This window comes from Ostrea edulis, chromosome 1 (assembly GCF_947568905.1).
Source record: "Ostrea edulis chromosome 1, xbOstEdul1.1, whole genome shotgun sequence".
Lineage (NCBI taxonomy): Eukaryota > Metazoa > Mollusca > Bivalvia > Ostreida > Ostreidae > Ostrea > Ostrea edulis.
The window spans coordinates 73,590,473-73,708,162 of record NC_079164.1 but is presented as its reverse complement, the minus strand read 5'-3'; the positions used below and the strand labels follow the sequence as shown (position 1 = coordinate 73,708,162).

At 35.6% G+C, this 117,690-nt stretch overlaps 5 protein-coding genes and 1 long non-coding RNA gene across 8 annotated transcripts in view; 4 read left to right on the top strand and 2 right to left on the bottom strand.

Annotated features, from left to right (window-relative positions):
- LOC125682301 (AFG3-like protein 2) overlaps positions 1-15,609 on the top strand; it is a 26,678-nt gene extending 11,069 nt beyond the window's left edge. For both annotated transcript variants that reach the window (XM_056159978.1, XM_048922782.2), the window contains exons 5-19: positions 467-541; positions 805-914; positions 2,289-2,349; positions 3,085-3,203; positions 3,857-4,097; positions 6,790-6,943; positions 7,199-7,328; positions 7,668-7,765; positions 7,892-8,002; positions 8,647-8,762; positions 10,559-10,639; positions 10,890-11,009; positions 11,371-11,565; positions 13,996-14,110; positions 15,317-15,609. In XM_056159978.1, coding sequence (XP_056015953.1) covers positions 467-541; positions 805-914; positions 2,289-2,349; positions 3,085-3,203; positions 3,857-4,097; positions 6,790-6,943; positions 7,199-7,328; positions 7,668-7,765; positions 7,892-8,002; positions 8,647-8,762; positions 10,559-10,639; positions 10,890-11,009; positions 11,371-11,565; positions 13,996-14,110; positions 15,317-15,420 — 1,830 coding nt within the window. In that variant the 3' untranslated portion in view covers positions 15,421-15,609. The remainder of the gene's footprint in view (positions 1-466; positions 542-804; positions 915-2,288; positions 2,350-3,084; positions 3,204-3,856; positions 4,098-6,789; positions 6,944-7,198; positions 7,329-7,667; positions 7,766-7,891; positions 8,003-8,646; positions 8,763-10,558; positions 10,640-10,889; positions 11,010-11,370; positions 11,566-13,995; positions 14,111-15,316) is intronic.
- Positions 15,610-30,666: 15,057 nt separating this feature from the next.
- LOC125682345 (proteasome assembly chaperone 2-like) lies at positions 30,667-39,428 on the bottom strand. Its single transcript, XM_048922852.2, has 7 exons — positions 39,261-39,428; positions 38,239-38,410; positions 35,574-35,632; positions 34,579-34,697; positions 33,133-33,312; positions 31,495-31,615; positions 30,667-31,086 (listed from the first exon to the last, which is right to left on the bottom strand). Exons 1-7 carry the CDS (start codon positions 39,324-39,326, stop codon positions 30,973-30,975), a joined length of 831 nt encoding a protein of 276 aa, XP_048778809.2. The 5' UTR covers positions 39,327-39,428; the 3' UTR covers positions 30,667-30,972.
- A 727-nt stretch (positions 39,429-40,155) lies between these two features.
- On the bottom strand, positions 40,156-74,862 carry LOC125675203 (importin-4-like). 2 transcript variants are annotated; one of them, XM_056159944.1, is made up of 28 exons: positions 74,741-74,862; positions 68,583-68,669; positions 68,193-68,278; positions 68,032-68,073; positions 67,118-67,250; positions 65,663-65,799; positions 65,279-65,321; positions 64,264-64,329; positions 63,766-63,867; positions 63,504-63,587; positions 62,047-62,184; positions 55,328-55,381; positions 55,108-55,217; positions 52,740-52,848; positions 52,447-52,585; positions 51,919-52,032; positions 49,619-49,753; positions 49,176-49,299; positions 48,945-49,056; positions 48,727-48,842; positions 48,540-48,617; positions 46,839-47,196; positions 45,227-45,394; positions 44,747-44,955; positions 44,333-44,465; positions 43,621-43,725; positions 42,477-42,546; positions 40,156-42,269 (listed from the first exon to the last, which is right to left on the bottom strand). In XM_056159944.1, exons 1-28 carry the CDS (start codon positions 74,804-74,806, stop codon positions 42,127-42,129), a joined length of 3,261 nt encoding a protein of 1,086 aa, XP_056015919.1. In that variant the 5' UTR covers positions 74,807-74,862; the 3' UTR covers positions 40,156-42,126. The 2 variants fall into 2 exon arrangements, with proteins under 2 accessions (XP_056015919.1, XP_056015924.1); XM_056159949.1 differs by lacking the exons at positions 67,118-67,250; positions 68,032-68,073; positions 68,193-68,278; positions 68,583-68,669; positions 74,741-74,862 and adding an exon at positions 66,759-66,769.
- LOC130053205 (uncharacterized) lies at positions 71,561-72,096 on the top strand. The gene is made up of 2 exons (XR_008801721.1): positions 71,561-71,660; positions 71,868-72,096. It is a non-coding gene; the product is annotated as an uncharacterized LOC130053205 (long non-coding RNA).
- A 9-nt stretch (positions 74,863-74,871) lies between the features above and the next one.
- Positions 74,872-87,298, top strand: LOC125682332 (gamma-soluble NSF attachment protein-like). The gene is made up of 10 exons (XM_056159959.1): positions 74,872-75,030; positions 78,064-78,131; positions 78,566-78,650; positions 78,892-78,909; positions 79,092-79,232; positions 79,602-79,668; positions 80,906-80,976; positions 81,571-81,729; positions 82,256-82,382; positions 86,346-87,298. The coding sequence occupies exons 1-10, from the start codon at positions 74,963-74,965 to the stop codon at positions 86,487-86,489; spliced, it is 948 nt and encodes a 315-aa protein (XP_056015934.1). The 5' UTR covers positions 74,872-74,962; the 3' UTR covers positions 86,490-87,298.
- Positions 87,299-108,134: 20,836 nt separating this feature from the next.
- Positions 108,135-110,771, top strand: LOC125682321 (neuronal acetylcholine receptor subunit alpha-2-like). Its single transcript, XM_048922816.2, has one exon. It carries the CDS (start codon positions 109,321-109,323, stop codon positions 110,497-110,499), a length of 1,179 nt encoding a protein of 392 aa, XP_048778773.2. The 5' UTR covers positions 108,135-109,320; the 3' UTR covers positions 110,500-110,771.
- The last annotated feature ends 6,919 nt before the right edge of the window (positions 110,772-117,690 follow it).

The window sequence follows — 117,690 nt, the reverse complement described above, 5'->3', positions numbered from 1 at the left end:
TAATCGAATTGTGACCTAAGAATCGAAAATCGAACCGAACCGTGAGGTACCTGAATCGTTTCAGCCCTACACTTTACACCAGCATACTTCAAGAAGTGCATTAGCGCTTTATGAAAAGTATGCCAGCGTGAAGTGTTGCTGTTCAAAAATGATATTTATTTCCATATCTGCAATTTTAGATTCCTTTATTTCTGTCGGAATACTCCCAGCCATTAAAATAATCATACTGTATTTATCAAGATTCATATGCACCTTGTTCATTTCAATTGGTAAAGATATCCAAGATAAAAACATTGGAAATGTAAATCGCATTAGCAGTGAGGAGTTGGTTATGTACATGTTACCACATATCCATTGCAGTGTATGATTTTATAAGATTTTAAGGAATCGGAACAACTATGGTGATAATAGAGAAACATGTACATTGTGCTGGTGGTGAGAATAACATTTTTTCTGCTTGTTTTAGGTGGAGGCCGTGATGATCAGCACAGAGAGTAAGACTGTCTATGTTCAGCTGAAACCACAGTTTCGTGGATTAGTGGTCAGTGATGCTTGTACTTATGATCAGAAAAATACCTATTCTCACATGAATTGATATTAGCAATAAAGCATTGATGATAGATTCATTCAAAATTCCTTTTACTGGCTAATTTTATTATTTTTAAACTTCAAAAATACATGTGACAGTGTGAATTTTAAATCAAATTTCAATTATTTTAAAACCATGTTCATATAAGACTGTTGTTTCTTGTAATCAGCCATGAAATCGTTGATATGTTGTTTTTTTTCAAACATTTTGAACAGAAATCTCCTTATTTTCAAATTGGAAGTATTTCCAAGTTTGAGGACAACCTACAGGAGGTTCTGGATGACATGGGGGCACCTGACACTGTGGAAATTAAATATCAACAGCCGTTAGTATAGAATTATACAATATAATAATACTCTTTAATAGTAAATTGGAACCCAAGCAATACAATTGCCTGTGCTTTGTACGTGCTTTCACTTTGTGATACAGACAAATACAAAGTGGACTAAATACATGTATGTAACCTTGGCATACATATACAAATTGAAAAAAATGGAGAAAATTCAGGTTAAATTCTATTTTTGTATGTTTGTACTATTGAGCATTTGATGTCTTGGTCACCAGATTAACAAAGAGATATGAACAAATTCAATTGATTGATTGAATATTGTTTAACGTCCCTTTCGAGAATATTTCAAATTCAGTTGAAAAAGAGTTAAATGTTTGCTACCCAAAGACACAGGCATTGGCATGGATGAAGTTTTAAGAAAGTAATCATTACCTTAAACTGAAGTGGGCACAAAACAAGAATGATGAGAGAAATATATAAAATTCTAGGAAGTTTTAAGGAATGTGAGGAAACCTCGTTCTGGACATCTAACTCTAATAGACTTAAGACGTTTGCAGTTATTTGTTAACAAAAAGGTTACAAGTTCACACAAATTATTCTTAGATATACATGTACATGTGTAGATGAAGGCAGTGTTTAGTTACACTGATGTAAGCCTCAGTTACATCCATTGGTGATCAGTTGTAGTGTAGTGGTTTACATACTCGCTGTGGAACTGGGATACCCAGGTTTGATTCTTGGTGCCGCCCCAAACTTTAAGATGTTTAACATATGCCGTTAATGTTCTTTCACAAAGTTTCTATAGCAGAGGTGGCCTAAAAGTTAGAACGTTCGCCACGCATGTGGAAGGCTGGGGTTCGAATCCCGGCCGTGACAGACCTAAGTCATTAAAACAGGTAGTGACAGTTCCATCGCCAAACGCTCGGCATCAGGTGTGAATGTCACAGTTCCTCAGAGATGACCTTACAAACGGATGTCACAGTAGGTGTGGCACGTTAAAGAACCCTCACTGCTCAATGGCCGTAAGCACCGAGTAAAGGTCTAAATTTGAAGCCCTTCACCGGTCTTGGTGATGTCTCCATATGAGTGAAAAATTCTCGAGAGGGATGTTAAACCAGATACAATCAATGGTATTAGAAGTGAGAGGCGCATGTCTTTTGGGTATGACCTAAAAATCAGAGGTCCCTTGTCATGGTCAGCAATGGTACGATAAAAAACTTTCATGGTATGGCTGTTAGCACCATGTACATGTAGAGATAAAAATTTGTGTCACTTTACTTAAAATTGGTAACATCTATACATTAGTGAAAAATTCTCGAATGGGACATAAAACAATACATAAACCTACATTATTTTAAGTGTAACTGATTTGGAGACCTGCATGTGACAGTGTCATTTCTCTATTTTCAGAAATCGCTTTGGTTTTTCTATTGGGTCTGTATTGATGCTGCTTCTAATGTTATCTATGTTGGTAAGTAAACGTCTGTAGTCATATAAAATGATTTGTATTCTATGTGTCATTTGCTAACTAACCAAGAGTTAAGGAGGAATAACACTCCAGAGAAAGTGGAGGATATGTACAATATTTCAAAGTTGTAAATTTTCAAATTGACCTTTTTTTTTGTTGAAAAATACAGTTTTAGAAGATGGTGATCTGGAGGTGGGGGGGGGGGTGGGATTACAACCCTTGCTATACTCGGAACTCGCAATCTACAGAGCTGTAGTAGACAGGCTAACCCACTGAGCTACCCAGCTAGGCAAATAAATTTAAAAAGAATGCAGAAATATTACTGATATTTCAATTTTCATTCATGTTTCAAAAGGAAGTCGGCCATTATAACGATGTGTTATTCCTCCTTAATTGAAATGTGTGTCTTGAGTCAAAATATCTTTAGATACAGGACCTATGAATTCAGACTATGTGAGTGAATAGAATTATGATAATGAATTAAAACAATTAGTTGCAGGTTTTGAAATATAAATTGTGTAATAAAATTGTCAAGTCATTAAAAGTTTATGATTAAATATAAGTAAAGTATATGTTCCCAGGATTTGATTTTTGTATATTTTTGTGTTGATTTGGATTAGCCTATGAGTGGATTATCTTTCCCACAAGACCTCAGGCATGGTAAAACTAGGCTACATCGACACCATGTTGTGACTGTTATCTTCTTGGAATATTGACATTTTATGTATTATTTGGTAGCGATCATTTGCACGAGGACAAGTTCGAAAGGGTCCTGGAGGAGGAGGGTTGGGAGATCTGTTTGGAATGAGCAAATATCAGGTCAAAAAGGTCACCAAAGACACAGGGGTTAAATTTAGGTAAGTACCTGTATGTTTTGAAGATTTATACAGTGTATGTTTGGATCATTTTGACCAGTCATGGTTTCAAAATAAATTGTATTTACCACAGCAACCAGAACAAGAATAGATATACATGTGTAGTGCTCATGTGGTCCATGGAGAGTGTGCCTCCAGCAAGTGTTATATTATTGAAATGTGACTCTACACACGTGAACAATGACACATTGGACAAAGATATCTGTATCTGTCCACCATGCTCTGCAGCTGTTACAAAAATTGTAGTTTCATGATGAATATTGCCTCTATATTGCAAGCTGTGGGTATTGTGAAGAATATTGCCTCTATATTGCAAGCTGTGGGTATTGTGAAGAATATTGCCTCTATATTGCAAGCTGTGGGTATTGTGAAGAATATTGCCTCTATATTGCAAGCTGTGGGCATTGTTCCCACTCTATTCCCCATCCTTTTGATTGTGTCGAAAAAATGTAGATATTTTGATTTGTAATGTTGGTAATGATTGTGGAAATACATTTAGTATGGCTACAAAACATTACCTTAGATACTTTTACCTCGGAAAACAATCTCTTTCTTAATAAAGTCTTAAGTCATTGATATTATTAGATTCAGATAGACAACTTGCCAAGTGAAATTCATAACTATTTCATTTCCAGAGATGTAGCAGGTTGCGAAGAAGCTAAAATTGAAATAATGGAATTTGTCAACTTCCTGAAAAATCCACAAAGGTACAAAGATTTAGGAGCCAAAATCCCAAAAGGGGCATTACTAACTGGGCCCCCTGGAACAGGAAAAACTCTTCTTGCCAAGGCGACAGCTGGGGAAGCCAATGTCCCCTTCCTCAGTGCTTCAGGATCTGAATTCTTAGAGATGTTTGTGGGAGTTGGTCCTAAAAGGGTAAATTAATATATATACAAAATAGTACTTCTACATTTGATTTTTAAATAATCTCCATGCTTTATAAAAGTTCTACCCCAAGTAGTATGATCATGGACATGTCAGATACCTAGTATATTTCAAAGTACATGTAGGTGGTATCTGCTGTGTACACAGAATTCCTGAAATGCTCTGGTCCACCGGGCATACCCAGTAGATTTTGACCAAGTCCAGTTAAAACCTCGGTTCTATTTGTCAAAATGATTAGGTTTTCTTTATACCATTGTAGAAAAGTTGGTATGAAAATGTTATTAAGAAAATCTATCCAAATAATTTCTGTGTAACTCCATTACAAAAATGAATGATTACAAGGGAAAGAATTCAAGAATACCTAAGTTCAACGAAAGGCCCAAGAACAAATAGCCCCACTAGCTATGAAGTTTGAATGGGTGTAAAATGATTCCTGCTTTTTAGCTCACCTGAGTTGAAAGCTTTTCTGATCGCCTGTTGTCTGCTGTCTCTCTGTAAACGTTTTACATTTTCAACTTCTTCTCCAGAACCACTGGGCCAATTATAACCAAACTTGGCCAAAAGTAACTTTGGGTGAAGGGCTTTCAAGTTTGTTCTAATGAAGGGCCATGCCCCCTTCAAAGGGGAGATAATCACAAAAATGCAAAATTAGGATGGGGTCATTTAAAAATCTTCTAAAGAACCACTGGGCTCTGCAGAAGAGCTGATATTTACATGAAAGCTTCATGACATAGTGCAGATTCAAGTTTGTTAAAATTATGTCCCCTGGGGGTAGAATGGGGCCACAATAGGGGGTCAAAGTTGTAGGGAAAATCTTCATCTCAAAAACTACTGGGCCAGGAAAGCAGAAATTTACATAAAAGTTTCCTGATACAGTACAGATTCAAGTTTGTTAAACTCATGGCCCCCAGGGGTAAGTTGAGGCAACAATAGGGGATCAAAACTTTACATACAAATATATAGGGAAAATAATTCAATATCTTCTCAAGAACCACTGAGCCAGAAGAGCTGAGATTAGCATGAAAGCTTCCTGATATAGTGCAGATTCAAGTTTGTTATCCCCTCGCGCAACTAGTTGCGGAGGGGATATAGCATCGCTACTGTGCGTGTGTCCGTGTGTTTGTGTGTGTGTGTCCATTACAGCTTGTGGGCAAGATTTAAAGAGAACCTTTGCTCTAACAATTCTCATCCTTCGCATACATATGTGGCATTGTAAAAAGACGAACCTTATTCATTTTCAAGTTAATCGGTGAAATATTTCTTAAAATATCGCGTCTTTACTACCTAAAAACCGTGAAATTTTATGTTAGAGTTGACAATACTCACTTCCGGTTAATTCAAACTGGTACCCTGTCAAGTTGCACCAATTAACAGGGAACCAGTTTAAAGAAAACGAGACAGCTTACGTCTGCTGCAGGTAAGTTTGTATTTGTGCATTGTCATATTAGGCCTAGTGCACATTGGCGTGCACAAAGACAGTCTGTAGGAATTAAAAGCGCCATCTCTGACACTGAGTAATTAAAATAATTTGATGAACGTCTTGGTTTCATTACCAGATTACCCCACGTGTTTACAATACAGAATTAATTCAGATTACCACACGTGTCTGTTTACAGAATTGATTATGAATTAATTCTTGAGGTGTACGTAATTTTTGAAAGCTATAAAGATATTTCACAAGCTTCGTCGACCTGTCAACACCGGTATATTGTCTTTTTACATAACGAAAAAATATTGCTTCCGTGGGAATTTTCTTAGTTCATGCATTCTGCATACAACAACTGTGAGGTATATTCAGGTAAGTAAATTACTGAAATTTAGTGCATACGTGATGTGTTTCTGCTAGGAATAAGGGAAACTGCCCTACCACGTATGTATATGCCCCCCCTCCCCCCCAAGATAATATGCACCTCGATAGGTTTATTAAAAATGCCATATTAATTATCCCACCCCACCACCTAATGATGCTAGAGGTATCTGAATTTTAATCAATAATAAATAGCAATATATATTTAACAAAAACCTATATATGAATATATAGAATGGGAAGAATAAGGGAAACTGCACAACCACAATAGGGGATCAAAGTTTTACATAACTAATAAATAGAAAAAAATATTTAAAATTTTTCTCCTTTAAAAGAACCATTGAGCCAAAGCAGTTTACATTTGCACAAAAGCTTCCTGACCTAGTGCAAATTCAAGTTTGTAAAAATCATGGTCCCCAGGGGCAAGATGGGGCCAAAGTAGGGGATCAAAAGCTTACATACAAATATATAGGAAAAATCATTAAAAATCTTCTGAAAAATCACTGGGCCAGAAAAGTTTATGTTTACATGAAAGCTTCCTGACAAAGTGCAGATTCAACTTTGTAAAAATCATGGTCCCCGGGAGTAGGTTGAGGCCACAATAGGGATCAAAGTGTTACATGTGAATATATAGGAAAAATCTTTAGATTTGAGCCAAGTGACTCAGGTGAGCGATGTGGCCCATGGGCCTCTTGTTATTTTATGATACTCATGCTGAAGTTGATGTATGAAATTCTTTTGTTAAGATGCTGCTTGTCTCAGTGTATGGAGCATTGTGAATAAGAATGAAAAAGGAGGGGGTGGTGTATGTAATGTTGTATGACACTTCAATTTTAAGAGTTTCAATCATCACATACTGTGCTATATCATTTGTAGATACGGGAGATGTTTACCCAAGCCAGATCAAATGCCCCCTGTATATTATTTATTGATGAAATTGATGCCGTCGGAAGAAAAAGGTCAGGGAGGTCATTTGGTGGTCACAATGAGCAAGAGAACACTTTGAATCAACTTCTAGTCGAGATGGATGGTAATGAGATGCAACCTGTATATTTTTTTTTATTGTTTTAATAACAACTTCTAGTTGAGATGCAACCGGTACAGTTTATTGTGTGTTTTAATTACTAATCACAGCCTAACATATGCAGCATGTCAAAAGCCATTGCTCTGTCAGGACTAGTAATTTTTTAAAGGTACAAAAGTCACTGATTCTATCTGTAACTGGTTACTTGTAAAAATTCACTCAATGGGTTCATTACCAGTGACAATTTGTTTTTCTTTTTAGGTTTCAATACCCAGGAAGGGGTGGTCATTCTAGCAGCTACGAACAGAATGGATGTTTTAGACCAAGCTCTGTTACGACCAGGTCGATTCGACCGTCAGATCTATGTTCCAACCCCAGACATCAAAGGAAGGTGAGCACAAGTCATTATATAGACACTGTATGTAGGAAAAAACAGCTAAAGACCGGTTTACACCTTTGAGACAATCTGATTTCTGAAGATCATTTGAAGTTACTTTATGAACAAATTGCAGAATGACTATAAAGTTTTTATTAGTTTATTTTGATGCATTAGTGATGTACAATATTTGTATACAGGAAAAAAGACTAGATTTGAGTCTAATTGTACTGGTACATGTATGTATTAAGTCTTCTCTGATGAGTCAATATTCTTGTACGAAGAAGTGCTGTTAACAACATGTACATAATGATTGGTTCTTGCAAAGACTTATAATGCAATTGTACTTTTCAGAGCCTCAATATTTAAGGTTCACTTAGAAAGGATAAAAACAGAGATGGATAAGCAATCTTTAGCCAAGAAAATGGCTTCCATGACATCTGGTTTTTCAGGTAGGTGTTATGTTAATGAGCTAATGTTGAATTAATCATATTAAGAGGTGATTGTGTGATGATTGTAAGTTAGTGTTTCTCTGTGTTCGTTATGTTGTATGGTTACACATTTCCTTTGTTCTACAGGAGCTGATATTGCCAACATATGTAATGAAGCAGCATTGATTGCCGCTAGAGAAAGTGCTGCATCAGTCGCAATGAAACATTTTGATTCAGCCATTGATAGAGTAATTGCAGGTAAAAAACAAGAAATGGTTTCAAAAAGTTTAAAATTGAGAACTTTGTATATGCTATACATTTCGGTTTTTTATTTTCCAGTAAAATATCCATTGTACATGTATTTATGGTCATGTGTAAATTGACTTATCTTGAACGTTGATACAGATGGTATAAATTGACTTTTATTATTGCCAACAAATTGCTTGGGGGATATAGTAGCTGCAGTAATATAGCCCTCTCTGAAAAAAAAAGACCTACATGATTACAACTAGGGATATAGAAACACTGCTGTGAACGTTTGTTACTTACAATGTGTACGGCAAAATCATAGGATTGGGTAGGGTGTCATCAAACATGTCATACTTATTCCCCACGGTGAGTTGACAAACCTTGCATGGGGAGTTGATGAACCCTACTGATTTTCAAGGTCATGGAAGGTCACAACACTAAAAAGAATTCATTGATGTCTTTGTGGACAGGATTCAGACAAAAATGTAGAATTTGGGGGTCATTAACACTGCATATTGGTTTGGAATTTTGTTGTATTTCTGAATTTGTATTAGGATTCATAGGGAATGATATTTGCTATTCCACAGGAATCTGTGTTTCTTCTCAATAACTGTAGTACATATTTGATTTTATTGTATTGAATTGTTTAAAAGGTTTGGAAAAGAAAACAAAGATCTTTTTGCCGCATGAAAAGAAAAAGATTGCCTTTCATGAAGCAGGGCACGCAGTAGCAGGGTGGTTTTTGGAAAACTGTGATCCACTGCTAAAGGTAATTATTGTTCCTTCTTTCCTACTGTAGAGGAGTACTGACCATAAGGAATATGTAGAGGAGTACTGACCATAAGGAATATGTAGAGGAGTACTGACCATAAGGAATGTGTAGGATATTGTACTGATACAGTACCCAGAATAATACATGGCACAATAGACACACACAATACAATAGGATACACACAGTACAATAGGATACACACACAATACAATAGGATATACACACAATACAATAGGATACACACACAATACAATAGGACACACACAATACAATAGGATACACACAGTACAGTACAATTGGATACACACAATACTTATAGGTTATAGACTTTGTATGGGAAAATATGATGACCGAGTTTTTTGGCGCGTAGACGGACCGAGCTTGCGATTTAGAAAGTAACAATAATCTTATTTTTAACAATAACTTTATCGTTTTAACTGAGTAAAAGATGAAAAACACGAAAAATTTGAAAATTAACGGCATAGAAATTTTATTGTGACGTAATGTTTGCGGGCCGGAATGTTTCCGGGCATATATCATGTGATATATGCCCGCAAACTTTTGAAGAAAAAAGAAGAGATGAAATTGAAAGTATATAATAAAATAGGATATACAATACGATACACACACAATACAATAGGATACACACAATACTATAGGAGATGCACACAATACAATAGGATACACAATACAATAGGATACACACACAATACATTAGGACACACAATACAATAAGATACACACACAATACAATAGGATACACACACAATACAATAGGATACACACACAATACAATAGGATACACACAATACAAAAGGATACACACACAATACAATAGGATACACACACACAATACAATAGGACACACACAATACAATAGGATACACACACAACACAATAGGATGCACACACAACACAATAGGATATACACACAATACAATAGAATACACACAATACAATAGGATACACACATTACATATACACATAATACAATAGGATACACACACAATACAATAGGATACACACACAAAACAATAGGATACACAATACAATATGACACACACAATACAATAGGATACACACACAACACAATAGGATACACACACAATATAATAGGATACACACAATACAATAGAATACACAGAATACACAATACTATAGGATACACACACAACACAATAGGATATACACACAATACAATAGGATATACACACAATATAATAGGATACACACAATACAATAGAATACACACAATACAATAGGATACACACATAATACACAATACAGTAGGATACACACACAATACAATAGGATACACACACAATACAATAGGACGCACACAATACAATAGGACACACACACAATACAATAGGATACACACACAATACAATAGGATACACAATACAATATGACACACACAATACAATACGATACACACACAATACAATAGGATACACACACACAATACAATAGGATACACACACAATACTATATGATACACGCACAATACAATAGGATACACACACACACACACAATATGCTTTGCCCCTGTCAGTCAACTCTGGACATAGGAATATTCTGTCCACTCTGTATCTTGAGAATCCGTCACTTGACAGACATCAAACTTGGTATGCTGGTACCTCCTAAGGAGTAGATGTCCCCTATTGGTTTTGAGGTCAATGGTCAATCCACTCTGTCTGCTCAAGATCTTGTTTGTTTTCGTCACAACTATCAATTAAATGATGCATGTGTATAACCTTTTTCAATTCACAGACATTACTTGTTATTTGTAGGTTTCTATAATTCCCAGAGGCAGAGCCTTAGGATATGCCATGTACGTCCCTGTTGAGAGACAGCTATACACTCAGCAGCAGGTAGGTGGGCCTGTGGGCATGGAATGGTAGAAATACCAGTAATTTGTTTAATTCATTGTTTGTAAAAAGTACACATAAAGGCAATCAGTATCTAGCATTTGTTCTCGGAATACAAAGCAAGTAATGATGTCATATACAAAAAGTAAAGATTGATCAGCGTTCAGCAGTTCAGAAAGTACTATAATTTTCATTTTACAAAAGGTAGACATGAATCGTGATCTTTCATACGGGCGGGTCCCTTTTATTTCAGTTGCAAGATCAGATGTGCCTAGCACTAGGTGGTAGAGAATCGGAGAAATTGTTCTTTGGAGAATGTACCTCAGGAGCCATGGATGACCTTCAGAAAGTGACATCAATGGCGTATTCACAGGTAAAACAAACTTAAATTTTGTACATTCCTAGTACTGTACATGTATTTATGTATATTGATCCATTTTCTGTAGGCAACTTAAACACTTTATTCAGTCTGTACATGTAATTAGTTGAAATGTCATCACCTTTTCAATATATACTTTACTCAACCAGTCAAAGAGTTTTGAATCTGTGAAAAGGTTATATTAATCTTATCTGTATCTTGTTACATTTGCTCACCAGGTATGCCTATAGTGTACATTTCCTTCACTTATATTTACATGTGTAACATTACAAGTGATAATATTGTTCAATGTATGTACCAGTACATGTGTATGAAATGACTCGCGGACATTGCAACATATCGTACATGTATGTAGGTGGCTACGTATGGAATGAATGAAAGAGTGGGTCAGGTGTCCTATTATGACCCATCGAAAGGGGACCAGGGATTTACTAAGCCCTACAGTGAGGAAACAGCCAGGATGATTGACGAGGAAGTGAGGACCATGGTGAACAGCTGCTCACAGAGAACGTTCGAACTTCTAAAAGAAAAGAAAGCGGATGTAGAAAAGGTAAGTGTTCATTTAGTCAATTATTAGTAATGCTGCATTTTCGTATACTGTGCCATAATAGTAGTTGGGATTTTGACAAATACCAGGTACTGCATGGCCTAACTACTATTTTTGCATTGTATTCAAAGAATTAACATTATTATAGTTATACCCCCCGCAACAAGTTGTACCCCGTGGGGTATACTGGAATCGGGTTGTCCGTCTGTCCGTCCGTCTGTAGACGCAATGGTTGCCGGGCTCTAAAGCATTATCCTTTCCACCTACTGTCACCATATCATATATATGGACTACCCATGGGATGAAGATGTTCCCTATCAATTTTGGGGTCCAAAGGTGAAGCGCACTGGACATCGAAGTAGCAATATGGTTTCCGGGCTCTAAAGCGTTATCCTTTCCACCTACAGTCACCATATCATACATATGGACTACCCATGGGATGAAGATGTTCCCTATCAATTTTGGGGTCAAAAGGTCAAAGGTCAAGCGCACTGGACATCGAAGTAGCAATATGGTTTCCGGGCTCTAAAGCGTTATCCTTTCCACCTACAGTCACCATATCATACATATGGACTACCCATGGGATGAAGATGTTCCCTATCCATTTTGGGGTCAAAAGGTCAAAGGTCACGCGCACTGGACATCAAAGTAGCAATATGGTTCGGTTTGTCATGCCATTTGTTTTTTACACTCAGAAAAGAGGTAGTTTATACCTATTACCAACACCCTTTGGGAGATTGGGGTAAGCGGGGGGTATTCTTAGAGAGCATTGCTCACAGTACCTCTTGTTTTTATATCGGAATGTCCATATTTTTATCAAAATAGATCAATAGAGCAAAGGGCAATCACTCCGAATGCACTTCCAATGTTGAGTGGTGCGGATATTTCAGATGCAGTATTGATTGGTTGTTTGTTATTCAGTTGGAGGATAATCAATTAAACGTGGATGAAAACTCATCATTTTAGTGTTAATCAAAAATCTGGATGCTCACCTTTGCTACTCTGGGTTCCAATTCGCTACCCTCACCTTCTTGTGACAATGAGAGAAGAGGTTTGGAGCCATGATGGAGGAAGATGTATGTTTTAAGAGGACTTCATTGGATCCCCCAGTCAGATATCTTTCTCATTGGATCCCCCAGTCAGATATCTTTTTCATTGGATCCCTCTGTCAGATATCTTTCTCATTAGATCCCCCAGTCTGATATCTTTCTCATTGGATCCCCCAGTCAGAAATCTTTCTCATTGGATCCCTCTGTCAGATATCTTTTATTGGATCCCTCTGTCAGAAATCTTTCTCATTGGATCCCTCTGTCAAATATCTTTCTCATTGGATCCCCCAATCTGATATCTGTCTCATTGGATCCCCCAGTCTGATATCTTTCTCATTGGATCCCCCAGTCTGATATCTTTCTCATTGGATTCCCCAGTCTGATATCTTTCTCATTGGATCCCCCAGTCTGATATCTTTCTCATTGGATCCCTCTGTCAGATATTTTCACTTATATGGAGGATGTTTAGATATGGAGATGGACAATGTAAATACACTACCCACCATAAATAAGTATATGTATAAGCTTTTTACAGATTTTAGAATGAAATATATTCAATATAATGAAAAACAACTGAATTCACTGTGTATAACTTTCAATTTATCTCAGTATTAAAATAATCATTTTTAAAAGGGTACTATAATTTCAATATATGTGAAACAATAATGGACATTCAATATTTTTGGCTTAGTCTGTTAAATTGTGATATTGTTAATTGATTTAATTAAGGTGAAAAATCAAAAGGTCTTATAAAATTACACATTAAATACACAATATGTATTAGTAATTAGTTTGAAATGGTTTCAAGATAGAAGTTTGCATATCTCTTTTTAGGAAATTTAAAGATTCAGAAAATGAAGTATTTTGATATAAAATAGGGATATAAAAAGTTAAAAGTCTAATGGTATCTAATTATATGTAAGAGTTATGTATTTTGCATAGAAAAATCCGTATCTTTGATGTAACCCATATTTTGTATGCGCAAGTAACTTATTTTGGTAAGTGTATACTTATTTATGGTGGGCAGTGTATCATTAATTTTGATAATTAGAAACCTTCATTGCAGTACTTTGTAGTTAAAAATTATTGTTATGAGATTAATCACTGCTATCTTCACTTCTCATGACCTTAACTGAATTTTGAATTTGTCAAGTACATGTGTTTTACCTTTGAAACTTTCTTCTTATTTGTCATATTATCAATTAAATTGATAAACAATAATGTCATATTATCAATTAAATTGATAAACTACAATGTCATATTATCAATTAAATTAATAAACTAAAAATATTTCTAGCATATACTGGTAGATGAAGTGCAGACACATTAATTAAAGCTAGTCTAGTTGAACATTAAGTAACAAGGAATGTTCTTCATTGATTAGGTAGCTAACAGACTCTTAGAAAGAGAGAAATTGGAAAAAGCAGATTTGGATGAACTTTTAGGAAAAAGACCATTTGCAGAGAAGACTACTTATGAAGAATTTGTAGAGGGGACAGGTAGGCAATTGTTGATGGTTTTAGATCTTTTTTATGTGTAAGATTTTTAAGCAGCTTGATGTACTCTATATGCAAGCAATATAATTAGTTGTTATGTAAGTGAAGTATATGTTTCAGGATATTTTTGCCATTGACTCGCATGCAAGTCGGATAACATTTTCTCTTGAATTTACTGTGACGTTCAGACCACAAGATTAATCTTGTAAATCTTGCAAGATTAATCACTTTGCTTTTCTTTTTCTTCTATTCATGTATTTTTTTAATTTATTTACATTTTTGTAAGAGTCTTTCACATCTGCTTCAGATTTAAATATTTTATTGAACATACATTCAGATGTTAATGGCAAACCAACAAATCATCTTTATGATAAACAGGGTGACTTCAGGTCCCTGTAATTATGTAGCAATATTACTCCATTATCACCTGCATATGGTGTAAGTCTATCAACTGATTTGATATGAAAGAGCATGTTTTGCTCAAGTTTTTAAGTGGAGGCAGAGTACTGAAAATTAAGTCGATGTTACATGGGTCTAAAGTCAGCATTTTGCAAATTCTATTGTTGTTATAACAATCTAATTTACAAATACAACCTGTCATTGGGTCGAATGTTGTCCAACATGTTTTATACCCATTGTTAGGCCATTCTTTACATACTAATTTTGACATAAACACCAATTAGTGTTTCATATGACACATTACTCCATTTATCTGATCAAGATATAGGGGTTCATGATGGGTGTGGCTGCTCAACAGAGGATGCTTACTCCTCCTAAGCACCTGATCCCACCCCTAGTATATCCAAGAGTCAGTGTTTGCCCAACTTTAAAATTTGTATTCTTTTTATCATTTTAAGAAATATGAGATTGATTCACTGTTCTTTTAATATTTTCCTCTTTTTTTCATAGCAATACATAGTCAAAATGTGCATGGTATGTAATGCCTAGCACTATCAAACCTGGTCTGCTGATGGATCTAGACTATGCAAACATAGATATGCATCATATACTTGTACATGTATACTGTACTTTCAGATGGGCACATTATGTGCCTTAATGTTGCACTTTATTTATAACATTGCAAGAATCCATTTGATAAGTATAGATACTCACTTGTCAGATGGATTTTGAGCCTACATACAGTATATGTATGTATTTTGATTTATAGACATTTAACTACAAACGTGTTTTGATGTGTTCTCATGACAGGGTCTATGGAGGAGGATACGACTTTACCAGAGGGCCTGAAAGACTGGAACAAAACGGAGGAGGAGAGACAGAAAGGGAAACCAGAAGCAGGAGCAACGGCCTGAACTACTGTTTCAGAACTAGAAGCTGGAGCAACGGCCTGAACTACTGTTTCAGACTGAGGATTTTTGGGGAGACTTTTACTGAATTCACAAAGATCATAGATTTTTTTTAAAAGGAGTCATGTTTGTGTTAATGAACTATAATGTTAAAATTTGCTAAACATTGTGTTTAATAAATGATGATATATTGTTTTATTTTGTTGATTCATTGTCCTACTGCCAAGCCATAATATGTATGCAGCTTCAGTCCCAGACTGGTGTACTGCAGGGTGGGAAAATAACCTCGAATCGAAGTAGTAATTCAATACTTTATTATGGTTATGGCTTCACAAGAGGTAAAAGATTGAAATTAAATATAAAACACAAATAAATTCCTACACAAAAAATTCCTGATTTAGAAAAGCACTTATTACTCATAAATTTGATAATTTCACCTATCTGACTTTGGCAACAACATGATGTAACAAATCTAAACAGTATAAAAGATTCCTAGGTAAATTTAACAATGAATATCTGCTATATTTTCGAAGTAAACAATCGTTTAACACCTAACCCGAATTTTCTCACCTATGTTTTAAGAATTATCGAACATGTGCTTTGTATTACTAAATTATACAAAAACATATATAAATGCATTTAGATCGGTGTTCGAATGAAAACTTACATCGGTGTGGCACCTCAAAGGATTGAAAAAGAAAAAAATTTCAGTAAACGTAGCAGCCCCGCTGCATTGACGAAGTCCTGGACATAAAGTGCTAATCCCGTATGGACGTAATTGAGTTTTTTTGGATAACGGGGCAGCACACTCCCCGCCTGACTTGTTAAGTCACTTTCTCATTTGTTGGTTTGTAAAGGAGCACCATCTCTGAAACTGGTCGAAGATACTCTATGGGACGTCCACGCCAGATGAGCCTCACTTTTACCTTCCATACTTTTCCATCCTCGTTTGAAATAGCCTCCTCTACTACCCCAGTTGGCCAATCGCATTTCCTCAGATCCTTTTCTCATAACTTCCTATAGGTGACACACTGGTGTAATACAGAGGATACCAATCCTTTGGCTCCAATGATCCAGAATCCTGCTGCTCGCAATGCTCCTGCTGTAATGTGACGCCCTTGATGGACTCTATCATGATAATGTCTAGTAAGCCAAATTGCAACATGTGACCTCTTTGGTACAATGACTGGATTTCTCGTGTTTCTACTGAGGTTTGCTCTTTTAAGTCTTCCTCCTACTCTTAATATTCCTTCCTCATCAAGATAAGGATGAAGGGGAGATAATGAATTGTCATTGGCTACTGCTTTACCACTGGTCAAGTTTTTGATTTCTTTCCCAAAATAAGCTCCCTGAACTTTCTTCAGAATCATCTTGGCACGTGATTGACCAGGAAACCGCTTTCCACAAATTTGTACACAAAAGGTTGAAACTCAACATGGCGATCCTGACTCCGCAGGTGTGGAATCTACAGTGGTAGAACATGTAGTGAGTTTCTCCCCGCCATGCTCCTTGTATGGGTTGTTAGTTTTGGAATCATTCGGATGCAGCGCTGAACAATGTCCTGTACTACCACACAGATGACACTTCAAACTCGCTTTACAGTCTCTAGCCATGTGTTTTAAATTGCAGTAGCGAAAACAGATTCCTTCGTCCTTCAATATTTTCTTGCGGTCTGCTACTTTCTTGGATCTAAATACACGGCAGTCCTTCAATGAATGAGGTATCTGACTGTTTGAATGAATCACGCACATCTGTGAAATATCCTTATTACGTTTTGTCACAAATTCAGTCTTGTTTGTCCGCACTGACTCTCGGTCTTTGGCACTGCTGCCACTTAACGGAGCGGTTGTGGATTGTTTACTTTTTGGTTTAAATTGTCCCTCATATTGGAATCCTGGGTCATTGCGTACACGACTCAGATCTTGTAGAACTGCACTAAGAAAGGGAAAGGTGGGTACGAGACATCTTGTTTCTTCTTGTAACTAGAAGCTTGAGTTATCCATTTTTCCTGCAAGTTATAGGGCAGTTTGTTAATAAATGGCAGAATGCCTGATGAAGAGTCTAAATAAGAAAGCAGGGTTGCATATTTGGGATTTTCTTTGGCTGCCTCAATCTCTGCTAAAATATCTGCTAGTTCATATAACTGCTTGTTGTCCTTTGGGTTAAACGTGGAAAGTGGTCAAGTTTGGCCTTAAGCGCTGATTCTACAAGCTCTGGTGACCCATAGCGTACATCTAGTCGCTCCCAGATCCGCTTTAAGCCTCTCTGTGGGTATGCAGCATTTGTAGAACGAATGCTTGACGCAAACTTCCTAGACTCCGGTCCAAGGTACTTTAACAATAGGTCGATTTCCTCAAAGGGCGCAACTCCTAATTCTCGAGTAATACTTAGAAAACTTGCTTTTCAAGTTGGAAAGACTTCAGGTCGATATTTGAATTTGTAAAATCTGGACAACAAAAGGTCTTTCTTCAACAAGAACTTGGTAAGATCTCCAACAACACTGTCATTACGAGTATGGGCTGTTTCAAAGGGAGCCGCATTAGGATTCAGAGAACTATTTTGTATATTTAGATCAAAATGTCTTGTAGGGTATTCAGTCTCTGAATTTTCACGCACTTCAGCATTCACCACAATATTCTCAGGTCAGCTTTCGTAAAGATACTTTGTTGTAAGTTGTCTTCTATCAACAGGTGCTCCCAGCAGTGACGGTTCCGGGGAAACATGCCTGCTATGCATTCCAGTATTTTCAAGCTCTTTGACCTCGGCCTCGGCAACTGCGAACTTGCGTTCCTGTTCCAGTAATAGAAATTCAGCATCCAACTCCTCCATTTGTCGAGCCTGTTCTGCTTCATATCTGGTCTCTCTTTCTTCTAACGATGCATGCCTTTTCCTTGCGTAATTTCTCCTCCCTGGCTTCATAAAAAAGTCTTGCACGATGGGCCTCGACCTCCATCCGCTTTTTGGCTAGGATACTGCCTATTTCAGAAGTCTCTGATACCTCGGATCTGGTGCAAATACTGAGAGATCCTCTCTGCGATAGTCAATCAGTAGCTTCAATTCTTGCCTCCGTGATCTTTCTGCGCAACTCCTTCATAATGTTTTGACATTTTGCGTGTAAAATTTCTTGAATTCCTAACTCTGACAGACTCTCTGTAGTGTTTGTTCTACTTAAAAATCCTAAAAATTTCTCAGATTCCTATCTATGTTTCACTTATAAAGCTTGTAATTGTTTAAGTTTCTCAAAGCTTTAAAATCAGATTGAGACCTGTAGTCATTCACTTTCACTGTTATATCTTCAACATCAAACCAAATACATGTACTATTAAATTTTAGAAGATGTTTCTGAACAGTGTCATCATAAAGGGCTTGAACTTTTTCGGTTTTTCTTTTTAATCTACTTTTACGTTCAAGGTCTTCGGTCAGACAAGTATTACTATGCAGCACAAAACCTCATACAAATCAAATTCTCGCGGCAAATAAACTTTTTTTGCAAATGGCTGTCAGTATATCAATATACGTCACGTGATACAATACCAAACTGCTTTGGTTATATGGTTATAGCCACAATTTTGTAATTATGGTAACGTAAGTATTGGTAACGTATGTAAGATAACAGCAATTTTTCACTGAACGTTTGAAAATAACTACTCTCTACCGTTATATTTCATTTTTATAGTAATTCAATATACAGCAGGAATCTAATATTGGCTCAACATATATTGTTAGCAGCTATTCACTTATTAAAATATATAGGTAACGTTAGTATCGAAGGAAATCAAACTATCCAATTCTGTGATTTGTTCATATGATAACTATAGAATCACTCATAATTTAAAATAGGTGTATAGTTATTATTTGAGTACGATTATAATGGATGGATTTTGAACTTTATTACACTTAAAAAGTCCATTTGTTAGCAGCATTGTGGCAAGTTTTAACAAGTGATAACGTATGTATTTAAACATTGGCGACAAACCTATTCACTGGAGTTGCACGTTATGGATGATGCAGTTTCATTTAAAAAGAACGTTTTGCTAAAGATGCAATGGCATATTTTTAATTTAATATGGTATATATAACCGGAAATGGAATTATTAGGTAAAACTTTAGGTCTAACTTCGGTTATATCGACTTGGCGACAGTAACATAAGTATCGATTCAGAAGGTTTACAGAGACATTATTTCAAAACTTCGTAGACCATGATGATTTTTATACATGTACATTTGGGCTAGACATGTAACCTTCCATAAAACGTATTCAGTTAGTTCATATTTGTTTCCATTCATAGCTGATCGACCGGTAACATCAATTGACTCCCTTTAGTGAGAAAGGGTGTGTAACAACTTAATTATTTCGTTATAACGGGTTAGTATCTCGTTATAACGAGTTAGTGTCTCGTTATAACGAGTTAATTATCTCGTTATAACGAGTTAGTATCTCGTTATAACGAGATAATTATGTATCTCGTTATAACGCGATAATTATTTCGTTATAACGAGTTAGTACCTATGAAAATGTTATGGGCCTGTTCTTTCCAAAATTTAATTATAACGATTATGAATTAACAAAATCCGCAAAATTGAATACATGTATATCATTTTATGATAACTACATGTATTATATAACAATTTTTTTCGTCGTGAAGATGACAAGGAAATGTTTATTTCTAGTTGCAAACAAATGAATAGGTGACGATATATTTTCTTCTATTCAACAAAAATACTTATTTTCCATTGTCATGAATAAATTTAGATTTTATTGTTTTAATATACCACAATGGTTTGACAACATGTTCGAGCTAACTCGATATTTGAGCAACAAATCCGCCAGCCTGGATGTAGATTATTTTATTGAGAATATAGATACATGTATACGGTATTCATACTACTAATGCAAACACGTAGAACTAGAGAGCCTCTCCCTTTTTAGGTCAGCTGAGCTGAAAGCTCAAGTGAGTTTTTCTGATCACTTTTTGTCCGGCGTCCGTCTCTCCCTCTGTCTGTCAGTAAACTTTTTTACATTTTCAACTTCCTCTCCAGAACTGCTAGGCCAATTTCAACCAAACATGGTACAAAGCATCCTTGGGTAAAGAGATATCAAGTTTGTTCTGATGAAGGGACAGGCCCCGTAAGGGGAGTAATCACGATAATAAAAATTGAATGAATCAAAAAATCTCCCAAGAACCAGTTGGCCTGAAACTTTAAATCTAAATGTAAGCTTTCTGACATAGTGCAGATTCACGTTTGCTAAATTTATGGCCCCCAGAAGTAAGGTGGGGGTCACAATAGGGAATCAAAGTTTTACATGCGAATATATAGGGATAATCTTTTAAAATATTCTTTTCAAGAACCACTGCGTCAGAAAAGTTGAAACTTGAAAGTTCCCTGATATAGAGTAGATTCTAATTTGTTCAAATCATGCTCCCCGGGGTTAGGATGGGGCCACAATAAGGGATCAAAGTTTACATTTAGATGTATAGGGAAAATTTTGAATAATCTTCTCAAGAACCACTGGGTCAAAAAAGTGGTAATTTACATGGAAGCTTCCTTACATAGAACATATTCCAGATTGTTCAAACCATGGTCCCCGGGGTTTAGGATGGGGGTCATAATAGGGGGATCAAAGTTTTGTATGCTGGTATATTTAGGAAAAATCATTACAACTCTCTTGAACTAGATGTATTTAAACTAGGTCTTTTATATTTTGTATATACATTCTTTATAGAAAGACCTTTCATGTGATTCCATGGTGTGTGATCTTATGACATTGACCTGGAAGTCTGACTTACTTTTAATAAAATTCTGACCTACACAATATGTCCTGAACTATTCAAGATTGATCTTTCATATCTTATATACACATTTCTTATGGCAAGACCTTTAATTTCATTTCATGTCCTTTGATCTTGTGACATTGAACTCTTAGTTTGACCTACCTCTTAGAAAACATATTCTATTAAGTAAATCCGGAACTATTTAGGTAGGGCTTTCATATTTTGTGTATATATTCTTTGGCAAGACCTTGTGACACAGTGGTGTTTGATCTTTTGACCTATGTTTGAAAAAAACTAAAATATCCCCTAAACTATTTAAGATAGGGTTTTCATATTTTGTATGTATACCTTGTTATACTTTGTTGTTTGACCTAATGACCTTAAAAACGGCAGGGCTAAGATGGCTTCTAGGTGAGCGATGTGGCCCATTGGCCTCGTGTTTGACAACGTACATTTCCCGTTAATTTTTACATTCAAAAACTATCTTTACAATTCAAAGTAAAATATATTGGGTTATATTCCCCCTCTTTTCAAAGTAGTATCGACTGTTAAGGATGTAAGCTTGAACAAGTAAAGGTTGCGTGCGTTGACAGTCGCAACCCGCGGTAAGCCCATGTCTTGATCAGGCAATCGTAGTAACCCGTAGTCAAAAGTAGTATATATTGGCATGCACTGTAACTCGTCAGACAGCATTTTACTCTATGAATTGAACCCGTGTAGAGGAGGACGAACACTGGCTACCACCCCCCTCCCCCGACCCTTTACGATTGTAAAGTTTAAATCGAACGATTTACTTTGTGTGTGCGCCCCCCCCCCCCCCCCCTTTCCAGAATTTTGAAGGTTGGGTTTATTTAAAGCTGTATGACCCGATGTTCATGTATTTTTTTGTACATAATTGCTTTAAAGCAGATTAATTACTTTATAAAGTTATTAACTTTCCCTTAATTACATGCTTGAAAACATCTGCATGTAAAAGATAACAGCGAGAATATTATTTAGAAAGTAAATATGTGTGGTACATATATAAACCATCCCATAATAGACGTCTATGAATAGACCCACGCGCGTCAGGGGAATCCCAACATGATGTATTAACTCATATGCAACTGTCTAGTTTTAAGGCTGAAAGAGCGTAAAACAACGAATTAATGAGGTATTTGATATTTTTATTTCTATTAAACTTGTGACACGGTAGTTGTAACAAAATACACAGCTTTACACAGATAAGACCACCGATGATCTGAGAGTTTGAACTGGTCACGTGACTGTCACTTGAACTGGCAGTCTGACGCGGTTATTTGTAAACATCGATTTAAAATCAAATAATTTGGGTTAAAACAGGTGAAATAATGTATGATATGTCATACAGCCTCATAACTACATACGTGCGATGATTTAATAGCGTTTTTACGAGATGGAAAATAATATTGTCATTCGGACCATACAGCTTTAAAAAATTTATGGATTTTTATATAATTTTTTTTTTTTTTTTTTTGCTTGTAAAGAATTATAGACAATTGTGAAGTCAACTTCTCATAACACTGTCCTCTCCATTTCTTTGAAAAACAGGGTTACAAGCGCCTGTAATGCCAATCCACCAATAAAGCATACAATCACCATTGTGTACACACAGGTCACGTGCTACCCACATTAGAATAGTGTTAGCTTGATGACGCGACCTCTAATTATAGAATGAACAATCACTGAAAAATATCATTCAATGTACTTCATTTCTTTTATATAATAAATGTAAACACAGGCTGACCAAGCTAACAGCAGCTTTATCACGAAAAAATATTCAAATATTACCGGTAAGATATATAAACTTACAAACATCTGCAAATTTGATATACTTTGATGATTTAATTTATAAGATATGCATTTTTACAAACACATACGAAGTTGACGTGGTTTTTCTTTTATCTTGGAAAATTCTAGATTAAGAAAACATTTTGTTTATTTGTTTAAGCACATGGAAATGTATCAATGCTACTACTTAAATTGTTTTCAAACTAATCTTAGATTTCGGGAATAAGAGAAGGTCTTCCGTTTCCATAAGATATATCATTTTAACGATTTAGCTATCTCGTTATAACGAGATAGCTAATTCATTATAACGAGATAATCAATTCATTGTAACAAGTTAATTATCTCGTTATAACGAGATGATTAAATCGTTATAATGAGATACTAACTCGTTATAACAAGATAATTAAGTTGTTATAACGAGATACTAACTCATTATAACGAGATAATTAAGTCGTTATAACGATATACTAACTCGTTATAACGAGATACTAACTAGTGAAAACGAGATATTAACTCGTTATAACGAGATATTTAAGTCGTTATAATGAGATAACTAACTTGTTATAACGAGATACTAACTCATTATAACAACAAAATTAACTCGTTATAAGGAGATAATTAACTCGTTATAACGAGATATGAACTCATTATAACGAGATAACCAGTTAGATTTTTTTTTCACTTTTCAAAAATGAGCCTATCCGGCTTTGAGCTTTCGTAGTTAACTAAGGGTGAGATCAAAAGATCGATGTTGGATAAATTTCTAAATTCAAATAGTTAGGGGGAGGAGGGGGTTAAAACTCGTAAGTTTCTGTCATTCGACATCGATTACACTTTAGTGGTAAAAGACAACTGATTGTTAAAACCCACATAATAGTACATTTTAATGAACATTTAAGTTTTATTGTACACTTTCATTTGATTTACTTGTTAATCAATTAGTTTCAACATACATGTACATCATATTTAGTTTTGTGTTGGGGGGGGGGGGGGGGGTGTCTTGATGAGAACTATGTGAATTCAGTTTTGTCAGACATTGAACATTTGATCTCGCTGCTAAGATAATTTGTCAGATTAATTAAGCAAAAAGATCAATAGATATTCTACTTGGAGAAAACATTTATTTTCAACACATGGCGATTGGATGCTTTGATGTCTTTTACTGTCATATATATCCACATTTTCGCAACAAATTAGGAAGTAACCATTGCTGGATGCTGTTAATTGAATTAAAATATAGAGTTGCGTTGCAGTTTGAATCTCATTAATCTGAAAATATATTCCGCTACATTTAACTCGGGGCTATACGTAGGCAAAAAGACCAATTCCACACCTTGGGCTTCACACATCACTCTCAATATTCGCTCGCCGAGTCTGTGGTGGTGAAATCCACAATTGTCCATAATAATGCAATGTCCTCTAGCAAATACTAAATTCCCAAAATCATCGCTCTCCTGCAACGCATTATTAAAGAAATTCAACATTTCATTAGCATTAGACAGGCCTTCTATAATGTCATAATCAATGCCGAAATAACCACAGCAAAGGTTGATTGTTAATGTTGCGTTACCGGCGTACCTTTGAACCGCTATCCCTGGTTCACCCCTTACTGCATGTCCATAATAACAGATACCCGCTGTACGAACAACAATCGCTTCGTCAAAAAAAGGCCTAAATTGTAATAAAGTAGCAAAGAAGTTTTGAACACTTCGTTCGTGTTCACTCCGGCGAAATTGCTTCTCTCGGATTTTTTTGTAGTTTCTTGAAAGTAATACCCAAAAAATTCCTCGCAGCTCTACAAATTAAAGACACCGATGGCACATTGTCAGGGGTACAAATATTTCTTTTTAATAAATTTTGTCTGATTTCTCTATAATATACACTTGGCTTCTTTTCAATTTCATACTCGATAAACAGAAGTACATCCGGTGTGAGCTTCGTTGGCGACATGGTCTTCCTTTCTTTCGGTGCAACAGTTCCATTTACAGTAAACTGATTGACAATTTTATGACAAGTGGCCTTTGCGACGCATAATTTCTTACTGATTTTACCGTAAGAAAAACCTTCGGCGTGTAATTTTAAAATCAACGTCCTTGTTTCAGTTGGTATTGCTTTTCCCTTTTCATAGAGTCTTCCTTGTTGATTTTCTTCCATCGTGCTTAACGAGTACCTGCCCAACTATAATTATTTTTCAATATTGGTCCAATCGCAGTGATTGTTCTTTCCTTGATGCGTCATCATTGACAGATTTGTTTTGAAATCAACTAACCGGGACTGCGAACGAACTTGACAAGCTGAGTCGTTCACACTTACTGTAAATTCACAGTGCAAATCTTAAAAATATTTCCATTCCCGTGACACTGTCTTTGTTGTCGGATTATCACAATACAACTCAAGATAAGTCGGACCAAAACAAAGTCGGACTATAACAATGTCGGACTCAAGAGCGTAGCGTAACGCCCTCTGGTGAAAGATTGCATACAAAGTCGAACTACCGATAAATATACGCATCACGATCCCGATTATTACTATTTCGTTCGGAGATGTGACATATTACATTAGTAATTAATTTTACGTATGATTGATATAGTTATTCGAATTCATGATCTTTGATTTTCTTGCCCCCCCCCCCCGGTTGTTTTCTTTTGGGAGGGGGGTATGCCTTTTTAAACCTCTCTTTTCAATTCATCAATTGATTTTATATTTTGTTTCTTTGTCTACTGGCCAATTATTGATTCAAATCAATTAAATAATTGCTGGCCTTTCCAAAAAAAAACAAAAAAAAAAAACAACCACTTCCAGTGTTGATTTAAAACAACAGCAACAATCATCAAAGAACTCATCTTTACAGATGTAATCAAATATCATTTTTATGTAAATCTAAATACCACTGAATGATTTATTTAGATGGAATTCACGGTTCAGTTGACTAAAAAAATACGTGATACATTAAAAATAAGATAAAGGCATAATCTTGGAAAATTAAATGTAATGCGCTGGTACTTTATGTAAATATGGGGTCCGTGGAGTTACCGGAAACACCAAAAGGGTACTGAAAACACCATTATATTATAAAAAAAAACACCTCTAGGATGATAGTTGAACTTGGTCAGTTTTGAGGAAATATTGCATTGAGAGTACATGATTTGTCTTTTATTTTTCCTTCTACAGTTTTCAAGTGAGGACCTTTTTATTTTACAGAATATTTGTATGGGTATGCAAGATTTGCATGTGGCAAGGATTTTGATTTTATTCAATTTTAAAGAAAATTACAGGTTGTTGAACTACGTGTAATAATCCTTTTTTTTTTTTTTTAGAAAACATTCTTATGCAAAGAATATAGTGTCACAGCCTGATGATGGTTGATACTACCTGAATCAAAGTTCTACAAATATGGCTTAAGAAAAACATCATATGTAAGCATTTCGGGCGTATTATGTACTGTTGTCCCATTTATACGATACTGACAGTAAACAAGAGGCCCTTGAGCCATATCACTCACTTGAGTCACCTTGGCCCAGCTGTTGTTAAAGAATTTTTGTTTTTGCTCTCTTTATTACTATGAAAATATTTAACCCAAAAGGTCATGACATAACTGAACAACAAGGGAATGCCTCCATTCCAAATGACTAGCATGATCTTGCTTTCTGGAGAGGTCAAAGATCATAGTATGAAATGAACGGTCTTGCCTTATAAGAAGTGTATAGTATATACAGTACATTACAAAATATGAAAGTTCTGCCTTCAATAGTTCAGGATATATTGAATAGGTTACGTTTTAAAGGTAGGTCAAGATCAGTTAAAACTGGTGCCATGAAAAAAGGTATTGTTACAACCTATGGAAAAAAAGTTACAGTAGATGCACAAATGACACATGCGAGCCTTGTCCTTCAAAGTTCAGAGGAAGGTTAAAGTTTTGAAGAGACAGTACAAAAACATGTCCCACCTCTTGACTTAAATCATGAGGGCTTTATTAAAAAAAACACCTTGGAGTCACACAACTTGAAAACATTTGCATTTTGATGATTCAGTGTGACCCTCCTCTTGAAAAGAATTTGTTTTTTAAAAACAATTTCATGTGAATTCCCATGTAAAACTTTGATCTATTGTGGCACCTCCTTTTAAACTAAATAGCTTAACATTTGGATTAATAATGAGATGACTTTTAATTCCATTCAAGCATAAATTCTGTGTTAGCTTTTTCATATATTATGAAATAAATCTGTTAATTCCTCTTACTATTGGTCGTAAACTTCACCCTAGTTAACACTGGTTTTGTTTCAATCTTTCTTTCCTGCTGTATCTCTTCAGTTTCAACACTAATCCGCAGGATATCGGTAAATGTACGAACTTTCACATAGATTCATCCCAAATGAGGCAAAACTTTTTTCTTCACCGGACTCGTTCGCTTTAAAATTTGATGTGATACATAAATGTATATTGTACCAGGTGTAGAACTAAATTCAAATTCAGTTATCTTAAACATATGTAGTTCGATTAAAAGCATGTTCGATTTAAAAAGGCTATGTTTGGGGAAAATTATTCAAAAAATTATTTCATCTTTTATAATGTTGTTTTCGGGGGGGGGGGGGGGTGTACTTTTTATTCATTGGATGGGCTAATAAAATCTTTTCTTACGATACCAGCCAGAATAAAGTAATAGAAATTGAAAGGGGTTCAATTATAATTCAAGTCTTTTTCACTATGTTACCTTATTTATTTTTTCTTCGTTTGTGAAACAACATACTGTCAAAATCTAGGGGGGGAGGGGGGGATGACAAAGCCGGGAAAAAAGATGGTGCCAACAGGCACTTGCTTGATATTTTTATTAAAACTTAGTATGCAAATTATTAAGCAAGCGCCTGTTGGTACATTCATCCACAAAATACACCATGTAAAAATACATAATAATGCATTAGTATGGGGTATCAATATGAAATGGTGGATTCTGAGGATGACTTCCTGTTTCTCTGTAATTTCTGCATCCCTTGTTCATAATAAGCCTTTTGATTTTGCAAAATGTTGACCTCCTCATAACATTATTGCATAATATATTTTCCGTTTTCCGTTCCGCGTTTTAGCAACACCCCAGCCATCATGGTAAGATTTGCTTTGGCGGGCTTCCGTTTTATGGAGAATGACTTAAGTATTCAAACTAATAAAAATATTGGAAAGAGATATTTCTTTCTCTTTGAGAGATATCTCTTTTTCAACGATTAAAGAGATAACTCTTATACTTTGAAAGATATCTCTCTAGGAATTCTTAGATATCTCTTTAGGAATTCTTAGATATCTCTTTAAGTGAAGGAGATATCTCTCAAAGTAAGAGATATCTCTCAGAGTAAAAGAGATATCTCATAAAATGAAAGAGATATCTCTTTAAGTGTAAGAGATATCTCTTTAAGTGTAAGAGATATCTCTAAAAGTAAAAGATATCTCTCTAAGTGAAAGAGATATCTCTAAGTGAAAGAGATATCTCTTATTTAGAGAGATATCTCTCATTTTAAAGATATATCTCTCATTTTAAAGATATATCTCTTTAAAATAAGAGATATCTCTTTAATTTAAAGAGATATCTTATTTTTTCGAATAAATAGTAAAAGGGCTTGCCATACGGGAAGCTTTCGGGTAAATTTCAACTTTTTCTGGCCCAGTGGTTCTTTCAAAAATTATCAAATGAACCCACCCTATTTTGTTTTTACTTGATTATCTCCCCTTTGGAGTGAACAAGGCCCTTCATTTGAACAAACATTGATTCCTTTACCCCAAAGATAATTTGTGCCACATTTGATGAAAATTGGCACTCTGATTCTTAAAGGAAAATATTTAAAAGTTCACCATTTTAAAAAACTTCTCAAGCATGGCTTTGGCAAATTTGGTTGAAGTTAGCCTTGTGGTTCTGGGTGATGGACGGATGCCAGACGAAGCTCGAGATTTCAGCTCGGGTGAGCTAACAAAGGCAATATAGAGATGCAAAATCCTGTGAATGGGTCACTATGATATACTAAGGGGGTCACTGTTGCTAAATATAGAATAAACTGAAATTATTTGATGAGGCTACTCCTACAATTTTTAATGGAAATTTCAAACCATGATTTCATTGGTTACAAAAGCTTAGTGGTTAGAGTGCTTCCTTTTAAAGAAGGTTGCAATTCTTGATGCCGACATTGGTAGTGACCAAAGGTACCGTACTTGTTTCTGTAAATAAGTTGAGATGTCTGCATACTAATAATTAAATACAGATGCCATAACTTGTTTACAGAAACAAGTGCCTGTGGAGTGACTCGCGATCCTTTGCCAGGCACTCGGCATTGGAAGTGAATGTCGTGCATGGGTCCTTCAGATATGACTGTAGCATTGAGACAGGTTCGATCGTCGTTGGCAAGATAACTCAAGTGTGGTAGAACACCTGACTGGAATTCAAGGGGCCTGGGTTCGAATCCCAGTCTGATCTATAGCAATTTCTCCCTTACAGTTACATTTGGTGTTGTTGACCGCCCCTGAACTAGCAGGTGAAAGTCCTGCAAGGGGTAAAAGAATCTGAGTTGTGTGTCTTTGAGGGCAAAGACAATATATGGAAGAACTTTGAAGGATTGTAGCATCAACCGGGTTCAATCACCGGTAGTCAGATAGCTCAGTGTGGTAGAGCACCTGACTGGAGATTCAGGGGGCCCGGGTTCAAATCCCAGTCTGGTCCATTGCATTATCTCCCTTTTGGTTACATGACCTTAGAAAACAAAAGGTCCTAAGCCTTGCATAGGTCAAAATTTGTGAGCTTCACCTATAGCAGATGTGTCAAATGGGACATTAAACAGTTGGGCATAAAATTTCAAAAACCTTAATCTTGTGGAAATATCGACAGTGGGAATTCATTTCGCACCATTGGGTCATGTAACAATTTTGAGCCTCAGATTTCAGCAATAGGACGATGGGATACAACAGTCATCTGAACCAACTGTACAAGTCTTAATCTACACGGTATGTGGATTACAGTCTGATATGACATACTGTAGCCTTGTTCTTGAGAAAATATTTTAGAGATATTTCCCTATACATGAGCCGTTCCCAGCAAAAAAAGGTCCTTAAGTATTTTAGTGCTAAAGTGTGAACTATCCCTTAAAATATTAGAGCAATATTGATTGTCATTAAAATATCAGTCACTCAAAGATGACAACCAACTCCAGATTGGTAACCGTGACCTTTTTCTCTACAAATATGATGTCATGTTTTTTTCATTATGACGTTTTTTGAAAAACATTGTTGGATAAGATAAGGGTCATTTTTGCTAGAACAGCTCATATATTTCTCTATGTATATCTGAACTTCCCTATGCTGACACTGGAGGTCCTCTGTCCAAGGATGTTTTGTGCCAAGTTTGATTGAAATTGGTTCTTGTGAAGATAAAATTGTGAAAAGCCAGACAAAGGAACTGAGACGAAATTTTATCTGCAAAGTTCACTTGGCCAAAAACATAACAGTTATCGTCATTGGTTGTGATATTGTTGTACTTGAAAGGATTCATTAGATTTTTGTCCTTGTGTCCTGCTAACATTAAAACAATTAAAGGTTGTTCCATAACTACAGAAATGTGTTAAACATCAAAGTACTTCAAAATTTAGAGCAGGAGATACATGTATATCCCAATCCTTGTGGAATAAAAACACAAGAATAATAATTTACATTTTTTTTTTAAAATCGCATGAACAAGAAAATTGACACGCTTCCATATTGGTGAGGGAGATTGTGAAATGTACAGCATAGCAAACGTAACAAGGGAGATGTTCATGAGGGTTCAACAACTATAGTCTACCATCATTCAAATTCTGTCACATTGCTTGCTTTAACATTCATGTTTGAAGTATGTTTAATCACTGACCAAGATGAGCACAGGATGGATATTTGTGGTGAATGTATAGGGCATGAAATTGTCTTTAAATAACAGGGGAAAAACATTTGTACACATCTGTCCAGAGATTCAGTGAAAAAGAGTTTGATCCACAGCAGTCCCAAACAAAAGTCTCCATGACGATGGAATTTTCCATGTGGTGGCAGGCTTTATAATGGTCTTTCCATCTAAATCATATTTGGCCTACAAGTAAGAAAGTTACCCTGGTTTACATTGTACAAAGTTTGTTTTCATTTACTGAGGCAGTAACATCAAAATATGAAATTTCCAATATTTCAGTCTACTTGATCTGATTTTTGATTAATGCAATTCAAGAGAGACTGGCATTTTGTTTTATACTTGAGCTACACATTATCCAAGATGGTTCCTTTCTGACAAATATACACATGAGAATTAAAGTCTTTTGGTGGTTTGATATATGACTTGCTGACAATTACATACTGTGTATACATGTAGTTTAGTTTAAACAATATTTATTCGTAAATAATTCGATAATGTTTACAAACAATGTCTTATACATGAAATAGATTGAGAAACAAGTCAAAAGGCTTATATCAATCTCGCTCTAAATATGTGTATAGTTTACAGTACCTTGAAATCAATCAGATCAAGCCACAAGTTCAAATTGTAGGCCAGTTTTACAGCATCCTGTGCATTGTCACCTTCAGCACAAAATACAAGAAGAATGATGGTAGGTATGTCTTCATTTAAACTGCAATAATACAACAACTTGATTGTGACATTAAGTACATTAATGCTAGCACTATATGTTGCGATTGCAATTTAATACAGTTGACAGTCAATGAGAGTTTTTTTTAGATGCACTAGAATTGCAGTAATTCAAAGTCTTTTTGAAAGTTATTTCCTCCTTATTGCTGAAATTTAAAAATTCGAAATTCCTCCAGTAGATTCAATACATAAATAAACGACAAAAACAGAATTACCAACACTGTTGAGCTTGATAGTTTATCAAGAGCATAACCACTGAATTTTTAAAAAAGTCAACAGGAACGAAAAAGTTCATCACCCACATGCATGTCATTGAACCCAAAGTTCATCACCCACATGCATGTCATTGAACCCAAAGTTCATCATCCACATGTATGATACTGAACCTGAAGTTCATCACCCACATGTATGTCACTGAACCCAAAGTTCATCACCCACATGTATGTCACTGAACCCAAAATTCATCACCCACATGCATGTCATTGAACCCAAAGTTCATCATCCACATGCATGATACTGAACCCGAAGTTCATCACCCACATGTATGTCACTGAACCCAAAGTTCATCACCCACATGTATGTCACTGAACCTTTCATCACCCACATGTATGTCACTGAACCCAAAGTTCATCACCCACATGTATGACACTGAACCCAAAGTTCATCATCCACATGACACTGAACCAGAAGTTCATCATCCATATGTAAGACACTGAACCCCAATTTTTGTTGTTGTAGTGAATGTTCTGATGTGTTGATTTTCTCTAACAGCAACTACCAATTAAATTACATGTACATGTACCAACATCAGCGAGACAAGGGATGAAATTCAGCCCCACCTTGGAATTTATCAATAATGTACATGTATACACATATTAGGAGAGGGGCTATCTAGGTTCCAACTTGCACCTAATCCTTTTTTATGTTTGTCAATAAAATATGTTCATTTCAGTGGTCACTGGAACTACTGCTTCAATCTTCTTACTAATAATTTTTTACTTATTATGAACATCAATTTTAGACATACCCTGTAGGCCACACCCCCTCCCATAAAACTCTTAAGGTACTGTTATTTCTCCATGTCATTACCAAGACTTATTACATGTATTAATATGAAATGTTTTCAATACCAAAGATTTTATTTAAAATGCTACCAATAGTCAATTTTGTTCCAATGGCTTTCAATACTGTAACAAAATTTCAGTACGAAAACAGCATAACTGTCATATTTTTGTGCCTATAAGAATTTTTTGTATCAGTCAAGAGGCGGATCCAAGAGTATTTGAAAAGGGGGTTGGGTTTCTACATTAATTTTGATTTCATAGGGGGGGGGGGGGGGGGGGGGATTCCACCCTCAAAATGTGTTATTTTTTACCCTTTTTAGCAAAATTTTCTGATGAAAGGGGTGTGTTTATGTTCCACACACACCCTGGAACCCCCCTCTGGATCTGCCACGGCAGTCTGGGACTTCGATTAAAATTCACAATGATGTATACATACCATTGTTCAAACAAAGATCTGGCGATGCCCCCTCCAGGTAAGTAAACAGAGTTCTCTGTATTTCCGGACTCGGACAAAGTCGGTCTCTGTTCCAGGGTTGTCCACTGTAAAGCTTCATGTGAAAATCTCTCTTTGTGTTGGGCCTCTAAATCAGGGGTTGCAACATATCTGAATTGGGACCTGAAATTGAAGTTCAACAATTCAGGTTTTCAAAACTCTATCTAAAATTACTGCAGGTTTGTTGACACTGACGGTAGAAAGACGACTAAAATTTACTTCAGTTTTAATATTGAAACAAACTTACATTTTACTTAGCATTAATCAGTTTTAGGATATTGTTTACATTTATTAGCATCTTTCATATTTCTTTCCCATACAATCCACCTTCTTTGAAATCTAGATGAGAATTGAATTCACTCTTTAAAAAGATTAATTACACATTTGATTACTTTCAAATTTAAAGTCACCATTTGTAAATATAAAGCTATCCCTCTTAACACCAAATCACAATTTGTAAATCCCGCAGTACTGAATTGTAATACCTGTAGTGATAAATCTGAAGCAAACTAGCATGGTGCACCACCATGCCCTTTTTGGCTGGCACCATGCCCTTTTTAATTGCACCATGCCCTTTTTTCTCTATAAATTTTTAAAAAAATATTTGTTAAGGTAACTCCATACTCGCAGTTTTATCTGATTCAAGTTTAAAAAGTTTGTTTATTTCCATTCATTAGAGTTAAAACTAACAAATTATCAAATGAAATACATAGGTCATCACACTTTTTAAGATGCGAGACACGCATAAACCGAATCATATATCAGAGACAGAAAATTGCAATTTTCCTTAAACAGCGTTTTAAAATTTCATACAAACTGGTTATGACGATATAATAGCATTCATAACAATTTCATGACACTGTATCTTCACAAAAATATACAAAATGTCTGTAAAAAATAAAGCAAATCTATTGCATAATAAACTTGATAAAGAAATCAATAAAAACAGAGTTATTGCCCTTGGATTCAATATTTTAAAACGTACCATTGATTATTCATCTATAACTTAGACTTTTGAAATAGTTTATTATTAACAAGGTTTTTTACAATACCTATTGGAAAAGACTCTAACAAAATTCATGTTCCTATCATGCATAAATCTAAATAAATCATTGATTTTGCAAACTCTGATGACATCACAGGAGGGTGGAATTACTTTAATATGAAAAATTGTTCTTTATTTCACAACGTTGATTGAAAAGTTAAAAATCAAGGCACCAGGTGTTAACTTTTAAAGAGGCTAAATGATTATTCTATTACTATCATAGTATGATACAATGAAAGTGTCCTGAAATTGCCATGCCGTGACGAAAAGTGCCCTTTTGAACATATGACGTGTGCCCTCTCTAGATCCTTATAGATTAACACTATACATGTATCAAGTTTTACCCCTGTAGCTGAACATCAAGTCGCTCATGTGCATGCATACTACTAAGTATGACAACTTTCTCAAACTTGTTTTCCTTTATCCAACTTGTTAGCCAGTGTCGGAAACTAGGCATCCTTCCCTGAAATAAGAGGAATAAATAGAAGAAAAAAAACAGTAACCCTGTCAATTAAAGGAAACTTATAGTTTATTATCATAGAATTATCAATATTACACATGTACAAGAAAGAATAAGGTGCATGTATGAAGCACTTTGTCCCTGACTGTGACCAAGTTCAGCTGTGGCAAACTGACCTTAACCTCTTTAAAAGACACAATTTGACCTTAACCATTCTATGTACAAGTTATGAAATCTCTTGTTTATTTCAAAAGTTATGACCAAGGTTAAAGTTGCAGGCAGGAAAGATATTATATATCTCTGCTTTCAATTCCAATGACACCAAAAAAACCCATATACAATTAACCTACATGTAAGGAATATTTGTAGTGCACCTTCTTAAAAACAGTCATCGCCTATATAAGAGCAGAGATATATATTATATATATATATATATGTGTGTGTGTATATATTACTACCAGTAAAAGGTACTTTTCCCCTTTGGCAACAAATGGATATTTCCCCTTCCACAGATAAAAAATCCCTTTCATTTGTTGAAACTTGACAAAATTGTATGAGAATTTTCAACAAAAATCATCTTTATAAATTCTGAGTCATTTTCTATAATTGTCAGACTTATATATATAAAAGAAGATAAAATAAACAGTAAACAAAGTCGAGAGAGAGAGTGAGAGACCCCTCCCCCACTTATACAGTCTGATGTACTGAAGAAAAAAAATTGTCCAAATTTTTAATATCTATGACATATAGATACTTAAAATAATTACCAACATCAGTAATCTTATATTTATGAAAAATAAAACATTATACATAATTTGTAATTTCATCTATCAATCATAATTATGACAACATTGAGTGATATCAATAACTGTTGCTTACCTTAACAAAAGGAGCTCTCTGCTGAATGACCACCATCTGATGAAGTTTACTGTGGTAAACTATAGAAAGAAAATACATCAGTAATAAGCTTCATATCATAAGCTTTTTAAAAGTATTTGCAGAATTGACAGGTGAAATCAGGAAATGATTTTGACAGTAAGCATGTTAATAAAGGGACTAGTTCACATTTTTCGAAAGAAATATTTTCCATTTTTGATGTTAAAAATATAACTCGTTTAATGTTAACAACCAAATTTTGGACTGTCTGAATGCAAGGATAAGAGCAATATTTTAGCTTTGATTTTGTATTATGTAAACAGAGACTCAAGTCTTTTTATGTCAACAAACTAATGAAACGTTAATTTTGTAATTTAAAGCATCTTCATTTTGTACAATCACAAATTTTAACTTTTAAATGACACATTTTACCTAAAGTATACTTGAGATGTGATATGTATAATAAACTTGTATCAATATCCATTTATTTTGAAAACTCCGTAAACAATAACACACCTCAATCTTTGTTTTCAAAACAAATAATAAACTCTCTATAACAAGCTTCTGTCATGATGAATAACCTTTTAAATTTTTTTAAGTGAAACCTTCTAAACATATTAGACTGTATATTTTGATCATTTTAAGTGAAAAACAAAATGTGGGGGAAAATCGTGAATCAGTCCCTTTAAAGTCATGCTATTCTATAATACAAAAGCAAAATTTAAATGCCTGACAAAAATTTTAATTATCAAACAATCAATCAGAATATTAAATGTCTGCTCAATACTTTGAGAAACTTTTCCTGGATAGACTTAAAACTTGATACAGTGAGACCCCTGAAGGAGTAGACATTAACCCTATCAATTCTGAAGTCATAAAGTCAAAGGTTATCATGGTTATAGTGGTCCACCACTCTGAATATAAGAAATTTTTGTCTGCACAGAATCTTAAGAACTCTTTGCTTGATAGACAACTTGGTAAAATGGTCTTAAGGGGTACATTAATTTCTTACAAACCATTTGTTTGATAGAAATCAAACTTGGTACATTGATATCCCCTAAAGATTAGATCACTCGTATTGGTTTTCAAAATGTAGGTCAAAGGTTAGGGTCAAACTACTCGAGACATAAGGGAGTATTGTCTACTTATTATCATAAACATCAAACATGGTATATGTACATGTAAACAGTAAAATGTATTGATTTGAAATTATTAGGTGAAAAATTTGAGGTCAAACTTTCTACTATAGACATAAAATATTCTCTGCACATTTCAGGAACCCTTTGCTTGATAGACAACTTGGTACACTGGTACCACCCCAAGGAGTAGATTACCCCAATTAATTTTGAGGTTACAAGGCCAAACTACTCCAAACATCACAAAATATCAATATCTTTGTTTTCTGATGCCAGCAAGGCTACAGAATCAATTCTAACCTGGGTAGTCTGCTGGGCTAGTAAAGCCAAGTAAAACCACACATGTTTTCTTCTATACTGATTACGAAAAAGCTTGACGTCATCTCTTGTTAGTAGTAAATGTTTGAGAAACAGCATAAATTTATTGTAATCTTAAGAGTACTCTAAACCATGAATGGCATGATTAAGCTTGAAACAAAATGTCTTCAAAGATTTATTTCGGAAGAAAACATAAAGGGAAACCAGTGAGCACCCCCCCCCCCCCCCCAATTGATATGATTGTTTCTAACAAAAGCAAAAATTCCAACAGAGTTGGACTGATGTCTGACCTTGGCTCTCACACGATAAGGAGGTGGGGAAATTGTTGTGTATGTGGTGTGTGGACTATGCTATAAACTTGCAATCAAAAGAAATCAATTGATTCTTCATTGTAATTTGCTGCGTTTATATGTATTTGGTTTAATCGTAAGAAATTTGACAGCTCTAGGGATGCTCTCATTGACCTACATTGGTTACCTATCGATTCTAGGATATCATTTAAATTATTGACCTTCATGTATAATTGTCATGTGGGCAAAGCACCATTGTATTTAACAGAACTTTTAATGAAACAGGTACCAAAAAAAAAGCTGCACTCCGCTCAGTCTTCTGAGAGTTGCTACATTGTTCCTTTTAATAGGCATAAAACTTTCAGTGATAGAAGTTTCGGAACCATTGGTTCGAGACTTTGGATCAGTTTACCGGCTGAAATAAGACAGTCCAAATCTTTACATACTTTCAAAGCCAAATTGAAAACACATTTGTTTAGACAGTTTTAATGTACATGTTTTTAGTTTAGTATATGTAGAGTGTGTTTGCATGTATATGATGTATTGTTCATTCTTTTAAAGCTTTTAATATTATACATGTACAACACCATTGAATACTTTGTGTAAAATTAGGCATTAAATCAAATAAAAACAGTTTCATTTGGTAATGTGGTTGCTGTGTTCAAGATGTATCCTTCCTACAAGCTCTAGCTAGCGGGTTAAAACTCTAGTCATGCCAGAGGCCTTGGTTCCATCTTCCATATAAAGGTAAATACTGTGATTTATTAAAGAAGAGAGAAATTCTTTTGAAAAAATACAATGTTGATTTTTTAAACTTACCAAACATCACATAAACCTCAGCTGTTGAAAATCATAGCCCAGATCAAGCTCAATAAACTTATCAACACTATATAGAATAAGTGTATCAAATTCTGATTTAATCACCTTCACATGAAGTTACAACTTTGCAGACATCTGCTTCTGGGTGTGCAAATGGATCATTTCCAACCAGTGGCAGAATGCTGTCGTGATAGATAAAGCCACATCTCTCCAACCACATGGTGGAAATCAACAAGTCAGCTGCTAACTGTCCAACATTTCCCACTGACACAGCAGGCTACAGAGAATTAATTCTGAATCAGAACTTTAAATATCATTGTTAATATCACCATAAACACAAGCTTTTTAAAAAAATTGTTTAAAAATCATTTTCTTTTAAATAGTTGATCTATTAAATGTTGAACAGGTCCAGTCCAAAGACTATTTCTACCTACGTAGCTACGTATAGCTACCTAGGTATTTAAACCTACTCCAAGTAACTACTTTTACCTACTTTTTCCTTTACTCATGCACATTTCTTGGCGAAATGCAGGAATGGTGCAATATTTGGTGTACCAAATTTCTTGATTCACTTACATTTTTTGACAATGAATACACAAAAATACTGGACAAAAAATGATTATAATTTCTAACCTTTCAAATCTGTATCAATAACTACATCCAGTTCCATTTTCTAGGAGCTTAGGATCAAAGCTATACATGATAAGAAGCCTAGAATGACTTACAAATCTGTATTAATGTTAAAGTTTAGCTTCGTAGGTAGAAATATAATTTCGGCTTGGCTGAATATTAGGACTGATGCCTTCACCGAGCGTCAGTCCAAATATTCAGCCAAGCCGAATCTCAGCCGAAATGAGTAGAAATAGCTTTTAGACTGGACCTGTTCAAAAATAACCCATTTTATTATCTCACCATCGAAATTAGAAGATAAATATGCAAAGATTCTAAAAGTACATGCAGTAATTAAACTAAGTATATAGCAATGGTCATGGAAATCTTTTCATATTCATCCATTTTTGCTACTTTATTCCCTCACATCATCATTGAGGAAATTCGAAATTGCAAATGATTTGACCATTTTCATTGTTTCGTCAACTTTCGATTTCCACATAGAAATGATAACTCACCACAATTAAAGTATATCCTTCAAACAAAGTCGAGTTTGCATCCTTATTGTCTACCGGTATGAACATTTTATGTAGATATAATAAAGAGCTGCAATTCAACGAAAATTCAGAAATTTTGTTTACTCATGGGCGCTGCCATGTTGTTTTGCATTAGACAAGTCTTACGTAAAATCATTCGCAAAATTTATAAACGATCGAACACAGCATATTCTATATTCACGGTAAAAACTTCATTCTTTTCCGATACCTTAAAACCATTAACGTATCAATATTTGATTCCGACACTCTCGGGCTTTCTAACACATGGAAGAAACAACAACAGGGGCGGATCCAGAATTCTAAAAAGGATGGGTGGTGGCGTTTCTACCATTAATTTTAAGGGTGGGGGTGTTTCCCCTTAAAATACGTTTTTACTTTTTAAAACAAAATTATCTGATGAATGAGGAGGATCCCATCCCTCAGATAACCCCCCCCCCCCCCCCCCCCAATATAAGGGTGGGGGGTGTTTCCCCTTAAAATACGGTTTTACTTTTTTAAAACAAAATTATCTGATGAATGGGGAGGATCCCATCCCTCAGATACCCCCCCCCCCCCCCCCCATTATATTGTGTTTTTGATCTCGGAGGACTTCAATTTACAGATTGATTGAAACAAAGACAATGCAATCGTCATCCTCCGACGATAAATCAAACAATTCATTCATACAATACAGCTGCAATATTTCCCCATTCCTTTCTAGATTTATCCCTGATGAAAACCATGCCTCCCACCTTCAGAGACTACTCCTCGAGTCTAAGCATCATTATCCAAACGCCATCAATTTTAAGTTGAGTGCTCTACTCCCATTCTGACTGCAACCTCAAGTCTTATCATTTGAAATACACAAACAATTCAAACCAGCATTTCTTTTTAATGATAAAAGCAACAATGTCATAATAATCATTATAACATGGATAGTGAACTGAAATAACCTCGTATCAGGACTTCATTATCATAGTAAGACGTTTGACTCGATAACAAGACTATCTTACAGGTATTGACATACAATGAGAGGAACATTGAGAAACGGTTGATAGAACATGTAAAGTGACGACAGTTTCTACCCATTTGTGAGGATGGAAGCGTATAATGGGGACAAATATTCTGTCCTTAGTTATCTCCCTTTATAAGTGACCAACAGAATGTGGTAGACATCAGACTAGCGACGACCTGTCCCATCTGATGTTCTCTTTACAATTTCACGGAATAAACTTTATAGATGTCCCTATAAATACTAAAAATAAATACATTTTATTCCCTTTATAATACGTGTATTCTCTCCTATAAATTGTGAGAACGTCCTCACAGGTTTTGTCAGCGAGAGAGAGAGAGAGATATGAAAGAATTTTAACAGTCCAAACTTAATCTAAGCAAGACTCTTAGTACAACACATATACTGTGTACATTGAATGAACACTTTGTTAAAGTGATCTCGTTATTTTCTAATAAATTCAGGCTTCCCATCACAATCAGCAAAGAAATAGCAAGAACACTATACTAACCCCTACATATGCATTACATTCATGCAATACATATACTTACTGAGGACCTACATGTATCTGTAATTTTGAGGTTTGCAAATATTAATATTCACAACAGCTTTACATTATTTCATTAGTTCTACAACTAGGGTGTATTCCATCTCTAATCTACGTGTATTAATTCGTCATCATTTTGATATTTGCATTAAGGCAATCACTAGCTTGGGAAAAATTGGGAGAGGACCTACATATGCTATACCTGTTGCCCGATCCTATGGAGTTTCTCAATAAAAAATGTTTAAATTAAACTAGCTTGGGAAAGATATTTATTTTCTTTTTCTGATGAAAGATCACACATGGTAGAAAAGGTCTAATGACATACAGTGCATGTATGTACATCTTTAAGAATAATATATCCTCTTTTCCGTATCCATCTTATGCCAAAACATCCATACAGGGCAAGTACATCAAATGGTGAAATCATGTTGTATGACAAAGCTCTCTTTAACATTAAAACATTGGCTAAAGTCAATAATGGGGACACTGCGAAAAAACTTCATCAACAAACATCAAACAACAAAACAAAAACAACCCGTTATCGCACGAGCCCCACAGCACCCAATGCACCAACCGAAGGCCAACTTCATATTCAATACAAGACATCTGAAAAATGCCCACATCTACATCGCAGAAGTTTCTAAAAACATTTTAAAATTACTCATACAGGTGAGAGTATATTATTCTCAAACATTTGTTAGCTACTTTGTATTTCCTGTTCATATGCACGTACAATGTACAATTCACTTACAAGAAGCAACTCGGCCATTCCACTTCTCACCCCCCCCCCCCCCCCCCCTCCTCATATTTTATATTCATTTGACATACAGAAAAAAATACGAATTTGCAATCAATAATACTTCAAATTTCAAAAACTTATTCAATAATTCACAATTTGTATTAGATACAAGATAATATTATATTAAATACATTTTAACAATAATCATACCATAAATATTGCACTACATGAGTTAATATTAAATTTGTTATAATAAAGTACAGTAAATTGATAAGAATCCTGTTTCACATACATTTACATTGAATCGATACATAAATAAAATCAACACATTACACTGTTTGTTAACCTTAGACATTCACAGAAAAATTTTGGTGCAGGTGCATTTCATATCCTAATGAAGTAATTAATACTTAGAAACAAAGGGAAAGGGGACATCCACATTAAAATCTACATGTTCAATTCTATTAAAGCGCTACCTAATACAAACACCGTAAAAGAAAAAAGTTTAGTGGTCTTAATAAAGACATCTGATTAAAACGGCAGAACATGATTAGGGTGATCCATTGGTATACTCTAAACAATGCTGAATCCGTCTTGTCTGGTCCGGAGTAAAGGATCCCTGCACAGCTTGGAATTCCGCTGGAAACTTGGTATGGAGGTCCTTTACAAAATGTATCAGGAGACCTTGTGTATCTGAAAGAAATGACAAGATGTCTACAAAGTATCTGTCAACTATAAATCATCTCCTCTGGGTTATATTTAGCGCAACACCTGGAAGTCCACATACAGTAATTAATTTACTTTTTGTAGAAATGAATCATGTCACAGCCAACCAAGCACCAATCAATTTATACAGGCATATACACTGTGTTCCGAGCAGAAATTATCAAGAGTACCAACCTTGCTTTATTTGATCTGTGCCAACAACTTGTGCAACTACTGTCAACAGTTTTGGAATATGTTTCAAAAGCTGAAAGACATCACAACAAAATTCATTTAAAACATATTCAGCAATCAAACTTGCAGTACACACAGCACAAAATCATTATGCTAGTACAAAATACAGGCATTTTATCAATGATTTAAATCAGCTCCAAGGACGAAATTAGATCAATAATATATGAATCAAGTTAATTATTTTCTGTCATTAATTACTTTAATAGAACTGTATTGTCACAAATAAATAAATTACACATAAATTTGCACAAAATATTGATAGATCTTTACATACAGGTAGAGTACACCTACATCTTCAATTCCTTCATCATATCTTATCTTACGGCCGATATTAAACATTTGTAAAATTCATATCACATCTTACAGCCGATATTAAACATTTGTAAGATACGTATCTTATCTTACGGCCGATATTTAACATTTGTAAGATTCGTGTCACATCTTACAGCCGATATTAAACATTTGTAAGACACGTGTCACATCTTACGGCCGATATTAAACATCTGTAAATTTCGTATCACATCTTACAGCCGATATTTAACATTTGTAAGATACATATCACATCTTACGGCCGATATTAAACATTTGTAAGATACGTGTCACATCTTACGGCCGATATTAAACATCTGTAAATTTCGTATCACATCTTACAGCCGATATTTAACATTTGTAAGATACGTGTCACATCTTACAGCCGATATTAAACATTTGTAAGACACGTATCTTATCTTACGGCCGATATTTAACATTTGTAAGATACGTATCACATCTTACGGCCGATATTTAACATTTGTAAGATACGTATTACATCTTACGGCCGATATTTAACATTTGTAAGATACGTATCACATCTTACGGCCGATATTAAACATCTGTAAATTTCGTATCACATCTTACAGCCGATATTTAACATTTGTAAGATACGTATCTTATCTTACAGCCGATATTAAACATTTGTAAATTTCGTATCACATCTTACAGCCGATATTTAACATTTGTAAGATACGTATTACATCTTACGGCCGATATTTAACATTTGTAAGATTCGTGTCACATCTTACAGCCGATATTAAACATCTGTAGATACCTCTTGTTCCCCTCTTCCATACAGCTGACATATACATTCAAAGACAGTCTTATTTTCCTCAAAATCCTCCTTCAGCGGCAAACACTGTAGAACTGTTGGCAAAACCTGACAAAAAAGTAAGAGTGGCAACAATAAGTCAAAAAACATTCCCATCCATCAGAAATCTTATAATTGTGTGCAAGATCTCAACAAACTGACATTTACGGCAGTATGGACTTTTATTTAGCACCCTTTAAATGTGTGCAGATGATCACTTTCAACAAATCAAAAAATTCAGAGAGTAGTGACCTAGTTCTTAGGGGTTCCTGGATTGTTCTTTTCTCTCTATTTTATTTTTTTTTGGGGGGAGGGGGTGTCATTTCACTTTGGTATCAATAAAACGGAGTTGCTAGAAGGAATATATTTGTAATTTGCAAAGTTACAACGGTTCATGTTTTTGGTGACAGATTATTGTACATGCAATGTTGTGACTTGATTTAACTCCATATAATCAAAAATGGACTAAGCTTCAATTAACTGTCCCACTAAAGCCATGTGTTTAAAAATGGACAAAGCTTCAATTAACTGTCCCACTAAAGCCATGTGTTTAAAAATGGACAAAGCTTCAATTAACATAGAATAAAACCAAGCATTTGGTCACATTCTATAATCATAGGGCAAAACCCTATAAACCTTTCTTTGGATAATATCCCAATATCCTAATTTTTCATACCTGATCTAGGGGCAGGGAACTTGTACCCGTCATGATCATCCTACAGGTGGCAGCACATACATTATCATGGACTCGTTCATTAGAGGATTTGTTCATAGTTTCAAGCAGAATCTTTAGTATTTCTGGGTATTGTCTACAAAACATGCCAATGTTTCACTTTGTTCTTGTATACACACAGAGCAAAACAAGACTGGTTAATATAGTTAAAATACTCTGAAATCACACATTAATGCAGCTTTATATTTGATGGGGGAAAAATGACAGCATAAAAAAAAATACCATAACAAAAACGTAAAGTTTATCTATTCATCTACTGTACATCTCTTTAGAGTCGATAATAAACCATAATGACTACTTCAGAATCAGAAGGACTCCTTCGATATCTTTAAGTGCAGGATTTACTACATTAGTTACCCAGTGAGATGATTCCCACAGCTTGCACATAAACAACCCAATCCAAACACAGCATTGCTGCAGACTTCTTCATCCGAATCCTTCACAAACTTTATAAACAAGGGATACAACTTTTGTAGGAAAGGAACAGTGGCACTGCCTGCTGCTTGGATTATTTCAGCTATGGTTCCTATTGAAAATGACCTCTCTGATACTGAGCTAGTTTCTTTCTGTAAAATGTAAAGACATCTTTATTAACAATTGTTATGCATGAAAATTCTCACATATTCAGAATCATTTTGAATTGTAAGACAAGAACAATATACTTAAAAAGTTGCTTTGTTGTTATGCTGTAATCTCAGGTTTTGTTGTACAGAGTTGGGAAACAATTTTTATACCAAACAAAATAAAATCCATTGAACTTCTGTGCTTTAAAACTATTTTGATAATAACAACATCTAGAACTCATCCCATTTTTAATCAAAGTACTGTGATAATTACCAGGCGTTTTTGAAGATCTGTTAAGAAACTACTGAAAAACGGCATAAAGGTTTGTCCACCAAGTAGTTTAGCCATAGCTGGCAACACATCTCCCGCCGACTCGATCAACATCCCATCAAACTCCGCCTCCTCATCATCCTCTTCTGTATCCTGATCCTGACAGGCCAGCTAAAATAAGACATAGAGAACTACTCTGTATCACTCAACTAAAACAAGACAGAGAACTACTGACAACAGACAACTCTGTATCACTCAACTAAAACAAGACACGGAGAACTACTGACAACAGACAACTCTGTATCACTCAACTAAAACAAGACACTGAGAACTACTGACAACAGACAACTCTGTATCACTCAACTAAAACAAGACAGAAAACTACTGACAGCAGACAACTCTGTATCACTCAACTAAAACAAGACATAGAACTACTGACAACAGACAACTGTGTATCACTCAACTAAAACAAGACATAGAACTACTGACAACAGACAACTGTGTATCAATCAACTAAAACAAGACAGAGAACTACTGACAGCAGACAACTCTGTATCACTCAACTAAAACAAGACACGGAGAACTACTGACAACAGACAACTCTGTATCACTCAACTAAAACAAGACACGGAGAACTACTGACAACAGACAACTCTGTATCACTCAACTAAAACAAGACATAGAACTACTGACAACAGACAACTCTGTATCACTCAACTAAAACAAGACACAGAGAACTACTGACAACAGACAACTCTGTATCACTCAACTAAAACAAGACATAGAACTACTGACAACAGACAACTGTGTATCACTCAACTAAAACAAGACATAGAACTACTGACAACAGACAACTGTGTATCACTCAACTAAAACAAGACAGAGAACTACTGACAACAGACAACTCTGTATCAATCAACTAAAACAAGACACAGAAAACTACTGACAACAGACAATTCTGTATCACTCAACTAAAACAAGACAGAGAGAACTACTGACAACAGACAACTGTGTATCACTCAACTAAAACAAGACAGAGAACTACTGACAACAGACAACTCTGTATCACTCAACTAAAACAAGACACAGAAAACTACTGACAACAGACAACTCTGTATCACTCAACTAAAACAAGACACAGAAAACTACTGACAACAGACAACTCTGTATCACTCAACTAAAACAAGACACGGAGAACTACTGACAACAGACAACTCTGTATCACTCAACTAAAACAAGACACGGAGAACTACTGACAACAGACAACTCTGTATCACTCAACTAAAACAAGACAGAGAACTACTGACAACAGACAATTCTGTATCACTTACAGTAACTAAAACAAGACACAGAACTACTGACAACAGACAACTCTGTATCACTCAACTAAAACAAGACACAGAAAACTACTGACAGCAGACAACTTTGTATCACTCAACTAAAACACTACATTTTACAATGTGTGGTATATTACGTTTACAATCATAAATATTTGTTTACTTCTGAATAAATGACTGAGACAAAATTCATCCCCTTGAAATTTGTTCAAGAATTATAAAAATAAAAATGAAAATATATTAATTAATTTTCAATCCTTGTTTTATTTCTGAATTACCTTGTGGGTGAACACTTCCTTCATCCGTGTCAATATGGCATCAGAAATACCCTGAACTTGTATGACCGGTTGTCCAATCTTGTCCAACATTTCATACATAGTGTCAATGGCTGTCATCACAACCATACTGTCAATGTCCTCTCCGGTCACAGCTAGCAGCTTGAGGATAACGACTGACAGCATGTTAGAGAGTGCCGATTGAGTCTCTGAAGAATGCATCTCTTGGTTGGCCTTGTGAACACATATACACATCTGTCCAACAGCAGCAATGGCTGCTCGCTTTACTCCTGGTGCTGGGTATTCAATCATCTCCAAGACTTCCTTAAATGACTGCTCCAAGAAGGGAAAGAATACTGCCCTGCGCCAAAAATATCAAATTCTCCTAAAATATGTTGGTACATGCATAGACAGTGAACTCAATTTTCTCTGTGTCACAAATCACGTGGTAAAAAAAGATTTGTTTACATGCTGACCAATGAACCATCATACTTCTAGGAAAAATATTGACGTTTACATCTATCCAAACTATTTATTACTGCCCATCATACAAGGTCATAACAATCAAGATGTGTTTGTGAAACACTGAAGCCCATATGGCAGCAAATTTGATCATGGGTCAAGGTCAAAGTTTTTCAAAAGTAGGTCAAACCCCAAGATCAAGGTAACAATTAAAATTTTTTTTAGTACCCAAGCAAGGTCTTGTTACAAGTAACACACATGTGAAAAAATGAAAACCCTATCACCAATCATTCAAAAGTCATATGCAAAAGTTAAAGTTTTTCAAAAGTAGGTCAAACCCCAAGATTTAGGTCACAAGGTAAAAAATCTTAATACCGAAACAAAGGTCCAAGGTTAGTTTTTGTGGACTACCAGACATCCAAAGAGAATATGCCCCTGCGGCCATTTTCACAAAAAATCTTAAGAAATAGGTGCAAGATCAAAACTTCAATGTCTGACAAAAAACTAAATTCAATTATCACCAAGACCACACCCCCCACTAAAACTAAATATGATGAATGTTGAGAATAATCGATTAACAAGTAAAAACATACAATTATAAATAACACTCTGCATACCTTTTCAACTGTTTATTTACAAATGAGAGTGTACATTAAAACTATTAAATGTTCGTTAAAATGTAATATCATGTGGTTTTTAACAGTCGCTTGTCTTTTTTCATTTTCAACTAAAATGTAATCGATGTTGGATGACAGAAACTTACAGGAAATTTTATCCCCCTCCCCCTAACTATTTGAATTTAGATTTTTATCTGACATCGATCTTTTGATCTCGCCCCTAAGATGAAAATTTTCTCTCTGCATTATAGAGTGAAACTATGCCCAGAGTATTAAAGAAAGCAAATTTTATCACTGGGAAAAATACAATGTGATATAAGAATCAGCAAGGTGTCCAGTTATTGAAATTCATGAACTGTCGAATCATGTGTACACATACCTGACTATTGACTATTTCTTTTCTTAATTTATGGTTTGTTCCTTGCTAAATTTTAATCTAACAAAATCAAGCTTTTAAAAACAGTCAGTTTTGAAAAATAAACCCTATTTCCTTACCCAAACTAGGTAATGGTTTCTGGGCATCACAAAATGTCTGCTTACCATGGTTTTCACTACGAAGTGAATCATTAGGCCATGTAAAAACATCGTAGTCATGTGACTCACAACACTGTTGCTTCCGACTTACCCTGTGTTCCCTGCCAGTTCTCCCAGTGAGGTACAGGCATCTTCTTTCTCATCCAAAAATTCATTTTTCACACTGATTCTAATATAAAATAAATCAAAATGTCCACATAATGTCACAAAATATACAGTCACAAACCTTAATACTGATTAAATTCCACCTTTTACCCATAAAAAAACCCCAACCCTACCCTTGAATTTTCTGATCTTCATTATCATCTTCATCCTCCTCTGCAATGTCTTCCTCATCACACAAGTCTTCCTCATTGAAGATGGCAACCTGGTCTTCATCCTCCTTATAATGTGCCTTAAAGAAAGCAATGGAAATCTCAAAAACAATTACAAACTGTTATTTACTTTGAAAGGCATGCCCTGAAGTTAAGTGTTGTTTTTCTTTCAATTTTCTGACCTGCACTCCTTCGGTTGAATTTAAGGATCCTATCATAAAAGTGACCAGAACTTCCAGATAGACAGCAATGTCTTTCTTCATGATGACCGACAACGCAGCAAATAGACCATACCTGTTATAACATTAGGAGTCAGAAATGATTAAACAACAGTTGTTGATGACAAAACATTGTAATAATCAGCGGCACCACTAAACAATGGCAGCATTAGTTAAAAACACAAGTGCACTTACACACATCTACGAAGGTCTGGATCATCTACAGTGTTAAGCAAGCCAATTCCAAAATCAGCGCATTCTTTGGCTATGGGGGTAAACGTGTCCTCTCCAATACATCGAGCGATGACACTCAAGGTATCTAACAAATACACATGTACATAAGTATGGTGCATCTTCAAATCCACCTCCAGACTTTAAACAAAACTGTCAAAAACTGAATGTGCTTGGAATCTAATCATGAAAATACATCCAAATATAATATTCAAAACTTTTTAAAAGTTAAGACATGAAGTACTGAATATCTTTATGTGTATACATCGGTGTAACAATCATTCAATTATATATCTTAATCTTTCACTCATTGAAAATGAATTCATTTAACCATGATTCCTTTATAAACATGTTCAGACTAAATGTTTTCTGTACATCATCCAATAGTTTGACAAGAGCTTAAATACCCAAGGTCTGAATTTGTAGCTTTCTCATGTCCTCCTCCGACATGCCACCTGCTTCTGAATGCGGAACCAGGTAGGGTTTAAACTGCTCTATGATGTCAGCAAAGTAAGGTTTTAGTAACTCCTTGGCAGAATTGGCTGCAAGTGTGGCAATAACCAACTATACTATGCAGTGAAGTACATGTATAAAAAAAACAAGAGGCCCAAGGGCCTAGAATCGCTCTTCTGATAAATTGTACAACCCCACCATTTCTATTCTTAGCCTCTTAGTATTCTAAATCTTTAGTTAAATCCTAAGAATTAAAAAAAAGTAGGTCAATGTGACCTACTTTTTGGTTTACACATTTTGAGAACCCAAGAAATATCAACTGACAAAGTTTGATGATTTTAAGCCAATTAGTATCTGAATATTGAAACATAGCTGTCAAATTTCAATCGTAGGTCATGGTGACCTACTTTTTGGTCAGCGAACTCCAAACATGCAAGACCCATCAACTGACAAAGTTTGATGACTGTAGGTCAAATAGTATCTGAAATATATAAATATAGCCGTCAAATTCCAAAAGTAGGTCAAGGTGACCTACTTTTCCGTCAACACCCTTCAAACATGCAAGACCCAACAACTGACAAAGTTTGATGACTAGGTCAAATAGTATCTGAATTATATAAATATAGCCGTCCAATTCCAAAAGTAGGTCAAGGTGACCTACTTTTTGGTCAACACCCTTTGAACATGCAAGACGAATCAACTGACAAAGTTTGATGACTGTAGGTCAAATAGTATCTGAAATATATAAATATAGGTGTCCAATTCCAAAAGTAGGTCAAGTTGACCTACTTTTTGGTCGAAACCCTTCGAACATGCAAGACCCATCAACTGACAAAGTTTGATGACTGTATGTCAAATAGTATCTGAAATATATAAATATAGCCGTCAAATTCCAAAAGTAGGTCAAGGTGACCTACTTTTGGTTGACACACTCCGTTGACTCAAGATGCATCAACTGTCAAAGTTTGATGATTGTAGGGCAATTAGTGACTGAAATATATAAATATAACTGTCAAATGCCAAAAGTAGGTCACAGTGACCTACTTTTTGGTCGATACACTCCGAAGACTCAAGATGCATCAACTGACAAAGTTTGATGATTGTAGGTCAAATAGTGTCTGAAATATAGTAATTTAGCTGTCAAACCGAAGACTGAAGATGCATCAACTGACAAAGTTTGATGATCCTAGGTTTTACAGTGCCCAAAATATGCATCTAAAATTGAAAATGTGAAATTTGAATATCTGCAAAATTCAAAAAGTAGGTCACTGTGACCTACTTTTTTATAAATATGTTTCAAGGCCTCAAGATGCATCAACTTACAAGATTTGATGATTCTAAACCTCTCGGTATTTGAAATAACAACTTAAAATATATCTATAAATGATAAGCCATAAAATTCAGAAAGTAGGTCACGGTGACGTATTTTTCAGTTGACGCATTTCAAGGTCCCATGATCCACCAACTGGCAAGTTTTGATGATCATAGGCTTCAAAGTGTCCAAGATATGCATCAAAATTAATTTTAAAATAAATACCTGCAAAATTCAAAAAGTAGGTCACCGTGACCTACTTTTGAGACAACTTGACACAAGGTCCTAAGATGCATCAACTGTCAAAATTTGATGATCCTAGTCCTTATAATGACTAAAATATCTAAGATTTAAGGAATTTAAAAAAAATTTAAATTTAGGTCAACTTTGAAGTGACCTTGAGACCACGCCCTTTGCCCCAGGGTAATGCCTTGAACAATTTTTAATCTACAACATATTCTCATCCTTATGTGTAAGTTTGGTGATAATCTGCCCTGTGGTTCTTGAGAAGAAGATTTTTTAGCAACCACTACTTTTGTTTGTATTTTCCTGATTATCTCCCCTTGTTAAAGGGTCACATCCCTCTATTTAGTATGTATGAAAGCCCTTGGGCCAATGATACCCTGTAACAAATTTGAAAAGAATTGGCCAAGGGGTTCTTGAGTTATAGCCCTTTTTCTAAAAAGTTTACGCACACCGCACAAATGGCCATAGCATTAGCTCTTTGAGCCTTTGGCTCAGAAGAGCTAAAAACCAACACAAACATCCAAATGCTTCATAAGACAAAATACTTTATGCCCATCTCTAAAGCATGGGTATAATGATAGGTGAAACACTGCTTAATGACTGTACAATTACCTAGAAAAACCCAGTGGGTCAGTAGCACAAACATGCTGCTGTTGAAACACCCACTCACTACTACAGCAACTTATAGAGACATACCTGTGGCTCCTATAGCACTAATAGCCAGTTCCTTGGGTCTGGTACTGGTAGAGGTTTTCAATGTCATCAACATGTGTTCCATCAAAGTGGGAAGATATGGCAAAATATCTTTATCTATGGAGCACAACAAGAGAATCATTTCATAAATTCATCTTGTTTGAGAATTGAGAGATTCCTTCATAAAAGTACAGTAATACTATGTACATGTATATCAAAATGTTAAGAATTACAAGTGGAAAACATTCATGTACAAGAACACTGACAAATTACCAATCTTCCAGGAGTATAATTTTCATGTTTCCATGGTACAGATATACATATGTACCCACAAATTCAAATACTCAATGATTAGGAGAAAGCAAGTGAACTACATTTTTACCATCACGAAACACATTTCTTTAACCATAAAATAGATACACTGAATATGCAATTTTAAAATACTTTTCTAAAACCACAAAAAAAATTGACCCCACAAAAAAAGGTCATTTGATAGTAGTCTTCACCCTATGACGGTTTATTGTTACTAACCCAGATTTTCACAGAAAGTTTCCAGAGCATAGTAGCTCTTTGTTAGTCCTTTGGGATTCTTGTCTGCTTCTTGTGAGGCTTTGCTGAGGTATTGAAACAACAAGGGGAGCAACTCAGATGAAAAAGACGTGATCTCAGGCTGCAATTTACAGTGTATACACAGCTATACATGCATCTTTACAATATTTCAATTTTTTTTAGATCTACAGAATATCTAACACACGAATTAAGAAGAATTCTCATTTTCTATAAAAATTCAAATATTAAGATTTTAAAAAAAATTCATATCTTACCTGCAAGTGTTCACAAAATTGCCCCAGAGCAAAAAGGGCAGAATTTCGAACCCCAGAATCTAGGTCATTCAGCCCCTTAACAACACACTGAAGAAGGGCTTGTAGATGTCTAAAATTAACAAGCTTTATTATCATTTCAATAAATACCCAATTTTGCATATATCCATGTTTGCATACTGAAAGTCACAAGCCACGATGCTGTCATTTGCAATTGAACTACATTGGAATACAAGAATATAAAACTAATAAAAAATAAAACAAGAGGCCCATGGGCCACATCGCTCACCTGAGTCACCTTGGCCCATATCTGAAGACTTTCCATATATATTTGCATGCAAAACCTTAGTCCCTAATATGGCCCCAACCTACCCTGGAGGCCATGATTTTTGCAAACTTGAATCTACACTATGTCAGAAAGCTTTCATGTAAATGTCAACTTCTTTGGCCCAATGGTTCTTGAGAAGAAGATTTTCCCTAAATATTTGTATGCAAAACTTTGATCCCCCCTTATGGTCCCATCCAACCCCCGGGGGCTATGACTTGAACAAACTTGAAGTCGAAAATGTAAAAAGTTTACAGACAGACGGACAACAGGCGATCAGAATAGCTCACTTGAGCTAATAAAGGTGTGCAAGTCACTGACTGGAAACGATAGCGATGCCTGAAATCCGAAAAATAAATAAAAAAGTAGAGGCTTTTGTCCAGCAAGATGCAGACATCCTTCAAGACTTGTGTGGCCTACTACACAAATTTTCATACTCTGTATCAGGTTTGAACACTTTCACTCATTATCAAAACATTTTCAAATAGTATTGCTTCAGATGAAACAAGAGGTACTGTGAGCAATGCTCACTAAGAATACCCCCCGCTTACCCCAATCTCCCAAAGGATGTTGGTAATAGGTATAAACTACCTCTTTTCTGAGTGTAAAAAACAAATGGCATGACAATCCGAACCATATTGCTACTTCAATGTCCAGTGCGCGTGACCTTTGACCTTTTGACCCCAAAATCGATAGGGAACATCTTCATCTCATGGGTAGTCCATATGTATGATATGGTGACTGTAGGTGGAAAGGATAACGCTTTAGAGCCCGGAAACCGTATTGCTACTTCGATGTCCAGTGTGCTTGACCTTTGACCTTTTGACCCAAAAATCGATAGGGAACATCTTCATCCCATGGGTAGTCCGTATGTATGATATGGTGACTGTAGGTGGAAAGGATAACGCTTTAGAGCCCGGAAACCGTATTGCTACTTCAATGTCCAGTGCGCTTGACCTTTGACCTCAAAATCGATAGGGAACATCTTCATCCCATGGGTAGTCCGTATGTATGATATGGTGACTGTAGGTGGAAAGGATAACGCTTTAGAGCCCGGAAACCATATTGCTACTTCGATGTCCAGTGTGCGTGACCTTTGACCTTTTGACCCCAAAATCGATAGGGAACATCTTCATCCCATGGGTAGTCCATATATATGATATGGTGACGGTAGGTGGAAAGGATAATGCTTTAGAGCCCGGAAACCATTGCGTCTACAGACGGACGGACGGACAACCCGATTCCAGTATACCCCCCCCCCCAACTTGTTGCGGGGGGGTGGGGGGGGGGGGGGGGGTGGGGGGTGGGGGGTGGTATAATGAAAGACATTTACATCCGATTCAAAGAACAATTTTTCGTATTCTATATTAGGGAAGATGGGCATTGCAAATCATTTGATGAATTTAAGGCAGTGTGAAATCAAAGCAGAAATGTGTGCTGAATTGTTCTGAATGTGAAATAACCTGAACTTGTGTATACATCTAAGAAACAATCACAAGAGGCAACAAATACTGATAATGTGCTCATTGAATAAAGTCCTTGTCCTCACAGAGATGTGCATTTATTTGTCCTCACAGAGATGTGCATTTATTTGTCCTCACAGAGATGTGCATTTAATAAAGTCCTTGTCCTCACAGAGATATGCATTTAATAAAGTCATTGTCCTCACAGAGATGTGTATTTAATAAAGTCCTTGTCCTCACAGAGATGTGCATTTAATAAAGTCATTGTCCTCACAGAGATGTGCATTTAATAAAGTCATTGTCCTCACAGAGATGTGCATTTAATAAAGTCCTTGTCCTCACAGAGATGTGCATTTAATAAAGTCATTGTCCTCACAGAGATGTGCATTTAATAAAGTCCTTGTCCTCACAGAGATGTGCATTTAATAAAGTCCTTGTCCTCACAGAGATGTGCATTTAGAGAGAAAGAACCCAATGTTATTACAATCAAACTTTGTTATTACAAACAGAACAGAACATTACCTGTTTATTTAAACTTTAAATAATTACCCTACGACCTTAAACCATTTTTGATTGGCCTAACCTCTGTTTGATGTAATCTGCACATCCCTCTACAACAACAGCTAAGGAGAGAAAACTGGCACGGCGGTGGGAGGCCTGGTCACTAGCTATATTGGGTTCCACCAGCTTGATCTACAAATCAGGAACCCTGAACATTTATCATTCAATTTCAAAACACAGGTTGATGAATGCATGACATGGAAGAGAAACTCATATGCAAATCATCTTGAATGTATACTTACAACATTAGGGATGACCTTGTCTGGTGGCAAATGGATGGCCATGGTGTCTATCACCTACAACAAATTTACAGGAACATAACACTCTAATTGTAAATCTTATGTTTTCAAATTTAATTTTTTTTAAAAAAAACTTTTATCATTTTATGACTGTAAGGAATAGTGGTGTTTTTTCTTCTTAGAGAACACTGAATGTCACGATGGGTATTATAAATTTAACATTTTGTATAGAGTCACTGACCTGTGCACTGAATGTCACGATGGGTATTATAAATTTAACATTTCGTATAGAGCCACTGACCTGTGCACTGAATGTCACGATGGGTATTATGAATTTAACATTTCGTATAGAGCCACTGACCTGTGCACTGAATGTCACGATGGGTATTATGAATTTAACATTTCGTATAGAGCCACTGACCTGTGCACTGAATGTCACGATGGGTATTATGAATTTAACATTTCGTATAGAGCCACTGACCTGTGCACTGAATGTCACGATGGGTATTATGAATTTAACATTTCGTATAGAGCCACTGACCTGTGCACTGAATGTCACGATGGGTATTATGAATTTAACATTTCGTATAGAGCCACTGACCTGTGCACTGAATGCCACGATGGGTATTATGAATTTAACATTTCGTATAGAGCCATTGACCTGTGCACTGAATGTCACGATGGGTATTACACATTTAACACTGACCTGTGCACTGAATATCACGATGGGTATTATAAATTTAACACTGACCTGTGCACTGAATGTCACGATGGGCATTATACATTTAACACTGACCTGTGCACTGAATGTCACGATGGGCATTATACATTTAACACTGACCTGTGCACTGAATGTCACGATGGGTATTATGAATTTAACATTTCGTATAGAGCCACTGACCTGTGCACTGAATGTCACGATGGGTATTATGAATTTAACATTTCGTATAGAGTCACTGACCTGTGCACTGAATGTCACGATGGGTATTATGAATTTAACATTTCGTATAGAGCCACTGACCTGTGCACTGAATGTCACGATGGGTATTATGAATTTAACACTGACCTGTGCACTGAATGTCAAGATGGGTATTATACATTTAACACTGACCTGTGCACTGAATGTCACGATGGGTATTATGAATTTAACACTGACCTGTGCACTGAATGTCACGATGGGTATTATACATTTAACACTGACCTGTGCACTGAATGACACGTTGGGTATTATGAATTTAACACTGACCTGTGGGGCGTACATGAATGTCACGTTGGGTATTATGAATTTAACACTGACCTGTGGGGCGTACATGAATGTCACGATGGGTATTATGAATTTAACACTGACCTGTGCACTGAATGTCACGATGGGTATTATACATTTAACACTGACCTGTGCACTGAATGTCATGATGGGTATTATACATTTAACACTGACCTGTGCACTGAATGTCACGATGGGTATTACACATTTAACACTGACCTGTGCACTGAATGTCACGATGGGTATTACACATTTAACACTGACCTGTGCACTGAATGTCATGATGGGTATTATGAATTTAACACTGACCTGTGCACTGAATGTCATGATGGGTATTATGAATTTAACACTGACCTGTGCACTGAATGTCATGATGGGTATTATACATTTAACACTGACCTGTGCACTGAATGTCACGATGGGTATTATGAATTTAACACTGACCTGTGGGGCGTACATGGATGTCACGATGGGTATTATGAATTTAACACTGACCTGTGGGGCGTACATGGATGTCACGTTGGGTATTACACATTTAACACTGACCTGTGGGGCGTACATGGATGTCACGTTGGGTATTACACATTTAACACTGACCTGTGCACTGAATGTCACGATGGGTATTATGAATTTAACACTGACCTGTGCACTGAATGTCATGATGGGTATTATGAATTTAACACTGACCTGTGCACTGAATGTCACGATGGGTATTACACATTTAACACTGACCTGTGGGGCGTACATGGATGTCACGTTGGGTATTATACATTTAACACTGACCTGTGGGGCGTACATGGATGTCACGTTGGGTATTATACATTTAACACTGACCTGTGGGGCGTACATGTCACGCTGGGTATTATACATTTAACACTGACCTGTGGGGCGTACATGGATGTCACGTTGGGTATTATACATTTAACACTGACCTGTGGGGCGTACATGTCACGTTGGGTATTATACATTTAACACTGACCTGTGGGGCGTACATGGATGTCATGATGGGTATTACACATTTAACACTGACCTGTGGGGTGTACATGGATGTCATGATGGGTATTACACATTTAACACTGACCTGTGGGGCGTACATGGATGTCATGATGGGTATTATGAATTTAACACTGACCTGTGGGGCGTACATGAATGACACGATGGGTATTACACATTTAACACTGACCTGTGGGGCGTACATGAATGTCATGATGGGTATTATGAATTTAACACTGACCTGTGCACTGAATGTCACGATGGGTATTATGAATTTAACACTGACCTGTGGGGCGTACATGGATGACACGATGGGTATTACACATTTAACACTGACCTGTGGGGCGTACATGGATGTCACGATGGGTATTATGAATTTAACACTGACCTGTGCACTGAATGACACGATGGGTATTACACATTTAACACTGACCTGTGGGGCGTACATGTCATGATGGGTATTACACATTTAACACTGACCTGTGGGGCGTACATGTCATGATGGGTATTACACATTTAACACTGACCTGTGGGGCGTACATGACATGATGGGTATTACACATTTAACACTGACCTGTGGGGCGTACATGACATGATGGGTATTACACATTTAACACTGACCTGTGGGGCGTACATGGATGAATTTAACACTGACCTGTGGGGCGTACATGGATGTCATGATGGGTATTACACATTTAACACTGACCTGTGGGGCGTACATGGATGTCATGATGGGTATTACACATTAACACTGACCTGTGCACTGAATGTCATGATGGGTATTACACATTTAACACTGACCTGTGGGGCGTACATGGATGAATTTAACACTGACCTGTGGGGCGTACATGGATGTCACGATGGGTATTATGAATTTAACACTGACCTGTGGGGCGTACATGGATGTCATGATGGGTATTACACATTTAACACTGACCTGTGGGGCGTACATGGATGTCATGATGGGTATTATACATTTAACACTGACCTGTGGGGCGTACATGGATGTCATGATGGGTATTATACATTTAACACTGACCTGTGCACTGAATGTCATGATGGGTATTATACATTTAACACTGACCTGTGGGGCGTACATGTCACGTTGGGTATTATGAATTTAACACTGACCTGTGGGGCGTACATGGATGTCATGATGGGTATTATACATTTAACACTGACCTGTGGGGCGTACATGGATGACATGATGGGTATTACACATTTAACACTGACCTGTGGGGCGTACATGGATGTCATGATGGGTATTACACATTTAACGCTGACCTGTGGGGCGTACATGACATGATGGGTATTACACATTTAACACTGACCTGTGGGGCGTACATGACATGATGGGTATTACACATTTAACACTGACCTGTGGGGCGTACATGACATGATGGGTATTACACATTTAACACTGACCTGTGGGGCGTACATGAATGACATGATGGGTATTACACATTTAACGCTGACCTGTGGGGCGTACATGACATGATGTGTATTATCCATTAACACTGACCTGTGGGGCGTACATGACATGATGTGTATTATACATTAACACTGACCTGTGGGGCGTACATGACATGATGTGTATTATACATTAACACTGACCTGTGGGGCGTACATGTCACGTTGGGTATTATGAATTTAACACTGACCTGTGGGGCGTACATGACATGATGGGTATTACACATTTAACACTGACCTGTGGGGCGTACATGGATGAATTTAACACTGACCTGTGGGGCGTACATGGATGTCATGATGGGTATTACACATTTAACACTGACCTGTGGGGCGTACATGGATGTCATGATGGGTATTACACATTAACACTGACCTGTGCACTGAATGTCATGATGGGTATTACACATTTAACACTGACCTGTGGGGCGTACATGGATGAATTTAACACTGACCTGTGGGGCGTACATGGATGTCACGATGGGTATTATGAATTTAACACTGACCTGTGGGGCGTACATGGATGTCATGATGGGTATTACACATTTAACACTGACCTGTGGGGCGTACATGGATGTCACGATGGGTATTATGAATTTAACACTGACCTGTGGGGCGTACATGGATGTCATGATGGGTATTATACATTTAACACTGACCTGTGCACTGAATGTCATGATGGGTATTATACATTTAACACTGACCTGTGGGGCGTACATGTCACGTTGGGTATTATGAATTTAACACTGACCTGTGGGGCGTACATGGATGTCATGATGGGTATTACACATTTAACACTGACCTGTGCACTGAATGTCATGATGGGTATTACACATTTAACACTGACCTGTGGGGCGTACATGGATGTCACGTTGGGTATTATACATTTAACACTGACCTGTGCACTGAATGTCATGATGGGTATTACACATTTAACACTGACCTGTGGGGCGTACATGACATGATGGGTATTACACATTTAACACTGACCTGTGGGGCGTACATGGATGTCATGATGGGTATTACACATTTAACACTGACCTGTGGGGCGTACATGGATGACATGATGGGTATTATGAATTTAACACTGACCTGTGGGGCGTACATGGATGACATGATGGGTATTACACATTTAACACTGACCTGTGGGGCGTACATGGATGACATGATGGGTATTACACATTTAACACTGACCTGTGGGGCGTACATGACATGATGGGTATTACACATTTAACACTGACCTGTGGGGCGTACATGGATGACATGATGGGTATTACACATTTAACACTGACCTGTGGGGCGTACATGGATGACATGATGGGTATTACACATTTAACACTGACCTGTGGGGCGTACATGGATGTCATGATGGGTATTACACATTTAACACTGACCTGTGGGGCGTACATGACATGATGGGTATTACACATTTAACACTGACCTGTGGGGCGTACATGACATGATGGGTATTACACATTTAACACTGACCTGTGGGGCGTACATGACATGATGGGTATTACACATTTAACACTGACCTGTGGGGCGTACATGACATGATGGGTATTACACATTTAACACTGACCTGTGGGGCGTACATGGATGTCATGATGGGTATTACACATTTAACACTGACCTGTGGGGCGTACATGGATGACATGATGGGTATTATGAATTTAACACTGACCTGTGGGGCGTACATGGATGACATGATGGGTATTACACATTTAACACTGACCTGTGGGGCGTACATGGATGACATGATGGGTATTACACATTTAACACTGACCTGTGGGGCGTACATGACATGATGGGTATTACACATTTAACACTGACCTGTGGGGCGTACATGGATGACATGATGGGTATTACACATTTAACACTGACCTGTGGGGCGTACATGGATGACATGATGGGTATTACACATTTAACACTGACCTGTGGGGCGTACATGGATGTCATGATGGGTATTACACATTTAACGCTGACCTGTGGGGCGTACATGACATGATGGGTATTACACATTTAACACTGACCTGTGGGGCGTACATGACATGATGGGTATTACACATTTAACACTGACCTGTGGGGCGTACATGACATGATGGGTATTACACATTTAACACTGACCTGTGGGGCGTACATGGATGTCATGATGGGTATTACACATTTAACACTGACCTGTGGGGCGTACATGGATGACATGATGGGTATTATGAATTTAACACTGACCTGTGGGGCGTACATGGATGACATGATGGGTATTACACATTTAACACTGACCTGTGGGGCGTACATGGATGACATGATGGGTATTACACATTTAACACTGACCTGTGGGGCGTACATGACATGATGGGTATTACACATTTAACACTGACCTGTGGGGCGTACATGGATGACATGATGGGTATTACACATTTAACACTGACCTGTGGGGCGTACATGGATGACATGATGGGTATTACACATTTAACACTGACCTGTGGGGCGTACATGGATGTCATGATGGGTATTACACATTTAACGCTGACCTGTGGGGCGTACATGACATGATGGGTATTACACATTTAACACTGACCTGTGGGGCGTACATGACATGATGGGTATTACACATTTAACACTGACCTGTGGGGCGTACATGACATGATGGGTATTACACATTTAACACTGACCTGTGGGGCGTACATGACATGATGTGTATTATACATTAACACTGACCTGTGGGGCGTACATGACATGATGTGTATTATACATTAACACTGACCTGTGGGGCGTACATGACATGATGTGTATTATACATTAACACTGACCTGTGGGGCGTACATGTCACGTTGGGTATTACACATTTAACACTGACCTGTGGGGCGTACATGTCACGTTGGGTATTACACATTTAACACTGACCTGTGGGGCGTACATGTCACGTTGGGTATTACACATTTAACACTGACCTGTGGGGCGTACATGACATGATGGGTATTACACATTTAACACTGACCTGTGGGGCGTACATGGATGGAATCCTACATTCAGCATCATCTATATCATCCTCATCTTCATCGTCTTCACTGCCATTACACATGACTGGAAACAGCACTGACAAAACAGGGTCTACCATCTTATGTTTCAGGAAGGCCTAAATATACATGTATACATTACTGACATAGTGTCACCAAATTAAATCTCTGTTCTTCTCCAAGACAAAAAATAATTGTTAGAATTTCTCCTTTAGGGCTGTTCCAGAAATGATCAAATGGGGGGGGGGGGGGGGGGATCGGGCGGCAAATGATATTTTTTTGTGTGGGTGGTCGTATTTTTTCACATTTTATTTGGTCCGTGGTTGGACTGTTAAAAAATATTTATTATGGGTAGTGGGTAGTTTCTATTGTTTTATTTTGTGCCACGTGGGTGTTGAGTTTTCAGAATATTTTTATTGTCGCTCTTGTCGTGTTGGTTACAAAACGTCGGAGGGAAAATTGAAAACGTGCTTTCGAAATCGGAAGTAACATAGAACTATTCGAGTTGTCGCTCTTTGCAGCGCATAACTTTCCATTACGGCACTCTTCAAATTAGAGGCGCGTTTAGTAGGGTCCCTTTGGACGTGATGGCGGCGAACTCTGTTCTGTAGATTATTACAGTTTACAGTGCATCGATTTTGGGAATATTTTGAAACCAATAGGTATTCCGTTTTCTAATAAAAATAGGCAAACCTTAGTTGATTTATACGAGGGTACCGATGCGTTATATTTATCAGTCAGTGTGATGGTGATATAGAGGCCTCCGGGCGCGGGCTCCATTAGAAGACGAACGATTCGTGGAAAAACATATCCATACCCATTTCATGATAATAGCATCGTTTGGACTCCCAATCTTTCCAACATTCCCGCCATAGATGCCTTTGATTGTTGATGTGACATCGTTTCTTCAGAACTACTGTGATACAATGTCGCACAGGCATTACCGCGTCATTGACTAGAAATAGAATGTTTGTCCCGAAAACCTCGCGAGATTTGTACCGTTTTCATTTTTAAAAATATTTTTGTGGTGGGTCTGGTTAGTTTTTTTTTTTTAATTAGATGGGTCATTGTAAAATGAGTTTATCAATTTGATGGGTCATGGGGTAATTTTTTATCTTTTTAATGGGTGCTTGGTATATACAAAAGGTGCCTCCCGACTCCCCCCCCCCCCCCCCCCCCCCCCCCCCCCCATGTATTTATTTCTGGAATAGCCCTTACTTTTAATGCAAGTTTTATGATTGAAATATAATGAATTTTTTTTAAGAATAAAGTTCAGTGATTTTGCCAATATACACAATTTTCATGAACAAGTACATAATGGACTGCTATGCTCTTAAGCTAAATACTTCCTATGCTACTTCCTTTGCTTCACAGCCTTCTGCTCACCATGAAAACAAAGATCAATGATGAAACCACAGTATTCTTTATACGCCCTTACCTTCTTTTTTTGTCTGACTAGAGATGCTACAAAGGACATGGCTTTCACTCTAATACTGTCTCCTAGATCCGTATGACTGGCAATCTTTCAAAAGGAAAAAAAAACATCCTTCTTGTTTAGTAATCATCTTTCAAATGGGTTACACAATTATCACTACGATGGAATATTCAAAATTGATAAACAGCAACTTCCAATAAGTGGTATAATTAACTTAATGATTTTTACTGTGAGCCTCTAACGAAATTTACAACATAACGCAAACCTGCAGACAGAATTCCAGCGTAGATTTAATATGCGGAACAATGATGGAGACTTCACATTCCAACATTTCATCGAATACTTCCATCAGTTCACAAGCCTGGTCCTGTAATCGAGGAAATGAAAAATTACTGATCTACTGAACAGAAGTTGAAAATACAGGTAGTTATTGCATAAATGTCACTGCAAATATTGAAAAACCAGCATTTCATCTCAACTACTCTTTAATTTATAATTTAAGGCAGAACCTGTTTGTAAGTATGCATTTAAACAAATCTATGACAGTGTATAAAACTCAAAAAATCTGAATACAGATGAACCAAGAGGGTTGACTAAGTTTGTCTTCTCAGCCCTAATAAAACCCTGCAATTGTGTTTTCATTCACGTGCACTGGCACCAGTTACATGGATTTACAGAGGTTTAGGAGGACATGCCAGGAAATATCAATGCACTGCTATGAATGCATCACTTCAATACAATTATGTTTCAGTTCTGAACTCACCTCATCTACTGGAATAAGGTCTTGGACAACTTGTAACATACGCGGAATCACATTCTGGATATATTTCTGAAAGACACACCCAGCACATTACATATATGAAACATAAACAGCACTCTGATTTTACATCAAGTACTGACAAGTCAAAAGTAAATCTCAAATACAATAAACCATTATGTGTGGCATGGTTAAAAATATTTTGAAATATTTGCTTTCAAAATTTCTCAGCAATATAAAATAAAGCACAAAATAAAATAATGCACGTATTTTTACTAGAGGTGGAATGATATAGGATACATAGCGAGATTTCTCGTTTTATGATACAGGTATTATATCAGTACAAGATGATACACGAATGACATATCAAAAATTTGGAGTATGTACAATACAAGGTGTATTACGATTGGTGGATGGAATGTTGACAATCCAATCAGAATCCTAGTATTTTTTTGACATTAGTGCAATCAATTTCAATGCAAATGTGATTTGAATTATCAAATTATGTTGACTTATTGTCAAAAAACAAATAAATTCTAATTTTGTTACAATGCAATGATTTATTATAATCTCGAGATCTGGGTATCAGATCAATGTATCGATCCGTATCATAATGTTTATGTATCTTCCCATCCCTAGTATTTACACAATAACTATGAAGAAACACTTGAAATACTGAACAGACATGAACATAATGTAGATATCTGTGTATCAATTAAACACAATGTTTGTAAAGCAAGATTGAAAAACAAGCTAAGGTTAATGTAGTAAGATCTTTAAACATGAATTCTGCACAAATTTTCCATAGAATACCAAAGATGTGCTTCTAATCTACAACAGCAATTCAAAGAAAAACCCTCACTACATGACATTTAATCATACATGTATTTCTAAATTTGTATATCTTTGACAATGCTATTCAATGTAGATTGTTTTTAACACAAATTCCACACAACTACATATACTACTAGTTCAAAACACATTCTTTAAACTGTTCAAAAAATGTGTGTAAAAATCTCACCACTTCATCATCTCCAATGAAGAATATGATTTCTGTGATAGTCCTAAACAGAAAAGTAATTATCAGATATACTGTACATGCCACACTGTCAGTCTGTACATGTTTGTTTCACAATTCCAGCTATTATATCAGATATCAAAATAACATGCATATTAAAGAATCCTACATTCTGATGAAGCCTACTCCCATTACTTATACCCCTAATTTCATTATTAATAAAGCAAGTTTTCATGATTAATTTTTTCTTTTTCGAGTTTTAATAATTTACATCAGCACAAATGTATTAACTTTATACCTAAATAATTCTATGATCATATCAAGATCTGCAATCACATTAACAATAGAAATTGTGAAGGCAAACAACAGTCTTATGGTAAAATATACCTTATGGCATAGTATGGAACAAGTCGGTTTTCTGAGTCCTGAATAACCTCGTTGAGAAGTTGTAACATGGACACTAGGTGGGGCTTCAGCTGTTCCGCGGCAGCCGCTGACACCGAGTACAGGACAAACATACCAATCTGAGGTAAACAAAAGTGTAATCTCATCTACTCATTAATTCATTATAATCAACTAATTACATAAAATCTAACACAGACAAACATACAATCTGAGGTAAACAAAAGTGTAATCTCATCTACTCACATCAATTCATAATAATCAACTAATTACATAAAATCTAACACAGACAAAACACACCAACCTGAGGTAAACAAAAGCCGCAATCGAATCTTATTTATTCTCATCAATTCATTATTATCACCTAATAACGTATCATCATAAATTTCAAAACCTTGGTAACCAGAAACAAACACACTGAACTTATCGTCTTAATTGACTAAATACAATGTATGATTGGATAACAAGCAGTAATCGATGTACTCTGTAAACTAAGTTGAAAACTTTTGATATAACTTTCAAATATGGAGGGAACTTCTTCAAAATGGTTCACCATTTTCTCACGGAGACAGTTTCAGATAAAAACTGTCAATCCATTACAGTTTACTTAATAAATACATGTACGCTGTTAATTATGTTTTTAGGATGAATTAAAACTAAAAACTTGGATATTAATATTGTAACAATGCTTTACAGCCCAACCTATAATGTATGTTCCTCACCAATCAATCCATGTGTTACAAACAAACTCAACCTATAATACATGTTCCTCACCAATTCAATCCATGTGTTACAAACAAACTCAAATTATACGGTACATGACATGTATTTAGTCCAATCTTTTTGCACAAGAGTTTTTATGTAATAGAATAAACAAAACCTTAAAAATCATTCACATAATAAAAATATTGAAAAAGACAAATTTGAGTTGAATGTCTTATTTCCTTTCTTGACAGCTGTTGCATTTACTGACCTCCCTCTCACTGCTGCCCTGACTGACCACTCTGTCACTGCTGCCCTAACTGACCACTCTCTCACTGCTGCTCTTATTGACACCTCTCTCACTGCTGCCCTGATTGACCTCTCTCTCACTGCTGCCCTGACTGACCACTCTCTCACTGCTGTCCTGACTAACCTCTCTCTCACTGCTGCCCTGACTGACCACTCTCTCACTGCTGTCCTGACTAACCTCTCTCTCACTGCTGCCCTGACTGACCACTCTCTCACTGCTGTCCTGACTAACCTCTCTCTCACTGCTGTTGTGACTGACCTCTCTCACTGCTGCTCTGACTGACCTCCCTCTATCTCTCACTGCTGCCCTGACTAACCTTTCCCTCTCTCTCACTGCTGTCCTGACTGACCTCTCTCTCACTGCTGCCCTGATTGACCTCTCTCACTGCTGCCCTGACTAACCACTCTCTCACTGCTGTCCTGACTAACCTCTCTCTCACTGCTGCTCTGACTCTTGGTGTAAGATAGGATGAACTGGAACAACTGAGGCCACTGGTTTTTAGGTAAATCATGTTTGGCCACCATAGCTACAACCTGGGCAATGGAATTCCTTACAAATTTCCTATAAAATGACAAATGTGAATTTGTGTTAATCGAAATAGAATGAACATGCTATTTACCTGCATAGAAATAACAATCATAGTTCAACATTTACATTTTTCATTCCCCATATTTGCAATCTTAATTAAAATCAGTTCATTAGTACACACAATTTCAATTTCTCTGATCGATGTACATCTCGCACATCTGTGCTGGGATCAATATAACATGTACAGTATTAGAAAATACCTTTATTGAAATAATCAGAAAATCGATGGATCCCTAGCCCTTTGGGGGACAGAACCCTTGTACATTGTAGGTTGCCCATTATGTAAAGCCCATTACCTCTACCATGAAACTATAGGGTTAGATATCACCAAAATTTAAGCATTGCAATATTTATCCTGATATTTTTATATTCAGTTTCTGTAGGTATGTATGTGTGTTTCCAGTTTCCAAACCTACCTACATTTTTATGCCAATCCTAAAGATTTTAAAGACAAAAGATATCAATGAAATAAAAATCTGCTAGTTTTAAATTGAATTTTTTTTTTATTTTTGGGTTACAAAGTTTCTCTGATTTACATTTTGACTACTACTGATTTTCAAAAATGTTAGAAAAGTAATTGCAATGTACAGACATTTATTCAAAGTGTATCAAAAACTAAGATCTCAAATAAAATATTTCAATAAAATAAAATGCTTTATCTGCCTACAGTACCTAATTTTTTGGGAAGTGAAATAGGAAACACACATATATTTTATCATGGCCTAATCGCAAATCAGAAAATCAGGCCACTTACTCTGGTTCTTGTAACAGCAGCTGCAGAATGTTTTCTCTGATGCTAAAATAATTTTTTTTACAAAGAATCAATATGATTTTATTGGTAAATGATGATCAATTCTAAAAATACTATAATCATCTACATCAGATACAGTAACTATTGAACAATGAAATACTTACTTTTGACAAACATTGTCAGGCAATGCTCTCCAATGTCGCCCTTTCTGTACTTTTCTTCTTAACAGAACTGCTGCTAATTGTCTGACCTAAAAACCCAACGAAAAATATCAGAATTATATCATTAATAAATACTTGTATATACGGAAAATCATTCATGAGAAATATCAAAATTACTCCTTGTTTACACAAAAAAATCATTAATGGAATAATACATAGATATTAAATGACTTACAATCTTCCATTAATGGAATAATACATAGATATTAAATGACTTACAATCTTCATATTTCAAGCTCAATCTCACTTATCCTGTTCAGAACTTGAAAATGTTATTGCATGTAACTTTAAAGTTAATATTTAAAATTGTTAGAAAACCAAACCTCTGCCTACCTGAGCCGACTGCGAGGAACCTAGTATCTGACATAAGCCTGGCACAATGTTGGGATCTTTGAAAATTTCCTTCAGCTGCAGTGTAGCCTAAATAAAACAAAAATCAATCAAAACCTGAAGAATACCAAGCGGCCAATGGGCCACAACGTTCTCTCGGGTCATCTAAATTCACCTTGGTCCTGCTATTCTTCATCAGCATAATACGCCCACATTTTTATGCAGGCATATAAAAAGGGACCTATCGAAATTCCGATACTATTACTATATCAAAAATAAGTAGCCACACAATGTAGTCCCATATGAAACTTATCGTCTATTGTGGCCCCACCCTACACTCAAAGGATATGATTTGAACAATTTTGAATCTCTACTCATCAATAAGGAAGCTTTCACCTGTTCACACAAAGTTTTGTCTTTTCTTGTCCAGTGGTTAGAAGAATTTCATAAAATCCCACAATATTCACTCCATTTCTTAATTATCTCCCCTTTGATAAGGGTGTAAAAACGTCATTTTAACACGCTTTACCAATAAAGGTTTCTTTATGGCAAGTTAGGTTGAATTTTAATTCAAGATTCCTCTTATTAAAAAGTGGGAATGTCGCTGACACCACCTGGAGTGGCTGCTTTATCTACCTCTTACAACTTTATTTCGCGGATCTATCTTCCACCAACAATGAAGCATCACTTGAATTAGGTTGCCGCCTCGCCATTCGATTTCTTTGCGCATGACATCAGCACATAAACACACAAAATTCCATTGTTTAAACTTTAAACGGTGATAGCATCATATTAATCATGATCTATTTGTAAAATAACCTTCCAATAACTGAATCCTTGCGTCTTGGAAGATAGATCCGCAAAATAAAGTTGTAAGAGGTAAGTAATTCAGCAACACCAGCTGGTGTTGCTGAATTCCCACTTTTGACTCTCCCCAGCACAGCAGGGATTTATCTAGGTTGTTTTTACTACCGGTAAAAGGTACCTTTCCCCCTTGGCAACAAATGGATATTTCCCCTTCCACAGATAAAAAAATCCCCTTCCTTTTGTAGAAACTTGAAAAAAATTGTATAAGAATTTTCAACAAAAATATTTTTTGATATTCTAAGTCATTTTCTACAATTGTCAGACTTGCAATATAGATAAAATGAGTAATCAATCACTATATGGCTGTTAGAATCTGTGGATATCATGTTCCATGGACGTCCCCCATCCCCTGGAAGCTCATGACTAAATTCTCAAAAATTCCCCTTAAATATAAAATGAGTAGTAACAACTAAATGCTGGATAAAACCCTGCCAGTGTTTGCACATGTAACAATATAAAAGTGGGGGTAAGAGTCAGAGGAATCTCGGATTAGTTGAATATGGTTAATGTAATGTAACGTGTAGCGGTCACCCAGCCTAGTGCTGATCACGCTCACCATTGCTTAACTTGCGTGATCAAGAGAGACACTAGGGGTGTGTATTGCTCAAGATTTTCCGATACGATACGATACAATATTTTCTGATGCGATATCCGATATATTGGATTTTCAATGTAGTTAAGCATTTTCTGAAGTAAAATATCAAAAATTACAAAAATGAAGTGGTTTAATATATATTATTTCATAACAAAACAAACAATGACAATTAAAGTCTGAGGAAACTCCAATGTCACAATGTAAAAGCGAGGATTAAAGTCTGAGGCATCTCTGATGTGTCACAATGTAAAAGCGAGGATTAAAGTCTGAGAAATCTCCGATGTGTCACAATGTAAAAGCGGGGATTAAACTCCGAGGAATCTCCGATGTGTCACAATGTAAAAGCAGGGATTAAAGTATGAGAAATCTCCGATGTGTCACAATGTAAAAGCGAGGATTAAAGTCTGAGGAATCTCCGTTGTGTCACAATGTGAAAGCAGGGATTAAAGTCTGAGGAATCTCCGATGTGTCACAATGCAAAAGCGGGGATTAAAGTCTGAGGAATCTCCGATGTGTCACAATGTAAAAGCAGGGATTAAGGTCTGAGAAATCTCCGATGTGTCACAATGTAAAAGCGGGGATTAAAGTCTGAGGAATCTCCGATGTGTCACAATGTAAAAGCGGGATTAAAGTCCGAGGAATAACTGATGTCACAATGTAAAAGCGGGTATTAAAGTCTGAGGATTCGTGTTCCTGTTAGAAGCCATTTTTAAATTATGAACTTCGATCCCGACTATCAAAAGGGCTATTTTTAACCCGACATTATATCGTATCGTAGAAGCACCGTATCGTATATCGCTGGACAGGCGTATACCCGTACATTTCGATATATCGATATATTGATTCACCCCTAAGAGACACTCTACAACATCACTAGAAAAGCTAGCGAGGCAGTACAAGTTCCCTCTTATACTGTCTGCTACACTTCCCCCCGCTCAGGGAAGCTTCATCCCGAAGCTTAACGTGAGTTTTCTCTGAATGTTTGGCACTTCTTCACTAACAGCATCCGCCATGACCGACAACAACCACCCATCGTTGCGGACGAAACCACTTCCGTACATGGAAACGAAGTCCCAGAGCTCCGAAGATCCTCTACCTGAAGAAGGTCCACCAAACACCAGAGTTACTACGCTGCCAAGAATTTTTAACGTGTAGTGGTCACCCAGCTAAGTGCTGATCATGCTCGCCATTGCTTAACTTGCGTGATCAAGAGAGAGACTCTACCACATCACTAGAAAAGCTAACTCTCTAGCAAGACAGTATAAGTTCCCTCTTATACTGTCCGCTACACTTAACCCCACTTGGGGAAGCTTGGTCCCGAAGCTTAGCGTGAATCCTCTTGGAGTGTTTGGCACCTGCTCAGTAACGTTCCCAACGACAACCACCGTCGTCCCCGGACAAATCCACATCCGTACCTGGAACTCTGAAGAGACTCTACCCAAAGCAGGCCTCCCGCCAAACACCACACTATCAAACTTCCGTTATATAAGCCGTCTCCTGCAAAGAACGGTAACTCGTGCGTAGGGGCAATAACCTTTACCGTATTTCCGGTTGCAAGAACGTCGAGCCCTACTTTCGCTATAGCCGCGCGCTATTCTCTCGAGCTCTCTACAGACAAGGTAAGCTGTATTTGACGATTATTTTAAAACTTATTGATGATATATTAGTTTTAGAGGAGATTGTGTAATACAGTGTCACAAATTATAAGTGTAATAATGTGCAAGAATTCATGAAAATGAACATGCATAGATGTAGCTGTAGCTAGTCTATATGCAGAGGGGATTTGCATTTGATATCTGTTCTTATATTTACTTTTTTTGTTGTAGAAAATGTCGTGTGAGTCATAGTCTACATGCTGTACAAATTTCAGGAGGATGAATGTTCACAGAGTCACTGTCAATGTCAATATAATAAAGGGAGGTGATTGCAGCTTTGAAGTTTTCTTTGGGATGAGACTTGGAATTAATGGGAATTTTCACTCCACAGAGCCTACACATGCACTTTAACTTTAATTCATGCTCCATTTCTGTAGAAAAAATAAAGTTTTGAATAGATTTTGTCCTTTTCATTATTTGTTTTTACACAATGTAGCAAATTAGTATGTATATATGCAACAATACTTTCCATTATAAACAAGGATTATTTTAAGTGTATGCATATGAACACACTGATTTACAACATTTAAATGTCCATCTTGGTCTCAAACCACCTATATATTATTATTTATATATGTGTGCTCAGACTCAAATGAGAAGTACAGACAACTCTCATCTTTTACCAAATATCTTGATGAAAACTTTTTCCTCCAGACACAACTTTTAAAATTATAAATATAAGATTCTTTAGAAAATTTATATGAACTTGAAATTCAGTCATCAAGATGTATGGTGAAAGATGAGTAGTATTCACATACTTTTCAAATTAGATGTATATGCAACTTTTCTCCAATATTTAGAGGGTATACATGCAGAATGTTATACTGCATGCAGCAGCTACCACAGGCATCTGAAGTGTGGATACCCCCCATTTATTAAAAAAAAAAATACATTCTTTCCAATAAAAACATTCTTTTAATGTGTTCAGTCAATGGTCATTTATACTTAATCACAATCGGATTTAAAAGTTAATTTCAAATAATTTGTGTTCATGAATTTTCTTTGTATTTTTTTTTTTGCATTGTAATGTGTAATGTAATTCATTACTTTACCAAAGTAATTGTAATTTAATTAATTACTTATATGAATGAAAGTAACAGTAATTGTAAAGGTGAAAATTCCAATGTAATTGTAATTTAATGCGTTACATTTTAAAGTAATTGACCCCAGGTCTGGTCATGTATAGCATAATGAAAATACACTAGGTAAAAAACAAAATTTGAAGATAAAAGGGGGAAGAAAAAACAGGTATCCCTTTAAGACATATTTTCAAGGTAATAACTGTTAAAATAATGGGAATATTGAAGTCGATTGAGTACACTAAATCGACTTTTGATATCATATATATACAGATATATATGTGTATTATATATATTTGTATATATATATATATATATATATATATATATGTATATTGTATATATACACACACAATAATAATAACAATAGATATATCAAAGTCAATCGAGTATACTAAATTGACTTTTGATATATATATATATATATATATATCTTTAAAATAATGGGAACATCAAAGTCAAATGAGTATACTATATCAACTTTTGATGTTATACACACACAGAGATATATATTAGAAATATCAAAGTCAATTGAGTATATATACTAATTTGACTTCTTATACCATATATCATATTTAATATACTGATCTCTGAGTGTTGCATGTTGGTTTTAGTGCAGTATTTTCTATATATATATATATATTATATAGTCTATATATAATAATTTATGTGTACTATTTCTGTTTTATATATTATATAGATCTATATATATATATATATATATTTGAGTGTGTACATGTACATGTGTGAGCTAATGATATAAGAGAGGGAGAGAAAATTTATTACACTATACAATATATATATATCCCCCCATACCCCCCCCCCCCCCCTCCTACTTCCTCAGTGAATGCTGGCAGTGCAGTTCTGAGCAATAAAGGATCTTGTTCATATATGTGATATTTCGTGTATTAACAATTTTGCAGTGTCGTCTGCGCGGCTGGGGGCAATGTCTTTATGAGATTAATTTGTATTGTTCCTCATGTTGTTAAAATATTCAGCACATTACTTCATTATGTCATTTTTCTGTGCCAGACTTATGATTTTCAGTCAAAGTGTAACCTGTAATACGAACGTGTACCCCCACAAAAAAAATACCAAAAGAATCTACGTATCCTCTATAACCATGAAAAAATTATCGTTTTATTTAACAAAATTCCATTAATGAGCAATAAAATTCTGCAAATATATATTCTTTATCACGATTTGAACTGAAAAAACTAGCGGAAGTCAACTGATTCGAATTTAAATTACCGTAGATAAAATTTTTCTCGCACGATCAGACTTAATTTCATACCGCCGGGCTCGACATTTTGTGTTCTTTCGGAATCTGATGTGTGCGCATACATTTAAAAATAGACTAATTTTCGATAGCCCTCGCGCATGTACCATATCCTAATAGAAAGAAACCGAAGCGAGATAAATAGAATACCCGTGACGTCACAGTTTCAGACGCAGTATTTCAAATATGGCTGACTGAGCAGGAGACGGGAAGTTTGATAGTGCACCAGTCACTACACTGCCACCAATTTGTAACGTGTAGCGGTCACCCAGCAAAGTGCTGATCACACTCGCCGTTGCTTAACTTGCGTGATCAAGAGAGACACTCTACCACATCACTAGAAAAGCTAGCTCACTGGCAGTATATAAAGTTCCCTCTTATACTGTCCGCTACAGTAAAATTCAATAACGTGTAAAGTTTACCGACGGACGGACAGACAGAGACGGACGCCGAATAACAGGTGATCATAAAAACTGACTTGAGCTTATAGGTCAAGTGAGCAAAATAAAGGGGGGGGGGGGGTTAGACTGCATTCCAGAAATAACTGAAATTTCCCGCGTTTTTTTATGAGAAGTAAGCCACCAGATGTGGTTATCGGTGTAAAACATAGAGGTTTAAAACCAATCTGTTTATTCTTTCTTATTATGTCTAAACATTTAAACTTTAGTCAATGGGATGTTTCTCACCTGTTTGATCGTGTTATTATCCGGCAGTAAAAGCCTGCTTAGGGTTTCCTCTAGGCCCGATGCCATGCTTCCAAGTCTGTCACCCTTTCGTGTACCAAATGTACCTTTCTTTCAGAAAGAGCTACTACGCATGCATCGGGATCGAGATTCAGAAGAATTGCATACTCTCGGGAGACGAAAATTTTGCTCCGATTAAAAATAAAGTTTAACTAGTTAGTTAAAATGTCAGGAGATATTCAAGAGAGGAGAATGGCAGAAGGTCAAACACACATTCAGGCTGCTGAAAAGTAGTATGTTTCATTTATTCTTATAGGCTTTAATTTGAAGTCAAAGTGATGTATTTTAGGCCAATGTCATGAGATGATTCACAGGGTTTTGACACAATATGAGCAAATTGTTATATATAGTATATATATACCAATTTGCTCATGTATTGTGTCAAAACGCTATGAGATGATTTGACTTTTAACAAGTTAACATTTTACAATATTTTATAAGCTTTTAGAATACCGTCTACCCGGATAAATTGGAATTTGGGAGACCAGCTGATTGTTTTCAATATAGACGAAGTTGATATTTTTCAAAAGTACTTTCATTCAGTTTGGAAAATTAAAACGTATATCGCAGCCGGCGCCCCCCCCCCCTAAAATTTTCCAATTTAAGGTAAATCGTGGTATCTTTGTTTAGAAAAATGTACTAAACGATCAAAGAGGCAATAATTACTTCCACTCCTGGAGAAATAAATGACAAAATCTTTTAATTTCTTGAATTACTTGGGAGAACTTAATTTTTTCCAAAATCCCTTAAAATTTGCATCATTTTACTAATTTCACTTATTAAAAGTGATAGAAAATAGTACAAATTACTTGAACAGGAGACATATTTCAAGCCCAATAAAATCTGTAAAATCCAGAAGCTTCCGGGGGCTTCGCCCCCTGGGCCCCCACCAGGGCTTTGCCACCAGACCCCCTGCCTCATAAAGTGGCACTCCCAATAACCACAATTCCTGGATCCACCCCTGTATGGTGTGACCGTTGGACCGAGCGAAGCATGAAATAGTCATTGGCGTGTCCCAAGTGATAATCATAATTCCGTTAAGTACAGTAGATTGTGATTCATTTAAAAATATATGAAATTTTCGTTACGCTAAACACCCAGTATTGAGTAACATCTCTTTATTATATAGCTAATAAATAGTCTATTATAAAAGCTAGAGAATGTTAGCGTTCAATATCCTGAGAATTTGCATTGCGTAAATTGTGTGTGGCTGAAACATTCTGAGTATGAGCGTTCAATATTGACCTTACCATAACAACGTAAACAAGCCAAAATGGCAGACGACGGTCCTCCGAATCTGACAGAGCCGGTATTTGATATTTACTTACAGTCTATACGAAAGTTTTTTGGACCACACAGGACATTCGGTCCTGTGTAATCAATGAACACACCGGACCGAACCAAATTTTGTCAGACCGAAAAACCTAATGTAAAAAAGAGAAACACGTGAAAATGCAAAACCAAGGAAATCTTATTTATTATACTAGTAATACTATACCAGGGATCCCTCCCGCATAATACTTTAGACGGTCCATGCGGTTTAATCACATTCATTTACGTATTTGGATTTGTGTGATATTTTTTACTTATAACAAACATTTAATTGACTCCGCGTCAAAATAATAAAGCTTAAAACCGAATACTGAGACATCGGACATTCCGGTCCGGTGTAAAAAATGACACATCGGACCTGAGGCATTGCATATCGGTCAGGTCCGACGGTCCGATGTCTTTCGCATAGACTGTACTTAAACAAAACCCTGGGTGATTGAACGTCATGTATATTAATTAAAAATTTTCAATGTGAATAAATAATTTTGAGAATTTTCCCGATCTAATGGGATCGAGACCCAATGTAGTGACAGCCCTGAGAACTGGTCCTCTCAATCTGCATGAATATAGATTCTCCAACCTTGATGACCTTCGTGAATCAGTTAAACCATTATGAAAACAAATCATTATAAACTCAGTAAGCTGTAAATTTGCTTATTTATTTGCTTATATGTATATATGATTTCATCTTAACCACATTTTAATGCAAAGAAAACGAGAAAATGTACTATGGGAATTTTTTTTATATTTCAAAATAAGTGATCTGCACAAAAATGAACTGTTGCAAAATTTGACAAATATTCAGATCCAGGCAAACATCATGACTGTGCACCCTGCAATCAAATTACCATTTGTATTTTTATGCCCCCCTTTGAAAAAGAGGGGGCATATTGTTTTGCACCTGTCGGTCGGTCTGTAGACCATGTGTTGTCCGCTCAATATTTTGAGAACCATTCACTTGATGATAATGATATTTCATATGTGGGTTAGTTATGAGTAGAAGAGGATCCCTATTGTTTTTCAGGTCAAAAGGTCAAAGGTCAAGGGTCAATCTACTCTGGACATAGGAATATAATGTCCGCTCAATATCTTTAGAACCCTTTGCTTGAAAGACATCAAACTTGGCACACTGGTACATCCTAAGGAGTAGATGACCCCTATTGAATTTGAGGTCATATGGTCAAAGGTCAAGGGTCAAACTGGGCATAGGAATATACTGACCATTCAATGTCTAGAGAACCCTTTGCTTGACAGACATCAAACTTGGTACGCCAGTACATCTTCAGAAGAAGATGACCCCTATTGATTTTGAGGTCGTGTAGTCAAAGGTCAAGGGTTAAACTGTACATAGGAATATACTGTCCGCTCAATATCTTAAGAACCCTTTGCTTGACAGACATCAAACTTGGTACACTGGTACATCTCCAGGAGAAGATGACTACTAATTATTTTAAGGTCACATGGTCAAAAGTCAAGGGTCAAATTGGACATAGGAATATACTGTCCGTTCAATATCTTGAGAACCCTTTAGTTGGCAGACATCAAACTTGGTACACTGGTACATCTTCAGGAGTTGATGACCCCTATTGATTTTTAGGTCACATGGTCAATCCACTCTTGACATAGGAAGATATTGTCTGCTCAATATTTTGAATTGATGATACTACTCTCAATTAAATGATGTGTGTGTTTATAACCCTTTTCAATTTTGCACCATGGGGGGCATATGTGTTTTACAAACATCTCTTGTTTATTATTTGTTCTTATTATATTAAATTCATTTTCCTTAAGTTTTGAAAGTATAAAATACCATTTAGAAGAAAACCTTGCATTGTCATAGTTGACCTTTTTAGTCATTCCGTCAAATATTTGATATAACACTCACCAATCTACTGTAACAGTGTAGGGGTGAAATAATATTTTTTTTCTTACAGCATGAAAACTTCCTTTTTTAAATGGAAACCTGACTTGGATAGTGCTGCCTCAGAGTATACAAAAGCTGGTAATTACAATGAACCCTGTACAATTTGTCAGAGAAAAGTCATTACGTTATAGTATGGGATAGATATGATGATTATAAGATACCTTGAATATGTAAATACCAGTATAAATGAACTTGTCCAAAAAACTCTTTTGAGTACCATTTCTATCTAATTTTATCAAATGATGCATGAACCATATAAACTATTGTAGCTATATTCAATTAGCATAGAATTAAATCTACATTTGATCAAATATTGAAACTAAAGTTTCTAGAAAGACAGATATAATCAATTAAACATTTTGATATATCATGATATTTGCAATGTATATATGTATTTAATGCTGTCATTGCAACTTATATTTATAAAAACGTGATCCAAGTTTAGCACATTTTGTCAATCCGGTTAAAATTTAGTTAATTTTAATTAGTTTTGTTTAATGTTTACATTACAGCCACATGTTTTAGAAATGCCAAAGCATTTAAAGAGGCAAAAGGTGCATTTCTGAAAGCTGCTGATGTACACAAACAGATGAATGCGTATCCTTTTTTACCTACTTGTACAGGTACATGTATATATATGTTATAGTACACATGCACTTATACTGCTGTTTTGTCATACATTATATACCATCAGAAGAGCTACCTTAATTAGATAGAGTAAGCCTTTTGTTATATAAAGGGAAATTGGGCTTATACAATCATGTAATGTTAATTTTCAACAAAACATTTCTTATCATGGAGTTGCATTTTATCTGTGTTTGGCTTAACAGATTTTAAGTATATTCCATGCAGCCAAGTAAGTTACTAGTATATTCCTTCTTTTTATCTACTTTCATTTATTGGTTATGTTTTTGCTGACAAAAATAAAATATATAAATTTAAATGTACAGAATGAACACATTTATATGGACGTATTGTATTTTTATATGGACAAGTTTGACAAAGAAGTATATATAACATAAGTGTGTGCCATTGAAGGATGATAGAGCAAGCAGGTTTGTTATGTAAGGAGTTTAAGGACGTGGAAGGATGCGTGAATTTGCTGGAACATGCAGCGGATCTATTTCACCAGAATGGGACAGCTGACACTGCAGCTTTAACTCTGGATAGAGCAGCCAAGTACTGGATTAAAATCTCTCTCTCTCTCTCTTTCTCTCTCTCTCTCTCTCTCTCTCTCTCTCTCTCTCTCTCTCTCTCTCTCTCAACATTTTGAAAATGAAATTTTAAAAAACCCAGATTTCAGCATTTTTAACCATTTCAATAGGTAACTCTTAACTGTGATACATGTGTTTCTTGTATAAATTGGTAAAGATAAGTGTCTTCTTTGAGATTCAAATGTAGGACCACCTGCACACTATACATAGATCTACCGTCTCCAGTTATCAATGTACCCACTCTTTATTGCACATATAAAGATGATGCACATGTTTCTTGTACATTTTTAGAATTGTATAGTTGATACATTTGTGTTTATTTTGTACATTATAGATCTATAGAATTGAACTATCCTGGAAAAGCAGCTGAGTTGTATGACAAAGCTTGTAGTGTATCAGAGGTAGGGATGCTCAGTGAGGAATGAATGGATTTGTGCAGATATTTGAAAGTAGTCAAGCAAGAAGGGAATGGAGCGGTAGAAATGCGAATCAATTGTGACAAGTTGCAACACTTTTTTTTTATCATTGTCTAGTGCATCTTTTCATGCACCTAGAATGAAAATTTGGTGGCACATAGTTTTATCCATCTGTCTTTGCCAAAAAACAAATATTGGTCACACCTTGTGGAGTCAGTTACACAAAAGTTGATTAGAATTACTGGACAGTAAAAAAAATCTAGTTACCTGTAGTACTGTATGCCCGGCAGCTGTAAGAGTTAATAGGAAGTTAACTCCAGCAGGGGTCTGACTCAAAGTTAGAGGTGTTTTAGATAGGTTTATTTTTGTGGCATACTGTTCCTAATGATGTCTTGTTAGACAGTTTTGTAGATTTTACATTGAACTTTGATCCACTTATCAAACACTGATATAATTAATCACTTTTAAGTGCATGCTCATGACATTGATTTCTGACCCATTATTGAAATCTGCACTTAACGAAGAGAACTTCAGAAGTCTGTAAGGATGTTATACTTTTGACACGGACTTTTCACTACTTAATGCTGAGTGTGATGACCTTATGCCCATTATATTGATTTTTTACCCATTTACTGAAACCTGTGACATTGTTTGTTACTCTGGGCTAGTAGAGAGCAGTCTGTGATATTTAGTGGGTGTAATCCTTGTGACGAGGCCCTTCATTCCTAATGTCAAATTATGAGAAATGATGATCATGGTTATGTCAAGGATTGGAGTATGAACAAGATGTGTTTGTGAAACACTATGCCCCAGTGGCAACAAACAAATGAATGGTCTCGTCACAAGGAATATACATGTATATACAATATATTAAAGCGTTACCTTAAATAGGTCAGGATTTTTTGCACAGGTTAACTTTCCTTAAAAGTAGGTAAAACATGTAGGAAGCAAAAAAAAGATTTTGTCACAAGGGGTGCACATCTAAACAATGAGAGCCCTACTACTGACCATTCAAAACTTATGAGCAAGGTTATTAGTTTTGGACAGAATGGCAGACAGGACAAAAACAGTTATGTCCTCCGATCTTCAGTTTTTAGGAGCATAAAAATTGCTTTTAAAATGTCAGCATGATTTAAGTTGATATTATCTACATGTATATTGTTAACTGTACTTTATATGTAAAGTTAGTATGATTTACAATTTACATCGTTAATCATTGCAGTTGGATGATAAGTCCAGACAGTGTGCAGAATTTGCAGGAAAAGCCGGGAGATTGTTCGTCAGAGCAGAAAAGTAAGAGCACTGGGGTACATGTTTTGTATTATAGGACTCCGTAAACATGGATTGATGTTACTTACACAAGCTTCTGAGAGAATTCCTAGGCATATATACATGTATGTACATGTATTTGACTCAATGCAATATATGGACTAAACAACTTATATCTGGGGTCATATTTACATGAACAGTTCTTTGTCATGTAAATGTCCATATAAACGGTCATAATACATAAGAATGTGGTGTTAAATTATTTGGTTGACCGGTTTCAACCGAGGGGCAGCCATCATCAGGATGACTAGTTTTGACAGTGGGCAGTCGTTATCATTTTCTCATCAGGCTCTGATGACGATCGCCCCACTGTGGACTAGTGGGCAGTCGTTATCATTACCTCATCAGGCTCTGATGACGATCGCCCCACTGTATAAACCAGTCAACCAAATAAATTCAACACTGCATTGTCACGATGTGTTGCTGATCTGTTTTATTTCTTATTTCTAATGATGAAAAAGGTCAATCGTAAAACAAAAGTCAAGCTGTATTGTACAGTTGTGTCATTAAGCACATGCTAAGCAGGCTGTTACTTTGACTTGATTGTTTGCATTGCAGGTATGATTTAGCAATTGAGGCCCTTAAAAGAGAAATTGAGTTCCATCACCAGACTGACAACTTCCCGATGATAAACAGAGTTATCCTGGGAGTAGTAATGGTGTATCTTCAGAATGGGGACCCTGTGGCTGCCGAGAACTTCTTCACAACAGCATCAAAGTAAGATGCAGACTAATACAAGTCCTTACTACCAACAAAAGGAAATGTTGCTACATTTTATTATAATGATATTGATATCAACTATTAATGAAAATACTTTAATTATTCTTTATGACATATGGTTTATTTATCTAACCAAGGGTTCTGATCTCCTTCTCTTATGTTCCAAAAATGAAAGTAGCAGATCAGATTTTTTTCCAGATCTATTTATAACATGACTTGCATGTCAAGTTTATTAGTCCTCTCTACAACAAATGATAGTATCTGGTGGTTTTATTGAGCAGATCTCTCTATATATTCTAATTTTACAGTTCTGAGACAGGAGAAGATACATGTAAGTTTATTCAGGGGACAGATAATTATATATCTTAATTTTACAGTCGTGGGACAGGAGAAGACAAATTTATTCAGGAAACATATATATATTTTAATGTTACAGTTGTGGGCAGATGATCAGTTTATTCAGGGGATAGAGATATATTTTTGATTTTACAGCTGTAGGACAGATATATTTTTAATTTTACAGTCGTGGGACAGGAGAAGATGAGTTTATTCAGGGAGCAGATGAATTAATTAGAGCTTTTAATGATGGCGATGAAGATGCTGCCCGAGAAATACTGTCAAAACCCTTCGTCAAATTTATGGATAATTGTGTAAGTAGACAGGATAGAGAGACAGAATAGTATAAGTAGACAGGATAGAGAGACAGAATAGTGTAAGTAGACAGGATATAGAGACAGAATAGTGTAAGTAGACAGGATAGAGAGACAGAATAGTGTAAGTAGACAGGATATAGAGACAGAATAGTGTATGTAGACAGGATATAGAGACAGAATAGTGTAAGTAGACAGGATAGAGAGACAGAATAGTGTAAGTAGACAGGATAGAGAGACAGAATAGTGTAAGTAGACAGGATAGAGAGACAGAATAGTGTAAGTAGACAGGATAGAGAGACAGAATAGTGTATGTAGACAGGATAGAGAGACAGACAAGTGTAAGTAGACAGGATAGAGAGACAGAATAGTGTAAGTAGACAGGATAGAGAGACAGAATAAAGTGTAAGTAGACAGGATAGAGAGACAGAGTAAAGTGTAAGTAGACAGGATAGAGAGACAGAATAAAGTGTAAGTACAGACAGGATAGAAAGACAGACTAGTGTAAGTACAGACAGGATGGAGAGACAGAATAGTGTATGTAGACAGGATATAGAGACAGAATAGTGTATGTAGACAGGATATAGAGACAGAATAAAGTGTAAGTAGACAGGATATAGAGACAGAATAGTGTATGTAGACAGGATATAGAGACAGAATAGTGTATGTAGACAGGATATAGAGACAGAATAAAGTGTAAGTAGACAGGATAGAGAGACAGAATAGTGTATGTAGACAGGATAGAGAGACAGAATAGTGTAAGTAGACAGGATATAGAGACAGAATAGTGTAAGTAGACAGGATAGAGAGACAGAATAAAGTGTAAGTAGACAGGATAGAGAGACAGAGTAAAGTGTAAGTAGACAGGATAGAGAGACAGAATGAAGTGTAAGTACAGACAGGATAGAGAGACAGACTAGTGTAAGTACAGACAGGATAGAGAGACAGAATAGTGTAAGTAGACAGGATAGAGAGACAGAATAGTGTAAGTAGACAGGATAGAGAGACAGACTAGTGTAAGTAGACAGGATAGAGAGACAGAATAGTGTAAGTAGACAGGATATAGAGACAGAATAGTGTAAGTAGACAGGATAGAGAGACAGACTAGTGTAAGTAGACAGGATAGAGAGACAGAATAAAGTGTAAGTACAGACAGGATAGAGAGACAGACTAGTGTAAGTACAGACAGGATAGAGAGACAGAATAGTGTAAGTAGACAGGATAGAGAGACAGAATAGTGTAAGTAGACAGGATAGAGAGACAGACTAGTGTAAGTAGACAGGATAGAGAGACAGAATAAAGTGTAAGTACAGACAGGATAGAGAGACAGACTAGTGTAAGTACAGACAGGATAGAGAGACAGAATAGTGTAAGTAGACAGGATAGAGAGACAGAATAGTGTAAGTAGACAGGATAGAGAGACAGACTAGTGTAAGTAGACAGGATAGAGAGACAGAATAGTATAAGTAGACAGGATAGAGAGACAGAGTAAAGTGTAAGTAGACAGGATAGAGAGACAGAATAGTGTAAGTACAGACAGGATAGAGAGACAGAATAGTGTAAGTAGACAGGATAGAGAGACAGAGTAAAGTGTAAGTAGACAGGATAGAGAGACAGAATAGTGTAAGTACAGACAGGATAGAGAGACAGAATAGTGTAAGTACAGACAGGATAGAGAGACAGAATAGTGTAAGTACAGACAGGATAGAGATACAGAATAGTGTAAGTAGACAGGATAGAGAGACAGAATAGTGTAAGTAGACAGGATAGAGAGACAGAGTAAAGTGTAAGTAGACAGGATAGAGAGACAGAATAGTGTAAGTACAGACAGGATAGAGAGACAGAATAGTGTAAGTAGACAGGATAGAGAGACAGACTAGTGTAAGTAGACAGGATAGAGAGACAGACTAGTGTAAGTAGACAGGATAGAGAGACAGAATAGTGTAAGTAGACAGGATATAGAGACAGAATAGTGTAAGTAGACAGGATAGAGAGACAGAATAAATTGTAAGTAGACAGGATAGAGAGACAGACTAGTGTAAGTACAGACAGGATAGAGAGACAGACTAGTGTAAGTACAGACAGGATAGAGAGACAGAATAGTGTAAGTAGACAGGATAGAGAGACAGAATAGTGTAAGTAGACAGGATAGAGAGACAGAATAGTATAAGTAGACAGGATAGAGAGATAGAGTAAAGTGTAAGTAGACAGGATAGAGAGACAGAGTAAAGTGTAAGTAGACAGGATAGAGAGACAGAGTAAAGTGTAAGTAGACAGGATAGAGAGACAGAATAGTGTAAGTACAGACAGGATAGAGAGACAGAATAGTGTAAGTAGACAGGATAGAGAGACAGACTAGTGTAAGTAGACAGGATAGAGAGACAGACTAGTGTAAGTAGACAGGATAGAGAGACAGAATAGTGTAAGTAGACAGGATATAGAGACAGAATAGTGTAAGTAGACAGGATAGAGAGACAGAATAGTGTAAGTAGACAGGATAGAGAGACAGAATAAAGTGTAAGTACAGACAGGATAGAGAGACAGACTAGTGTAAGTACAGACAGGATAGAGAGACAGAATAGTGTAAGTAGACAGGATAGAGAGACAGAATAGTGTAAGTAGACAGGATAGAGAGACAGAATAGTGTAAGTAGACAGGATAGAGAGATAGAGTAAAGTGTAAGTAGACAGGATAGAGAGACAGAATAGTGTAAGTACAGACAGGATAGAGAGACAGAATAGTGTAAGTAGACAGGATAGAGAGACAGAGTAAAGTGTAAGTAGACAGGATAGAGAGACAGAATAGTGTAAGTACAGACAGGATAGAGAGACAGAATAGTGTAAGTACAGACAGGATAGAGAGACAGAATAGTGTAAGTACAGACAGGATAGAGATACAGAATAGTGTAAGTAGACAGGATAGAGAGACAGAATAGTGTAAGTAGACAGGATAGAGAGACAGAGTAAAGTGTAAGTAGACAGGATAGAGAGACAGAATAGTGTAAGTACAGACAGGATAGAGAGACAGAATAGTGTAAGTAGACAGGATAGAGAGACAGAATAGTGTAAGTAGATGGGATAGAGAGACAGAATAGTGTAAGTAGACAGGATAGAGAGACAGACTAGTGTAAGTAGACAGGATATAGAGACAGAATAGTGTAAGTAGACAGGATAGAGAGACAGAATAGTGTAAGTACAGACAGGATAGAGAGACAGAATAGTGTAAGTACAGACAGGATAGAGAGACAGAATAGTGTAAGTAGACAGGATAGAGAGACAGACAAGTGTAAGTAGACAGGATAGAGAGACAGAATAGTGTAAGTAGACAAGATAGAGAGACAGAATAAAGTGTAAATATAGACAGGATAGAGAGACAGAATAGTGTAAGTAGACAGGATAGAGAGACAGACTAGTGTAAGTAGACAGTATAGAGAGACAGAAAAAAGAAGGAATTTGTCACATTCAGAAGGAAAGAGAATTCTGCATACTTCAACCACATGTCATAAAATCAAATAATCATTCTCGAGTTAGATTTTATGAATTACAACAGTACTTGGTAAAATTTTATCAGTTTTCATGATGTTTAATTTTAAAAAATCTTTCAGTGTATTCTCATTCTCCCTTACGGAGGTATGCTACACCAGAGAAATTTGATATCGATGAAAAGTGGTGGATATGTACAACAATATTTTGAAATTGAAATTTTTTTAATTTACTTTATTTAGTCAAAAAATGCAGTTTTAGTTGAAAGCAATTTGAAAAAGATTCAAATTCAGTTCAGCAGTCGACGTGCTAACCTACTCAGCTAGGCAATGACTTTTTAAATGAATAGACAAATATTGCTAATATTTATATTTTCATCCATGTTTTAAAAGGAAGTCAGCCATTATGACAATGTAGAGAACCTCCTTAAATGATCAAGTTAAGTTGATTGAAAGTTTAAAAACTTTCTGTTTTTAAATAGTTTGCCAAGATTGCTCGTGGACTAGTCATTCCAGCAGGAGGAGGTGGCAGGGTGGGTGTGGTCAAAAATGCATCTGCCAATGAAATCCAAGATCAAGGGGCACAGTTAGCGGATGATGACTTGGAAGATGGAGGACTATGTTGATGATAAGGACTTGATAAAGATAAAAGTAAATTATGATTTTATGCAGTTATCTGAGTAACTATCATATACAGGGAAATATTCACCCCTGCTCCTTTCGCCCTCATTGTCAGTGAGTGAAAGACTGGGCGAATATGAATTTATTCCATTATTTTCAATATATACATGAGCTTCATTGACTACTGTTAATACTGATGAAACATAATGCATATATCACTTTTCAGTAGTATTTAGTTGAAAAGGACTAAATTTGATGATAGTATTTATTTAGCACCCCCAAGTTAGAATTCCTGCTGCTGGGAATATTCTAGTTTTGTGTTTTGTAGACCAGTCCTGAGAGAGTATGAATGAATACAATACTCACAAGGGTGGAGATAAAATAATGTCTCACAATTTTAATTTATTTAATAATATGCTCATTCATATTATATTAGTAAGTTTACAATGCACAGTAATTTTTTAGACAAATTTTTAAATTCTGACATATTAATAAAATTTTGGATATATTCAAAATCCAGGAAAACTTGAATAAAGGAAAGATGTTATAGTGAATAGGAATTAATGAAGTTTTGATCGATCTTCGAGGTTGTGTACAGTCAACTTTAATTTATAATGTATTTTTTTTAAGTAGTTGTTAATAGTACAGGCATGGTTTTTTTATTATATTCATTGTATTTATCACCATTGAATGAATAATTAGATATCCATGCATATCTAGATTTATCTCCATCAGCAAATTTTTTATTGTTTATTGTGTCAGTATAATTGTATAGAAATCACGTAACTGAAGTGCAATAAATTTTGTGATGTTATGCATGTATTTTTGAATGTTATCTTACTGAAATAATTTAAAAGTGGTGGCAGGATATCCACTTTATAAATATGAGCTGAGCCCTTGTGATCCACAGTGATGACGTTGTATACAGTGATATCACACCTATACCCTGAGGGTTAGGAGCGATGCATTTAGACTCCCTTTAAAATACCAAGCTGGGAGTCACTATGGGAATATTGGACCCCCTTTAATTTGTATTTTCTTTGAAGAGAGAGTATAGCTCATTTTGGTGAATATTTTCTCTCACCCCAAATCAGCTTATTGCCTTCTAATATTATAATCATTGAATGATATTCATCAACTTTGAAATGATTGCATGTTTGTTGATACACTAGGAGATATGTAGCAGATTGTTGAATTTTTGTCCAGGAAGGAAAAATTTGAAGATTTTAGGCCTGATTGTTTTAAACTTCGAAATAAAATGCAGATAAATGCATAAGATTATTGATTTTTACAGGAAATGACTTATAGGAGTCTTTTAGACTCATTTTGATTCTTTAAACATTCTTGATGTCTCCCCTCTTTCAAGGGGAAACATATTGTTTTTGTACTTTCTGCCTGTCCATCCATCCGTCTGTCTGTCACAAAATCTTGTGAACGCTTCTCCTCCTATATGGCTCATTGGATAGACTTGAAACTTTGTACAATGTTCATTGCCATTTGTAGATGTACATTTGTTGGGACAGGAGGATCCAATTATTCTCCTAAAGGTTACAGTGGATCTAAGAGGGGTGGAGGGTGTAAAATAGCTTGTGAACACTTCTCCTATATGGCGTATTGGATAGATTTGAAACTCTGTACCGTATATACTCGCCTATAGGTCGGTTCTCCTATAAGTTGGTTGTATATTTTGTAGGCTATTTTGGAGGGATTTGCCATTGACCCGCTTATAAGTTGGTATAACTTCTTTCTGGAATCAGTTGACAATTTCTAACGTTTTCACCTCTGTTTCATTGACAAATAATATTTTGTGAAATGCGCAAATATTTATTCATTTTCTCAACAAATCATTTTCAATAACAAACACTTAAGATGAATAAAATCATAAGATATGTAAATACTTGTACTTTATGCTTAGAATACATGAATAATATAATATGTCATGTCAATGTTAATCATGATAATTGTCGGAGTACGAACTTGTTTAAAAAATACTCTCCATCTCGCTGTCCAGAAAAATGCTAATCTTCTTAGGATTCACCCATAAGTCGGATATAGTTTTGGACCAATTTTTAACTCTAAAAAATCTTACATTATAGGCGAGTATATATGGTTCATTGCCATTTGTAGATGTGCATATTGTTGGGACAGGAGGATCCAATTGTTTTCCTAAAAGTTATAGTGGATCTAAGAGGGGAGGGGGATGTTAAGATAGCTTGTGAATGCTTCTCCTCCTATATGGCTTATCTGATAGACTTCAAATTTTGTATGATACATGTACCTCAATTCCATTTGCAGATGTGCATATTGTAGGGACAGGAGGATCCAATTGTTGTCCTTAAAGTTATAGTGGATCTGAGGGGTGGAGGGTGTAAAATAGTTAGTGAACATGCACTTCTCGTATGTGGCTTATCGGAGTTCATATTGTCTATGTTCCTGCTCATGTTTTCTCCTTCATACCATTCAGTACATTAAAGGGAGGAGGTTTCATTTGGAGCACTTCCAATTTTGGAAGCTGGGAAGACATTTGTTTTTCATAAAAACAATCTCTAGTTAACAAAATGACCTTTACTATCCCTTTAAAAAAATCCCTTCCATTAAGAACTATTCAGATTTGAGGGATGCCATTACACCCCCATTTGAATGTCTTAAAACAACTATTTGATGCATGTAGTGACTGAGTCATATCTTTATTTGTGTTTAATGGTTTCACAAAGTACTATGCAAATGGATCCCTCACAACCCACGTTAACGGCCACGGTAAAAATGCAATTGCCTCTAGGTTGAGGTTTATATTCTTATACAGCCAACATTTTCATATCACTAGCCGGCACATCCTCATTGGCATATGATATCCAACAAACTCGTTACCTTCACTTCTATTGCAAGGGGCTTGATGTAGGAATGGGCACTTGTCTTGGGTATGACGAGGCGCCGGGATGGGGAATCAAACGTGGATTGCGAAGCAAGCATCTTAACCATTACCGGTAGGCTACCATGAATGGTCTCTAGATAGTAAAAAAATCAACATGAAAAAACACACTACTTAGTGTGAAGTATGGTGTAGTATGTCCTCGCTGGCGCTACCATCGTAATCTCATTTATGGCTGTTAATACCTTTGGACTATTAAATATGAAATAAAAAAAAAAAATACACCCAATTTCATTTAGAATATTATTTTCATTTCATTGTGTAGAACTATTGATATGAAAAAAGCAAAATAGATCAAAATTTGCAGACTCAAATTCAGATGACAACGATGCAGTATGGAATCATGGGAAATATTCAGTAATTTAACAAGACGCCCACACGCCTTAATCATCGGTCACCTGAATGCTAGTTAATAGTATCACTATTCACAAGGGATATGAAATCTAAAAAATCCCTGTTCTGAGTATCTGATCTAAATTCTAATATTCAGCAACAGTATAAAACAAGATGCGTTCTTTAAACTTTAATGTCCTCAAAAGTGCATACAATGATGAAAGGCTTTACATGATATAATATATGTATTAACATTAAATGATATGACTAATTTGGACCCATCCTAGAGTCAAAACCCTGGGTTGTTAAATTCACCATTTTTTTGTACATCCTTTTCTGCTTTTCCTAAATATGCATTAGATTTTATACTGTATTAGCAAACTTAAAGAAGTCTTCCAAATCATTATAATAAATTTGACACCACCCTGAAACCAAACCCTTACCCCCAAGGATCATGAAATTTATAATTTTGGTAAAGGACTATCTACAATGTACTCCAAAATATCCATTTAGTTTCAATTTAGTATCAATAGCACTAAAGAAGATGTTATTTTTAAGTGTTTTACACATAAACACTATAAACTAAGTTCGGCCCCACCCTGGGATCAGAAACTCTACCCCGGGATCATGAAAATTACAATTTTGGTAGAGCTCCTCCTGCTCTACATCACTATGTAATTAGTTTTTCTTGCACATGTGTGGTAGAGAAAAAGATTTTTGAAAATTGGTCAATTTTTGGCAGTTTTTGCCCCACCCCTAAGGCCCAAGGAGTGCAGGAGTCCTGAAATTTACAATTTATGCCCCCTCATCCCAAAGATGTCTCACCAATTTTGAAAAGAATTGGAATGGTAGTTATCAAGAAGTTAAAAATTTCTATTGTTCACACATTTAATAACTGACCATTTTGGCCCCACCCTGATACCAAAACCCTACCCCTGGGATCATCAAATTTAAGTGTTTTATTCATGAATACTATATACTAAGTTTGGCCCCGCTCCGGGGTCAGAACCCTTACCCAGGGGATCATTTACAATTTTGGTTGAGGCCAACCTGCTTTACATGGCTATGCATTTAGTTTTCTTACACATGTGCGGTTGTAGAGAAGATTTTTTTTTAAATGGTAAATTTTTGGCAGTTTTTGCTGCACCCCTAAAGCCCCAGGGGTACAGGAGTCCTGAAATTTACAATTTATGTCCCCTTGTCCTAAAGATGCTTCATACCAAATTTTAAAACAATTGGAATAGTAGGTATGAAGAAGTTAAAGATTTCTATTGTTCACACAATAACTGACCATTTTGGCCCCACCCTGATACCAAAACCCCTACCCCTGGGATCATCAAATTTACAATTTTGGTAAAGGACTACCTGTTCTTTCTAAATATCCATTTAGTTTCAATTTAGTATCCATAGAACTAAAGAAGATGTTATTTAAGTGTTCATACATAAACACTATATACCAAGTTTGGCCCCGCCCTGGGATCAGAACCCCTACCCCAGGGATCATGATATTTACAATTTTGGTAGAAGCCTGCCTGCTCTACAAATCGCTATGCATTTATTTTGGCTTACACATGTGCGGTTGTAGAGAAGGAGATTTTTAGAAATTGGGTTAATTTTTGGCAGTGTTTGCCTCGCGCCAGGGGTGTGGGAATCCTGACAATTTATGCCCCCTTTGTCCCAAAGATGCTTCATTCCAAATTTGAAAACAATTGGAATAGTAGTTATCAAGGAGAAGTTAGAAATGTTCAATTGTTAACGGACGATAACCAATTACAATAGGTCACCTGAGTTTAATCAGATAACCTAAAAACTGTCTGCGGGGAAACTAGTTACACTGTACTGAGACCCAGTTATTCTCCAAACGAGATTTCCGTCATCTCAGATATTTCCTATTAAACTATGTAGGATTGACATTGATGCATGTTGATTGGTCTTCTTGTTTCACTTGCATTCCTGCATGGGACTTCATTTATTTTGTTCATGTACTTGGGGTAAATAACCCTGAAATATTTTTTAATAATTGATTTCATATTCGTAACGGTACCTTGTTAGAGCTAATGACTGTTCAAAGGGGTACTTAGCATGAACTCCAAATGATCCTCGGTGCTTAATGATCTTCATTTGTGCCGAGCGAATGGTGAACTAGATTGTGATTTAAAAGTTCCATCGAGCTATTGTACAAATTAGAAACCTTAGTGGATATATAGTAATCAAAGTAGATCTTAATTGGTATTGTGTTTATCATTCCGGAAACCTCATAATTAGATATCTATGTAAAATAGATGGTTTGTATTTTCCATTGGGAGAATTAAGGACTACATCACTGTAAAATCGTAATTTATCTAAGATTATCTTATGAAAATCATTGATTGAAGGGAAATGCTGGTGGGGTTAAATGGGGTGTTGACCTAGAACAGTGTGTAAACACCTAATTAACCGACATCAGAATACTTAGTATTGTGAACCAATGTTGTAGAGTACTGTCTATAATGATAACGTATATTTTGAACTTCATGTCGTTTCCTATTTTTCCCTTTCCTTTTGAATTCCGCCTGGAACCGACACAGTGTTTGAGACAGAAACTTATTGCACATTGAAGTTTATCAAACTTTTCCTTACCACGTGTAGATTAATCTTAAATATCGTCTGAATAAGACTCGATCAATCAATACACAATGGGACGAGAAGTGTATAACGTTAAAAAAAGACATGCGTGGATCTAGAGGGGTAGAGGTGTTCCGGACCCCCCTCCCCCTACTCTTTTGTAAAGTATTTACCATCATGATGTATGAACCAAAAATTGAGATATTACATTCGTGCGCTAAGTAATGAGGACAGACCAGATCATAAAATTATCATGAACTAATTATTTACAAAGCGGTCTGTAAAGGAATGTGTTGATAACATTTTATTTCAGTGATTTATATAACAATTTTATTCATATTCATAGTAATAGAGAAGCCGTTTTGTCAAGTCTGAACGTTTAGCATCTGCCCCTTTACAACGTCGATACCGACAGACACAGTGACATTAGTTAATACCGACAGACATACAGTGACATTAGTTAATACCGACAGACACAGTGACATTAGTTAATACCGACAGACACAGTGACATTAGACGGACAGACACAGTGACATTAGTTGATACCGACAGACACATTGACATTAGTTAATACCGACAGACACAGTGACATTAGTTAATACCGACAGACACAGTGACATTAGTTAATACCGACAGACACAGTGACATTAGTTAATACCGACAGACACAGTGACATTAGTTGATACCGACAGACACAGTGACATTAGACCGACAGACACAGTGACATTAGTTAATACCGACAGACACAGTGACATTAGTTAATACCGACAGACACAGTGACATTAGTTAATACCGACAGACACAGTGACATTAGTTAATACCGACAGACACAGTGACATTAGACCGACAGACACAGTGACATTAGACGGACAGACACAGTGACATTAGTTAATACCGACAGACACAGTGACATTAGTTAATACCGACAGACACAGTGACATTAGTTGATACCGACAGACACAGTGACATTAGTTAATACTGACAGACACAGTGACATTAGTTAATACCGACAGACACAGTGACATTAGACCGACAGACACAGTGACATTAGTTAATACCGACAGACACAGTGACATTAGTTGATACTGACAGACACAGTGACATTAGTTGATACCGACAGACACAGTGACATTAGTTGATACCGACAGACACAGTGACATTAGTTGATACCGACAGACACAGTGACATTAGACCGACAGACACAGTGACATTAGACCGACAGACACAGTGACATTAGTTAATACCGACAGACACAGTGACATTAGTTGATACCGACAGACACAGTGACATTAGTTGATACCGACAGACACAGTGACATTAGACCGACAGACACAGTGACATTAGTTAATACCGACAGACACAGTGACATTAGTTCAGACCAGACTGTTTCTTTACGTGAAGTACAGTATGAGTTGTAGGATCAGCTTCTATTAGCTCTTTATTACACTGTTACCACAGTGGCGGATACAGATGGGAAGGTTCGGCGGGGGGGGGGGGGGGGGGGGGGGGTAAGATCCCTCCTTTCGTCAAGAAATCTTTGCTTCAAAAAGGTAAAAATAACACATTTTGAAGGTAGGACACCCCCCCCCCTTCTTTGAAAACTAAAATTAATGGGAGATCCCACTTCAAAGATTTCTGGATCCGCCCCTGTATCATCAAGCCTAATTGATATTCTAACTCTTTTCCGTTAGTTATGTTGTCTTTGACTAATGACCTCTATTGGGGATATGTTTATATTTCCAATTTTAACATCTTTATACTAATTTTACTGACATCTTCGCAAGCCAAGCGTTTTTGGACCGAAAACGCTTGGCTTGCGAGGATATTGTACTGATGGTCATTTCCTTGTGAGTGCGATGCTGTTATGAACAATATATGCTTTTTATCTTGATGAATTTATAGTACATCCATTTTTCTGATAGAAATGAAAGTAGAATGTAAATATCTAATTTTGAAAATACATGAGGGTATGAACTTACGTCATGAAGCGCTATCGCACTTCGTGAAGTCTGCTGGCAAAGCGTCACAAATCATATCCCCATGTATTTTAAAAACAGAATTTTATTTCTTAACATATTCATATGTACCAATTATGAACTGCTTATCTTAATGTTAACTATTTTGGTAATAGTCTTGACCTTGGTGAAATGACATTTCATTCAGGGCCATAACACAATGTCAGGTCATACGCAATTTTTTGTGCCAGATATAAGAAAGGACCATGAATTTCACAATTTTGGTAAAAGTCTCTGAATATGAATTAGCTTCCGGTTCGTTTTCTAGATAAACAGTAGAGAAGATTTTTAAAACTTTAAATACAACATTATCACTATGTAATCTACATTTGTAAAATAGATAAATAGATTTAAAAATAATTTCAAAATAGACAGAACCCCAGGACCAGGGGTATAAATGCTACAATTGTGGAGGAAAACTCCATTCTGAATATTATTATGCACCTAGAGCATACAGGGGTAAAGAAAACATAATATTGTGAAATATTTAGCGCATTTTCACTACAGAATTGTTAAATCCCTGCCCTTAAGCCTAAATTCCTAACCCAGGGGCCATGATTTTACACCTATGGTACAGGTACATGTAGATCCATTCTTGTTCGGTAGATTTATATGTTAAATGCGCAGTATTAAAGACGACTACTTTTTCGAAGGATTCAGCCCCATCCTCAGGACCACATAGGGACACTAATTACGAAATCTATAATTGTTACTCCACTACCCCAAAAGAAGCGACATAGCATTTCAAAGGTGAAAATTGACCATGAAATCTATGAGAAATAAAGAATGATCCAATGTCCATGACTCGCGACTACGAAAGGGACTACAAAAGGTCGCCCGAGCGACTCGCGTGACCCAATGACCCCAAAGAGATTAACCTGTCAAATAAATTTAAAATGCTACTCATTATACCGTGGATGTTTTATTATTATTTCAAGACACAGATTTTATCTGCATCATTTCAGTAAAACTTCATACACATAAACTCTGGACGGATGATTGAAAATGATGATGAAGCCTCAGCAGTAATTAGATATTTTGAATTCAGCGGTCTTCAATGAATAACAGAGTATCTATATCGCTTTTACATAAAGGGAGGGTATCATAAATAAGTTTCATTTAAAAGATCAAAGACCATTGGATTCAATATGCATCATTAACCAGGAAAGGAACGCGATTGTTTGAAATTCATTTAAATACATGTAGTGTAAAATTGATTTCTAATTCCATATGGTTTCTCTTTGAGTCAAGCCTTTCATCAATTCTTTACAATGGCTGCATGCATGATGTTGTACCTAACAATTCTATTGTCAAGTTTAGTACTTTTTGCAGCAAGTCAAACATTTACAAACGTCCAGAGTATTCTAAATGACATTTTCATAACACGTCGGTATGACAAAAGAATTCGTCCTGTGAAAAATTTATCACATTGTGTTAACTTAAGTGTAGATATTTATATGATTGGAATTAATTCGCTGGACGAAAAGTCTGGAGTATTGTCAACATCGGGATTTTTAGAAGTGAAATGGAAGGACGAACTTTTGACCTGGAACCCCGAATATTTCGAAAACGTCACACGGATCACGTTGCCGCAGGACAATATATGGATTCCCGACCTGTTTTTACGGAATGGCGTTAGAGATCTCAAGGAAATGGGCGGGCCCTTCTATTATGTTGTTATCAAGCACACTGGGGAAATCATTTGGTGGCCAAAGTTAGTTTTTGAGACTCATTGCGAAATAAACATTTTCTATTTTCCCTTTGACACACAGATTTGTCAGATCGCATTCCTGATTTGGAGCCATGACGTATACATGGTGAGAATAAGTACCGGGAAAATAGATCTATATGAGGCGTACGAGAACAGCGTGTGGGCAATGGAATCCAACTTCAGTTCAATTGAAAAGGACGAATGGGAGTCCTATTCTAAAATCAACTTCCTGTTTCTTCTCCGGAGAAAGCAATGGTATTACATTTGGAATGTATTGATCCCAATCCTTTTCTTGGGCATTTTAAAGATTTTTGCATGTTTCATTCCTGCCAAAAGCGGTGAAAAGGTTTCCTATGCTATAACGGTTTTCCTGGCCTATGGCGTATTTCTGAACTTGATTGGTTCCATTTTACCCGAAAACTCGGACTCAATTTGTCTGGTTTGCATGTACATGGAAATCGAGCTCACCTTAAGCGTGTTTCTGGTTTTCATCACGTGTTTACAGGTGAAAGTGTGCAGTGATGAAAGACGAACGAGATTGTCCAAATGCGAATGTTGTATTATTCGTTGCATGATGAAAAAGTACAGAGTTACTAAGATTGGAACCCATTTACAGGACGCAAAATCTGATTGGACTCTGCTATCGTCTGCGATTGATAATTTGATGCTTTTATTCATGGTAATTGTAGAGAGTGTAACTTTGTGCACATTATCCTTGATCATATATTTCAAATGATATGTACATTGTACGTGTATATACATGTATGTTAGATTTCCTGTCTAAGCTTCAACGCCTCTAATTGTGATGAATATATTGCACACACGGGTTTTCGTAACGAGGACTTTGTCTATGGAGCGCCAAATCAAAAATAAACTCAAATAATTGAATATCATCTTCATTAATTCAATTATTACGCGCAATAATTAAATTGAGGTGCGCATCAAATCTAAATTACGTTCTCATCAAATTGAATTGATGAGAGCAATAATTGATTTGATACGCGTATCAATTCAGTTGATGCGCGCATTAAATCAAACATTGCTCTCATCAAAGTAAATTGATCCACCCACCAATGTGGTTGAATTCTTGCTCACAAAAATGAAGTTAGAACTCGGTATAAATGAATTTATGATCTCTTTAAATTGACTGCAGATATCTTTAATTGCCTACTAAGAGTTTGTAAAAGGAATTAATGCGCGCATCAATTCCTTTAAAGAGAGTAATAATTCAAGTAAAGAAATCATTAATCCAGTTGTTGATATGTTGAATTGAAGATATCTCCGATTAGATAGTTGATCTCTCCTTAACAATTATTGCGCGCATCAATTGAATGAATTGTATCTTTAATGGAAGAGAGCAATAATCAAATCATTGTACTCATAATTGAATAAATTCGCGCATTAATTGAATTAATGATATTAATAAATAATCAAATATATCTCCAGTCTTTTGAGTTTATATCAATTTGGCGCTCAATGCTTGTCTATTTGCGTGTAAGAAATGAAGTTCATTTTAGAAAATACATCAGAGTATGAACTGCCACTTTACGCCATGAGACTTCATGAAAAATAAGCCGGCGGGGGGCGTTGTGGTTCATATCCTGATGTATTTTCAAAAATGGAATTTATCTTTTTATCTTTACATTTTATCATCATTTCTGTGGGACTATTTCCCAGCCTTTAGAATAATCTTACTATGTACGATTCACAGTTTACATTTATGAGGAAATAGCCATTATATCAATTGGTAAGAATGTCGAAATTAAAATCATTGCAAATGTAAATAATTCATATGGCATATGACCTCCTCCTCCACCTTTAATGTGTATTTAATTATCCACATGTACTTAGTTTGTTTGCAGACTGCTGGATGTTTGGTACATTGTGGAAATCTCGTGTGAACTTAAAGGGACTGATTCACGATTTCCCCCAAAATTTTGTTTTTCATCCACTGTCTAATGTGTTTAAAAGATTTCAAATTAAAATTAAGGTTATACATTATCACAGAAGCTCATTTTAGAGAGTTTATTATTTGTTTTGTAAACAAAGATTGTGATATGTTATTGTTTACGACATTTTCAAAAGAAATGGATATCGATATAAGTTTATTATCTTTCACATTTCAAACATTTTTGGGGTAAAATGTGTCATCTAAAAGTTAAAATTTGTGACTATGCAAAATTAAGATGCCTTATATTACAAAATTAATATTTCACTGGTTTGTTTGTATACATTAAAAGACTCGAGTCTTTGTTTACATAACACAGATTTAAGGCTAAAATAATGCTTTTATTCTTGCATTCAGAAGATCAAACTTTTGGCTATCAACATTAAATGAGTTATATTTTTAATGTTTAAAATCAAAAATGAAAAATATTTTTTTCAAAAATCGTGAACCAGTCCCTTTATTAATGTGAAATATACCTGTAAAAAGTATGCATGTATTTGAAAATTTAAGAGGAAAATATCTAAAAAGCTCTGGAGTATAGTAAATATATCCGTATTAATTTCATAACATGTTTATGATGACGATTGTTTTTCTTCATATCTCCAAAGTATTACTTTTAGCAGAGTGGTACATTTTCTTCTATATGTCTACATGTAATTCGGTATGCCATTCAGCGCGAGTGAGATTGATCGATTGATTGTTCATGAAGTTATGCCGTTTTTGGTAATATTTCAGTCATTTTATTACGGACTCGAGTGAGATATTTGTAAGCGAGTGAGATATTTGTAAGCGAATGAGATATTTGTAAGAAACTTGTCAATTGTAAGTACTTTCAAACTGTTTTCATCGATGGAAAGTTGAATTAAAAGAAAGCGCGATATCATTTTTAAAGACAGAACCATAGAAATTGACTTTTGAGAAACCTTATTTGTAAATATTGTTCTCTGATTTGAATTTCATTTCTTTCGGAGTTCCCAGTCACTAGAATAGACGTACTACAATATCTTTTTCTGTATTCATACGCTCATTGTTTACAACTGCAGCACATTCATGAGGAAATGGCGGTCATTACAATTTGAAGAGAGAGCACAGGCAAATCCATTGAAAATGCACATATAAGGGTGTAGCCTCATACAGATATTCCTAACGTGTATACTGGGTACCTGAACTTTGTCCAGTTGATAATAATAAAATTAAAAAAAATTCTACAAGGAGACACTATGAAGTTCTGACCCACACATATTTTTAAAACTTTTGTTTACTCTTAATTAACTTAGGCCAAATAATCTTGCTTCAGGGTCATAACACTATGAAGCGCCAAATTAACATAAAATGAAATAATTGAAGATATCTTGATTATTTGAAGACATCATCAATTCCATTTTGCGCACATTACTTCAATATTGACGAGAGTAATGATGTGATACGCGCATCAATTCAATTATTGCTCTTAATTTAACTGATGAGCGCATCAACGTGGTGAATCATACCTTGCGAAATTTAATTTGGAGCTCGGTATAAATGATTTGATGATCTCTTTGATTAAATTGAAGATATCTTTATTCATTTACAAAGATTTTGTATATGAAATTGATACGCGCATCACTTATTGTTGAGTGTGGTGGAAAACAGCAAACAATCAATCAAGTAAAGGGATCGTTAAATCAGTTGTGGATATGTTGAATTGAAGATATCTCTAATTATAGATACTTGCTCTCTCGAAAGGACTTGTGTGCGTCAATTAATCGATTAAATGGGATCATTAATTCATCTGAAGAATACAATCATTCGATTATTGTGCGCATTGATTGAATTGATGCGTGCATTAATTGAATTATTGCTCTCTTCAATGGAATTGTAGCACGCATCAATTCAATTGTTGATATCTTCAATTCATTTGAAGAGAGCAGAATAATTAATGCTATCAATAATTCGTATAATAATTCAGAATTGAAGACATCATTAATCATTTGAAGAGATTTTTAAAATAAATTGTGTGCATGCCTCAAATGAATTGATGGTATCTTAAAATAATTTTTAGAATATGTTCAATTTTCTGAGTTTATGTGAATTTGGCGCTCCATATGGCACACGGGTCATAAGAAGAATTTAGTTCATGTATAAACCTCTACTATCTCTTGATATGAAAGTTATGATCTAAACAATTATGTTTTTAAACTCTTTAATGACGGAATCTCTGACCTTGACCAAAGGCTCTTTCTTGAAGTTTCTTCATAACCAAGTAGTATGCATGTCTTCTTATTAGCAACTTTTGTGCCAAATGTGAGCCAACGTCTCTCATTACAAAGTTGTGGAGAGGACAAACATTTCTACGTTTTGTTTGCTCGTGAAATTTGACTCTGGTCAACTGAAGTTGGGTCAAAGTCATATCTCTCATCTAATCATCTCGTCCTAAGCAACCTTTGAATTATGTGCATGTATGCACTTCTAATGTCTTTTATTGTGACTTAGATGTAAAGTAGTATGGAAGGACAGAAAGTGAACACACTTTGCATACAACACCTAACCTTTGTATGCACCATCTAACCTTTGTATGTACCACCTAACATTTGTATATACCACCTAACATTTGTATGTACCACCTAACATTTGTATGTACCACCTAACATTTGTATATACCACCTAACATTTGTATGTACCACCTAACCTTAGTTTATACCACCTAACCTTTGTATATACCACCTAACCTTTGCATATACCACCTAACCTTAGCATATACCACCTAACCTTTGTATATACCACCTAACATATGTATATACCACCTAACCTTTGTATATACCACCTAACCTTTGTATATACCACCTAACCTTAGCATATACCACCTAACCTTTGTATATACCACCTAACATATGTATATACCACCTAACCTTTGTATATACCACCTGACATGTGTATATACCACCTAACCTTAGTTTATACCACCTAACCTTTGTATATACCACCTAACCTTAGCATATACCACCTAACCTTTGTATATACCACCTAACATTTGTATATACCACCTAACCTTTGTATATACCACCTAACCTTTGTATGCACGGATTTTCACCCTGTCAGTAAACAATTTGTTAGCTATTTACATGTGGGAGTAAAGCAAAATAATTTTCAAGATATAATTTTTTTCGCTACATGATTCATATACCCAGTAGTCTCGTTCTGGCGCCTGGATTCTTTGCAGTGTTAATATAGTTATATCCCACTCTTTATGGTTATGCGGTTAGTCTTAGTACTAGGTATTAATTCTGGAGAGTGTTGACGTATGCCCTGAAGAACGTAAATCAAAGGCTATAGTGTAGAAACGCTGAGCCACCGTGACTGGTGTAAATATGATATGTACATAGCAAACTCCCCGTCGAGGCCTCATTACGTCACCTACGATAGACCTCTCCTATGTGACGCACCACAATATACAGATTTGTATATTGTGAGTCCGCGATTATCACGCAGACAAATTACACTAAAGAAGTAGTTCGCAGTTAAAAGTCTGAAGATATTAATATTAAGAGCATTAATATAAAAGTATGGATTTTATTTTAAACATAAAATGATCGAAAGATCATTAAAAAGTAGGGTTACTCTGTTCAAATTATTGTGTAAAGTAATGAATTTGATGTTTACGTTCTTGTTTTGAAAGTTGTTTACGTTTGACGTTATGTTTTTTCGTCATTCTACAGTGACGTCACAGTATACGCGGCCTAAGAAATCGCTATCCCATAATGCCTAAGTGGAAGAGTTTGGTTTGTGAGCAAACGAACTCTGGTGGAAGTTTGATGTACAAAGCTATAAATACAATATACATGTAAATATGATATGTACAAAGCTATAAATACAATATACATGTAAATATGATATGTACAAAGCTATAAATACATTATACATGTAAATATGATATGTACAAAGCTATAAATACAATATACATGTAAATATGATATGTACAAAGCTATAAATACAATATACATGTAAATATGATATGTACAAAGCTATAAATACAATATACATGAACTATACGTACAAAATACATAAAGCTAATATACACATAGAACTGGGGGGGGGGGGGGGGGGGGGGCGAAAGGCAGACGTATTTCAGAAACTAAAACTTGTGTTATTAAAGAATCATTAGATCATGTGACTGATTTAGTAATATATCATTGTTGTAAGTAAAATAAGTAAGTAAATTTTATTTAAAGTTGGTACTACATTATGTACAATCAACAAGTCAACACAAGTTCTGTAACTTTTTAACCGACTATCACATATATCAAAAGACAAAAGACACATAGCATGCATGTACACTGTACATATTATATACATGTACACAGACGATATCACGGGTTAACAACTTAGACACATACATGCTGCATGCATCAGTGCATGTACACATACACATCACAGATTAACTATGCTTAACCACGATCCATGCGGGCCACGTGCCGAATCAACGAAAACGACAAAAATTGAGTGAATTATCATGTTTTGTAGATGTCATAAAAACGCATTTCAAGTAAGCTCGTTGTTATTGATGTAGCTACAAACAATGAAATGTGTGTTGTCATTATTGGGGACACAGGACCGAAGCGTCTTTTAATTTTTCCACAATGGTGTTGACACGCGTCCTGTCCCCAATAATTAGAACGAAATTGATCACATGGATACCGCACTTAATACGCAATTTCCGAGTTACCCAATAGTTCTTTCCCTTTGTGGAGCTCTTACGCACAGTGAGACGCAAAACATGCTATCGTCCACACGCGGTGGGTACAAATGCTTATCGCTGCCTTAATATATTGCATTAAGGCCGATTATCAGATATCATGCAGCCATTCAAACTGCAAGGACACACAATAATAGTTAGTTTATTAGTATTTAATAATAGAATAGCTCAAACAAAAATCGATAATCACGATTTTTCTTTGATTAAGGTAACTCCATACTCCCAGTTTTATCTGATACAAGTTTGAAAAATGTATTTATTTCCATTCATTAAAGTTAAAACTAACAAATTATCAAATAAAATATATAGGTCATCACACTTTTTAAGATGCGAGACGTACATAAACAGAATAATATATCACCGTCAGAAAATTGCAATTTTCCTTAAACAGCGTTATCAAAATTTCATACAAACTGGTTATGACGATATAGTAGCATTCATAACAATTTCATGAAACTGTATCTTCACAAAAATATACAAAATGTCTGTAAAAATAAAGGAAATCTATCGCATAATAGACTTGATAAAGAAATCAATAAAAACAGATTTATTGCCCTTGGATTCAATATTTTAAAACGTATCATTGATTATTCATCTATTATAACTTAGACTTTTAAAATAGTTTATTTTTAACAAGATTTTTTACAATAACTATCGGAAAAGACTCCAACAAAATTTATGTTCCTATCACGCATAAATGTAAATAAATCATTGATTTTGCAAAATCTGATGACATCACAGGAGGATGGAATTACTTTAAAATATCACTTGTGCAGAAGAGGAAATAAAATCAAAGTACTGAAAAGCGCTAAGCTGACTTCATGAATTCTGTATGTAATGTTAATGAGCAGGAACAACATTTAAAAAAAAAAAAAGGTTTATGCATTATTCTTTATTTTCGCATAACTAAGTAGTACATTTTCTGTAAGAAAATAACAAATATGGATTGGAAGCAATGTCCTGAGACTTTTCAACACGTTGAAATATAAATTTTATATGATGTTGTGAAAACAATGGTCATTCTGATAATTTTGATCCCACACTAAACTAAAACCCTGTCCTTGGATCATGAAATTTACAATTTTGGTAAAGGACACCTGTTCTTATTAAATATCTATAATCAGAATTTAGTTTCAATAGCATTACCACCGCTGCGGTGGTCCAGAGGTAAAGTGTTCGCTCTGTATGCGGGCGGTCAGGGTTCGAATCCCGGCCGCGACAGACCTAGTTCGTTAAACAGGTAGTGACAGTTCCATCACCAAACTCTTGGCATCAGGTGTGAATGTCACGGGTCTTCTGAGATGGCCTTTAAAACGGATGTCCCGTGTCACAGTAGGTGTGGCATGCTAAAGAACCCTCACTGCTCAATGGCCGTAAGCGCCGAGCATAGGCCTAAATTTGAAGCCCTTCACCGGTCTTGGTGACGTCTCCATATGAATTGAAAATTATTGAGAAGAACGTTAAACAAGATACAATCAATCAATAGCATTTTAAGGCTATGTTATTCAAATATTTGACAAATGAACACTTTATACCCTGTTTAGCTCCCACCCATCTTCCCAAGACAAGGGTTTCTGATCCGCTCTGCTCCGGTCTCTGGATCATTAAATGCTCTACATGACTATGCATTTTTTTCTCTTACGGATGTGATGTTATAGAGAAGAACATTTTTGGTAGAAAATGTGAAAACAGTTGTAATGGTAGTTTTCGGTATAAAGTGTTCAATTGTTATTACGCAACTAACTTACTGTTGTGTTCCAGTTAAATAGTGTATGAAATATTTTTAGAATACAACTGAAATGAAACAAATCAATAGTTTGATACATATATGTAAGTCACTTATAATAGAAAGGAACAAACAAACTGGACAAAAAAGAAAATTACACATAACCACATACACTAACAAATGCCACATGTCAAAACACACCAATAATGCAGGATTATGAAACGCTTTACATGCATTTCATTACCTTACCAGAAATCATTTAAATACACACATAAACATGGATCTGTATGACTTGTACTACAGAATCCAGTGCATAATTATCTGTAAATAGCAATCAAACCATGAAAGTGGAATTATTTTTTGTAATCAATAATGAAGTTATTTTCAATTCAAAATCAGGTTGGAGAGAATCTGAATCCAAATAAGTCCGATAAATACATGTATAACTGAAAACAAAATTTAGGAAGTTATTTAGAAAAGATGTCCATCATACATGTGCAATATTACTTTGAAACTGAATACTGCGTCATCTACAAGAGTGGAGATAGCTCATTTTTAACATGAAAGTTAGTGCAATAGGATATACTAATTCAAATATGATGATGAATTAGACTAACATATAAGCATGGATTTACATTTAGCAATTGTAGTGATTGTTTGTTATACGTAAATCTAAAAAAAAAACAACAAAAAAAACAACAAAAAAAACAAAAAAAACAAGAGTTTGTACACAGGTACATTAAACGCTGTACTCATCAACTTGTGTGTATTCCACTTCTTGTGTAAAAGCTCATATTCATATTGCAAAGGAGACTCATCCGTTTGTCTGAATGAGACATAATACACATTGCTATTGTTTTAATTTTATAAAACAGTTCCTTATATGAAAATGCTAATAACCTTAGCAAAAAACCATAAGATTCGAAGCTTGTGTAGGAGTTCTAATATGAAAAAAAAAAAAACGTAACAGAAGTGACTCGCAATAAATATGCAAGATTTACAACATGTAAATGTAGCTAAATGAGAATCCCAAACTAGGCACTGAAAAGTTACAAAAGTAATTTTCAAACGGTAATGTTCAAACCGCTATTAGAAATAATGAAGAGGCATCTCACCAAAAAACTAAATGCATCTTTTTTATATGAAAAGATCTTTCAGCGAAAACAAAATGTGGGGACAGGGAACAACGACAGTACATCCATGCCCCTCCCCCTTCTTCATCATTTGTACGTTCGGAAATACATGTAGCATGTGCATGTCATTGTCAATTGTTTGTTTGAAGTACAAAGAAATTGAAAACACGATTACTCTTCGTTGTATGTAGCGTGCTGTGGACCGCAAACCATTTCACATTCATGCTTGACACAATGGCAATGTTTATCTAACACTTGTTCTAAACATATGTATTTCAGTATACAGCCCTCGTAAAATTCCACGCGGTGTTTTGAATACTTGAAACCGGGGTATTGTCTTCCATAATGTAATATAATATAATATAATGTTGTACCTTTTATCTTTTCCTTGCCCCAAGACTATTATTTTTAGTCTCATTTTTGAAACTAAATCACGAAATCAAATTTTATTGTGTTGACGATGATTCTGAAGAATATCTTGGTCGTTTAGAAATATTAAAGTAAGCTTAAGTTACACCGTTGCATCCTCTAAATTTCTGCATGACCGAATTACATATATGATCGGGGAAGGTGTAAGCAGTTACGCAATATCATCCTTCTGAGACACCGATCTCTGTCCTTCGCTGTCAAAGTATAATCGTGCACAAATTCTTTCTCGTTCACAATGGACGCGGATCAGTTATTTTTTTACTGTGTTGCACACATTTTTGCTGCGTCGGACAAAAATTTTACTGAGTCGGAACAGCAGCCAAAACACACGTGACGTGGCTTAATGGCGTGGCTTCTAATTATAGATTGCACCATGCAAATTGATTTTCCCGGCCTCTAAGCGCCATGCGAAGGTAACAATGCAAAGGCACCCTAGCTAAAACGGTTTCATATACATATTCTTATTCAATTTTAGATTTTGAATCACTTTAATTATTACAGACGCATATTCAAATGGGAATTTTAACTGAAGAATGACCTGATCTGTGTCTCACTTTCCCCAAGAATGAGGACATAAATATCACCCTTTTAATACATATTTTATTCACTGTTCAACGAACTGTATTTCCGGGGGGAAAATGCAACTGCAGATATGAATGTTATCCCCGTGTTAGATCGGTTGCAAAATTACGACTACTGTAAACACGACTTGTTGACTACAACGATGCATAAATTCGCCTGTAGGTGGCGATAAACCGGAAACATGATGACGAAAGCAAAATCCAACAGGCGACAATAAGCGCTTAAGCTACGCTTAGCGCTTAAAAATGATTTCATATTTAATTTAATGGCCTAATTCAATCAAATATTATTCTTGACATGGTCAGTTTAATGTATATCAACGGCTGATAAAAACAAAATTTACACTTCATTACTATTATCCGTATAAGTTTTACATGTATACATTTTGTACCCATCCAAGCTTTCAACAGAACACTGAACGTACCTCTGTCACAGAAGAGCTGATATCTCGGACGTTGCGTATTGATTACATGGAAACCATACTTAATTGATTACATGACTCCATACCTCATTTTAAACCACCTTGATTTTAAGGACCACGAGCCTGACATCCATTACATTACTCAAGGGTCAGCTTCTGAATGAATGCTCGCGTTTCAATTTGATATACATGATTGTATCGTATAGTCTTGTTGTACTTGAAAAATGGAATGATCCACATGTGTATGTAGAACTTAGGAGTAGTCGTACATCGTGGCCATATCCAATCCCATATCAAATTGACATGCTGTTCTCTCTATAGAGACAATGTACATTGTATTTTCACAACTCTCACTAAATATTTCTATGTAATAATTTAACCTATGTTGACCCCTGTGCTTTATATGAACTATAATGAAGTTAACCTACTTCAGAACATCACTTTCTTATTGCTATTACTTTGTCCCATTTTCAATTTTTTAAATTGTGGTTCCAGGAACAAATTTGGCCAAACGTGATTTCTTTATACACAATGTACTACCCACAGTGTTGTAAATTTGGTTGACATAATTAAAGTGCACATGGTTTTACAAATTAGATTGAAAACAAGAAATCGACAGGAGAAGAGAGAAATAGATGCGCTAAAAGATCGATTTCATTGGAACGAATTGATAGTTTCAACATTAACCTACATCTATTATTGTGACAAATTAAAACAGCTGTCATAATTTCTAATTTGATATCTTAATTAAAACGAACTGAAAATATAAACATCGTATCAACTGATGTTGCAAACATCAATTTCCTGTAAATTCGGAAAATTAGTATTCAGTCCACAATGTATTCAGATCAGATTAATATCATACCTCGTACTAAATTCACACTATGTCAAACTAATGTTCAACAATGATTGATTTGAAAAATTCATATTCTGTAAGCATTATTTTGAAATGAAGAAATGTACATTAACAAGAGATGTTTGTAAAACATATATGCCCCCATGGTGCAAAATTTTAAAAGGGTTATACACATGCATCATTTGATTAATAGTAGTATCACCAATTCAAAATATTGAGCAGACAGTATCATCTTATGTCGGGAGTGGATTGACCATGTGACCTAAAAACCAATAGGTGTCATCTACTCCTTTTGTTGTACCGATGTACCAAGTTTGGTGTCAACCAGGTAAATAATTCTTTAAAAATAGAAGACAATATATTACTATGTCGAGTTTAACTATTGACCTTTGACCATGTGACCTTAAAATCAATAGAGGTAATCTTCTAAAGATGTACCAGTGTACCAAGTTTGATATCTGTCAAGCAAAGGGTTCTCTAGACATTGAGTGGTCAGTATATTCTTTTGTCCAGTTTGACCTTTGACCATGTGACCTCAACTCAAATATACATGTAGGATTTGTAAAGTTGATTACTTAATCCTTTACATATATTGATAATTTATCAGATTTATCTTGCCCGCACTAATTGGTATCGGCGGACCACCCACTGAAATTATTTCGTAGGAATTTGTAAGGATCGTGTATTCTAAGGTTGAGTTCTTTTTTGAGGAGCCTGCAATTCTTTTGATCCTGGTTGTGAAAGTCTTAACACCGGATCGGTACGGCGCAGTAGCTTAGTGGTAGACCGTTCGCTTCGTAACTGGGAACTCCGCTTGTGACATAACCGCGCCAAACCTAAGATTAGTGACTGTTCCTTCACCAAACACTCGGCATTTAGAAGTGAGAATCCCGTTTATTTCGGACATGACCTTAAAAATGGAGGTCCCATGTCGCGACAGGCGTTGACACGTTAAAGAACCATCGATCACTGCTACGGCCCTGAACGTTAAGCATAGGTCTAAATTTATGGTATTTCACCTACAGCTGGTAACGTCTCAATATGAGTGAAAAATTCTCAAAGGGACGTAAAACAATCAATCAACCGTTCAGGTGCAAACTCCGTTCAGCGTTCACACTACGTCACAGAGGTAGGGTAGGTACCACCGGATTCAGTAAGCGTGGCCAGCAACGATACTTTCCAGGTCACTGTTTAAATACATAGACGTGATAACAATAATGTGAAATAAATACCTCTTATCTTGATTGCTTTTAACACGGTTTCATGTTTTGCCATCATTGAACAAAGCGTACTTATTCATTGGTTAATCAAGATAATTGTGATGTGTGAATTTACCTGATCAAATTGCTGCTAATATCCGGTCCACGATGTATTCAAATCAGTTTTACATTCACACTGAGCAGTCACATGCTCAACAATGGCTGATTTGAAAAAAATATATCCTGTAATTATTATTTTCTTTTCCTTAAATAGCTTTCATTGTCAAAGAACAGAAAATGTTCGAAATATTGTACGAGATATTTTTGAAGCAAGAAAATACGACAAGAGAATTCGACCTGTCCAAAATTTCTCCGATTACGTTTTGATAAATATCTCATTTGGGATATCGGGAATAAATTTCCTAGATGAGAAGACCGGAGTATTTTCCGTGACGGGATTTCTGGATATTTCATGGAAAGATGAATTCCTGATATGGCAACCAGAGGTATACGACAATGTAACTTCTTTTACTTTACCTCAAGGAAACACGTGGTTGCCGGATCTCATCCTTACAAATGGTGTCAAGAATGTCAAAGAATGGGGAGGAGACTCTTACTATTTACTTATAAACCACACTGGAGAGATCGGCTGGTGGCCATATCAAGTATTTCAAACATACTGTGAAATAGACGTGGTGTACTTTCCTTTTGACACCCAAACTTGTGATCTTGTATTTTCAATTTGGAACCATGACATTTCTATGGTACAAATGTCACCTGGTGAAATAACGTTATATGAATATCACGAAAACGGGGTATGGACATTGTCATCCAATAAAGTTACGGTGGGATTAGATGAAACAAAACTGTACAGCAAACTTAGATTTTCATTTACACTTCGACGAAAGTATAAATTTTATTTATGGAATTTGATTTTCCCACTTATATTGCTCGGAATTTTGAAGATTTGTTCGTTTTTCATTCCTGCACAGAACGGAGAAAAGGTATCATTTGCCATAACTCTCTTTCTATCGTATGGTGTGTTTCTGAATTTGATAATTTCTTCTTTACCGGAAAACTCCGATTCGATATCCTTAGTTTGTGCATACACGGAGGTAGAACTAACATTGGGGGTCCTCCTAGTCTTCATTGCGAGTATACAGGGGAAGATATGCAGTCGAGATCATCGGCTTGAGTTTTCTAAGTACGATATTTATTTGATTCGGATATTCTATAAGAAGGAATGTTTACAGAAATGCATGAAGAATGCGAAGGAAGGGAAGACTGACTGGACACTAGTGACGTCAGCTATCGATAAACTTATGATAATTCTTATGATGTTTATAGAGATTTTAATGCTTTGCATATTTTCTCTTGTTTTCTTATATTCATTATAAATGAATTAAAGTAAAAATCAAATGTTTATTTTTCAATCCATACGACAGTAAAATAATCTATTTACGCAAATATATTTAGAAAAAAAGACAATAATGGAAAGACAAGAAAACGAAAATTGAACATGGGATGCTATCGATATAACTAAACAAGAGGCCTATGGGCCGCATCGTTCACCTGAGCAATTGAATTTTCGCAAGTAAAACCACATATGTTTTGTTGTAACTTTGTTTTATCCATTCCGTACTCAAATTCAAAGTATCAAAACAGACTAAAAATGAAAAAAAAAAGTAACATTCTATGCGCTATTGATTACTGGTCGTCAGGTAATAAACTTGGAGTGGGCGCCAGTCTGGAGATGATGGATTTTTGGACACCATTATCGATTTTTGGGCGTTGTGGCGACTAAAAAAGAATTCGATACATTTTTATTCCCAATTTCACTGCATGTTCAAATCGTTAATAGAAAAGGGTGTGTGGAACTATTCTGCAGTAGAAATGTAAAACTGCACAATGTAGTTTTTGCCTGAATAGGTCTAGAATGAATTATAAAGCCATTAACAAGCGGGGGTTTTCAGCTTCCTTTGTGGTAAAACTCGTAGAAAATTAATTCACATTTCAAATATTTTTGAAAAAAATGTATGTAACTGTATCAAATAACGTTGTATACATGTATCATAAAACTGACTTGGGAAACCAGACACTCGAGTACTGGAGCTAGATTTTCCCTTTTTAGCTCACCTGAGCTGAAAGCTCAAGTGAGCTTTTCTGATCACCCGTATTCCGGCGTCCATCCGTCTGTCCGTCCGTCTGTAAACTTTTCACATTTTCAACTTCTTCTCAACAACCACTGGGCCAATTTCAACCAAAGTTGGCACAAAACATTCTTAGGTAAAGGGAATTCTAAATTGTTAAAATAAAGGGCCAGGCCACCTTCCAAGGGGAGATAATCAAGAAAAGGTAAAAATAGGGTAGGGTCATTAAAAAATCTTCTTCTCAAGAACAACTGGGCCAGAAAAAATGAAATTTATATGAAAGCTTCCTTATATAATGCAGATTCTAAATTGTTAAAATCATGGCCCCCGGGGGTCGGATGGGGCCACAATAGGGGATCAAAGTTTTACATACAAATATATAGGGAAAATCTTTAAAAATCTTCTTCTCAAGAACCACTGAGCCAGAAAAGCTGAGATTTATATGAAAGCTTCCTTATATAATTCAGATTCTAAATTGTTAAAATCATGGCACCCGGGGGTCGGATGGGGCCACAATAGGGGATCAAAATTTTACATACAAATATATAGGGACAATCTTTAAAAATCTTCTTCTCAAGAACCAATGAGCCAGAAAAGCTGAGATTTATATGAAAGCTTCCTGATATAATGCAGATTCTAAATTGTTAAAATCACGGCCCCCGGGGGTCGGATGGGGCCACAAGAGGGGGTCAAAGTTTTACATACAAATATATAGGAAAAATCTTCTTCCCAAGAACCACTGAGCCAGAAAAGCTGAGGTTTATATGAAAGCTTCCTTATATAATGCAGATTCTAAATTGTTAAAATCGTGGCACCCGGGATCGGATGGGGCCACAATAGGGGATCAAAGTTTTACATACAAGTATATAGGGAAAATCTTTAAAAATCTTCTTCTCAAGAACCACTAAGCCAGAAAAGCTGAGATTTATATGAAAGCTTCCTTATATAATGCAGATTCTAAATTGTTAAAATCGTGGCACCCGGGGATCGGATGGGGCCACAATAGGGGATCAAAGTTTTACATACAAGTATATAGGAAAAATCTTTAAAAATCTTCTTCCCAAGAACCGAGTGGGGTCTGTCAGCTAACATCCCAGACTGTACTCGTCAATGCTGATACCGGACATCCATGACTGTAATGTCAAAGTCGAAATGTCAGAGCAAGATTTTCCGGATTGTTCAACGTAGCAAATATGTATGACAAATTGTATGAATACATACCCCCGTGTATAATTTTTGGATTTGATTTGATTTCTATGCATAAATCGCCTGTATGGAATGCCGTTATCGCCAAAAAGTAACATTGACCAAGGTAGTAAAGCTGCCGTGTATAAATTTACTGTATTGTATAGAGCGGGATTGGAACATCCACCCTTTCCCCGCGAAAAATGTGATTCTGGACATATTTCTTGGTTGTTCACTATGTTCTATGAATATAATATACTTTTCAATGCAATTCTGATACTTGGGACTCAGGCGCGGATATAGAAATTTCATAAAGGAGGGGGGGGGGGGGGCAGATAAATTGTTAATATCGAAAAGCTTGTTTTTACAGCTATAAATTTCTGCATGTATAACTGTATATGAAATTCAAAAAAGTACTCTTCAAACAATGAATTTGAACAAGTATTAGTCTACATGTATGGGTGTGAATGGGTGGTGAAAGCAAAGCAAAAAAATAAAATAAAAATTAACAATTCTACTTGATTGTTTACTTAATTATCTCATGTTTTCAAAAGAAAGATTGAACTGAAAACAGTTTTACAAGTTCACGTCCCATGCATATGAACTACTCGCAGACGTCGGGAGGACTTTGGTAGTATAGGGAGATAAACATCTATGGAGCTGGTTTAATCAATAATGTATTTTAACAATGTTTTGCCTACGAGAGCGAGGCATCAAAACTGACTAAACGAATCATGTATGCAGTATCAACACAAACAAACAGACCATCACCTGCACGCTTTTATTCAATTTGTCTGGACTAAATTTGAATTACAGAGGTGAGTCGAAGTAACCCAGGAACGGGATCCGGATATCATATTAAATTTCATGATGACACAACTTCTAATGAGTTTGTGCGCAGATTTGGAAAAGCCATGATCTATGAAAGTACCGTATGTCCACTTGTGGCTGTGTTATTATGATAAGGCGGTTCCCCAGGAAAGCTGGAAGTGACTTCTTTCCAAATATCAACAGACCAACATAAAAAAAGCGATACTAAGGAGGATAGAAGAAAACATTATATTAAAAAATATTACCAAAAGCAACTCAAACGTGGCAATTTATTTACCCGCCGACAGTAACTTAAAGATCTATATATCTTTTTCAGCAATGTCCAGTGGTAATAAAATTAAGAAAAAGTTATCAATGAATGTTTATGAATTGATTAAACTGTAATTTGACAGAATATATTACAGACAATTTAACCCTACAAACTGCTGCATGCAGCCAGTGTTGATAATTGAACCCAAGAGACCAGTTAGAGTATTTCTCATTGCCCTTTATCTAATTAGCATGTTTCTTCATCGTATATGCTTTCATTTGTTTATTTTTTATTATTAAGTCCTATATATTTCACAAGCCATAAAACCAAGACATGCTAAATGTGTTGGATCATGAACAATATTTAAAATAGACATTCGTGAATACATAAAGATAATTAGTTTTTAAAATCCTATTTAATGAAATGTTTCTTCAATTATCAACTTTAAGGAGCTGCTAGTTGCTTTCAGATAATTCTATTCATTAATCACTGTCTTATTTGACAGAATACACTACAGACAAGTTAACCCTTCAGGCTGCTGCATCAAATGTTGACTCCGAGTCCCTAGAGACCCATCATCATTTCCTTTCAGTATCTTTGAAGTTTGTTTACCAAATTGCTATAATTCTATATTGTATTTATATATTGTTCTGCATTTTTTTTAATTCACTCTTTAAAGGGATATTTAATATGGTAAGTTAATCCATTCAAAATAGATTAAAATCATAAAAACATTGATTGTATTTCATCATCATGTTTTGCAATATCACTTTGCAAAGTGGTGATAAGGAGTACATGCGGGAGAAAATTTAATTTTTATTATTTTAGCCTTAAACTAATTTCTGAGACTAATCAAACCAGTGATATAAAATCTTGATTAAAAAAAGAAACCTTTACAAGCAATAATCAAGATAGAGAATTATTGATTTCAAGATGATATTTTGACCTGTGAACTTTGACCTTAAACTTGTTAGGGTCTAGGAGGTACTGTAAAATTAAGTATATGTACCATGATTCAGCAAATTTGAATTTCGCTCACAGATTCTTATGTTTCAGAGTGTCCTTGAAATTTGACCGTGAAAATCAATAAGAATCATTAACAATCATCAGTTCAAAACGGACAGCAATGAGTCTACTCATAACCAAGTTACCGTTATTAATTTTACTTAAATTTGTCGTTTACCTTTGACCTACATGCATGACCAACTGTAAACTAATATGATAATACCCCGCAACTGTGTTGGCGGATTAAAAGAAATATAGAAATAATTTATAATCGTGGATCAAAGAATTACGGATGATCATGATATATTAAAGAATTAGGTGTAATAATGTATCAAAACACAGTTGAAAACATTTTGGAATAGAATAGTGCATTTTATTGTGTTAAAAAACAAAGACCTATTGGAAATGATTAGTGCAATCATACTACATGTATCTACACTTCACAATTCAATGATTAAATGACAATCAAAAGAATTGATAAATAAATGATGAAAAGAAATATGACCCCCAAAGGTGGTGGGGGTACAGTATGAGAATGACGTTTATATAACTGTAGCTGTCCTTTGCACCAGACACTCTATACGTTTATTACTTTGCCCACCCTTCGTTCATACAGTGTACATGTATGCTACTAAACATCCAAGATTATTTGAAACTATGATGTAACTATGTACCTGTCAAGAATTTTAGAAGGAATTTTGGAAGGATATTCTGGGGGTGGGTGGGGGTGGGGGGTAAGTAGGTTGTTGAAGTATGACAAGAAAAAATAACGGATAAGTAATCAAAGGTTGTGACATGAAGAAGAATGAAATATAAAGAGTTGGCCAAATAAAAAAAGTGAGTATTTGGATGATTGTTACATCTGACGAACAACATTTTTCATTAAAATTTTCTCAAAAAAGTTACTGACCCTTGCGGTTCCTACCAGTGGCAATGCCTTTGTACCTTACTGACTTATTTTTTCTTCGCTCTGGTCAAAGGTGGCTATCAAATTAGAAGTAGTATGTACTCAGCCTGTAATTCGTCTGTCACATCGACATTAATCATGGTTCATTTCATTTACAACATATTATCAATTTTACAATGAAAACGACTATAATGGGTAATACTCCTCTAAATAGAGTTATATATACACGGAACTTTAAAAAAATAAATAACAAAAACTACTAAATTTTCCTGAGAAATATTTTCATCAGAGTACTAATTTTCGTAAAATTTTTAGACATGTTAAATCGTATTGTACTGAATTTAGATTTTTCAATTTCCTTTAAAAAGACATGATAACGGTATGATCAAAGAAAAAAAATGATCTTGCTGATCGACGAGATGTTTCATCTAAAATCATGAGAAATGAAAATAAAAATCTCCAATTCACGTTTATGTCCGTTTATGAATTTACCATTATTGGTTGATTTATATTGTTTAAATGTATTGCAGATTGATGTAAGATTTACATCTTCATTCATACGCACATTAAAAAATCCGAAATATATTAGCCTATTGTTCGTTTAATGTTTAGCCTATTTGTTTCAATTCATTTACTGGTATCGTGGTGTTTTTGTCAGTTTACAATATATTATGGTTAAACCTAAAAGCTATCAGCCTCTCGCGGTGAAATAAAAATGCATCAATTCAAAGGACGTTTTGTAAACATGTTCGAAGATTGACATTGTCTTTGATGTCGCAAAGTGTGCCTGCGATTCTTAGCCCAGCTGCATCACCAAGCCTAGTCTTCGCTGGTTGACAATCTCTTGAGGTTAGTATCATTTTCATTCTCACTCTTTAATAATTTTTCTTTATACTATGTAGAAGACAAGCACGGGATGCATCTAAGATGAATTATGAATCGCAATTTGAAATTTTAATATGAGAAGCTGATTAAAGATCTGAAAGTATTTAGATCTCATTTATATTTTGGGTTGTAGGTAACCATTGTAATTACTTCGCTTTATCTTCTAAATTTGAGCTTACATTTACATCATAAAATATCTAAGCTCTGGCTTACATAATTAATTTAGTTAAAATTGAGTTTTTGTTTTGTTTGATCAACCCAAAAGATTACTTTTCCGTTCAAATTAATTAAACTTGATTTAAAATGCTAAATAGTATAATTATATATCATTTGAATTTATCGCTCTTTTCGAACAGTTTAGTAAAGAAAAGAAAAGTAACGATAATCGATTGTAACAAAGGTAAAGGTAAGATAATAGTACAAATAATAGAGAGGTTGAGATTTCAAACGTGTACGTGTACGTGTATACTGGTATAAGGGGAATCACCGAAATTACTCGCGTATTACGTCATCACTTTTGGTGATGACAAGGTTTCTACACGTCCTCATAACTTGAGGAGAGGCATTTACACGCAAGTACAAACTTGTAACTTGTAGCTTTTACGATAAAAACTAGCCAATTGATGAATGGGAATTTGATTTTTAAACATTATATAGAATTTCTAGCTTCATTTACACGTATTTTGATCATGTAACATGTTTATCCATATAATGATTAACTGCGCTAAGTCTATGGGGCGCCAAATTAACATATACTCAAATAATTGAAGATATCTTCAATTATTTGAAGATATCATCAATTCATTTGATGCGCGCAACAATTGAATTAAAGATCTCTTCAAATAATTAATGATATCTTCAATTCTGAATTATTACGCGCATTAATCGAATTGATGATATCATTAATTCTTCAGCTGAATTGATGCGCGCTTTAATTGAATTAATGATCTTTTCAAATGAATTAATGACATCAACAATTGAATTGATGCGCGCTACAATTCAATTGAAGAGAGCAATAATTGATATAATGCGCGCATTAAATCAATTGATTAGAGCAATAATTGAATTGATGCGCGCATTAATTCATTTGATGAGAGCAATAATTGATTTAATGCGCGCATTATTTCCATTATTGCTCTCTTCAATTGAATTAATGATATCTTTAATTCGTTTGAAGAGAGCAAAAATTCTTTTAGAGAGAGCAACTATATAATTAAAGATATCTTCAATTCAACATATCCACAATTGAATTAATGATATCTTTAATTGAATTGTTGCTCTCTTTAAAAGAATTGATGCGCGCATTAATTCCTTATACAAAAGCATTGTAAATGATTTAAAGATATCTTCAATTGGATTAAAGAGATCATCAAAT

Coding starts and splice junctions, on each gene's coding strand:
- LOC125682345 (XM_048922852.2), bottom strand. CDS start 39,326: ATGTTCATACCGGTAGACAATAAGGATGCAAACTCGACTTTGTTTGAA. Junction 31,616..33,132: donor AGATCTTTGTTTGAACAATG/GTATGTATACAT, acceptor GTATTATTGCAG/TTTAAATGAAGACATACCTA. Junction 31,087..31,494: donor TTGATCTGATTGATTTCAAG/GTACTGTAAACT, acceptor TCTTACTTGTAG/GCCAAATATGATTTAGATGG.
- LOC125675203 (XM_056159944.1), bottom strand. CDS start 74,806: ATGGCATCGGGCCTAGAGGAAACCCTAAGCAGGCTTTTACTGCCGGAT. Junction 44,956..45,226: donor CAGATCTTCAAAAACGCCTG/GTAATTATCACA, acceptor TACATTTTACAG/AAAGAAACTAGCTCAGTATC. Junction 42,270..42,476: donor CACAGATCAAATAAAGCAAG/GTTGGTACTCTT, acceptor CATTTCTTTCAG/ATACACAAGGTCTCCTGATA.
- LOC125682332 (XM_056159959.1), top strand. CDS start 74,963: ATGTCAGGAGATATTCAAGAGAGGAGAATGGCAGAAGGTCAAACACAC. Junction 75,031..78,063: donor ATTCAGGCTGCTGAAAAGTA/GTATGTTTCATT, acceptor TTTTTCTTACAG/CATGAAAACTTCCTTTTTTA. Junction 78,132..78,565: donor CTCAGAGTATACAAAAGCTG/GTAATTACAATG, acceptor TTTACATTACAG/CCACATGTTTTAGAAATGCC.
- LOC125682321 (XM_048922816.2), top strand. CDS start 109,321: ATGGCTGATTTGAAAAAAATATATCCTGTAATTATTATTTTCTTTTCC.